Here is a 125,138-nt window from a genome sequence, read left to right as displayed (position 1 = left end):
TACATTCTGCTCACATTGCTGACTTTTTTTTTTTTTTTTTTTTTAATCAGGACTGTAAGATCAAGGGATTTACTACTTTATTTTCAAAAAGCTGGGATTTAGGAACATGCTGGTGTACTGCATGAATACTTGCTGGCTTTTTCCAACCCCCACTAAGGCACTTCAGTACTTTCAGTGCAAACCACACCTGCCCTGTCTGTCCTGGACACCTTTAAGCAATTCCCTGTATTCTCATAGTCTGTAACTAGCAAACATCTCTTAACCATTAGCTAAGAAACTTTCCATAAATGCATCCTGATACAATCAAACTTAGTTCTAGTGGTCCTGCTCCAAAATATTGAAGTATTTACATCGATTGTGTAGGGGATCAACATTGTTCAGCCCTCAGAGCTGTTTTGGAGCACAGAACACCAGAGATGGCTGTTGTGGGTCCCACCCACCCAAAACATCTCACACAGCTGCAAATTTCAGTCCATGGTAAATGTGGAAAGGGCTGGCACCCCTGAACTGAAATGTGAGCTGGCAGAGAGGAAAATCATGAGCTTTGAAAGGGTCTAGTTCAAGATCTAATCTGTCCTTTAGAACAAGCCCTATGTTCAGGCCTGATCCATACCTTATCCCGATGGTATTGGGGCATCAATATAAGTTAATTAAGGGCAGATGGCTGAATCAATAACTGCCTCCAGTTAGTTTTTCACTTGGTGCCTTCTCAGATCTTCTGGAATTGCACATGAAGCTGATCCTGAACCGCTACAGCTTTCAACCTGACAAATTAAACGGTGCTGATTTCAGGTTGCCTTGATAAGGGAGCTGCAAACGCCTGGAGCTGTTTCATGTGGAGCTTAACTGTCCCCCAGGCTTTGGGAGAGGCTGGAGCAGTGGCTGGCTCAACAGGCTCTTTAGTGTGTGTGTTCAAGGTCTCAGTACCAGAATGGATTTGTTCCTGCCCCAAGGAACCTGAGCTTGCTAACACAAGCTCCTTTTCTTCCTGTGAAACAAGTCTGACAGAGAAAGATTTGTACTCTACTGGGGCAGCACACAAGTCACTAGAAACAGAGGGATAAAGAAAACACGGATTTGGTATTCTGACAGTTCTTGGCCAAGAGCCTGAGTGCAAAACTGCTTTTTGGAACACGCCGTGTAATGTCCTTGCAAGAACAGAGTTGAAATTCTGTTTTGAAAGCTTAATTCCCCTCATTCAGTATTTCCTCTGATCATTTTTCCAGTCTGCAAGTAGCTCAGCTGGACTTCACTCCTAAAAAGTGAATCACAAAGCTGCCCTTGCAGCTGCTGGGATAGACCACAAGGATATAGGGGCTAGAAATCCTCTGGAGTACCCAAGAAACAATTTCCACATTTATGACTAACCTGTAGCAAGTGGGGAAGCAGGTTTAACTTCCTGGGTATGGTGTGTGGGCAGGAGAGCCAGAGAACAGTCAAAATACGTTGCTGGGAAGTTGTAACCTCTCAGGGCTACTGTGAGGAAGCAGGAAATGGAGCCACACAGGAGTGGCACACTCCCTGAAGTGAGTACCTGGGCTGTGTATGGGCTTGAAATCAGCGTTATAATGTCATTTAGAGGTGGAATTTTTCTTTTACTGGCACAGTTACAGTAATATAATATAGCCCAGGGAGTGAACACAATTATACATTGATAGAGGTAGTTTTTCTTGAAACAAATGATTCCACTTTCCTTATCAGAATATACTATATAAATATAAATATTCTCATTGCTTTAGAGATGCATCCAGACTAGGATGGGATTGTGGTTTTTTTTTTTATTTACATCACTACAGTAGAACCTGTGCATGCAGACAGAATTGTGGTTTCTCTTGAAGTGCTTAGCCCACTTCAAAGCACTCTTGAAGTGCTCTGTCTGATAAGAAACAGAGCACTTCAAATCTTGCAAAAGCCAGAGTTGCTGTGCTGCAGTGGCACCTGGGGTTTTGGCTCCCATCTCCCCACCTCATTCCTTTTGCTTCCAGACAACCAGACCATTCAGAGCATAAGCATCCTTTGGTAAAAGGCTTTTTTCAGTTTCTCCACAGAGGCTCTTCAAGGTAAAACTCTGTTTCCTTCAGAGACAGTTCTACCTTTATATGCTCCTCTAAACTGGCTCAAGAAAAATCTTCATACAGCTGTTTTTTCCTCTCCATTCTCAACCACCCCTGGTTTATGGAAAAAGCATGCAATGGGGCACAGAGTATGAGAAGCCAGTGTGACATGAGGACTGGATGCTGAGCTCCTGAAATAGGTCTGGCTGCAGATGTACAACAGCACTTGGGAAAAACAGCTTTGGAAAGATTCAGTGCTGCAGTCTGCTGGGAAGTGAACTGCTCACACGTTGCCAGTAGATTGTCTCTGTTTTACTGAGACCTGCAGTGTGCTCCAGAAATGGGAAATGGATGGGCTCTATCTGCTCCTGAAATTAGAGCAAACTCTATTGTCCTTGCAGCATTTCAGTTCTAGAAAATTAAGTTCAGCTTTAGGAAAATGAAGCCATTTATTTGGGGAGTAGGTGAGTAATTATTTGCCCCTTCTACGGTGAGTATAAAGAGAAAATGAAAACTGATCAGAGCTGTTGCCAGACTAAGGAATTGCAAGTGAGGCAATCTGAAGAGCCAGGATGATCAATAAAAGTAGATAACAGAAAGGTTAGTAAAAGGGTTTAACACAAAGGTTAGTAAAAGGCTTATCACCTCCAATACATCAGGTTTTACGACTGTCTTGGGTAAATGGGACCCACTGTTGATTTTTATTTGTTTCAATTTAACGTAGTAAATTTTACAAACTCTCCTAGTCAAGCATTATGTCGTGCTTGGAAAATTACTGTATGCTTGGTTTCTTTGGCCTTGAAAATTCTTGCAAAGTCTTTCTTAAGGATTTGATCTCAGTCCTAACAGGTATGAGGCAGGATCATGGCTGATATCCCAACACCAGAGTTATTTTGGGGAAATTTGTACAAACAAACCGTGTTTAGAGAAGCAAAGGGCTGGCCTTATGGTATGTGAGGTTTTTTGAAACTTATAAATTATATTTTGGGGTTTTGCCATCAATTCAAGTTTTTTTCTGTCATGCTAATTTGGTGTTTTGAAAGGAAATTTGCTGGGTACAAATGATCTGCTCTAACAGAATTAAAGGTAGTTCCAGGTTTATTGCAGAACCAGGCTGCCCACCAGTGACCTGCACTGAGTGCAGTGAGTTTTGAAATGAGGACATTCATATCTTCTTTAGATATGTGATTCTGCTCTCCCAAGTACATGCCTCACCTTGGCACTGTGGACTGTTCCTGATTGATCAATAAATATCTGCTGCTCAATGTGGTATTTGAGCTGTTACTGCCTATAGGTCCAGTGCTTAAAAAAAAAAAATTAAAAATTGAGATATAATAGTGTATGTGAACTGAAAAGATGAATCAGGGCAGTATTTTGAGCTTCTGGAATCATTGCTTTTTGTATCTCTTGTTTTGGGGTCTTTGTCACAAAGCATCTCACAGCTGGGTCTCAGCAAGCAGAGAGGAGGGGAAATGGTTTGCAAAATGCAACAGAAAGGCTTGTCTTACACCTACCACAGATATTTAAGATAAATAGCATCATCTTGTCTAAGTGACCAAATTATCTCACCTGTATTCCTGTCCTTCTCTTGCAATGGCACTGGATATGGATTACAGGTTGTAAAGCAGAGAAAACACAGCTGATCCAGACCAAAGACTCAGAATGCAGAAGAGATTCACCAAATCTACACAAATAAAGGAGGGAAAAGCCACTGAACTCTTCTTTTGGTTTCCTGTCCAATGCACTCTGCACTGACAGTTCCTTTCTTACGGTGTTCAGGTATCTCAAAGGAATAACAAGAGTTGCCAAATCTTTTTACTTCAGGCCTTTAGCTGTGAAGATAAGAAGGTGCACAGTGTTTTTCTGCCTGTCATTGCCTGGTGTTTTAGTCAGGAAGGACCCCAAAAAAATAGGTGCCTATTTAGAGATAAATGTTTTGCTGGATATGTAAAATGTGCACAGAGAGCAAACCACAATCCCTCTCAAAAAGGGGACCTTTTACAGATCAGCTGACTCTGTCATCCCTAAAGATAAGAGAGTCTAGGAGAAAATTTAAATCAGTTTCTCTGCAGTCCAGGTGCAAATAGAAGAGTTGAATGGTGTCTTTTAAAATGCTGCTCCTTTGGACTTGGCAAAATTTCCACACTGGAAATTCCTGGCAGCAGCTCAGCTCTTTTAGCCCTCAGGATATGTGTGAGAATGTATCTCTTTCTCTTTTGTAAACACAAATTACCTGTTTGCTATTTTTTTCTCCTGTAATCTGTGCTGCCTTTTTACCTTCCTGGAAGTGACCTGAAGACATCCTGAGCATTTAATTTCTCCCTTTAAATATTTTGGTTTTGATCATCATAGCTGCCCTAATCCAGCCTCACAGTAACATGATCTTGGCAGTTCTGCTCATCCATGTTATGTGTGCCAGACAATCTGATTTGGACAAAGCCTTGGTTTAGGCACTGTGAAACTCTCCAGACAGCCTGAGTTGCACATCCACAGGCTCACAGCAGGTTTCCAACAGTGCAGCTCTGCACTGCCAGGAGGGCTGGGCAGAGCAGGGATTATGTTTTGGGGTGTGTAGATGTTTCTTGGATTTTCCTCATCAGGATGGAAATTCAGACTTGTCAGGAGTGTGATCATGTCTGCCTTTGGTGGCTGCACTTCACCAAGGACTTGGAGGTTCTGCTCAAGGGCTGAGGCTTTCTGCCTTGCCAAACCAAAACTTGAGTCACAGGACCTGCAAACAGCTGGCCCTGCTTCACTGTGTTTTAGGAGCAGCACTGTCCCCATGCACAGGCATAACCAGCTCCTTTGTCAGGCCCCAGGCTTGGAAAACTTGGGATGTAGCCCAAATAAACCACCATTCTTTGAAATGGAAACAGAGTTTTGAGCTGCTTAGTCAGGAAAGAAAAATAATACCTAAATGTAACTGCTTGTGAGATATCTGCTTGTCTCTGAAGGGAAACTCAAGCAGTGGAATTAGCCCTGGCTAGCTGGAGGCTGGGGAAGAGGGAGAACAAATCCTGCACGAAGCCCTACCTTCCTGCTCTGTGCATGTCCTTGCCCACCTGCTGGGATGGAAGTGAAAACCACACATCAGCAGCTGATGATGCTCACACAGGGATGCTGAGAGTGCAAAGAAACACTGACCAGTATAGGAGTAATTTTCACTAATGGCCCAGTATGTCCAGTCAGAAATAGCATTGTCTCTGGGAGGGATGCCCACTGGGAAAAGTCCTGGGTGTAACTTCCCCTCCCATCCAGCTTTCCTACCCTCCAGGCTCTGTTTGAGCACAAACAGATATGCTGCTGCTGTTGGATGTCTTTTCAAAAGCTGCTCCTAACATTTTACTGAGCACCACACAGAAATCTGTGAGGACTTTTTAAAGTCTCAGTTGCCTTTTCCTGCAGAATTCCAGTGTGGGCAGAAAGAGCCATGACAAGTCAGCACAGCATCCTCCTGCCCAGTGAGCTGCTGTCCTTAGGAACCTGGAACCCAGCAGGGGGGTGCTGAAGCCAGAAGAGTGAGGCCACCAGTGCAGATGAGCAAAACAGATATTTTTGTGCCTTTTGTGCTGTGTTCTGTGTCTTGTTTGCTGATAGCACTCAAGTCATCCAGCACAAAGCCAGCTTGTAAATGTCTGTATAAAATGCAGTCACTGCACAGTCTGAGGTGCAGCCAGACCCTGGCTGAGGTACTGGCAGTATTTAATGAGTAGGATTAGTCCATTCCAGAAATTGCAGGATGTTCCAAACCCTGCCCTACATGTTTGGGAGAACCCTGGAGTGTTTAAATGAAAAACTGAAGGAATCAGCAAGAAAGTGGCTGCAGTTACACCTAAGAGGGTGCACACATCTGCATTTCAGAGAGATTTCATAAGCAGGGATTATGGGTCTGGACATAGCATCCTTAGAACTGAAGGAATTCATGCTGTAACATTACCTGAAAGTGCCTGTTGGTCATGAAATTGAGATACAAATCCCCACCTATCCTTGCCTTCTTTTCTGCCTGAAAAATGAGATTCCTCTGGTAGAGTTGGGGGATGCCAAAGACACGTACACTCTGTGTGTGCTTGGGCTATGTGTGACCCTCATGTCACACTCCTGGATCCCTGCCCATCTCCCAGGTGTTCCCAGCCTGGTGCAGCATCCCCTCCCTGTGCCAGCAGCAGGTGCAGTCAGGGGCCCTGAGCTGTGGGTTTCTGCTGTGGATGGACCAGCTGGGGATGTGCCAGAGGCAGGGCCACGCTCCCTGATAGGATGTACAGTCTTCTGGGAGCCTCTTTTGATGCCTTGTGAAGGCTGACCTAGAACAGAGGCTGGACAGAGCTAAAGAATAAAGGAGGGATTTGCTAAAAGGCCTCACTGGATCCACCTTGGGCAGCACAAGAGCCCAGCCAGGGCTGCACCCAAGATAGACCCAAAACAGTCACAAAACGCACGACCGCTCACAAGGTCTCTCGCTTTGATCAGTTCTGGCCCATCTGCATATTGGAGTTAATTGTCCAATTCCAGCTTTAGCCCATGAAGTCCCACCCTTCTTGTTTTTCTCTCCTCAGTCCATGTTGTTTATGCTCTTGGCCTGAGATCTGGATCGGTTGTCCTTGGTCCCCAGCTAGAGAAGGAATTGTTTTGTCTCCCTACTCTGAACAGAGCTCACCATCCCCTAATATGAAGCTCAGAACTACACACTAAAGCAGCAAAGAATCTGAAAAATGTAAAAGCTAAAACCTGAGGCCTCACTTTCAAGAGGTCCTGGAGTCACAAAAGGATTTGTATGAAATTGGTTTGTAATCAAGATTTGTACGTAAAGATAGAAAGAGATTAGTGTGCTCTTCTGTATCCAGCTACAAACAACTTACATCCATTTAAAGCTGGAAACCTGACCTAGACCTCAGTGCCAGCACATGATGGATGCCACATACTGTCCATGTACGTCTGTGGCATGACCTCACACATGAGGGATGAAGGGAATTCAGAGACTGCATTCAGACTCGCAGGTTTTAGAAACTGAAATGTTCCTCAGTGGCAACAAGAACAGCAGGAATGAACAGGCGTTTTTTTCAAATATGTTCAAATAATACTTTCAAATGGAAAATATTGTAGCATTTGCTGAGCAATTTAGGCAGTGTGTAAATATAAACTTCTCAGAAATGTTCCTTTTCATTCTGTCATGCACATTCTTACTGCAGTTTATTCCCATTTCCAGTAGATGTCTTCAGTGCCCCAGGAATGATCAGGACAGCTCTGATTTTATATTGCTTATCAAACAAGCTAAAAGAGAAAGGAGCAGCCTCTCCTCTGCCTGTTTAATGCTCAGGGTAGATCCCCTTTGCTGTACAGCCTCATACCAGTATTACCCAGTAAAACTTCAGGCTCAAGCTGATTTTACATTTTCTAGGTGCTTCTACTCTTGGAAGGGCAGCTGCAGACAGACACCCATCAGGTCAATCATGTCTCTACAGCTGGGGTTTCAGTGTTGTAGAAATGTTCTAAGGAATTTGGGATAGTTTGTCCTGCTTTTGTCAGTAGTGTTTCCTATAATAATACTATGGGCTCTGCATGGAATAAATACAATATGTAATGAAGTGACAAGTTAAATCGCCAGCTGGTCCATCCCACAGCACAAACCTACAGCTGAGGTCCTCTGATGGCAAGGATTTTCCATTTTAGATCATTTACTTGTCCCAGTGGCTCAAAAAACCCCAGTATAAACCAATCCCACATTCTCAAGAAAGATAATTGGGTTTAGCAATGTGTATTTTAACATGGAAAATTGAGCAAGGATTTAAAAAAGAATCCTGTGGGTCCCCCCCCCACCAAATAGGCTACAACAGGGACATAAATATTAGTTGCTGAATTTTTAATGCTGTAGCTATGACTGGATTCATTTAGAAGACTAATCAGCTTGATGCTGTCCCTATCAAAGCCAGTGGGATGAGACCTGTGAGATTCCAGTTTGAGTTGAGCTTGCCATCCTAATGAAAATAAGGAAGGAAGCTTGCAACAATTACCCTTTTATTTTCCTGTTTTGCTGGTTGATTAGTGAACAGAACACTGTAATGACTTTATCCACAGCTGACATGTTGAACAAAACACAGATCTAAGATCTCACATGAATCATATTATGTGTGCTCTATAAAGTTAAACCACAACCTCAGGGAATGTGCTGGAAGAAATACAGTATTGAAATTGAGACATTTGGTGTGTGGATGGTGAGAACTGGCAAGAGTTAAGTGTGGTGACAGGACAGCCAGTGACATCCAGCAGGTTTGGGTGAGGGGTTCCAGATCGATCATTCAAGTGAGACCTTAAAGAACATTCCCTCTGTAAATCTGCTGCCTGTGCCTGTGCTGAGCCTGGCACTGCCCTCTCTAGTGCCCCCCTGCACAAACACACCCCTGCTCTGGGGGTTCAGCATTCCTTGGCAACCAGACTTCAGGATGGCACCTGTTTTTACAGCCCTCTCTGCAATACCATTTCCCAGCGGATCCTCAGATGGAGCAAACTCAGCTCTGCTCACCTGGGGAGGATCAGCCAGAAGGGCTGGAGCTGCAGCCTCCTCTGAATCCAGGCTCTTGCTGGGTTTGGGGGTCACCCTTTCCCCGGGATGTCCTCACCAAAGATGATTATTCAGATGAGCATGGAGAGAATGATGAAGAAAATAGCAGAAAATTCTTATAGTGGCCACATTCAGTCTTGGTTCGTGCTCTGAGTTATCTGATGGGAAAGCAATGAAAATTTAGATTCTTGTCTCTCAAACCCCTATATTTTTCTGGAGTTTTCCTAGCTGGGCCCTAGCAGAGGGCATTCAGAACATGATTCTGTGCATCTCCATTTCTTTGGAGCAGGTATGATTTGAGACACAGCTGTGAGCCATGTAGGCAAAGCTTCCAGCTCAACTGCTGTTAATTAGGTTTCCTTTGGTAAATGGAGAATTAAATGCCAAAGAATCATAAGTCCTTAAACCAAATGGCAGTATTATGGCATTGGGCAAATAATTTACTTTTTCCTTTCTACAGCAGAAATGGTTCAGAAACTCAAAGGGATGTTTTTGTACAAGCAAAGAGATATGTGGCGATTACAGGAGACTTGATTTTTTTTTTTTTTTTTACAGTGGGAGAATATTTCAAATATGAAATGCAGACACTAGAAGGAAAAAAAACAGCGGCTGAGAAACAGAAGAATAATCTGCGAAATCAAACTGACTTAGAAAAAAACACTTATCATCATCATCTCTCTTCTGCATTAGCAACAAAAGAAATGTTTTCTCCTAGAAGCCTCTGGAAAACCTCACTGATCTAACAGGGCTCCAGGCCACAGAATGCCTGTCACAACAGAAGACACAGCAGTCACTGCTCAGCAAACCTGGCACACCAGCCTTTACAAATGTTTGGTTATCAGCTTATCACCTGGCTGGCCCAAAGAGAGAAATCTTTAGCACAGATAATGCATCCAGCATCTCTGCCATCTCGCTGTGTTCTTCCAGGGCAGGAAGATGCTGCATCATGTCCTGCTCACACAGTGAGCCCCAGCTCTCATGGAAACACATTTCCACAGATTCCCCAGCAGACAGGCACAACAGGATTTGTACTGCAACCTGCAGCTTCTCAGGGAGATGATGTTTGGCAGGGACACAGCCAGTGTCTGGCAGAACATGGCACATCTCCAGCTCTGGCAGAGGCAAAGGCAGAGAGGTGCTTCCAGCAGGGAGCTGGAGGCTGATGCAGCAGGACTGGCAGGGCACCTGGGCTGGGCAGGAGGGGCACATTGTGGGAGCTGTGGGCATGGGAAGCCCAGGTGCTTCACCCCTGTGGTTCTAAGAGCAAACCTGCCCCAGAGAAATGCTCACCTTCTGCTCCCCAGCCCCTCAGCACTCACAGTAAAACAGGTTTTCCTTCAGTTCTTTTCCCACTTCTTTTGGGCTAATTGTAACATCTCAGCCTGGTCACTGTGCATGGAAAACAAAAACTCTTCCAGACAGATCAAAGCCCTCCTAATCTCTGAAGGAAAAGAAGCAAGTCCCCACCCCTGCAGCCCTCCCTCAGTCACAGACCCCATCCCCTTTTCAGTATCTGGGAGCTGCTGGTCCTAAACTAACAAATGCCAGTGGCATCTCTTAATTGAATCCCATTTAATCCCTGGGTGCCCAGTTTGATTGCTGGTATCTGTATCAAGCACTAATCATCATGAGGCTTCAGAAGCTGAAAGAGTGTCCCTTTGGTTTTTTAGGTTGTGTTTCATTTGAGACAGTTTTAAAGCTTTTACCAACTATGCACGCTGTTCCTTCCTAAATGAAAGCTGATTTTATATGATGGCAGTTGTAGGAGTTTTTAAGAAACAGGACAATCACTATGAGGGCTGTCAATGCTTGTTCCTTCCCTTTTTTTCCTTATCCTGCCCAAAGTGCCTGCAGTTCCCTTAAATGAGAAGAAAGGTGAAGGGTTAATCCACGTGTGTTATGTCTGCCTGGAGTTTCTGTGTCACTCTCTGTGGGGCATGGCGGTGGATGTGACCCATACTCTTCAGAAGGTAAAAAAAAGAATTTTCCTGAAGTGCAACCAGAGAACAACCATGATGACTGAGTATTGTAGGCACTGTGGAACCCCCAGAGAAAAAGGCTGGAACCCCCTCCAAGCACACACATAAATAATAGAAAACATGCTCCTCCTCCCTTGTTACTCTTGGGCAGAGACACACAATTCATGTCGTCCCCCAGGTTCATCCTCTCACTCTTTGTCACCTGCACTGTTCCCCCAGTGCCCTGCAGCTCCCGCAGAGTGCTGGTGGGAGCTGGCAGAGCCTTGCCAGGCAAACCCAGGAGCAGAGCTTGGGCAGGGCCAGCTGGGCAGACAGGGCAGCGCTGCCGTTCGTGCTCTGAGCTGTTCTCTCGCAGGAGCACACCGGGACGTTTGCCTGGCTGTCACAAATTACCTGGGAGAAAGGTGCTTTGTTCCACATGGCTGTTAGAGTGTGCCCTCTGTCCTGGCTCTTTCTGCAGTGGAACACATCAAGGGACCCCAGTGCTGCCAGGGGGACAAACTCCTGCACAGTTCTCCTGGAGCTGGGGGCTGTGCTGGCAATCGTGGCCGAACTGGGAGAATGTTTCCTGACAAAAACAATCAGGAGGAACCATTGAGATCCCAGAAAATGTGAGAGAAAGCACCAAATGGAAGATGAGGTGAGAACCAGGGGTACTGAGGTGGATTTTTGCATTTCATGCAGATGCTGCACAAAGGCAACCTGCCACATTCTGCTGTGTGGTAGAGTGTGTGACAGGCACTGCAGATGCCCAGTGGGAAAGGTGGCAAAGGCACAGCTTTGGTGGTAATCACAGAGAATTTGCAAAAGGCTATGGCTGTTTGCTTTCGGCCTCATCCTGACCCCATGATTATGGATGCACTGATCATTACTGGCTTATTAAAGCTTAAAAACAGAGGGCAGAAATTTACTCTTCGTACTCAGCACTGTTCCTATGAGCTTTGAGATTATAGAGCAGATTTGGTAACTACTGAAGTGAGATTTTCTAGGGACATCACAGGCTTTGGAATGTGTCCTGCATGACTAAAATGAACCAAAGCCAACACTCCCTCTTTATTTGGATATTAAACTGAAGTTCATTCACTTCTTTCCCTCATGTAGGGAGACCTTTAAAGCCATGTACTCAAGTACAGGCTGGAGATGACTGTAGGGGCTTGGTAACCATCACCAGTTCTTCCAAAAACATGGAGCCCTGGGTTGAAACCAAGGCCCAGGAGAGTGGGATTCAAAACTCAGTCATGTTCTCCTGCTTTCTATAAGCTCCTCTGGTGATGACTGCTTTTGGATTCTATATTAAGATTATTCCATTAGGGAGTTCTAATTTCTGAAAGGAGCTATCTCTCTGAGGATAACTTTTGTGGCAGTCTGAGCCCTAGTTTCTCTTTGTATCAAAATACACTTCCCTATACACTTAGTAAAAGGTGTCCATATAATGTTATGAATTTCTTAGACTGTGACATTCAGAATTTTATATCTACATTGTTAATGGTGTTTAAAGCAGCACACAGCAGTTTTAATCACCTTTATTTAGTCCGTTATAGTCAAAATAAATTATTTGTATATCCTACAGTTACCAAAATGGAAAGGAAGATCCCCTCACATTTTCCTCTTAAGCAATTCCAAATCAGTTCCCTAAAGTGACCATAATACTAGAATAAAACATAGAGACCAAGGATAATGCTATGCTCAACATTTTATTTATATTTTTGTGTAAACATAATTTGCTTTGTAGGCACAATATAACAAAAGCTCTAAAGCAACAAATACAATTAAACAGTGTTTCAGTTCACTTCAATCAGGCTTAAGTTAAAGAAGCTTTCACAGTTCCTTTAAGGCAAATTGAGAAATACTTTGTTTCACTTGAAGAAACTATCCAATTGTCTCAGAGTTGTTTAAATAACACTGTCAGTAGTAATCACCTTCATTTCTGCTACAGTAAGACTTGGTCAGTGACAAGCCTTGGCTTCACCAGTTTGACCAGCACAGCTTCCACCCCTGCCAGCGTGACACTACTGCTTGTGGTCTCCTGAAAGGTACTTAGGGCTTGTGGGCCAAATTCTGCTAGCACACGTCCTGCTTCCAGAATGGATGCCTGAAAAACTTCCATTAATATCAGCAGCAACCTCCCTCCATGCTATATTGATACCAGTAAAACACAGAGCAGAGTTTAGCTGGCTGATGGCCACAGCTGCGTTGCACTCAGGTACTTCCAGTAGCAGCATTCCTTTGTACTCACTGCAACTACCTAATATCCTGCTGATCAGAATTTGGCCCTAAAATTGGTATGAATTAGCATGAAGAGTATTTTTGCCTTGCTAACAAAACCAGAAAGAACTAGCCAAAATTATGTGATTGTTGTCCCTGTGGTGTCTGTGGCCGTGACCAAGATCACCCATATTTGTCTTGCAGGGTAATTTAGAAGCAGAGCCCACCAGACTGTGGTTTAGAACAAAAGAATGGGTTTGCTATTCTGCTTGCCCTACTAATTTAAGGCCTTGAGAATGCCACTTACTGCCAGCTCGAAGGTCACCAGCAATATTGCTCACTTTGGCGTCAAATCAAAATTCCTAGTTATGTTAAGGTCTGTTGCAGGACAACATCATTACACTAGCTGCAAAACAAAATTGGGCATGTTTCCTAATGCTGTCAGCTGATGAGTCATGAAAACCTAACGGCCCTTCTTAAAAGTCCAACTGGCAAGCCCAATAAATGGAAAACTCTCACTGAATACATATTTTCTTCAGTGGATAAAGTCCCTGTTTGGCCCCGAACTGGCACTGGAAGTATAGGAAAGTCCAGCTTGAAAATAAACTCAACTATAATGAAGTGAAGAGAAAAATGAAGTTCTGGTTGGATCAATAGTTCAAAAGCTTTTTGGCATTTTTCTCCACAGTTATTTCTTGCTGTTACTTTTGAATTTGTTCGACCCAAGGGGAACTCCTTCAGAATGAACCATCTGCACAATTATCTGACAGTGGCTTCATGAGCACAGTGTAAAGAGGTGGACATTAATACTCAGGCAGCAAAACCAAACAAACAGAAAAACCTAACGAGAATCTTCTAAAACCACACGTAAAAGTCATCCAGACTCAGAAGTCCTCTCACACTGAGAAAAGCCTGAGAAGCCCACACTTTTCATTTTTCTGTATTGATTTTAAACTTCTATCATAAGATGCTACTTGTAGATTTGGGTGAACAACTAGTCATGTCTGGGTAAATACCTTCTTTTGAAAAAACGAATATTAATTTGAAGCTGTAGGCATTATGCAAGGTCTCTGCCAGTCCTTCAGCATTTCTACTGTACGTGATCACAGTAATTTTAAAATAACTGTTTTAACAAGACAGTTGAGGACCTGAGTAGCTGCTGTTTAGATAGGGGAAGGACGTGGAAAAAATATTTACTTTTTTCATGTTTAGATATAGTTTCCACTAGTGGGAGGTAGATAAGACTAGCTGGTCTTTGAATACTTGATCCTGTAAATAATTATAAATGTAACTGTACATAAGGAGCAGAGTTTTTGACAGAACAATTCTAGATAGAAGTTATCCCTGTACATGATTAGTGGTGGGATCAAGGCCTAAACCTCATTTTTTACAGGGTTAACTTCTGCAGGAGTTGACCAGCCTGACAGTCGACCACACATTAGCGATTTCAGAGCAAAAAACTCCGTACCAAATTTCTTTCCACATCCTGATAAGCGATCCTTACCAATGCAATTTAAAAATGAAATTTAAAATTGGTTTAAATTTGACATATGAGTCAATATGTCCTTATCAGAAGATGTTGATCAAAGCCTCTCAATTAATGATTTCTTGCACAATTTCAGATTCCATGATTCTGGATGAGGTACTTTTGAAAATGAAGATTAGGATTGCTTGTGAAATGATGAAGTATGACTGAGGAAAATAAAAAGTAATCTTGCTGCAACTTTTATTTGTGGTTCATTAAAGGAAAACTATTTTAATGCTGAAAATCCAGAAAGAGAAAATTATCCCTTCAGTTACTAGAATCTTTCAGACAGCAAGTAGGGATTTTTTTTTTTTTTTTTTTTTACTGTTTCCAACTTGCAAAAAAAGCCCAAACCTCCCAAATAACTTTATGCAAGATGTTGGAATTTGCATGAGAAAGATGCCCATCTAAAATTACACAGTAAGTTAATAAGGCTTTCAAACAAGAACAGAAAAATCCATGGGACTCCTACAGGGAAACTGGGTATTACACAGAAATGTCATAATACTGCACTGGATGAGAATGGCACTTGAGTTCAAAACAACAATGATCAACAGCTCATAGCTCAGCTGACTGCAACAAATACAACACACACTGTACTACAGCATTTGTTCACTGATGCACAGAAGAGATTTCCCAGTCTTGTTCCCTTCTCCTTCTCGGCTCCTCCTGCCTCCCCCACCTCTGGCTGCTACTGGATGAAGGGCATGCGCTCCTTGTTCTCGTTGTCCCCCTCGTGGTCCTCCTCCTCCTCCCCAGCCTCGCTCGTCTCCGTGCTGTCGTTGGCCATCTGCACCGTGAAAAGATAAGGACATCAGAGCACCTTCCTCACCCTTTGATTCCTCCTCATTTCAGTTTGGTTCACTGGATAAAGCGACTTTGGAAACTCAAGAAGACAGGGCTGCCACACGAAAATAAACATTCTGCCTGTGACAGCCTCTGCTGGCTCTGCACCACTTCCAGCTACGCCTGCAAGCGGCTCCCCCACGGCTCACAGCTCCATTTCCTAACAGAAGGCTGTTTGTAGGACAGCTGCACACGAGGACTCTGCTCTGTGCACGTGGAGTAAACTGATAGTAAGGGTTTTGGATAGGAAACACAGCTGTGTAGGAAGTTTACAGAACGTGGGACCTCTGGGTTACAACTCCCGTATCTGCTCTAATGCGTGGCCCCATCTGAGGCACAGTGTGAAAACTTAGGGGGCAATTTCCTTTCTTTTAGATATTAAAAACCCAATGAAACTTTACAGAGCAGTGGGTATGTAAATGCTGGCAGGATACACCCACAACAGAGTGCAGATCCCAGATCATACAAATTTTCATATTTTACTGAAGATGCCTGCACAGGCACTAGGCAATTGCAGGAATCTGTATTTCAGAACAGCATTTAAGGAGCACACTGTGGTTTTTTCACGTGGAAATATTTATTACAAGCTGTGTGATACCAGCACTTCACCCTGTCAGTGTGATAGGTCTGTGGAGGCACAAGAGTCTGGCTCACTGGATGGGGGTAGTGTTTAACAGCACACATTAGTGTGACTGGATTCTCTTATACACCCACGTTATCTCTCTTAGGACACAAGCAGATTCTTGTATTAGCTTATAACTACTTCAAAACCAAATAAGCAAGGGACCCATTTACTTTTTAAAGAGAAATGCAATGATGTTCCTTCCCTGATTGATTATTAGCCTCTGGTGGAAATAAAAATCTCAAACACAACCTGATTTTAATGCAGAAAAAACATTGTTCTGAAATTACCCATATTTTTGAGTTAACACCCTTTCATGCAAGTGTATTGTTCCACATGTGAGGTCCTCAGAGCCTTCCTTTTCCTTGCAGAGAGTTTGTATGAGACTGGGGGGCGCTTTTAGAGTGAGTAAGAGCTTACTCTTAAGTCCAGGTTCTTTTCTTTTCTTTTGAAACAGGAGGTTTCTCAGGTCTGACAGCAAACTTCATACATCAGTATCAATTTAAAGTCAGGTCTGCATTATCTTCTTTACTGCTCTTTCCTACACCATCAGCAAATGCTCAGGAGAGCCCAGCTTTCATTTACCACTGCTCTCTGAAAGGTTTCTATACCATCCTAAGTGCTCCAAATCTAGTGGACCAGAACTCCATCACTACTATCTCCCTTCAGGATATTTCTGGAAATATAATTTATGTGTTATACTTTGTATAAATGTATTACACAAACCAGTCAACTAAATTCCTACCAAAAGTATACTTTAATTTTAGTATGGGAAGTGCTTTTGCACTTCTATGTTTGCACACTGCAGCAATATTGACTGGGTGTTTTCCTGTCCAATCCACCTATTAATAGAGGAATTTTTTAGTTTGAGAAAATCTGTTTGTTTTCCATCACAAGGGCAGAAAGACACGTGGCAGTTTTACCCCAGTCCAACACTTGCTGCACGTTTTTGGAGAAGCAGATAGTGATTCAGTAGAGAGAAGTAACTGCTGGCACTTCAGGAAGTACATTTCTCTTGGGTTAAATACAGAAATTATGGTTACTGGTGGTATTTGGGTGCTACAGATTTAGAAGAAATCAGTGTCAAAAAAGCATTACAAGCATTACGTGTCCAGAAGTCACTGCCAGGCTGTACCATGCCTGGCTGAACATCGTGTCTGTGCTTTGCACTCACCAGGGGAGTGGGTGCTTTCTCCACATCCAGAATGAGTTTTCCTATATTTCCTCGGTCATGGATTCTCTGCATGGCCTCCTTTACCTGAAAGAAAGATCACTACTGATAATTTTCAGTCACACCCTAGGAGAACCCTGAGCCCCTCTCTTCCAAAGCCAGCAAAACGTTTAAGGCATGCTCTGTGCAAGGTCACTCAAAGAGCTGCTTGAGCAAAGAATGAGAAACGTTTTTTAGTGAATTTGTAAGGCCTGGCTTTTGCATTGTGTTTGCCAAAATGGGATGTGAGTCCCGAGGACAGTCTCTGAATAGCAAAACACATCCATAAGGTTAATGCAGAACCAAAGTGATGGATAGCTGAGGTGCAGAGAGAAATACAGGCTCAGCGAGGTAACTCTAAGAGGTTGTTCATTGCATTCCATCTTTGCAGATTATTTACCAAGACATCCTGCTTTCACTGAAAGTATGAAACATTTTTCTAATTGACCTATGATATTTTTAAATTTCTTATGGGTTACCACAGAGGAAATGCCATGCCCAGGCTATGGCTGGGTTTAATGCAATAATGTGGGTCTTGCTGCCTAGGCAAACATTTATTTCCACCTTTTTGTCCCTTTTTTTCATTATTTTTTAAAAAAAATGTTAAATAACTGGTGTCCTACTATATCACCAAAACCATCTGTTTAACAGCTGGCTGCAATTAGTGCATGTGAGAAAGGCACAAGAACCTCTTCTTACAAGTGCACTGGAGAGAAACTTATTTTGATGTATGAAGTTTCACAACTCAGGAGAGCTCATTGTTGATAAATTGAATTTGTATGTGAGTGTGTTGCACTGAATGTTTAATGTGCAGCATACAGACCACTGTTGAGTCACTGGCACAGGGTGCCCAGAGCAGCTGTGGCTGCCCCTGGATCCCTGGAAGTGTCCAAGGCCAGGCTAGATGGGGCTTGGAGCACCCTGGGATAGTGGAAGGTGTCCCTGCCCATAGCAGGGGGTTGGAATGATATGAACTTTAAGGTCTCTTCCAATTTATGGTTCTATAAATCACTAAAAATTGGAAGATGTCAAGAGTTTCCTCACTTTCACCATGGGAAACTTCAGGAACTGAAAATGTGCCCATAAAGGCTGTTCCAGATCCCCATCATGCTGCTCTTTGCCAGCATAACAGGGTCGATTGAGACAAAAATGAGTTTTATGTTAATAGGATTTAGCACCTGTGACATAGTTCTATTGAATATTTTAAGAATAATGGCAAATGTGTTTGAAAGAAAATGCTGAGCTGGGACCTGATGGGTCCCACAGTACATTTAAAAGCCTGAATTGGGGTCCAGGCCCCCAAAATAGTCCCTGAATGTCTAATACAGAAGGAGGTATGTGATTTTTAAAGAGTATACAGCATTCAACTTCCAATTAAATTGAATGGATGCTGGTCACAGCACAAAATGTCTTCCCCATCTGTCAGCCTTACTTAGGAAGCTGAACTGCAGTGAACTCAGAATTACTCCTTGAATCTTACAGAGGTGTTCCCTCAATAATGAAATACCAGACTTAAGAAAAAATCTATTAGAACAAAAGAAAAATTGCACTGCAAACACAATGACTTTCTAATTCAGGGCATTATTGTAAATTCACCTCAGAAAACACAATCTTATGAATCCCACTGGATAGCAGGCTGACCTCAAGTGTAGTCCACAACATCACAATACCTTTTATGAAGCTACCTTAGAGCATAAGCCACACTCAACTTTCCTGTCAGACTAGCTCTGCTCTGTGGATAATATTCCTTTATCCAACCATGATGCTGGAGAAGCAGCAGCTGTATAATTTTTATGTCTGTTATTACCCAAATCAAGCTTTTAGGAGGTTACAGCACAGCATAAATAACAGAATTGGAGAAATCAGCAAACACACTTGCCCGTCCACTGAAATTTATAACCAGAACATCATGTGGAAAGCAGGGCATGCAACATTTATTTTAATTTGCACCATATCGTATTTAGCAAGGCAAATTTGAGAAAATGTGCCTTCCCTGCTTTTTTTCACATACACAATATCAAATTTAAGCCCCTGGAGAAGGGTTCAGGAGTTGTTTCCAGGACACTTGTAAGTAACTTGCAAATGCAAACAGCAGGCAGAGGCAGAGGCAACAATAAAGTTTGTAACAATAATAGTGGCTATGGAATCCAGGTGGAGCTATTAAAATACATAAAAACATTGAAAAGAATTTGAAAAGCTGATACAACATCTGTGCCTTTTAGTGTTATTTGCAACTTACCTACCCAGCCATTCCAAGTCTGTCCTAGTGCAATGCCATTCAGCACACGATGTCTGAGTCAAGAGACCATGAGCTATTTTAGAAATGACTAATTTTATGTTTATGGCTGCTAACAGTCCACTTGTTCAAGACTGCAACTAGTTGTTTCCCAAGGTGCCTATCAAAACCATTCCCTCTTCTCCTATAGGGGACAGAGAGGATTAAAAACCTTCTTTGCTGTGCAAGTATGGTTAAGTTGTTCTGCACAGACTATGTGGAAACTTTTGGTTTTTTCTGTGCCTTTCACAGAGGGAGGAGGTTCTGTGAGTTTGTGCCTCCGTGTTTGCATATCTAATGAAGACAGTGCATTCCTCTGTACTTGGTCAAAACCAGACCCAGGCTTAATTGGTTCTACAGGGAGGTAGGTAGAAATTCTGGAATTTACTGGAGGTTCCCTGAAGTGGCTGAAGTTTGATTCAAAGGAAACATCCCTTCTAGCAGAAGGGTTTCCCTCTTCTTACAGCATTCTGTAAGAAGAATTCCTAAATCCCTTTTCACCAATTATTCCATATTGGTTGCTATTTACAATTGTCAGCTTAAAGTCAAGTAAATGGATTTTATTTTTGTTTATGTGGATGAGTTAATTGAAATTATTATTTTACAGTATCATCATCAGAGGGGTCTTGGATTGGAAACAGTGCAAAGAGGTGTTTACTGATATGAAGAGTTTCCACTGGAATAAAGGACAAAATTCCATTGTTCTGGGTTTGTTTTCGGTATGGCTCAGCCCTGAGAGGGTCTGTGTCTGAACTAGTGCCAAACTACAGATTTTGGCCTTGAGAGCCCCCAGATTGACACAATTTCTCTCAAAGCTCTGCAAAGGAATCAGAACTATTACACATTAGTGGACCACTGGTCCTGGCAGCAATGATACACTGAACTGATATAGTATCTCTCAAGAAAACCCATAATTCAATTTCTCTTTAGTTAATGATTTGCAAAGTTTTTTTTTTTTTTCGTTAAAAGCAAAAGTGAATCCTCTACAGTAACAGACATAAACTATTTTCCATTACTGAACACAGCACCTGTGTATGCACTGGGAGCATGACATGATTTTATTGTAGTTACTCTGTCTTTAGTGAGCTGATAGCAATTTTCCTTTAAAGTAAAATACAAGCTTGCATAGAAAAATGAGAATAATAATTATGTCAATTTCTTTCTTCTACATAGTAAAGTATTAATAATAGCAGACAGTGAAGCACTACTACAGCAAGTAAGAAACCAGCTTTTGGGAATCACAATATACCCACAAATGACTTAGAGAAGTTTAATGAAGTCTCTGTCAGTGCACATGACTAATTTGCAATACACTTCTCTGTGAGAAATATAGGTTTAAAAATTAAGCATATTATTACCTGTAACCACTCAGACCGCACAAAAAGGATTTTTGTATTGAAATTAAAAATAGCAGGCACTATACAATTTTTACTCAAACAGTATCTGCAATGCTAAAACAATGAAAACCAAGGTGTATTCCAAACAGAACAACTAATATAACATGCTGGCATTGTATCTGGATATTTGCAGCCAGCTTCTGATTACTCTGCTTTTCCACAGCTTTTGATGTCAAGGTGTAAAACCAGTCCATTTAAAATCAACTAAAAGTCTCTTTTTTTTCCCTGAAATACATATTGTACACCTGCCTTAATTCTCCTTTTATCCCTATGTTCTCCTTGGATTTTTCTTGTTTGTTTTTAGCTTTTCTCAGGTGGAATCAGTAACTGGGACAGATTTCTTGTCTGGCTTTTCATCTTCAGTCTTTCATTTCGGGACCAGGACTTTTGCTGTCCTGGTTCCTTTTCCTTTGGAAAGTTCCTGAATAGAGACACTTTCCTGGGTGCAAGTCTGATCCTCTATAAATAATACATGCCTGAAACAAACAAACATGCTCCAACTTTGTATTGCTATAGTCAAGCCTCCACTTACCCATTTTACTACCAAACTAATTTGTTGGCTGCTTGCATTCAAAATGAAGAGCCAACAGTAATCTCTACTGACATATTCATAAATTCTTGCTGACATGCAGTTGGCTCTGGAACTTCATTTTGCTGTTAGAACATAGCAAGAGCAGTCTACTGCTTTATACATACAGGGAAATTTAAATGGAAAATATATTACTAATTATCTGCTGCACCATTTCACAGTGTCAAAGAGAAATGCAGCCTACCTAAGAAATGGATGCTATTTTCAAGCCTTTGGATATTATTTTAAACATAATGATCCATTTCTGTATTTGGCTCTTACAAGGAACCAGTCTCAGGAGTAAAATAAAAGAGACTGGGAAGCTGGATCATGAAGCCACTTGCTCTGCCAGCATAACACACTGGGGGCTTCAGGCCCACATCAGGAATGTGGGGTTTAGGAGGGAGAAACAATGAAGGCAACATGCCATGGAAAAGCTTCCTAGTGGAAATGTCACAACACAATGTTTTCATCATCCTACATGAAGCTGTTTAGCTCAGTAATGTGATTAATTTTATTGATTTGTTTTTTTAGTGAAGTTCTATGCTTCAGAAAAAAAAAAAACAACATTGAAAGACAGTGGTGCAGGAGAAGAGGGGATATTCTTTAGCTGCATCAGGTTGGATGCAGTCTGTTGCACAAACTCCCATCTACAGATTACAATTGTCCATTTTTGCAGACAATTTCTTTACCCTCTCACTGTCAGCTAAGGCAGGTTTATTGGATGGTGGCAGAGGATTTTGTCCTTTCTTTTCTTGGGGCCCTCTGACGACAGTGTTTTTCCCTGAAGTATTTGAAAGGATTTCTACTTACATTAAAGGAATCCTTCACTCTCCTTTTTGATAAATCAGGCCATGGTATGAAAGGCTAAAGAATCTTATGCCAAGATTACAGATTTAATCCAAACCAGGAGTGATATTAATTCAATTATCTCAGTGTAATCTGTAAAACTCCCCAGTCATTCTAACACTGTATCATCATGAGCTGTCAAAAAGGTTATCAGCACCCAAAGGAAACATCCCTCAGTACCAGATGGGCACAGTGAAGCAGAGCATCAGTTTAGGTAATGATCTACAACTGCAATTTTCCCTCTCATTAGTTCCAGACCTTTAGGTTCAAGATTACTGTTTATTTTTATACATAATCCCAAAGAATCACCTTTCATCCTCTGCTTACACACTGAAAATGTCCAAGCCTTCCAGCATATCATGACTGTTCCCCTCTAGCCATGAAATAATCCCCTCATAAATTTTAAGCTGTGCTGCACACATTAGCCCAAAGTCCTGCTTTTCCAGCCACACCCCCTCTCTTTAATCCTTCAGCTGATTCTTCAGACCAAAAGCAAAACCAAAAGGAACAACATTTACTCCCTGCACCTGGCCACCAGCCCAAGTCCCTTCTGCCCACACCCCCTCCTCTGAGCACTTCTGCCCAGTATTATTTTTAAACATCCATTTTTTGTGGGTTTTTTTCCATGTGAGAGAGTGTCCAACACAGACATCTCTAAAGCTGGTGCTCCAGTGACTCTTTACAGCAGTTCCCCAAATGTCAATGTCACTGCATGCCTCAAACCCAGTGACTCTGTTCTCCTGCACTTACTGGCTCACCCATTCACATCCTGGCTCTTGGGCAATTTCTGGAGCCTGGACTGTGTCTCCTTGAAGGATGTATGTCATGTCTACAGAACCCTACTGATCCTGCTGCAGCCTGCTCATCACAGCTGTAGCACCCAGAAATAACAACAGCACCTTTTGACCATCTGTCATCATCCAGCCCGTTCATAATTAAGTAAAAGAGATGGAACAAAGCATTTCACCTCAGCAAAATGACTTTATCTTGAGGCTGGCTGACTTCTGTTCTCCAAAGAATATGGGGAGCAAGGAGGAAGCACCCTTTAGCCTGCTTAACCATCAGAAACAGAACTATATCTCTTATCAAAAGGTTTGTTTGGTCTTTGGTTTGGTATTGTGCAAAACAAATCAACTTCGCGGTCCCACTGTGAGGTTCATTGGGGTCAGAATGGAAAGCACAGTGTAACAGCTACTTTTGGAGGAGAATTTGGAATATCCTTTATACAGACAGATTTCAGCCCCTGCTCTACTGGTGTAATTTCCCTGATATCACTAGGTCATACATGAATGGGGGAGAGGGAGGAGAAAAAAGCCTCAGTTGATAAAGGAATACCAGGAGTGTTTCATAGCCTTCAATCACTCAAACAAATGTTCTGTAAATGAATATTATCATTCAAGCATGGGCTTTACACAGATCAGCTCTCTGACCACGCCTCCCAATCTGAGCATGAACTTTCCATCAGGAGAACTCAGTGTTTGCCTTACGACAGCCCAGAGAGCTCCCTCCTGTTACCCCTGCCCTGCTCCTCTCTGCGCAGCTAAAACACAAAAGAAAAATTTAGCTGGTGTTTGAGTGCAGGCTCTGTCTGCCAGGGCACAGCTGTCTGCACGAGCATTGCTCACCAGCAATTAATTCCTCTCTGAGACGCCTGCAACTGCATCATGCCTGCAAAATCACATGGACAAGGTCTCCATGGAGACAGTGCCATGCGCTGTGCAAACATCAGCTGGCTAGTCAAGGTTACTTTGGCAACCCAAGTGTCACAGGTAATGATCCAAATCTCCTTCACATTTATGAAAAAATAATCTGAATTAAAAACATGCCCATTTTTCATTCTAGGGCTGACTCTGTTCTGTTGCTGCTCATAACTGGCACTATTTCAACGAGCCCAGAGCTACCTCCATTAGAATTACAAACAATAATATCAAGAGTAATTATTTAAGCATTATTTCTAGACAGTAATGAAGAAAAAAAGATGCATACTGCAGTTGATTCTAGCTGAGATACCACATAAGCCAAGGTTTAATACTATAGCTTTCATTAGTGCTATAGAGGAAAATAATTTTTATCAGGCTCACTGCTGTGTTCTATTACAAAGCTATGCTGTCTTTAATATGGATTGTGAGCTGCATTCTAATTTCAGATGCACTTCTCAGACCAGGAGAAGAGTTTTCTTTCATGTTTTTGGTATATATGGCTTTTAAAACTAACACTGCAGTTGCTGCAAAGAAAACCACATCATCTGTCTTCTGGATTATGTCTGTCTGGTCTGTGGAAGGGAAGAAACTCGAGGAACCAAGGATAGCAGCTCCTGAAGCTGCTGGCAGCTCTGAGGGAATCTGTGGTGTTTTACTCCCTGCAGACCCTGCCAGGCTGTCAGGGCAGGGGAAGCACTGAGCAGAGGGAAATGTCCCTTTGCAGCCACCCAGCCCTGTTCGGGTGGCTTGGGCTCAGTGAAGGGACAGCCACAGCTCCCTGGGCAGCCAGGACACACACGTGGCCAGCAGTCACTGGCTCCTTGGCTCACACCTGCCCTTCTCCTCCCAAAAGAGGCATCTGTCAAAATTTAGTCCTGCTGTTTTGCTGGTGTATTTTCTCTTTGATAATCTTGAAATGTCTCTCTTGAAATGTTTATACAATAGGATGCTGTGGGGTAATATTTCAGTGGGAAACATGCTGGGTTTTTTTTCAAAGCTTATATTTTTTTCATTTTTTAAGTGAGCTTGCAATACTTCTCTTTCTCAGCCTGTTTTCTGTACAAGCTTTGTAGAAAACCTGTTTTCCTGTGTGATTAGTGACAGTTGTCCTACTAGACACAGTTATTTGGACAAAGCCATCCTTTGCTGTAAGGGATTATTTCCCTTGAGAGCAATGGAATAACCTGTATTCAGCACAGCACACTTCCCTGGGAATGATCTGCATTCGTGGTAGGAATATTTCCCTTGCACTGTGTAGCAGAATAGCGAGCAGAAAAGTGCTTCTAGTGTTAAATTGCCTTATCTGCTGTGACAAAATCCTTCAATTACTTGTTTGTGTGGGAGCTGGGTATATGGGAGGCTGGCAAACCCACATCTGCAGCCAGCCTGGATTCTCCTTCTCACCTACAGCATTAATTCTGGAGAGACCTCCCAGACTCTGTTCTCCTGGAGGCTGAGGGTATGCAGCAGCTTGCGTGGCAGATGGAAAAGCAGCATAATATTTACAGGATTTTGAATAGGCTCTATTCCTGCCTGTGGTGAATGCAGCCAGCTCTTAAGATGCAGAAACTGAGCACTCAGCATATGTAAGAAGACACATCAAACTCAGGGTATTGGGGCCCAATTTTCATGAACACCTACATGGGCATGGAGAAAACATGGATACAATCAAAATGTAAAAATTTAATATCACTAGCAATGATTTTGAGCTGATTGAGGTGGTTTTCCTACAGGAAAAACTTGGATCATGAAGTCTGTTTCCATGTCATGTCACATCATGTCGTGTCCTGTCCTGCTCGAAGCCATCTGAATGCAGAAATGATTTTAACCAACACCGCTGTTTATGCTCTGTCACACTGAACTTTTGCACCAAAGGTTTTGCCAGCACACGTGCAAACAGAAAATACTTTCTGAATCTCTTTCATCCCTCCACTGCTATTTGCAGTTGCAATCAGCAGCAATGGCCTCTATTCCCTTCTGCTGCCTGTCAGTGAGGAGAGACCTTATCTCTGGAGTACCTTTTAGCCTCTCTGTATGTTGCCATGGCAGCAAGACTAAAACCAGACCCAAGATGAGAGAAATGTCAAAGGAATAAAAACTGATGCTACAGGCAAACTGAGAGTCCTCCCTTGGCCGCTGAAGATACCTATTAAGTGATACATCTTCTGGAGATGGAGAGCTACAGCTGCAGAACTGTGCTGTTTTCACTCCTTCCTTATTCCTACAAGCTCCTACTGACGTCAATGAGCATTTGTTTTGTCTCAGTAAAATTCAAAGAAAAAGGGATTCAAAGCCTTGTAATTACAGAATAACTGAGCCAAATCCTGCCAGACTTTACTCACAGAGTCAACAGGGATAAAGCAGAAAAAAAAAAGGCAGAATCAACAACAAATTAAATATTTAGAAGTACTAAACACCAGTGCCTAGATTATCACTTTGGTGGGAGCTTTTCTACATGATAAAAGAGGAGAAGAGCCTGAAATGATCCATCAACACCGGGAATTCCAGCAGGTTAGGACAGCTCAGGGGCATTCAGCACTGACAGCTAAAGACAAACTTTGGTTGCAGCAAAGTGCTATAGAATTTCTGTGTGACTGTGCATTATCTCAGAACCTGCACAGAGCCAGAATGGACACTCAATTTGATTTACACTGGCACTTTCCTGAGCAACACTTATTATTAAGATAATCTTGAAGAAAGTAATATTTTTCCTGCATTACTATAAAAAATTATTACCTTACTATTTTCAGAGTAAAAAGTTGTTTCTGTGGGGTAGAAATTTGGTGATGAAATCCTTGGAACACATTTGAGCTTGAGAGAAGACACATCATGTGAGTCAGGATGAAACTTTAGGGTCCTCCACTCGTATTTCTTTTAGAGCAGCAACAAAGCCAGAACTCCTACTTTATTCCTGTGAGCCACTGGCTCCCTGGGACTGGCTGAACTTTTGGAAGTGATGGTAGAAATTACAAAAGCATGGTCCTAATGCCAGGAAAATGGTTTTGAGCACATCAGAGCCACAAGTAGAGGAGTTCAGAACTGGTCCCCTTCATGGTACCTTTCTGGCACGAATGCATCTTGTAGTAAATTGCAGCCAGGTGTGCACACAGGGATGCCCCAGACACCCCTGAAGCTTGGGGTATTCGGAGTTGCTGGTCTGCAGCAAAAGCTCTTATGGTAAGGAAAATTCCTTTAGCTGCAAATGAATTTTGGCAGCCACAGAGAAAAGAGGCCCTCTGTACTCTGTTAGGGTGCAGCAGGCTGCTGCCTAAATTGAATTAATACATGATGCTCAGTGTGCTGTATTCCTGTACTCCCTTCCAACAAATTATGGCAGGAAATAAACTTTATTAAATTCATCACTATGCAGTTTAAAAAAAAAGACATCTTATGCTGTTATTGACTATAAGCTCCATGCCATCAGTTTTTAAACTCTTCCCTCAGCAATGCTGCCCTGTGATCTCTTCAAAAATCATCTGGAGAAAAACTGCACCAACCCACAAGATGATCTTATTTGTTGTCTTGCCCTCAGCTCCAGTAGTTACGAGTGTCATTAAACTCTCCTGCTCCTCCACCCCCAGAACATGCAGACCTGATCCTAAGCACTCTGCTTTTTGTGGTGCTGTTTGCTTTTGAATTACAGTGCCTGGACTGTGGAAGGGCAATGCTGCTGCTCTCTGCACAGCCTTGCAGCAGCAATCCTGCCTGGTTACCTCCCTGTGGGAATCCAGCAGAGCCCTCTCCACACAAGTGAAAGATCCTCCAGCCTTTCTGGAGCTCCACAGGAATATTGCTGTGTGCCAGCATGGGTCAGGGGGCCCTTCCCACCACACCCCTGCTTTAGTGTTCAGGCTATTACAACTTCCAGCACTGGGGTCAAATAATGTAAGGAATGCCACAGAACTCAGAGTGCCTCTTCCATGTGCTGCTTCTTTTATCATCTCTCTCAAACCAGCAGTCCTTGTCCTCCCAGAAGCTGCACAGTGGCGTGGATGGAACCCTGAGGTTCTGAACTCCTTGTGATGCAGATCCACACATGCCCTTTGGGCTTGTGTCTGTAAGCATAAGATAATTTGTACTATCAATTCCTTGCTACTATGGTGTAAAAAAGGTATTTCTTTTCAGTTTTATGTTTAGACCAAAAAGCCCTTCCAAGCCCCTTCTGGATACACCAAAACCAGAACTCCACAGATGATTACTTTCTTGCTGCTTCCCAAGCTTTCATCAGCATCTGTTTACTCATATTTCTGTCTATTCACAACAAAAGAGTTTATTTTATATAGAGAAGGTATTTCATTGTGTATACTTCACTAGAGAGGATTTTCTTTCTTTCAGGAAGATGCAAAACTTTGCATAAACAATGTTCTTTTGTATCTCCTATTATTTTACCAGCACTCCACGCTGATGGTTTGTATTAGCTCCACCTGATTTCTCTGTGAGGCTTGTTCCAGTTCTCTGATTCACTAGAACCACTATCCAGTAACTGGATCTTCACACAAAACTCATTTCTACAGTCTGTCAGAGGTTTTTCCATCTCTTACCAGCACCAACAATTTTTTTTGCATTTCTCAACAGTTTTGAAGCCACACTTCAAGCATCACAATCTCCATGCGAGTAGTTTTCCTTTTTTCTCCCTTTAACTTCCCTTACTTTCCTCACTTTTTTCTATGTGCAACATGAAAACATGTCCTTGTCCTGCACTTTTCCCAAATAGCAGGTGAATTTTTTTGAAAGTCAGGCACAAAACCTGTGACCAACATGGCTTCAGCCCCTGTAACCTTGCATCTTACTTTCTAAATGATTCAAATGAGTCAAGTATTTTTCACCCAAAGACCTTCTATTACATATTCCTCAAACTTGTCCTTAAGCTCTATTTTGAGCTATTTATTTCACAATATGGGATATTAAAATCATTAATAAAACAATGGGAAAATTCTGTATCACTTAACTACTTATTCCAAAGAACTCTAAGTCTTCCTTTATTACTACTAAGGAGCAGAAATTGTGCTTTATTCCAGAATCACTACTCCAACACCATGGGAACTAAACTTAGTGATTACAAAATACAATAAACATTCAGTCTTCCAGATGGTAATCAGTAAAAAGTCTTGACACTATAATTTCTAAAGTCTGAGAAGCTTCATGTAAAAATCCACCTACAGGGATCAGATTAGCAGAACACATTAATATTGTGACTTTGAAAACTATCTCCATTTTATTTTGTAACAATGGATTATCTTCAGTAAAATCCATCCTCAATCAGTAAACAAATTATGTAAATTCTTGAAACTCATCAAGGTAAATACCAAAGGTTCCTAATTATACAAATAAGAAAATATTTCTCTTTTGATTTCCTTGTGTCTTTTTTTTTTTTTTTTTTGTTCCAGAAAGCAGTGCCATGAGGATTGCAAATCTAATTCTTTGTAAGTTATCCCAGTATTTTTCAATCATTCAAAAAGTTTTCCAAGTCAGATCTTACCATTGGATGCCACTTTGTAACTTCATTAAAACTAAACAAAAACAAAGCCCTCTGTTATGCTAAACTGCAATACAGCTGTTATGATGGACAGTATGATTTATGCTCATCCTCAGTTTGAGCTACATCACTTTACAGCAAGATTTAAATAATTCATCCAGGCAAGATGAAAAGTATTTGAATTTATCTTGTTTGCTGGTTGACAGTTTTACAATATATATTGCAGTCCTATTTGCTTTATTACTTAATATTTCTCCTGGCACTGTTATAAAATGTCTCATTCTAAGCCTGTATTAAAGACCTTAACCTCCCGTTAGCATCGTACCAGTGTGACTGCTATAAAATTGGTTTCGTTTACAACAAGTTTAATGCTGGTGTGTGAGCACTGATTCAGCTCAGCATTCTGTTCTCCTGACCCAGCTCAGACTGCAAGAATTGGCAGCACGGAGCTGAAGCACAAGTGTCCGCGTGACAGAACGTTCCTGCCTCAGCCCAGGCAGCTTCTCATCTAATTCTGTGGAATTTGCACGTGTAGATGTACCCTAACCCCCAAAGGCTTGTGCATGAGCCACAGCAATGCAAGGAAATAGGCAGAACCTCACACTTTTAACAGAGTTTGCTAGCTGGAGGCTAAGGCAGGTTTAACTGCAGGAACCCTAAGAATTATGCTGGGTATTTTCTTCAGATTGAAGGGAAAGATACAGGATTGTGTTACTTCTGCTAAAGAACTCAAAGGTTATGCCCTTCTTGCTCAGGAGAGTTCAGTATCTTTCAGATATTTTACCCAGGACATAATCACAGCATATAACAGAAAAAGCCCTCAGGTTCTTCTCAAGGTTGTGGATATTTGGTGGTGGTCAGGAATTCACTTTTACACAGTCTTTACTAAACTGAATTAATTTAAACAAAGATTTGGAGCTGCCTGTGATGTGTGAGGCTTCATTTCTTAAAGGTCTAACATTTTCAGATGTGTGCACTGTAACGCCACCTTCAAAGCCTGAGCTTTGATACTCAAACTGTCATTTTCTGTACAATCAAAACTCTGGAAAATCAGTGCCCATTTGAAACTCTTAAATTGCATTGCTTCCTTTTAGTATTGTTTTCTCAAACTCAGTGCTCATAACACAGAATTTTTCCCTACAAAATACCTTTGGGTTCAATCATTCCCAACGGGTTAATATACATTTAGGAGTCTCTTAGTATCGACAGTGTATCTGCATCTCTGCCTTGGTGTAAATTTAAATCATTATCTGTAATCAGCAATAATACTATTACTAAGCTGCAATACCGCATAGAATTCTCAATTATCACATTAAATTTAGATTACATTATGCTAAGAGATATCTTTATGCCCAAGAGTAATTTTGCTTTTAAAATTCATCTATGTTTAAAATGACTGAAAAGAATATATGAGCCATTATCATTAGGTGAGAACAATTATCTTGATTAACAATTGTTATGCACTAAAATGAAGTGTTATTTTGATTGTTTTGATTTTTGATGCCTTTTTTTTGATCCTAGCAAAGTTGTGTGAAATGCAACACAAAACCTATGTTTTCTTTACAATACAGGCAATTCAGTAACCTAATCAGACCACTAGTACCAAAGAAAAAATAAATTAAAACAACCCTGGAGAATAATTTTGTGCTACTGCTCAAGAGATTTCCAAAATTCCTACCAGTCTGCCAAAACTAGTCATCAATATGATCAGTTGCTGACAGAATTGGCTTTGCTGATGGAACTAATAATTTATTTTTCTTTGGCCACTGTTACACAGATACACCCAGAAGCTGGTCCCAGGAAATGAGCTACAATGCTCACCTTGGAAAGACATTTCTAAAACCAAAAAAGGTCCATTTAATTTAATTTAATTTACTGTACCAGAGTTCAGTATCTATTAACATCTAAACATCCTTCTACTGCAGCTAAAAGCTTATGTCAATGTTCTCTCTTTATAGGCCAAGCACCCAAAATTCCCCAAAGCAGAAAGATGTGAGCTAGAATTTACACCAGAAATGCTCAAGGCACAGCCTCTACTGCTGTTTCTCACGACAGTAATGCAGCAGGGTATGAAAGCTGCCCTTTTCTTTCTGCTCTGTTAACCTTTCTGCTCCCTGGCAGTCAACAGAAATGGCCTCAGAGATGATGCTGCCAATGCAGAATCATTTAGACAAAATGGACCCATCAGATTTAAATATATATAGAGATATTTTCATTATTCTTATCTCCCACTTCCCTTTTGATTCTTTTCAGTGACTTCTTAAGTGGATTTCCAGGCATTCATTGAATAATGAAGAGACTCATAGATTACAGCCAGGAAAACGAAACAAAAAAATTAGTCTGATTTTTTTTTTTTTTTTTCTCAAATCAAGAGGCCAAAACCTCACCCAAAAGCATCAGTCTGAAAATGGAAATATTTCAAAGGCAGGAGGAATCCAGATTATTTGTATTCTCTGTTGTGCCAGACATATACAGATGTATATGTCAACTCTCTCAACATCACCAAGTAGATTCTATTATTTCTATCTCTCTCTTTTTTTTTTTTTTTTTAATCCTTAGCATCTGTGAAAATAGGTCTTTCTTTAATTTGAATGGAGACTAAAAGAAGTTTCTCAGAGAATGTAAACAACCAGGAGGAATTGTTAACACAAACCTCAGATTTCTGGTTCATGCTATCCCTAGAGAAAAGCTGAATTTCTCACATTAGCACTCCCTGCCAGCCTAACTTGAGCGACCAAGAGCTTTCTTCCCAAACCACCCAACTAATTAACAAAGAAGCTTGAGTGGAATGTTTGACAGAGGGAAATCCAAGGTTCTGTTCACAGGCTCTGTGGCTGAAACTACACTCACCAGCAGAGCCCAGCACAAGAGTGAAAGAGCATCTAAATGTGGCTTTGAAAGCTTTGTTTCTAATATTTTCCCTCTAGTACCTGCTATTTTTAGTGAGTCTCACGCACAACATCCAGTAATTATTTCTGAGTGACAGAAAACACTCGTTGTTCCAACCCTTAAGAATTCCTTGCCAATTAGTGGTACTGCCAGCTCTGTGGAGCAGGAGACACAGTAAACTTTCTCTTAGAATTAATTTAAAACTATTTCTGCTGGTGGATGCAATAATGTATTGGCATATATTTCATCCACATGCAAGACTGGAAGAAGATAGGCAGATATTTCCTTGCATTATCAGGTAGAAATAAAAAGGAATGGATTGAAGCACACTTGGATCACAGGTATGAAAGCAAGTAGCTTTTGTTTGACACTTCAGGAAGAGTGTAGAAATTGTTTTTGAATAGGGAAATGATCCCATGACACTCTGTTTTCCTGTCTCTTGAGAAGTGCTTACATTTCATGACACAGACAGCAAAAATGAAGTGTAAAACAACTGTGTTAGAGCCAGATATACAAAATAAAGACAGAAGAAATACACTCTATCTTCTGGGGCTATGCACATGTGTTGGTGTCACTGATGTCCACAAGTAAAGCTTTCCCTAGCCAGGTCTCTGTTTATTTCCTTGCAGGGGAGCAGCATCACCAGATCAGCTCCGTACATAAGGAATGTGTGCCAATTTATTACTTTAAAGCCAGCTAATATATTTCAGAAGGCAGACTACTCCTGTAAAATACTGCTTCTTCACAGTAATTAATCAGCACCTTGCTCAATATAACAGCTTTGTCCTTATTTTTCTAATAAATGGCAAAGCAGCTCTCCCCATATAGCCTCCTGTTGCTAGTTTAATTAACTGGAAGCACGTGACTACTTTATCTTTAATAGTGCACACTTTTTCTTCAGAGGAATCCATCAATGCTTCCTATATTATTTTCCTGCCTATTTCCCCCTGCCCTTGCACTATCCATCAGGAGCCAAATCTACTTTTTACTCCCCTTTCCCTGCAGCTCCAGAAGCTGTTGCGGCACACAAGGGCAAACAGAAGTGACAGCCTGGCCTGCCCCAGAAACACAACCATGACTCACCACTGCACTTTCAACCTCCAGCGTCTCATGACTTCCACCAAGTATTTTCTGCCCGTGTGTCTCCATAACTAATTAATTCTTGTCAGAGTGCTTACTAAGTAGATCAGGAAAGAGCTGTAGCTGCGGGCTGTATTTATGCTAATGGAGAGGTTCAGTCTCAGGCTGGTCAGCTTCTAACCTTTGCAACAGCAAATCTGAGCACAGGATCAATGCTCATCAGAAATACTGCCAAAACACATTTCCCTGTTTGCCACTTCATTCCAAAACAAGAAAATACCATTCCTGGAAGGAAAGAGCTCACTGACCTTAGGGAGAACTCACACCTCTGTGCATGAACCCCCATTAAGGCACTCAGTCACCAAAAGGCTCCTGGAGATGCTGAGACACAGCCCAGGGCTATGGCTGTGAGAGGCCAGAAGTGGCAATTAGAGATTTTCAGGCTGCTCCGTGATCTTTCCACTACTGTGCTGCATGGCACCAGGCAGGTAATGACATCCACCATCTCTTTTGTTATTCATCTACTAAATGGGTATTATAGCACAGATATTCTCACTGTGCATAAAGGAACATTCTGAAGACTCTAGGTTGTTGTTTCAATACAGGTATTTAGCTGGCAGGCCAGATAAAACAAGCTAAATTTCAGAGGCTGTAAAAAAAAAATACAAGAAGGCATAGAGAAGAAATAAATTACTTCTCTAATTAAATTCCTTTCATGTAGCTTGAATTGCATACAGTGTTTATGAATAATACATAGCAATTGAAAAGAATTGACTTCTGCTTACATACTTAACAAGTCTGAGTTTCCTAAAACAGCTCATTACCCAATCAGATTTTGTGGTAATCACAGTTAATGTCACGTATCTGAGGCCTTATTACGGAGCCACCATGTTTATATCAAAGTCTTGTCTTGTTTCTATCCCAGGCTTCTAATAAAATCATAACCATTGCCATCAACAGTGTGTGAATCTAAAAAGACTACTGGGTTATGCCATTGCTTCCTGATAGTGGTAGGAAGGGTAGAATGAATTATGAAGTAACATCAAGTCCCGTTAAACAGAATTAAATGCGCAAGAAAAGCACATGAAATTTTATAGGCACTTTGTAGGAACTTAATAATTCACCCAAGAGCAGCAAAAATCCCAGAGTCAAGTATGCAAAATGTTTTAGAGGGGAAAAAAATTGCAATACCTAATTAATCTCTGGTGCTTTCAAGGTATGTTTCATTCATCGAAGCATACAGCAACAAAATAATTTGGAGTTTTAATTAATATTTATTTCAGATATGCATCTTGGGAAAGAAATCTTTGCCAAGCCTAAGTTAAAGATCACCTTACTCATGGTCCAGTTTTCATTCCTTTAGAACTTGTGTTCATTATATTTCATGTTAGCAAGGTAAAATTCAGGTGGAATAGCTTTCCCCTTAGCCTGGAGAAGAGGAGGCTCCAGGGAGACTTCAGAGCCTCTTCCAGTGCTTAAAGGGGCTCCAAGAGAACTGGAAAGGGTCTTGGGACAAGGGGCTGCAGTGCCAGGACCCAGGGAATGGCTCCCAGTGCCAGAGGGCAGGGCTGGATGGGATCTTGGGAATTAGGAATTGTTCCCTGGCAGGGTGGGCAGGCCCTGGCACAGGGTGCCCAGAGCAGCTGGGGCTGCCCCTGGATCCCTGGCAGTGCCCAAGGCCAGGCTGGACACTGGGGCTGGGAGCAGCCTGGGACAGTGGGAGGTGTCCCTGCCATGGCTGGGGTGGCACTGGGTGGGCTTTAAGGTCTCGTTCATCCCAAACCTTTCCATGAGTCTAAGATTCCCTACATTTGAAAGAGATGGTCTTTCTTTCAGACATCTTTGAAAGATATTTGGCCTCTGTATAATTTGTGAACATAGAATCAAGCTGCCCTGAATTACTCAAGTTTTGTTTCTCAATCTGCTTTTCCCACATCTCCATTTTCAAACCTGTTCCATCAGCAAGACACAGCTCCTTGCATTTCTGTGTGCTTTGATATCTGCACAAAGCTGGTATTAAGCTTGTGTTAGACCTGTGTGTATACAAGGAAGCAATGGTGATGAACAGATAAAGCATTTAAATTTACTTTGAACTACAAGTATTTATTTCATCCAGTCAGAGGAACAGAATTCTCACACAGGAAGAACAAAGAGAGTTCCAAGGCAGTATCAGAGGACAGGATATCTGCAGGGTTAACACCCATCCATCAGGAAAGCTGTTCATGAACAACTGCAAAGAAGTTCTGTCAAAGAAATACTCAAAACAAGCAGAGTCTGCTCTGTGGTGCTGGAGGAGCAATCACAGCACAGACACACTGACAAGCTCGTGGGAGGTTTCACAGAATGAGCTGCAGTTCCCTCTTTAGACACCATCTGACTGCAAAGTAAATTGTTCTGTGCTTATGAAAAAATTAATCTTTTCTGTATTTCAGAGTGGGTTATTACTTTGGTTATAAGCTTACTTCCACGTTTATTCTGGTACTCTGTTATTTTGTATACCCTGAAGAATATACACTGTAGAAGTCCTTGACTTCAAAAAAGGCATAATTTTTTTCTGCTGGAGAATGTTTTCATCAAGCAGGAACGACAAAAAAAAAACAAAAAAACAAAAAAACAAACAAAACTGCACACATTATTATGACATTGTTACTATTAAAAAAAAAAAAAATAGACCTGGGATGGTTTTTAGTATTCCTAACAAGATACCAGCCCAATCTAGTATTATTAGATTGCCCTCATTCTACATTAAAAGTAACTAATGGGTCAATTTCCTGTGGGTCTCACTCCAGTGATACCTGACAGGCCTTTTGCCCTAAAGCCAAGATCACAGAAATGCATAAATAATTTTGATGAATTTGAAGTCTCTCCTTTAGGGGGTCCACTGTTACTATTCTGCTATCATGGGTTTGAGATTTCCCATCTCCCTGCTCTCAAATAATGATATTGCTCATATTTAACAGCCTGCACTGAGATGGTAATTTATAGGAGAGGATGAGTTCACTGGAAAAACACAGGTTTACAGTACCTGAATCCTTTGAAGCCAGTGAGCACTGCTAAAACCAGACATACTGTGATTGCTCTGCCCTCCCCAAAACATGCCATAAATTCTGTAAGGAAAATGTTCCTTCATCCAGGTCTTGTCACTGGACTGGAACTCAATAAAGCTGTAATCTTAAAGTAGGGCTCCTATTCTTTGTCTGCTAACAACACTGATAGCTAATGCAGAGAACAAAGAGTGGGAGAACAGCAACCTATGATGAAATGTGCCTTTTACAGGAAATTTTTGTATCAGCAGGTACTCTATAATGTCACTGTAATGTGATCAGTTGCACTGCATTCCTTTAGCTTCAGGTTCTTAAACACAGCTTGGGTTTCCTTAGCAAATTACCAGAGAAAAGCTCTGGCTTCAAGAGCAGGAAATCTCACTTAGACAATAACTATATTTTCAGCTAGACCTACTGATACAGTAATTCCCTTAAAAGGCACATTTTCTCACATGTTGGTGTTCTCACATGTATCTGCTCTCTGCATTATCTATCGGTGTTATTTGCACACAAAGGAAAAATAATACAAACCTTACAGGAAGATCTCTCATAATTATTCAGGCAAAAAAACCCCAGTGACCCAGTGCAGTGTTCATTACAAACTAAACTAAGGTGCAGGGTTCTTTCCAGTTAAAAATATTCTATGTACTGACCACAAGGCACAGTCACTAGAGCTCTCTGATAGTCATATCATGATCTGTAATATTTAGTGCCTCGATTCCAGTGATTTTGATCACAGCTGAGTGCCATGGTGTATTCCTGGGTCTGGCCTATGGCTTTTGCATGACTATTCACAAAGTGAGGTGCTGCTAGAGGCATTATTGCATTATCACTACAAACCAATGACACGTGGTGACATGCATGCTCTGTAGCAGCCAGTTCTTACCACACTGTCACATTACCCTCTTACTGTTTAAGAGTAAGTAACAGCTCTCTTGCACAGGTTTCAGTATCTCATCACTCTTACCACTCATCACCCCAAGGCAGCAGGAGCCTTTGATACCATTATTGCTCCATAGCAGGGCACTGCTTTAAATCCTTTGAGAGAGAAGGAATGCAATGAATCCTTTGGTACATGACACAGACCTGTAGTCAGGATGTTATTCCATAATCTCACTCGTCACCCACATGGATCAAAATGCCCAAGTCTGAAAACTTTCTGACTGCTGAGAGTCCCTTTTGAACCAAGCCGTTTCAGGGAAAGGGAAAGGTATTTTTTGATGTATATTTTTGAAAAGGTATATTTTGATGACTTTGACCACGACTGGCTGTTCCTGTGCAAGAATTTGTGAGGTTTGTTTTACACATGCTCAGTGCTAACTTTGACTGCTGTGAATCACCAAAGAAGGCACATCTAACTTCTGTGTCAATCTACCTTGAACATAAATTTTCTTTTGCAACTATAAAGAGATGAAAACCACAGAATTTTAATAGAAAAGTGCAACGTGCATGTTTCTATTCAACACACTAGATTTTTCTAAGAACTGTCAGTTTTTATCCTGCTTACTAATTGACTACTGTGTAAAGCCAAATACTCCCCGACCCTCAGGAGAATGCTAATGCATAAATGCACAGTACAAATTAATCAGCATGAAGACGAGTGGTAAATAGGCACTAACCAAGAAACAACTAAAAAGATCAAAAAATATTTGCTGAATGCAAATTCTGTTTTAAACTCTGCTATTTGTAATGAAATGTAATCCTACCAGACAATCAGCTTTTTACTACAGAGCAGCATTTTAAGCACATGCCGCTACAAATCATCTCATCTTTTAAACACTTGAATGCATAAACAAATTGTTGCAAAGCAGCAAGATATCTCACCAGCAGCTAATTTATTGTATGACTTCATTCATCTCATGATGAGCAATTCCCAAGTTGTATTTCCATTTTAAAGTATCTGTGGATTTTGTTACTGTCTCTTTTAGTTAAATCCTTCTTACTTTTCCACAATAAAGTGGTTCTAATTGCCTACTTGAGACAAGACTTGGCTTTACTGGGAGGTATGGATATAAGTTTGAGATTAAAATTACCCTTCCCAAACAAACAGCAGCAGCTAAGACAGCAATACAAATAGTTTTGCTCCACAGCAGCAGTCAAGTGTCTGGATCCAGAGCTCCCTTGTGTCAGCAGTAATCTGATGCACTGAAGAAAACGGAGTCACTTCTAAGTTCCTCTTTTCAGTCAGTTGGCAAATTCATTTAAGCAGCCTGCACTGAAGAGGCAGGGCAATGCTTATGCTAAAACAAAGGCCAGTGCAACCAGGAATCCTTCCACAGACTTCGTGGCCTTTGGATGCAGCCCTAAAGCAGAGAAAGGAGGACACTTGAAGGGTTTATACCCTAATTACAATGACCTCATGGACACTCGGGCAAACCTTCATGGTTCAACAGGAACAGTATCAAACTAAGTCCATCTAATAATTTCTAAACAGTTCTATCTATAAAATGACAATCAACTGGACATTGTTAACACAGACTGCATAATAGGCAAATGGGAATCTAATAACTTTCTCTAAGTTCTGTATTACTGCCACTTGAAACACTATAGAATGGAAAATCTCACTGCCATTACAGTATTCTCTCATCAGTATATTCTCTAAAATTCAAACGGTGTGCTCCTGCAGAAATTATTAAGAAATAATGCTGTTCAAGGAACAATACCAGGCTTTTAGAAGAATGAAGTATTTCTTTTACACTTCATGAAGACCAATGAAAACTGACACAAAGCCTGTCTCACATGCACTGGAACATAAAGCCCTCAGTTTTGGGGTCATCATGCAAGGAAACCAGCCTTGAGCAGCAAAGGGGAACACCACTGTGGATATAACTCATTGTCCTCTGCTCTGATACAGGATGGAAACTGATACAGGACTGAAAAGAGCAGCATTTGTACTGTAATACAGCTTTGAAACAAAACCAGGTGTCTTCCATGTTGGCTTTAGAGAGTCTGCATTAATTTGTGAATTGATATTTTCACAAAGGAATACATGAAAACAAATGGAGATGCAGAATGAATAAAGCAAGCTGAAGGGATGTGCTGGGGATATGCCTTTCATACAGAGAGCAAACCTCTTATGTATGTGATGATACATTCAGGTATTTAAAATGAAACATTTGGGAAGGGGTCCCATGGTGAAGGTTCCTTTGAGAATTTTCCTTACAATATTTTCATTTTGAATGTCTCTGACTGGATTCAAGATAACCTCTAGGGTAGAACTGCTAGACAGAGGACACATGGATTCCCCCATGAGGCTCTGGAAAAGGCAATATTCCTTCACAGAAAACTAACCAGCCATTCATTTTCAAATGCCATGTAGGGAATCCAACTTTCTGCCACTCTCTAGTTAATGCACATTCTCAATGCTCTTATGGGTCAGGAAGTTTCCTTAGGAAACCTGGTAAAAGCTGGTCATATATTGGTTTAGTCTCTAATAAAGTATACTGGGAGAGGTCAAATGAAAGTGGACATTTGGAGCTCCCCAAGCTTACCCAACAGAAAGTGAAAAACAATCAGATGTCTACCTCTGAAAGGAGATGTTCAAGGCTCTAGAATTAAAAATAAAAACCTACCAAAACAAAACAGAAATGTACCAACGTTTCTTCAGTCTAGTTCCTTTTAATCCTCAGCTATGACACATTCTCTGTGTATCATATTAATTTGAGAGTCAGCCCTATGCTATTTTTATGCCCACAAAATATACCCCAAAAATGATAATGCCCTGGATGAGTAATATTTCAGTAATACTTTGCAATCAAATAAACAACTCTTGCACTACCATATCCCTTCAGGTACAGCCAGACACTTCCTCTGCCAATTCCCAGACAGCTCATGGAAAGCCAGCAGGTGTGACAAATGAGCTGGAGTTTTCTAGACTGTGCTTTACAACAGATGTATTTACACATATCACAATCTACTGGTGGGGATGGTGCATGCTACTGCCAAATGTTAGATGAAATGTTACCAAACAGAAATCTCCCAACAAATTCCCATCATGTTGACTATTGAGAGCTGCCGGCCATGTATAATTGTTCATGTTATGGCATTCCTCAACCAAGTATTGTTTAAGCTATTGTTACTATTTTAATTATCCTTCTCTTACTCACCAGTACATGAAAAGTATGTATTTTACATGAACAAAGAACTTGCATAATGCACTTAAATTTTTAAGCTCCTTCATAACCTTACTTAATAATTAAATTCAAAAAGATACAGCAAAACCATAAATCTGATCCCATTTCTAGTTCATACTGCTCTGCAAAGGGCTCTCCTTTTCAGGCAGTAGCAGAGGATTTTGTCTTCCCTGAGCAGCTGACAACACCTGACATTCCTGGAGCAGGTGGATGCCAAGCCTTGGTGTCCCCAGCTGGGACAGCCCCAGGTGTCCCAGGGTGCTGTTGGTGACACTGTGGCCTCAGGCAGACCTTTCAGAGGAAAAGAAGGGGGATCCTGGGGAAGTTGTCACTACAGAGGAGCCCACAGGGGCCGGACCCTTTGCACTTCTGCCAGGTGAAGTGGCACCTTGGGATGCACGGGGGCACTTGCAGGGACAGTACAGGACACGTTGGGCTCAGAAAACAGCTCACAGGCCAGCCACAATCTTAATAAAATACAGCACTGCTCATGGATTGAGCCTGGTGCTGGTTACTATTCCCTCATGGTAACACCACCTACTGTGTTCAAACACAGACAGGATTTTGTTGCAGCACCCCCTGAACAGAGAAATACAACACTACAGACACAACCCCACTCAGCAGAGCTGTCACAGACACACATCCTAAGTGATGTGCCAGGCTCAGTGCACTTCACAGACACATAACCCATGAGCATTAATCTGGTGGTGCTCTGTAATTGTGTTGTTTCTTCATATGGTAATGTCTGTTCACGCCTCCAAAAATACTTCTCTTCCTTCACCAGCATCTTAACTCTAAATGTCTCAAACAGCACTTTGAACAAGGGGTTTGTAACTGCCCAGGCTGTGAGCAGGTTAGTTTCTTTGCATGTCTTTAAGGAGAGCTGAGCAATTAGAGGAATTAAAAAAGAAACATAAGAAATCCACAGCCCACAATTGCAACTTCCATTTAAAGTGAGTTCTGATTTCTTTGTCTTTGCCACGTTTTCAATAACTGCCAGAAAACCTGCAAACTTCCAAGGCTTGCTAGCACAACTGTGGCACTGAAACTAAAGCTTGTGTATTAAAATGCAGTCTGAGGGAAAAAATCTTACTTGTTTTCAATTCCATTGTTTGCATTTCACTCTGCACTTGTTAGTCAGTTAGTTAGTGTTTCATGCATTTAGGAAAAAGAAAGTTTTCTAAGATTGAAAAGACACATTTATTATTAGCATTTTCAATAAATATATACTTAGTAGAGAAATATGTGGATAACTCTGGATCTTGGAATTTACAAATAGCAGGGACTCTAGAGACAAGTTAGGCACAAACTAAAAAGTAGAACACAGTAATAACTAGAAAACACGTTTAAATATGACTTTACCTCTAAAAGTACATATTTTTCAGAAATTTCAAAATGAGGACTCCTACCTCTTCCAAAGCCCATAATGAATCAACCACAGGCTTGATCTTCTTACTGTTATATAGATTTAAGAGTTTGTCCATCACACCCTTGATCAGGCTGCCTCGATTCTGTTTGAAAAGTAGATTCAACAGGGAAAATCCAGCAATGACTTTGTTCTCCTCATACAGCTTGATAGGATTTACTTTCTCAACCTGCCACCACTGGAAATCAATACACAACAGCATGGTTAGAAAAATATTTTTCAAGAAATGTACAGGAAAGTTCACAAGCAAGCTGTCTGTGCAGATGTGATAAATGACTCCTCTGCTAGGCCTGAAGCAACAGCCAAGAGAAGCAGTAAGGATTTGATTTAAGGATGAAGAAAGAAAGCCTGCAGCTGACTGACAAGCAGAAATAAAACACAAACGTGTGTTGGAGGAGGTCAGGGTGTGAGAAGGATGGTGTACACATCTGGGTTTTTAAGAGGGTCTGGCAGTAAGGAGTTTGGCTTTCCTTCCCCCTTCTGCTCTCCTGGTATCTCCAGGCAGCCACTGAAGTGCCCAGATGTTCACTGGCAATGACTCCTGGCCATAACTCTGCTCAAAACCAAGGGAACCAGCACTGCCTATCAGCTGCCAGTTACTTTACATCCATTATGATGTTTATGACACTCCAGCATACCTCCTAGTATCTGATGAAAGGATTTTATTTCATTTACCCCAAGAGCATCATTGAGAGTGAGAGATGCCACTTCCCTACAAATTTCATTTCAATGGGTAAATTTTTAATTAGAATTTTCATACAGTTTTGATGAGTTAATTTTGCAGCACAATTACATAAAGAAACTAGTTATACTTGTATAAAAAATTTGTATTTTTTTATTCATTCAGTTTATTCATATTTATTCCATCAATAAATACCAATACTATCTGAAAAAGACTTCAGCTGAAATTTATTTCATTGGGCCAACCCACCCTACACATTATATGCACCTGGATATTCTTACATTACCAGTAAAAAGGCTGCATAGCAAAGATTATCTTGTTTTTGGTCACAAGTGTGTGACAATAACAAGGATCCTCCCACTACAACCATTAAGACAAAGTAGGAGGCAAAGAACAGCTCCTTGCTGCAGTCTCTGACTTTTCTTGTTTTCAGCTACACAGAGACTTTTGAAGCCAATTCCTCCTGGGAAGGGGGTGTTGCTGGAGGCTGTAAATGAGATTTTGGCAAAAACATCACAGGACAGATGTTCAGAAAAGACTTTTTCCTATGTTTTTCCTGCATGAAGGAATCACTTTCACTCTTGGTTAACTTATTTCTTGCTGGCAGTTTATATGATTTATTTGTCCTATTTTTGAGCTCTAGGATTTCTGCAAAGACTTCTGTTGTTGTAGTAAGCTGAAGAAAAAGAAAAACCATTTGAACTTTGAATTTGTTGACATCATCAATTAGGAAACAAATGCCACATCATCATCTCTTTGATGTCACTTGAACCGGAAGAACTGGAAAATGTTTTTCTGTATGAAACAAAATTCTGAACAGCTGGAAATGACTGGACGCAGGCCCCATTTAAGAGATTTGTCTCCTTTAATTCACTGCATGGTCCTGACAGTGTTTTCAGATACAAAGAACCTTCAGGGTACAGTTAATCATATCTATGGATGTGATATTTTGCCACAAGTAAATAAATAATGCAGTCTAAGCTGTGTAAGAGATCTGTGTCCCACAGACAATTTCAATGGCAACGTGAAATGCACGCAGATCCAACTCTGGTCTAGCTGAGCTGCCAGAAGAAAACACGGCACAAAACCACAACATCAGAAGTAACAACTCAGCAGAGATAAATGGAAATGATGAAGATGAAAATGCTACAGAAAAGACCAAAGACAGAGGAAAGAACATCATCACAGAGACACTTACTGATTTTGCAAAACTGAAGAAGCTTTTTGTCTCCCCAGTAACCATGTTAGATGAACCTGTAAAAGATGAGCACATTCACACACAACCTATTATTACAAGCCACAGCAGACCATTTAGTACATGAAAATCATCTCTATGATTCATTTTTAAGAAAAAAACATGCCCAGGTTTAAAAGAGATTAGTAGAAATACTTTGAGAATAAAAAATAACAAAGAGGCCAAGGCAACCAAGCCCTCCAGGCTTACAGGAATTCCGAGATGACCCTGACAATCTATCAAATTGTCAGGAACAAGTGAGGTTCTGTTGGGCATCCCATAAATACAGCAATCCCTTCAGCTGTGCCCTCCAACAGGAGCTTCCCCACACAGCAGGGCAGCCTGGCAGAGCAGCAGGGGAGATGTGTCTGCTCCTTGTGAGGAGCAGTCCACAAACAGGAGTGGAAATTTGTGAACAGAAGCCTGGGTTGGATTCCTCAAAGTCATGTCAAATAAAACCAACAGCATTCTTCCTGAAATTGTCCTTCAGGCTTCTCTCTCACAAAAGCTACATTGCAGTTTCCTTGGCCACACAATGATTCCCAGAATGAGAGATCCAAACTTTCTCCCACGCTTCTCCTGTATCACCCAAAGATGTTTAACGATCTGTAACGTAGGTTCACTTTCAATTTTGGATCTACCTGTCTAAATATTTTTTATATATTTTTTTTTTGTATTACCATTTATTTGTCAATAATTTAGTCAATGGTCAGCTTCACTAAAACTCTTGATTGGAAATGATCAAACTGAGCAAGCATAGCATGTCAATCTCCAGCTCTGGAAGAATGAGCATGGAAGCTTTTAAGCTCTGCAAAGCTTTAGTTTTGAAATGTGTACCTGCTTTTTCCCACTCACCATATAAAATGTAAGTCCCAAGTGGTTTGAGAAGACTGAGGCCTTTCCCAGTATTTTCTCCACAAAGACAGTCCAAAACAATATCTACTCCATCTGCTGAGATTCTAAAAAAAAGAAAAATCTCTTACTTTGCAGTAAGATACACAGGGCTGGTCAGGCTGGTTGTTAACAAAATACTAACATTTTCCAGGTACTTTAGAAAGGATTCTTAAGGCTGAGACTTTGACCATGTGAAAGCTTTACCCTCATCAAAATATATTTCAGACTCATTCAGTGGCACAATGCAACTTTTTCGGGCTAATCAACCCACGCCTCTTAGGCATTACAGAGGGGGAAACCATCTTGTTCCCCCTTTTTCAGGGCTTTCAGTAAAATTATATTATCAAAATACAGGCAACAGATAAAAAGTTCTTTTTTGAATGAATGCAAATATTAGAGAATGCTTGTTTTGTGAATGTTATAGAGAAAAAGGATATTTTTCTTATTCACATCTAATATTTTTCTGAATTTGTAAGGAAACAGATCTTCTTATCCTAATTTCTTTTCAGACAGAATTATTTGTAAAGTTATTTACAGTCTTCTTCTTCAGATACTTTATCAACTAGATATCAGCTAAGACTTAAATCAATCATAAAGAGAAGTCACCAAGAGCTTGAAATCCAGCACAAGGGTTTCAATCAGGCCATTTTGTACTGTTTAAATAAACAGCTTGAATATTTATAACTTTCAAACAGCTCTGTCAATGCAATGTCAATATAATGCTGAAGAAGAATAAAGTACACTGAATATCCTGATTTAGGGGAGAGGAAAAGATTTGTGGCTTGTAATGCATCTTCTGCTTCCTCACAAAAGGAAAGTGAGTCCCAGACATCCATTGGTTACAAGCAGCAGCAAAACCAGGCAACTTCACTCCTTGGTACTGCTGCCACTTTTGGGGCAAGAAATTGCTTCTATTCAGGCCACTGGATGAACCTCCACTGTAAAGGAACAAAAATTTTACAACGAAACCGCTTTTGGTGGCTTCCTTGGTTGAAATGATTCCTCATCCCCTATAAACATTTCCACATTCATAACCCCTCTTATGGATTTTTTTTTTTGATTTTTTTGTTTTTCATTTGCTTGGAGTCATTGGTGGTTGCTTTGATTTTGTTCTGTTTTTTGAGGTTTCTCCCTGATGAATGTCCCAGTGACCTGCAATGAAGCGGGTTCCTACCACTGTCCTTTCTCCATCACAGCTCCATCCTTTTCTGCTCACAAACTTTTAACAAATGAACACTTTAAGCAGAACACAGTACACAGCTAATATCCATCAAACCAAACAACTACACCATTCCCCTCACTGCCGCTGCCAAGAGACAATTTATCAAAACAGCATTCTCAGAATTGCTGCTGTAGGTTTATTAAAAACCTTTTCAATGCAAAGGGAAAGGGGAAGGATCTGAGTAACAAATCCGAGTACTGGCACATTCTACAGGGTGCCACTTCTGCCTTGCAATCAGGACTATTCACTGAGCTGATATTAAACATCTCTGTGCAAGGAAAGAAGCACAAACTAGCTTGTTACACTCTTGTTTTTTTATCTCTTGTACCCACCCTGATTTCTCCTGCAATACCAGCCTGCAGTGCTAACAGCCCAGAGAGAAGTTCTGCCACCAACACCAGTATCAACAGTTAGACAAACTGAAAACCAAAGTGTTTGAAAGCACATAAACAGAAACACACACGATGACTTCAAAAGGCAACAGGATGATTTTAATCTGAATGCAAACAAACAAAATCTAAGGATTTGAAATTAAAGCAGACATCATGTTCTCTGATATCAATCCCTGGCAGAGGATAAAAACCCAGGTAGATAAAAGCACACCAGAGAGCTCCAAAACCTGGATACCTTATAAATCCACTGAAAATATCTTATTTGGTGCATTACAGTGAGCAAGCACATATGCAAATGAAGGCAAAGTACATCCTTCTGTTAAGACCTTTAGTTTCTTTCACTTAATTTACTTTGCTCACAAGAGATGTCCAAATAGGGACAGGGATTGAAAAATTTCATGTTGCTTATCGAGACATAGGGAGATGCTTGCTATCCTGTCCCTAGCGGACAGATGGAATAACTGGAATAAACTACAGCTCCCAAATCCACTAATGTAGTATCTTCCCATAAATATGATCAGCCTGGTGCCTTTCACAGTATTTTGCCAAATACTATACAGACCTGACTCAGGAAAACACAAGATTACCTTTTTACTTCTTGAACATAGTCTGCGTTCCTGTCAAACAGGTGAGTTACCGAGTTTTTGATTGCTTCATGTTTGAAAGATGAAGCTGTTCCAAAAACAGTAACATTGGGAATGGTTGAACAGAGCTGAGCAACAGCTTGACCCTGCAAACACATTATTATGTTAGTTCACTGACATGGAAATTGGTTGACAGAGTTTGCAGCTGCCCATTCACTCCTGACACAGCAAAACCCGAGACCAAGCACGTGCAAGCACTTCCCAAACTAGTTTATTTCCACTGAAATGCAGCTCAGCCACAAAAAAACCACACCTAAATCACAAGGATATTCTGAAGACAAAGCAGTCCTAATACAGCAGGATCATGTCTCCTTAAGGTTTCAGTGGGAGACAGCAAGTTGCTGTAACAAACGCTGCATAATAATCTGCTTTACCTCTTACTGATAACAATAGTTATTACTGATTATTCAAAATGCAGGAATAGCCCCCAGACACTCTAAGAGAGGTCTGTGGAAGGAGGGCCCCAGGCTCAAAACTGATCAACAGCAAAGGGGATAAAACAGCCTAGAGCACGTCCAGGAAAATCATTCTTCCTCCTGGTCTGGGCAGGAACCCAGTGGGGTCTATCAGATGCTATGCCAGCCTTAGATAGCACTTGGGGCTTTGAAGAATTTGTGCAATCAGATGTCTGTACTTTGAGTTCCCAGTTCTGGGCCCGAGAATTTACTGAATTTTAACCTCTAATTTCATGAGGCTGAGAGAAGGAAAGCTTAACAGCTGAGCCATCTAGATTTCAAAAACCATCTTCCTATGACCCTAGGTTTTGTTTTCACTCTTAACACACCAACAAAAGGAAACCAGACTTTTGGTTGCCACACCCTACCTCCTCTTGCAACCATATGATTGCACTGGAGCCAGCACAGTTACATGGATATACCCAGAAGTTTAAAAAATGGCACTGCCATTCCAAAAAAAATGTCAGATGGAATTCAGCAGAGTCTTACTTACATCTACAGCCTAAAGATTGTCATTTGTAAACCGTATGCATGACTCGTAAAATCACCCAGGGACAAACACATTTCTGTTCACTCCAACCAGAAACCCTCATTATTAGTTGCACATCCCAGTAATTAGCACTTGGGTTTTATTTAGAGCAGGATAATTAGCTAACCCTGCATATCTTGGAGGTCTTGGCATCCTCATGTAATCTGCTGAATGTAACTCCAAGCTGAGCATCACCAGAGAGGGCAAGGTTATTATTTATATATGGTGGCACCCAGGAATTTCAGAGTGGTTTCCTGCTGGGTTACTCAGTAAATGCCTGCTCAGCAAGGCACAGCTTAGGAGATCCTTTAGACAGGCAAACAGACACAGAAAAAAGAGCAAGAGAAGGGATCATTCTCATTCCTATTTTGCAGATGAGGGATGGAAACCACAGCAGATTGAACAGCTTGTCCAGCAGCTCAGAGAAGCTCACAGGTAACGATGCTTACTCCTGGCACGGTAAATCCAACTCCAAATTAAAAATGACCTCTTCTTTTTAAAATTAGCCATCATTTTCCTGGGTTGGAATCCCCAGTCTCTCAAAGATCATAGGAAAATCCATTCCTGAAGGGCCTCATCTTGAAAGATGTAATGTTTGCAGGGACCAGAAAATGTTTCACTATTCTCGTATTTCATTTCTCTATTACTTACCATCTCATTCTAAACCCTTCCCAGATTTTAGCCTCCACAAAAAAATTAAGATAAAATTAAAAGAAAAAAAAAATGGGGATTTTGTAGTTGTTCTTCTCTTAGTAATTTTCATAAGCAATCCTCTTTTCTCACTTTCTGCATCTCGCAGAAACCCAACACCCACGGTGATTTAGATAAATCAGTATTTTCTAATGCATGGTAGTTGAATGAAGTTCTGACATTATTGATCTATTCTCTAATTAGTTTTCCGCATTTTCAATCTAACTTGGGCAGAGAAGGGCTAATGAATATATCCTGAATCAAAACCACTGAATCTTTAAAAGGTCAAAGATTCAAGAAGAAAGCATGTTGATTCTTATCCTTCAAAAGACGATTAACACTTAACAAACTGACAGTCAGATGAATAGGAGAAATGCACAAAAACATCGGGACAGGAATAACCTATTTTCCTCTTGACTCAAACTCCTTAGTACCCTCTCCCTCCCCCCAGAGATAAGCTTATCTAAAATCCCAGATCAGCTGGGAATACCTTCCAGCTTTCTGTAGATATCTGAAGCCTACAACTGACTCATATGACCAGTACTTTTATAATTGGATCAAGTATTTGCAGGAATTCCCCAAAACACTCTTCTACAGTTTTCTGAAATCTTAATTTGAAGTAGACTCTTACTTATTTCTGTGCAAAGTCTTTTTAGTAGCTCTATCAGAGATCCAGGAATAAAGGCTGATACTGGACTTTTCATAACTTTCCCCATCAAAACAGGAGAACTGAACTCAACCTATGAACTCAACCATTTCCCTAATTTCTGTGGAATTCAGCTAAGCTCCAAAACACCACTGTGGCTATGCAAGTCACTCTTAAGTCTCCTTTCTAATCCCTCAAATCATGTAGCTGCCTCTGGATTAGTTGCCACTGTTCAGCAGGTTACACATTTTAATTGCAAATACTGAGACCAGTGTTCAGAATATCTCAGCTGAAGCATCCACAAAGGGTTTTGCTGCCGAAGGAGGAGCATCCACTTCCCAGGGCAGCAGAGGTGTCTGTGCTGGCTCTGGTGCCCCTGCACGCTCCCACCACGGGCACACCAGCCCTGTCCTGTCTCTTGGATGCTGCCAACTGCTCTGTGGCAAACAGGGACAAGAGGCTTTTCTGTCTCCTCCCTGCCCAGGCAAAACCACATCAACTCTGCTACCAGCCTCTCTGGCTTTGGAAGCAAGAACCATGTTAGCAGAAATAGTGCATCAACTCCAAAACTTTCCAAGAGGCTGCTAAATTGCACAAGCATGGGTTGAAAAATATCCTTCACATGTCTAAATTTTTCATATACAATGCCAGTTTCTGCTGACCAGATTCTTGCTTTCTGAACCCAGGAAAACTAGTAAGTTTTAATGGCAAAAAGTAATGATCACTTGTACAATTAATGTTACCTTTCATGGAATTTAGCAGTCTTTGGGAATAGAAAAGAAATCAGGCGATGCACCGAAGGGATAGACATGGTTACACAATATTCCCTTAAAGTGGAATTAATCTCCTTTAACATACTCATGTATTTTATCTACTACTTATCACAGAATCATAGAGTCATTCTGATGGAAAAGACGTCTAAGACCATCAAGTCCAGACACCAACTCAGCACCATCACCATGTTTTATCACTAAGTCATCCTGAAGTGCCACATCCACACATTTTTTGAACACTCCCAGAGTGTTCAGAGGCAGAACATCATGTGGTGAAACCTTAGAAAAATTAATAGCTTGGACTGAATAGCTTAGATTAAAGAAATTAATAGCTTGTGGAATGAAGGATGTCTGCTAATGCTGGATGTGTGTCCCCAGCTTCACAGTCTGCTTGATGGATTCCTTTTCAAGATATCCTGTGAATTCATAAAACCAGTATGTTGAACCTAATCTACACGTATGATTATTACAGAAATTAATACAAATTTAGAGCCTTACAGTAGTTTTAGATCCAGGGGAAAAAAAAATTCTTCACATTCCATTGCTTTAAAACCCAAGTCTAAGCTTGCAGGATTGGAAACTTCTCATACTAAGATAATCACCTAAAAGAACAGAAAAGTAGTTTTCTAGGAAGTAACAATGAAATAGACTGTTTAGTGCATTTCAACAATTACAAATAAAAGCAGTCATTGATATTTAAAAGTCAATATAGAAAGCATGAATAGAATGAAACTTACTAATCTAATTACCTTGTTAACACAAACTTAATGCTGGATGAAATAGAAATAAGGTGTACAAGTGAGTGGCTTTCCAAAAGGGTCTGACCTAATGCCACCAGCCTGACGTGCCAGCTGCACACTGAATTATAGCAGGCATGGGGCAGAATCCTTTCAAGAAAGCATCTTTTTTGCTATTATGTAAACTGAGGGCAGCCTGCTAGCAGGAGAGAATAAACCATGTAAAAGATACCACCCTGCAAAACTGCAGCAGTAAAGAATTACCATTTCTGTGATATATTTCTAAAGGTGCTACAGCATTTTTAAAAATAGCATTCAGACTTAATCTTGCACAAGAAACTTGTCTGGAACTGGATGTGAGAAGAATCCAAGTTCCAAAATGCTTTGATTCCACCTAAGCATACCTGAAGGTGCTGTGACGTACTCGAACACAGCAAGAAAACTGCAAGGGGAATCATCTACTGATCTCGTGGCACCAGGAGAGCTCTTCTCTGGTGTTAGGTGAAGTCTGACACACAACATTTCATCTCCTGAAGGTGTCATTTCCCAGTTACAGCAGAGGAAATTGGAAACCAAACACCGGGTGAACATTGCAGAGTGGACAAACTAAAATGTGATTATTGGACAAGCATAAGGCAGCATCTGCTCCTCTCAGCGCTCCACAAATGAGTTTTGGAGTGGAGGGAGAGGGAGAGTGACCCTGAGATAATGATCTCTCTCACTCTCAAAACATTTTCTGCAACAATTAGCAGGGTGTGTTTTTCCTACCCCTGCAAAATTGTGCAGCTGAGCTGCATCAAAAACTCAGGGCTGAATCTCCATCTGGCACAAATCCACTGCAGCTCAGTGGAGCTACCCAAGCAAAACTCTGCCAGGGGAAACAAACTCCGGCTGGAAAGGCAGAACAGCCAGGGGAGAGCTGAGCACTGCCTGTGACCTGGCTCTGCAGGTGACCTGGGGACAGGACATGTCCTCTGGGGAGTGCAGGGCTGCGAGAGGCAAAAAGAAAGCGCCTTCAAAGGCTGCAGCTTGCTTGGCTCAGGGGAATTTCTTTCTGTGCATGGCTCACTGGGCTTTTGTGTTTGATGAGCAGATTATGCTCTGAGGCAGTGTCTGGAAATGGGCTGGGCCGTGGCACCAGGACTCTCTGGTGCTGCTGAGGGAGCACATCCATTGCTTCAGAAGCATTTACCAGCAGCTCAGCCTCCACTGCCCTGCCTGGCTTCAGCAGCTGGGCGCTTACAGCAGCCCAGACTTGGTGCCACAGCGTGTGAGCTGATTTATCCCCTTCCTTGGCTGCTGGAGATGAAACAAGAGGAAAGCACTTCATCAAACGCAGAACAGCTATGAACTGCTAATATGAAAATAGCAAGTGCAGCCCTGGTACCAGGTGAAGGTGTCAGCAAAGTGGGCTGGATTAATGCCCTGGCACAGTGTGCTGGCCAGGACCAGCACAGGAGAAGAGTCAATTCTAATTACTCACATTCAAGGAGTTCTGACTCAAACACAGGAGTGCTGTTTAATGTGCTCCTCCCTGCTAAGTGCAGACAGAGCAGCCTACCCATACAGTACTTAAAAAGGATCAGGAATGCTCTGAGATCTGTTTTAACAGGATCTGGCTTTCCTACCATCTTACTCCTGCTGTGCTCCCAACCAGCTCAGAGCTCAGGAAACACATCCACATCTGCCCGGAGCAGGACCTGCCTGGAGGATGACCCAGGAAACAGATACCTAACCTTGCAAAAACAAGGTATGAGCAAAGAAACCTGCCTTCAGCCTGAAAAATACAGGCCAAGGAGAGATTTCATGCTGAGCTTGTTGTAGCTGTAAACATATATATCCTACCAAAAAGATCGAAAAGAAGTGCCCCAAGAAGAAAGAGGACCTAATTTTAATTAATGGGTAACACCATTAAATAAAAGATACATTAACTGTAGAAGAACAAAGATACATTTACTGGCCATGAATAAAGTCTGGAAAAGTTTTTTCACTGGTTAAGACAGAGTGGAGAGAATCTGAATCGATAAACACTTAGGTATTTTTTCAGGAAGAAATTAGATCATTCTTTTGAAAGGGTTCCTATATGCTGTTTGTGATAGCAGGTGACTAGATTCACTAAGAAATGGCAGTTCTTTGTCAGATAAAATATCACCACTTCAGTGATTCAGCTGGGAACACATCCTCAAATATTTGCAATGTATGCAGGGGAGACACAATAAAAAAGAGGGCTCCTGCCAAGCAGTAACAAATCCTGCCAGGATGGCCTAAATCTGTTGCCAAGTCAGATTTACCCTTCAAATTCAAACATGAGAACTGCATCTGTAACTTACTCTGCTTGCATTTCCTTTGCTGCTGAGCCTGAAAGGGAAGGTCAGACAACAGCTTCAGGAGAAGCAATCAATGCTCCTGCATGGAATGCGGCTTATTTTTAGTATCTGCAAGATTGAAATGCTAAAGAATTGGCTGATAATTCTGCCTTGAGTCTGAGGAGTTAAGTGATGAGACTGGTGTTTACAAAATCTTGGTAAATAACCAAAGCTTTGTGCTCTAAATATTCAGAATAGGAAGAACATGAAGAACAAACAAACAAGCAAATGGACATAATGGCTCTCTCTCACAAATATAAAGCCTTGGAGGAATTAATTTTCCAGGCAGATATCACAGAAATAGAGACTGGATTTATTGAGCCTCAAGGAGAAAAGCATAATGCTTTTTTCAATTTTTTTTTTTTTACTACAACAGTCCTGTATTTATACTAATTCACCAGTTTACATTAATAAGTGTGAACAGAACTTTATAATCTCATACAAGCCTGTGCTGTGACTTGCACTGAATGCACTGACTTAGAGTCTTTGTTTTAAAGAACTGATTGCCCCTTAGAGCAGACCAGTCCCAGCAGGGTGCACACTTCTGCTCCTTTTTCTCAGGGTATTTTCTTCAGTTGTCACTTTGCTTCACTTTAAGGAGATGTGGGAGTGTATTTGTGAAGGGAGCTACTCTTCCATTGTCTTACAGTCATTTCAAACATTAATTGCAGTGTTTTACAGTTAAGATAGATCAATATATGTCCTACAGGAAGCCATATGTTCTTGCAAAGTCATTATTTTGAGCATGAATAACTATTTTTGATGTTTAGTGTTAGCTGGCTTTCTCCCTGATTTAGCAATCAGTTCAGAAGGGCACTTGAACATTTCTGTAGCTTCAAGCATTTAAACTGTATTTGTATTAGACAATTCTATTTTTTGTTCGTTATTGAACTGCCCTGCTACTCAATTTAACAGTTTAATCAGAAGTTCTAAGCGTCCTGCCAAGCAGAGGCTGGAACGGGGAGCAAATGGCAACTCTGTTAGATCTTAGTCAGCAGCAGGACTTGAAAAGTGTTCATCTCTTGTCAGAGCCCGAGGGAATCATGGAATGCAGCTGTGAGCCTGTTCTGTGCTTTCTGAGAAGGCTCCTGAAATGTCTTCAGCCTCCTTCCCTGCCCAGGGTAAGAGCTGAGAGTCGCTCTCTCTTAACTGCCCCTGTCCCCAGGAGGAAAAAAGAGACAGGAAAGCCAAAGCAGCCCCTCTTCCAAGCAATCAAGATCAACAAGCTGGCCCTATGAAAACCGAATATCATCTCTTCCTTCAATCCCCCTTGTAAGCACTGCAGCTCCTCCTCCTCTGAGGGAAGGGTGCAGAAGCAGAGTTTGTGGGTGTCCTCTTGTCCCCTGGTTCAGGGACACCTGGTGCTTCCCTACAAGTGGCCACGTCTCCTTCCATGACCAGGGAAGATGGCACAATGCCCTGACCTCTCCAGGGAGTGGGTGGCAGGGAAGGCACTCATTTGGTACCTGGAGCATGATTCAAGTCTGTAACACAGAGACAGGTGTGTGAGACCTTTTTCAAGACAAGTTATCTTGGTATGTTTCCTTTTTTCTCTCCCTAATCTTTTGATCTCCCCTGGAATTTCTGGAATAAATAAACTGACTTATCTAAAGCGTCCTGTCAGACATTAAACCTACTAATCACACTCCAGGCACAGATGGGAAGACAACTGCTACAGTTACCTCACTACCAAAAGTATCTATCAACAAAAGAAGGCCACATAAATAAATTGAGATAATACACAAGAGTAAAGGTCCTAGAGAATTTTCCCTGTCTCCACTTATTGAAAAAGCTGCAGGATCCCCCTAAAGAGGACTGACTAGCTGGAACAAAGAACCTAACAAACATTTTTGAAGCAACAAGTTCTTTTTCATAAACTGCCTGAAGCAGCTAAAATAATGATCTTGCATAATGAGAAATGAACAATTAGAAACTTCTAGTCCCACATGGAGCCTATTGTCTCATTAAAGTGCTCTGGAATTTCTCTGACATTTAGAAACAAACTAAACAGATTTCCATTTGCTGAAAGTGGGTAAGGGCATTCTATCTATTAAAGCAACAGCACAAAAATAACTCTTTCTATAGCTGCTTCAGTGCCAGTTTTCTGTTCATTAACAAAGACCTTTGTGAGAATGATGTGTTCAGTCTGAAACTGTCAAATTTTTCAAAGGATTAACACACAGATTATTGGAGTAACACAGACCCCTCTGAAATCTTTATGTCTGCTTAGCAGAAAGAAAAAAAATCCACACACCTTCAGAGTGATACATTGCCTGGAAAACCTATCAAGCAATGAGAAAACTTCCAATTCTTGCTCTCCATGCTCTTCCCTTACAAGAAACAAGGGACTGTGTGAGGCCCTCTCCCCTGGGACAGTGATCAGCATCCTGGCTTGCAGGCTGGCCAGCCCTGTCTCCCTCTTACTTACAGTCCTCCTGGATCCTACACAGCCCTCCATGCCTGACTGGTCAACCTGGCTGCTCTTCTGCATGGCTGGCCTTCCCCTTGGAAACTCTGGTTTATTTAACTACTTAGCAAGTGATGGATCTGATTTCTCCTTGTTCTCCTGGCAGCCAAGCAGGACCCATCCTTCCTTTAGCTTCTCTCAGGGGAGGTTTTGAGCAGTCACAGCTGAGGACCAGGCAAAAGCTGCCCATTGAACAGCTGGAATGAGAGAGGAAGCCAGCAGCTCCTTCCAGGAACAGCCCAGCACAAAGGCTGGGCACTAGAGCAGAAGATACGTGAGAACTGACATTGACAGAGCATTACCAGTCCTTCAGGAAAAGAAGGAGGAAATAACAGAGGTGAGTGAGATCAGAAAGAGAAAGAAACACAGGAATCTGAAAAAGGAAGAGGGGTTCAACTTTTCTAGGTACACAGGTACGTGCGGGGATTGCTTTGGGGCTAATTCTGTATGCTCAGCCTACGCAGGGTCTGTACAGTGCCAGGTGGGCCAATGGCCTTAGAGCTACAACTGAGACTTTGATTCCTGTAGAATATTCTCCTGAATGTGTGGCCTCACGTTGCTTTGGCAGCCCTGAGTTCCACAGGAAGAGATTTAACACTACAGAACAATAGTCAACCGCAACACTCTGGGCTGTACTGTGCCGGAGCATAATACGATTATAAATTCCATTCATTGACACCAGTATTCCAATAGGACTGACCCTTCACTGCCAGTGGGATTATGGCTGGCTAAAAATACCTTGTACAGGGAACTCATTAATTTATTCCTTTGATTACAGCCTTCATTTCTATGAGAACCTGAAAGAAGGGCTAAGGGCGCAGAATTAAGGATGGTGTGTTTGGGGCTGCCCACCAGACCTCAGCAGAAAACAGAACATTAATTTAGCATAAATAAGGCATAACAAGAACACAGAAAAGGTACTCCAGTTTCAAAGGCTGCTATGAAAATCTGTCTCATGAAAAAGCTCATAAAATCTGTCTCATGAAAAAGGACTGCATAATTCCAAATGTAAACAAACTCTCCAGTCAATATTGCAGTATTTTGCACAAAACTTTAATACTTTCCAAAAGATTGAGATTTTCCTGAAAGATACTTCACGGAACTGGTGACACAAAATGCTGCCTCTTTATTTCACTGTGTGGCCTGGTATTCTCACAAATTCATCCTTTGCCCATGCCACACAATGCCTCCTCAGGAATGATCCAAACTACAACATGCAGCAGCCACCACTGGCTACAATTTCAAATTTGTACCTTTTCCTCAGGGATCACATGAGAACTTTACACTGCTTTCAATCCCTCCACAACAAGAGGAAAAGAAAATCTTTCACAGTGAAAGCACCACACACACTCACACGTTATATGCACAGGAGTATTCCGAGAGGGACATTTACTATGAGGAGGATTATGGTTACATACAAATACCTTTTGCAGGGAGCTTATTTATTCCTTTCACTACACCCTTCTTTAACATAGAAGTACAACATGTGTAAAGTTCAGGAATGCAATATTTGAGACGACGCCTGATCTGCTGACAACCAATTAGGGGTTTTTCCATGCGATTTTTTTCATAGAGTCTAGAGCCACACCATTTTTATTTCATCAAAAGCTCCTGCCAACCATTCACATCAGCATTTTGATGGGAAAACAGATGCAGTTCCTCCCAGTGCAATCTCTCACACAGAGGAATATCACACCAAACTGCAGATTCTGGCTCATTTCAGGAATGAAGACACATCAGACTTTCAGTTACTCAGCCTCAGGAAAGGAAGAGAAGTTCCAACTTACCACCCCACCTCCTGCTGAGTGAACCAGCACAGACATGCCTTCTCTCAGGTTAGCAACCTCGAAGAGCATCATGTAGGCAGTTACAAAGTTCATGGGAAATGCAGCAGCTTCGGAAAAATTCATGTCATCTGGGATCCTGTAGACAAATTCTACTGGGGTACACACAACTTCAGCCCAGGCATTGTAGTTTACAAAAGCCATGACTCTGTCTCCAATCTACAAACAAGGAAGAAAACAACGCTGAGGATCTGACTGCAGTTGAGACTGTAGAAAGCAGCCTGTGAGACCTGCAAGTCTCCTGTTCAAGGTGTGGGGCACTGGCTGACTATGAGGAAAATACTGCTCCACATCTTTGGAAAAACAGCAATTAAGCTGTTCAGCTTTGGGCTTTTACTGTTTCTACTGTTAACAAAACAAAACCCAAAAGAAGTTAAAGCCACCTCTTCCTTTGGTTTTTTTTTTTTTTTTGCTCCACTCTTCTCTGATAGAGCAGTCTTCTATCATCACTAATACAGATCATCTTTTGCTAACACAGCTCCCAAATAACAAATGTAAACAATGAAAACAGCATTCTTAGCAACAACCAGGAATTTTGCTAAAGAGAAAGAGATGAGGGGGAAAGGTTATAATTATATTGATGAGAAGCATGGAATGAAGAAAATTATACCCAGGATAATTTTCACTTTGTTTTCTCAGTCCTCACAGTAATTTAGAACTACTTTTCCTCTGTGTGGATTGATAAGGGAAGGCCTTGTGCTCTGGTAGATGGAGCACATGAAAGGGCTGCAAAAGCTCACATTCAGAAGATAACACCATCTGTACCCACTCTCTATTCTTATCATCTTATTAACTGATTCTACCAAGATATATCCATGATTGCAATCTCCACAGCCATGTGTCAGAGCAGAATTTAGTTCTACAACTTCAAATAAGCCACCTTAAACATCAAAAATATACCTTTGGATTTTAAGGTACTGTTAAATCTACAAAGTGAATTTGACAAGATTTAAAGGAGCAATGAAATATTATCTTTCATTGCAACATTTCTCTGCTCAGTTTCTTCTGAAAATATATGGTAGTGAAAGCACAATTCACTACGGAGAAAAAAAGGCTTTCTGCAAATGTTAGACACGGTTGGCTGCTCCTAGGAACCCTTCAGAGGTCCAGGCACATCAAGCTCAACGGTTTGTATATGGCCTTCATTGCAGCTTGAGGTTTTTAAAGCAGAGACACTGACCCTTCTCAGATGGACAAGAGTAACAACAGGGCACAACAGGCTTGGAAAGCAGCACTCACCTCAAAGCAGAAACTGGGCTGCTGGGTCTACAAGGGGTCTACAAGGGACGGCCACACTGAGCAAATGTTTGGCCAGTGTGTATTGAAATCTTCACAGGTACAACTCTTACAAACTCTCAATAATTCCTCACCACCAACAACCCCATGGCATCTTTTATCTTGCCTTAGACCCTTTGCCTTTCTAGAATACACCACCAAAACAACAACCTGAACCATGAAAGGAGCTCTGCAATGGAGCCACAGGATAAGACAGGAATAGCATCAAACTCCAGGCCTTCATGTTTTAACTAAAACTAACAGCAGCTGTCCCTCTAAAATAACTTTGCTTATCTGCCTGATGCTCTCTTACATTCTACAAATACTCTCTAATGCTTTAGGAACTACAAGTATGGAGTAAAGCACAACACTTTTGCCTTCAGGCAAACGTTTACAGCACAAGCACATTTTGGTCTCCTGAGTCATCACTTTTGCTTTGGGATATTGCAGGTTTGCTCGAAGCTGAGGTGCTGCTGACAGTTCTGAAGGCTTGTCGCTTTTAGAATGAGAATGCTGAAACAGAGCTGTCATTCCAATTTCACTGAAATGCCTCCTCCTTTTGAAAAACATTCAAATTAACAATGCCTCACTGGTAATCACTCTGTGATTCCCTTTTGCTCGTAGAGAAGCATCTAAAATAGAAAGTCTGCTAGGATTAATTAGTGCAGATGTTAATATGCCCTACATCCTTGCCAAAAATCATAAATGATTACCAAAAAGAATGCAGAAAAGTCCCTCTTGGTGATTCCCAAGGCACTTGGTAACATTAAATACCACATTTTACCACAGACAGTATTCAGAGCCAAGTCAGATGAGACCTCATTTCTTGAGAATCATCCCCAACACTGGAGGGAGATCAGGGCTGATACAGCTGTCATCATCAGAAAGCAGCTTTTTCTTTTAATGGGAGAAGGAATAGGCATTACACCTATTTTAGAAGGGCTTGAACTGGAAGAGATCTACCCAGGAAAAGGAGGTCAGAAGACACAGGGTGCAGTCTCTGCCATTACTGTGGACAGAGGTAACAACATATGTCGAGGAGACACCAAGCATCTGGTGTGCCCCTACTCTGTGCAAGAATTCCATAAAGAAACCAACAGAACGTTCTTCCATCATCCTCATGGCATGTTCTCCTGCTGCTGGATTCATACCCATGCACAGCTGTCACTCTGAGTGTGGACCCTTTTCTAGATCACTCAAACACAACCGTGGCTATGAGGGCTACGTGTGAAAAATAAAACACGACAGCTTGTTTCGGTTACAGGGAGTACACCCGTGCACAGACATGCTCCACAGTCACAACAAAGATGTCACTTTTATAAAGAGACACAGTATATCCAGTCAGGTGCAGTGTTATTCAAACAAGCACCATATGCTGTAGCCCCATGATGCCCTTTAAAAATAGCAAGAACTTTAAAAATGAGAGTACTGATCTGGAGCAGAGGCTTTTTAGACTCCTTTCAGAGAATATTCTTCGATATGGAGCACAGCTATGAAGTACAGATGCTAGAGCAGAACTACTGAAGCAGCAAAGGTTTTCAAACAGCAAAATTCTCATTCAGTTGTTGTTTGTAACAAAATATATCGAAAGATTACAACTTGTTTCAAGGCAGAGATGGGGCAGGAAGGGAACTGAGACAAATCCCCTAAGAAGATCTCATCACTGAAACCGTAGTTGAAACTAAACTGGCCATTACCTTCAAATTTTAGCTGTTTGAGAAGAGAAAAAATTTTGTCTTTAGATAAAAATACTTATATCTTCTTAAGATCCAGATTTAATAGGAATTCAGAAAATTTGATTAGCTTTTGACATGACTGAGTCTGCAAATAACTAAGATAGAATTGACATGTATTAACTCAGGATTTATTTCCAAAATTTTCAACCTACTTAGGCAATAAAATGCAAGTTTGCAGTGAATATAGATGTTTAATATCAATAATAGAATAGGAGGCAGGACAAAATGCTGCTTATATGCCATAAGAGATACCAAAGAGTCCATAACCACTTATGAAAGCTTTATTATATACATCAACTATTTGAGATTTATCACAACCTGTCAGGTGAAACAGATATTTCTCCTGAGCAATCAGACTAAGTCCCATATCCAGAATCATAATTCTAATTTAATCTGCACCTCATTAATGCACAGAGTTTTAAGAAGCAAAGCTTACTGTAAACAGGACTCTGTTAACGCAAGATCAAAAGCTGGAACCAGAATCATCAGCACCTGTGCTTTGAGTAAAAGAACAGTGATGACAGGAAACATGGCCAAGAAAGGAAACTTAACAAGCTAACTTAATTTCTTTCATTTTGTTAAAGTACATCACTCACGCTTTCCAGTTCCTATTTAGCCATCAGGATGTGCACATGGCACAAGTGACTTTCAGGAAGGATTTGAAGGAGATGACAGTGGTGGATTCAGAAACTAATGCAAGAGGTCATTCTCATGCTTGGGAAGCAGCAAGGAAAAATTGACCTTTCAAATCTCAGCAGGGTGGTGAAGGCTGCTGTCACTGGCAGAGCAGAGGGGATTAGAACTGGTGATTATTTATATGAGACTTATAACTCTCACTTTGGAAAAAAAAAAAAAAAAATTACCTCAAATCCTTTCACGCTGTCTCCAAGAGCTTCTACAATTCCAGAACATTCAAACCCAGGAACAAGAGGAGTCTTAGGAGGGTTGTCAATATTCCCCTGTCGCACCATCAAATCAATAAAGTTCAAACCACTGTAAAACACAGGGGAAAAAAAAAATCAAGACTATTACCACAGATCAAAGTAGAGAAGGAAAACTTGACCCGAGTGATGGGACAGCCAGAAAACTCCAGGGCAGCATTAAAAAGCTGGGCCCTGCAGGGTCATGGGACCCAGCAGACATTCCCACTCTTGGGATGCTGAGCCTTGGGCAGGGAGTGCACGTGCCAGGTCACCACAGCTGCCAGCAGCCCCAGACTGCTCAGCAGTCACACAGGGCATTTCAGAATTCAAGACAGTGAAACGCTGTGATTGCTACAAATGCACTACTAGCTGGCAAGTAAAGCCAGGTCAATTTAAGAAGAAAAGCCCAAGCCTCACACATTATAGTTATTTTGGGCTAGGAGCCACATGATCTAACTCTCCTAACCTTTGATGTGACCCCAGGAATGCATTTTGTGTTTGTCTGAGGCGGGAGTCCAAACTCTGGCATGAACTTACGAAGTTACCAGATAGGCTTTTGTTTTAAAACTGTGCCTTCCTGGATCACGTTTGAATGTTTTTTCAAAAGTTATTAAGGTCTTTGAAGTCCTCAGGTTTGATGCTCAGAAAAAAATACAAGTCTTTCCCTGCAGTCTCAGCTTTGCAAAAATCCTAAAGCACTTCTGCATTGTTTTTTGTATGCAATTTTATTACAGAAAATTTTGTGGTTTTCTAGGCAGCCACCAAAAAAAAGAAAAAAAAAAGAAAAAAAAGGCACCACTTATCTACTATGTGCATATATTGATTACTGCTGGCCTTAATGACATAGTTAAAACTTTAAAACTCCTAACTAGCTGAAATACACTTCAGCATTGATCCATTGTTCCAAAACACAGCCCTGTTTTTATGGTCAGCCAAGCACACAGCCGGTCCTACTCACACATGGGATACCAGCAACTGCCTGGATGCGTTACATTACTGATGGGCACAAGGATTTATTAGATGCAGCTTTAGTCAGATACTAATCAAGACACAGACAGACTGAACAGACCCAACAAATTAATAGGCAGAACAGACACCCAGCCCTAGCACGACGACAGCATGGCATTCATGGGATGTAGGTCACTGGGGAGGGGGAAGGAAATCCCACCAAATGTAAGCATGCGTAATTGTGGAGGAAGGTTTAAGAGCAACCTGAACCCACAGCTTTCACCATACTCATACACAAAGCTTATAATATCAACCATATGGGAGGTTAAGAGGGGTTTTCACACAGTTAAGCTGGCAAACTTGAAATTATTTTGGAAAGGTCACTTCTTATCCAGTGGGTAAGACCACCTCCTACATTGCCACTGTGATGCTGATATGAAAGAGAAATTCCAAATAGCAAAATGCCTGCAAGGCCACCATAGTTTGGAGAAGAGGAATAAACCAACAAAAATTCCAAAACAAACCACAAACCCAGAAACCTCACAGCACTGATGATGGCAACCTCTGCCTGTGTACATTAACTTCAGCAACAGTCTTTTAAATGCATCTTTCCACACTGCAAGCATTTTACAAGAAGTTAACTTTTCCCTACATTCCTGCAAGAAAAGGCAGATGGAGGCAGGACTGTGATGAGGGAACCTGGGCACGAACACACCCCGTGGTGTCATAACAAGTAGGCAAGAAGGAGACAGGTGGATATGCAAAGACCATTGCTCTTTGCTGCTGACAATGATCACTAATAGATTCCTTCTCATGAAGTAAATTGTCAGGTTTTGAAAAGGCACATGTTCAATTCTGCATCTAATGACATAGTACTGGCAGTTCAGTTCTGTCCTAGTGCCATTTCTTTTCCATCTGTTTTTTCCCCAAAGGGGGATAAAGGGCAGCAAAATTATATCAGGAGTTCATCTCTATTACAATGAACTTACAAGACCTCACACTAGAATAGGTGTGATAAGGGAAGAAAAAACACTACACAAGGTAAACAATAATCAAGTCACACGTTCTTATTATTTTAATTACTAGTTGAACCATGGAGTGTTGACCAAGCTTTCTAATAATTTCTAGTCACTTTATAGAGAGTTTCTTCTTCATTCCCTTTCATCTCCTTTATTCTTACATGTTGTGGCATCCCTGCTGCTGCCATACATGCATTTGTTCCTATTCTTCTCCACGTCGAAGGAAGGACAGAAGTTTTATTTTACCTGAGAAATTTGAAGATCAGTAGATCTGAAAGCATGATTATGGTGTACTGGTCAACTCAGCTTTTTTTTTTTTTTTTTTTTTTTTTCTTTCCTTTGAATACCCAAGAGATCCTATACCCAAGATGGATGGCAAGTTTTGTAACTTCACTGAAGATACCCACCTCTTTCATTGGGATTCAGTCAACAGCACACTCAGGAAAAGTTTGACTGCACAGAGGATCACAAGAAAATATGTCTCATGAAGAGTGGTAGGTTTAGAGATTAAGCACAATTTATTTCTTGTACTAGTGCAAACCAGGATAGCCTGTTCTGGTGAGCAGCCAGAGAAAGTGACTCCTGAACTTTAAGTAAGGGCAGATGCAGAGGGAGAAGTGCAAATGCAAAGCAATCCAGTGACAAACAGTACACAGCATGTTTTTAATCCTAAATCAAGATCTGGATGCAAATGAAGATAGGGAAGGATATGAATTACCAAGATAAATACATTGACATAGGGGTTCTGCAAGAACCTCCCTGTGACAGAGCAGGGATGTCTCTGTAACCTGCACAAACTGTGCATTACTGCAGGCTGACTTTATCAAATATGGAATTATCCTTGAATCTGAATCTGACTGTCTCAGTCTGCAATGCTCTACCTTTACACCAGGTCCTTTTGAGGGCCTTGAATATTATTCTCTATACTTGTGGTTTAGTTTTGCTGCATTTTTATTTCCCTTTTCTTAAGTGTGGCAACAGTCAATTTGTTTCTCCTTGTTCCATCCCACATACTCAAGGATGCCCAGTACCTTCCACTGCAAAATCCCAAATCATGAAGACCACTCCATGACACGTTGGTTTGAAGAGGTGCTGCTTTTGATCTTATCTCACGGTAAAAATCCACTAAAATTAATTACTGAAATTAATGAAATGCCACAGAGCAAACAAGAGGACCCTGAGTTTTGCATTCTTAAAATCCTTCCTCTTAACCACAGCCAGCAAACGTCCCAATCTTAAAATTAAAAAAAAAAAAAAACCAAAAATAAACCCCAAACCCAGCCATATCTATACATAAGGGAAAGGTTTAAAATTATCAGGTCTCATGTTTTTTTATGCAGAACCAACACCATATAAACAAGACTGCCTTTAGGAGCAACATTGATTCTCTTCCACTACTCTGTTACAGTTAGGATTTCTTTTATCTGCTCCATTTTTATAACGAGCCTTTATCTCACAGTCACAGAGTCAGAAGGGTCACTTCTGCCTCATTCCTCATAATGCACATGTACAGCAGCACAAGGAAGAAATAATTATAAGAGAAAAAAGAACAACAGAGGGAGGTAATTATAGGACACTATTGCTTATTCACACAACCTATCTGAAATATGGCTTCCATTCACTCCAGCTACTTGTCTCATCTTTTAAACAGTCTGTATCCCAACATTCTGCTGCCTGCAAATTACAATACAAACAAACACAGGAGTTTCAACTGCTTCATCATTATCAATCAAAAATTATTTCAAGAAATATGCACAAGCTGTGACTCATCTTGGTCATCAATGGCTGTTCCATTTCTTAGTCACTGAATAAGCCTAACACATGACTCATCTCAGCTGACACATTTTCAATTGGATCACTGATATTCCAGACCTTCAAAAGAATTATTCATTTGGCTTAGTACTAATAGCAACATCTCCTCCATCTCCTCCAATTCTAGAACCATACTACACAGTGTATACATACAACTTAAGGGGGTCTAAACATGTGATTCAATTGGTTTTACCCACAGGGAATTCAGAGACCACACAGAACTTGCTCTTCTATGGGCATATACTATCTATCAAGCATGTGCATATCCTCCTTCAAATAAAACTTACTTTCCTCCATCAATTTGTTGAGTCTAATAATAACCATCATCATCATCATCATCATCATCATCATCTCTACTGGTCATCAACTACAAAACTGATTCAACAGAATACGTGTTTTGTAAGAAGTATTGATGACTGGAACAACCCATCTTGCATGTGTTCAGCACTGCCCACATCAACATGTGCCCTGGGCAAAGCCCACCCCTTTCTCACTCAGTCTCCCATGTCCATCATCATCCCAATCAATCCTCTGCATTTACAGGCTTGGGTCAAGAGGATCAGCAAATTGATTTTGCCTTGCCTGGAAGCACAGTTTGGTGACCTGGTGACATTTCAGCCCTGTGGCCATTTCCAGTCAGGAATGACAAGCAGATGCTCTCCAGCCTGCAGGCTTCTTCAGCATGAAGGGAAGCTCCCAAGACACACGGGGCATCGTGCAGCCTGGCAGTTACCTGTGGAGCAGCTGAGCCGGTCTTCTGGTGTCAAACAGCACGTGTGCAACTCACACAGCTCTACAGACACTGCAGCCCTGGAGAGCAGCTGCAGCTATGCCTGCACAATTCTATTTTACAGCCAAGTGGTCTTGTGTAGGTAGCTTGCTATTTGTGATACATACACAGATACTGGTTTCATGAAAGTGGAATTCATACAGGTATGGGAAAATGCTGTAAACCCCTGACACATTTAGAGGAATATATCCATGTGCTAATAACATTTTTAGTTTTGCATGTTAACTTTTGTTAACTCAATGGCTGAAGAAAAACCACTCAGGAAACAGAACCATTAGTTCTATTCACTTAGCACAGAATTTCTTGCATTTCCCATTGTAGCTAGTAAAAAGAAAAAAATCCCCAGTACCAAATGTGAATGCAAAAAATCCCAGTCCATTATTAACTAGTACTCATGCAGATTAATGGACATCACTATTTTTCATAGGCAACACCTTGGTAGGGGGAATACTCACAATGGTCACAAACTTTATGAGCCCCATTAAGAACAGGATGGAAAGTACAGCATCTGAACAGATCAAGACACTCAGCTACATTAACCTACCAGGATATTCCAAATCTGAAGCAGATCCACTGATACATGATTCAAAACAAGCTCACTCCCCCTTACCGGTAACATTTTAAACACAAGTTCCTTCTAAAGTAAACAACTTGGCCTTCACCTTGGAATTTATCTTCCAGAAGCACCATTTTTTCACATAGCAGAAAAGGACAACAGAAGATAAATCCTTGCCTAGGCAAAATTAATTCACTCTTTGGTAAACATCAAGTTGTGTAGTAAGATCCTAATGTGGCTTCTGTCACTCAAAAAAATTAATCCTATTTTCACAAAGGAACATGTGCACTAAGAACCAGCAATCTAGAAAGAACAGTCTGCTCTGATTGTCAAAAAACAAAAAAAAAACAAAAAAAAAAAAAAAAAAAAAAAAAAAAAAAAAAAAAAGCAAAGCCATCTAGGAAAGCTCGTTTCAGGATGCTGCCAGACCGTAGCCATTTGTCACCTGGACACAGGGACTAACACTGGGAAATTATCTCAAGCTCTGGCCACGCTGCCACAACAGCTCCGATGAAAAAGGATGCTGACTTAAGTAAGTGATTCCCGGAAGAAAAACAACAGCCAGTGTGTCAGAAGGGAAAGAGGTGCTGAGCAACACGCACAATCTGGCATCCACATTTCTCAGAGAAACCCAAACCCCGAAGGCACTTGGCCAGGCTTTCCCCCCCTTTTCTCCTAGCTGGTAGCGTGAAATACCACTGACAATCTTCTTCCCTTTGCACCTGCTGCCGAGCGCACACAAACCCCGCTGCCCGCCCCGGACCGGGAGCCCGGAGCTCAGCGCTGAGCCGGCGGTCCCGGCGCCGCCGGGGAAGGGACGGGGCGGCGGCTGCCGGGAGCGGGGCTCCCCCGCGGGGAAGCCACAGGTGAGGGAAATCGGCGCCAGAGCCGGGGGCTGCGGGGCTCGTTCGGCGCGCTCCGAGCGCAGGGATGCCCGGGGTGGCAGCGCGGGCACCCCGCACCCGCCCGCGCCCCCGGGGGAAGGAGAGGGCGAGGGGCGATACTGGACCAGGCTTTGACGCGGATCTTCAGCTCGCCCTCCTGCGGCTCCGGCATGGCTTTCTTGGACACGCGGAGCTTGTTGAGCCCCCCGAAGGCGGAGAGCACCACGGCTCGCATCTCCTTGGCGTCCCCGGCGCGCAGGCTGCCGCCCGCGCCGCCCTCGGCCGCCTCCCTGCCGCCCTCCTTGTCGATCATCTGCTCCGTCTCCTCGGCTCGCTGCGCTCCCTCCTTGGCCATGGCGGGGCTGCGGCGGCTCCCGCGGCGCCGCCGTGCGAGGCCGGTGCCGCCGTGTGGAATGGCCGCGGAGCCGCCGGGGCCCGCCCGCCGCACTGCACCGGCTGCGCAGCGCCCTCCGCCCCGCGCCGCCCCCGCGCCGCCCGCGCCCGCCGGCCCGGGCAGCGCCCGCAGCAGCCCCCGGCACGGAATCACAGAACCAGGCCGGTTGAAAGGATCTCTGAGATCACACAGTCCAACTTTGTAACCCGTATCCACCTGGTCACCCAGACCATGGCGCTGAGAGCCACGTCCAGTCCTTCGACACCTCCAGGGGTGGGGACTCCACGACCTCCCCGGTCAGCCCATTGCAATGTCTAATCGTCTTTCTGTGAAGAAATTCTTCCCGATGTCCAGCCTCAACTTCCCCTGGTACAGCTTTAGTAAGTCCTGTCACTTGTTACCTGGGAGAACAGCCCGATCCCCACCTGGCTCCGCCCTCCTTCCAGGTAGTTGTAGAGAGGGATAAGATCACCCCTGACTGAGTCTCTTCTCCAGGCTGAACAGTCACCTTAGGCCAGCGCAGAGCCCAAAGCCCGCTGAGCTGAGTGTGAGGCCAGGCTGTCTGATTGGACCAGCCACCCTCTGTGCCCCAGAGCTCGTGGCACTGTGGATTAAATCTTCACTCGAGATGCCCGGGTCTTGATCCTCGCTGGGGAGCCCAGTGTGCAGAGTCACACCTTCCCTGTTCCTTGTCCTGAAGCTCTTGGGCCCAGCTCAGTGAGCACTCTTAGCGTCAGAAGAACCATGCAGGCGGGCAGCTGCCTCACGACTGACACACACCTTTGCAGCAAGAAACACAAGCTTGAGACTCTGCTGTAGAGCACTTTTAAGCCTTTATACAACAGCTCTTTAGCTGGTGATCAATGCTGGTCTTTGTTGGCTCCTGTGGGGAGCTAAATCCTTTAATATGAGCACAGGGTGTCCTGCAAGGCACTCATCCACCAGAGCTCCCTGGGACTGTCTTGGTTTGGGTCCCTAAAGAGGCTTGGACATCAGCCACTTAGCCCTGTGTTAATGAGGGGCAGTGCCTGCAGCCTCCCCTGGGGCAGCCGAGCGTGGATTTTGTGGGGATCACTAGTTGTGGTTCCATGATGTCAGTATTAGATCCCTGTACCAATTTGTGGATGGCCCCACGGTTTGAGTAAATCAGCCTAAAATGATGCATGTATTTATGGAGTTCCAAATTTCACTGCAGCATGCTGTGTGTGTAGCGAGTGATCCTGCAGACCTCCCTGTGGGTACAGTTCTTCCATCAAACCACACCTGCCGGTGGCAACTGAGATCCTAAGAAGCTTCAGGACCTCTCTGTCATCTGTTGGGGATTATGACCACCCTCTCTTTAGGCTGTGGAGTTGTAGCAGTCAGAGTTCATCAATACCCCTTAATTTCACAATGTGCATTTATTTAATCTTGAGTCATGTATTCTGTGTTCAAGTATTTGAAGGAAGCCAAAACTGTTGGAAGGATCTTAGCTATAACACATATTGGGGTACAACATTTTCCTTAAGTAACAAAGTGAGATAGCGGAAGAATGGTGAGAATTTTCCTATTCCTTTGCAATTTTTTTTTTTTTTTCCTCTGTAGTCTGTGAAAACTTTTAGATAACGTATTTTTAAAAGGCCATTTCTGAGAATTTGTCATCTAAGCCTGCCATAAATGAAGCAGTAAATAAATACTTGTTAGGAGAAAATGAGAAATAGTACTAACCTCGGGGAAGCTTCAATTAGTCCATTACCTCAAGAAGTTCAAGCAGATGTTTTCAAAAGTGAAGTCTGATGCCTCAAAACCCACTTAAGTTGTCCTTAAGATATGTTTTGACAAAGACTCAGAACCAGCTCATTAGCACCATCAAGAATTTTATGTGTGACATATTAAAGCAATGCCATTCACTTCTGTCCAAGTATCAGTATGTCGAAAGATCCAACTGTTTTAAAGATCAGGAAGCTTTTTTCTCCCTTGCTCCCGTGGTAATATCATGAATATCCCTTCCCTGTTCCCTGCACTTGGCTAATTCAGTGCTGTAATGGGGAATACAAGGTTTTGTCACTTTAGATCTGGCCATTTGAATGCATGACCAGGCAGGCAGCAGCTGAATAAAGAATAACATGCACTTGTCTCCAAAAGATTCCCTCTGCTGGCATCTTGTTACAGTTCTGACTCAAATGAATGGTGAAGCAGAGAGTGACTGGGGCAAGTAAAGCAGATAACATATGGCAACTAAGTGACATCCAGAATGATGAAGAGACTAGGGGATAGCTCACTCGCATCACTCCAGCAGTCTGCAAGAGCCAGAGAAGTGAATCTGGGCCTTCAAACTGCATTTGTTTTGCAATGGTTTGTGAGTCTTCTGATTAAGCCTCCCCATACTGATTTAAAGCTATCTCTATTACCCCTTGGTCCTGAACCAAAAGTAATTTATCCTAAATACCTTAACTGTGTACTGTTTGCAAGTCAAAATGTTGAAGGATGGCCATTTTGTAGAAACATGACGTATGGTAGAACCAGTAATTGCACAGGTCAATTGTGGCAACTGAAGTAATGTGTAGCAGATATTTTTGCATAATATGATTCCATTAGTTTGATTTAATTCCTGAGCACTTCTTTAAGAATATTTGATGACGCAGTACAGAAGCATACACTGATGTAAAAGCAGGATTTATTCTGACAGTGGACTGTAAATTTAACCACCCTAGAGACAGGCTGCAGGATGGCCATTCATATCACTTAAGCCTTCAGTAAAAGCATTCCAGTGGTGGCTTTCCACTGACTTCAGCAGCCGGTGATTGGACCTGTAAAGGTGAAAACAGAGAACTCAGTTTGATGAGTATAGACAAGCAGTGACAATATTAATGAACATGCTGTGAGAACCTGAGCAAAAGGGAATTAAGAGTTCTTTCATCACCTTCTGTACCTGCTGATCAAGCTGGGGATATCTCTTCTTTGAGAAAGTGATGTTTAAACTGCTGTGCAGAAAGGAAGGGAAATGGAGCAGTGTACTTGTGGATAAATGCTGGCAGTTGCAGTCAACATTTCCTCCCGATTCAGATCTTTTACTTTCAGAACATAAAGTTCCTTCATTCAGCCAAGGAACCTATATATGACTGCATCAGATACTGTTTTGAGGGTTCATGCCTGAATTTCATGGTGTGGAGCAGCCACTCAGGATAAATCTGACTGTAGTATTGCCATACTTCTGGAGGAAGTTAGAGGAAGCATTTGAAGTTGCTACTGGAAACAAAGACTCAGTGGAAGGTTGATCAAAAAGTGAAGGAGATGAGCTAAATGCAAGGTTTGATGCTGTGTGGAGATCAAACCAAACCAAACCAAACCAAACAACCCTTGGACTATTGTGCAAAAGAAATATCCCCCACTAGATACTCGTGACGTACTTGACACCACTTCATTTTGGAAGAACAATGAGGTTTGTGTTCAAGAAGGACTTGATGTCTTTGTATCAGTTTCCATTCTTAACAGGAACAAGAAGACCTGACTAAGGGCTAATCCCTTTGCTCAAAGGAAGTAACACATAAATGGCAAAAACAAATCCTTAGTTAGAATGCAATTTTTATCTCAGTAATTTTCTCTGGAGCATAAATCATGTTTTGCTTTTAGAATAAAGTATTATAAACATTTTTGTTAGGTTAAATTATTTATTTTTCTAGTAGTTACAAATTCAGTTAGAAAATCATAGTGATGTATATGTTCTGGCTGCTTTAATGCATAGTCAAGGCAGTTTTTAACACATTGAGTTCCAAAACATTGGGTTTTTTTACAGTCTATTGTCACTGAATTCTGTCTAGTGCCAAAAAGAAATCTGAAAGAAATTATGTTGAAATGATGTATATTATGAAACATGTTCAGAACACCTATTTAAGCTGCTGTGATGCCCTATAGTCCACAACGTCTCTTATCAATAGGAAAATTGGTTTCGTGTCTTTTCCCACCTGTATCCCTGTGTAGAATGTATTATAAAGATATTTCCAAAGGAATCTCCAAGACTACAGGATGCTAGATTTATTTGTTTGGGCTTTTTAAAAATGAAAGAGACCTCCATTTCCTAAGGTTGAATTGCATGAAGATAATAGTATTATTTTATTTATCTTAGCCAGGGGCTTTCTCTTGCTGGTGAAGCTCTGTATGAATCATAGCAGCAACGAAGCAATTCTCTGATCATAGGCACTAAAAAGAGCTATACAGTTCCCTTCAGCAGATGCAGTTTAGAGTTCCTTGCCGTCATCAGAAGTAATGAAAATGTCTTGCATTTTAAACCAAAGAGGAAAAGAAAGGAAAGCACTCACAGAGGATTTGGCAAAGCCAATATATGGCCCTTTGCTACTTTACCATTTGGCTTGTTTGGAGATTGTGCTCAGATAATTCAGTGATGAGTACAACAGAAATTAAATAAATCATAGCTGATCACAAAACAATACAACTTAGGAAACTTGAAATGGATTGGGAAGTATTTACATCATGGTGATGACAGTTACCACATAGAGACCAAAATAAGCCCTTTTAACAAAACTTCATTTATATCCTTGTTCCTCAAGCCCTACTATCCATTTATTTGGCCGATGTAGTAGAATGTAAAAATACTGTTCAATATCTTCTATTGTTTATACATTCCAACACTTCTGTTGTGTTTTCTAATAGCTCTGAGTACTTTTCATTTTGCAAAAAATATACATTATTTTGGTAGTAACATTGAAGTTCTGTGTTTCCTTTCGGTACTCAACTGAAGAAATGTAGGAAAAAAAAGGTCAGAAAAAATTGCACAGGTGGATAGCAGATCACAGGGAGCAAAGTTACAGGAGATGAGTACATTACTACTGCCACTGCTTAAGAGCCTCTCTCACAAAAAGCAGACTGGCTACATTGTCCCAGCTCCATCATTTCAACTCTCCATGACTCGTTTCCTGCTTTGTAAAGCTGAGTTGAGCCATTTTTACTTAATATGAATAACAACTAGTAATACACATTTACAGTTCTCTGCACCAGCACTGGGTACCCCTAGAAATTTTTAGGGTATTGCAATGCCATCCCTGAATTTGAACAGATTCCAGATATTATTTGTAGCTTATTCTTTAAGGTAGTTTGTAGCAAAAGTAAAAAATTATTGCACACGTTGAATTTCCCTTTGTAAGTGCAATGGTCAGTAAGTGGACTGTTATGTGTATGGGATGCACACGATGATTTAAGTACTGCTTCATTCTGTGTGACTCCAGGCTTTGAGAAAGAGTAATCCCACTTGGCATTTTGACTCAATTTGCTCTCAGTAATTATGGATCCAGAGTAACTTGTTAGAGGCTTGTGAAAAAATGTCTCTGAAGTGTACAGTGTACAGAAGGATGAGAATTCAGTGAATAATTCAATGAATACTAAGAATAAGTTTGAAAAGCATATCCACTTATCCTAGTGGCTATGTCCAATTGTTATCCACTGTTACAGTACAGTGCACAATATCACCAGGAAAATTGAATGCCGTCTTCAGACCGATCTATTAGCACATTTTATTTCTGATCAAAGTCACTTTCTACAAATTACCGAGCTGTTCTGCCTTTTTGAGGCTCTTATTTTTTTCTTGTTAAGTATTTACATGTATAATACAGGTGGCTCCTGAATCTGCTCAAGGAAACCAAAATGAGCTTTTAGTCTTCTAAGCTGAGGTCTGTTTTGCCTGTTCTGAAGCTGCAGTCCAAGAGCAGTAACAGAAAGATTGCTGCTCTGGGAGCAGGGATGCGTCTAGCTTGAATTTAAACCTGAAGGCATTGTACCAATTTACAGCTCTTACAAGAGCAGTGTCACTGCACAGAATTTCCATAGGCATTGCAACACAAAGAACTCTCTTTCCCCCACAGGCTCTTGATGCAGCTTTTTGTACCACCCTGGTTGTGCCCTCTGTGGTGGGCCTTCTGCAGAAAAGAAAAGGATACTCTTTAGCATTACTGTGTTTTCTGTGGAGTGTTTTATCATGGTCTATTAATATTCTCTTTTCCTCAATTCCATAGCTACTTACTGCTTTCTAACTCATTGATTTTAATAAACCAACCTAGCATGCTGCTGTATTCTCTTCTAGTCTCCCTGTATTTTTCCTACTCTCCCTATGGAGGAAAAAAATTACCCGTAAAACCAAACATAAACACCAATTATTTGGAGATTGGGTTCCTCTGCGAACTCTTAAGATGCTAATGGAATTGTTCATTACATAGCTTCTAGGTTGCATCTCACTTGGGCTGGTAGAAACAGGGATTTTCACTGAATAAATGCATTTGAGTTTGCAGGCAAGGTTCAGAACCTGTATTCTGTTTTACTGCAATAGAGTTATTTTTCTTCACAGTGGCTGGTGTGATGCCATGTTTGGGATTTACAACTTCAAGGGTGCTGATAACACAGCAGTGTTTTTGCTCTTGCTAAGCAGAGTTTACACAGTGTCAAGGCCTTTTCTGCTTCTCCCACCACCCCAGCAGCAAGGAGGTGCACGGGGAGCTGGGAGAGGACACAGCTGGGACACCCCACCAGATGGAAGGTGAATCCTGTTCCACAAGGCATCTTGCTGAGCAAGCAATGCTGGGGGAAAGAGAGAGGAAAGGGGGACATTTGGAGTTATGGCTGAGGCCCTACTTTCCTGGAAATGGCCAAACATCTGCCTGCCTAGGAAGCAGGGAATAAATTCATTGTTTTGCTTTGCTTGCACATAAAGCTTTGCCTCACTTACTAATCTGTCTTTATCTGCACCCACAAGTTTTCTCAGTGTTGTCCTTCTGACTCTCTGCCCCACCTCACTGCAGAGGAGAGATGAGAAAGTACATGGGGTTTATCTGCCTGTCAGAGTTAACCCACAGCAAAACCAAAACCACATCTCTCTTATTTTTATACTGATTTTAGTAAGTAAACTCGTAAATTAGGAAATGGGCCCAAAAAATCTTAATGCCACGTTCACCTAGAGAAATAGTTCCTTATTTTGTAGTTAAGCATACTAGTGAAGTTCTTTGGGTAAGCTTATACTATTGATAATGGGACAGTACTAAGTATTTATAATAAAACTAGGATAAGTGTTCCAGTTTTATGACTTTGGGAAGGCTGAGAGAATTAGGATTATTCAGTCCAGAGAAGAGAAGCTTCAGGGCTACCTAACTGGATCTTTCCAGTACCTGAAGGAGCTCCAACAAAGATGGAGAGAGACTGTTAGCAAGGGCCTGGAGTGACAAGACAAGGGGGAATGGCTTCATACTGACCGAGAGTAGATTTAGAATTCATACCAGGAATAAATCCTGTGAATGTGAGGCCCTGGCACAGGTTCCCCAGAGAAGCTGTGGCTGCCCCACCCTGGGAGTTTCCGAGGTCAGGTTGGACGGGGATTGGAGCATCCTGGGATACTGGAAGATGTCTCTGCCCATGGCAGGGGGTTGGAATGAGGTAACCTTCAAAGCCCCTTCCAACCCAAACCATTCTACGATTCTGTGATTCTATGTACTTATTCCATCTGTAGCTGTAGTTCACCGTACTGGAAGATAATGGAAAAAAAGGCATTGTAGTCCGAAATTGGACCATTTCCTGACAGCAGTGTAACTACACAAGAGGACTGACTGTGCCATTCTGTTTCTTCTCTCACCCCAGTGTGGGCTCACTGCCCACTGCACGGTGCCAATTCACACCCCAAGGCGAGGTATTTCTATTTTCTGCTCTTGTTTGTGCAAAGTAGGGAGCTGGGGGGCAAGCCACAAGAGGCTGGCTCTCTGACCATCAAAACTTCACACCATTTTTAGCAAACAAAGGCATCAGCATTCACTGGCTAAAAGCTACCTGGTTCTCTTATTAACTGGTATTCTGCCTTTGATTGGTTAAATGATTCTTTAGCTTCCCATGTTAATTAGTCTCATGCTCAGTCTTTCTCTTTTCAGATGGTGGGTTTCTTGGGTCGGTGGCTGTGAGTTGGTGGTTGCAATATTCCCTTGGCTGAATTGCCTTCTACCCAGCTGGAGCTGATTTTAGCATGGTTGCTGAGTTGACTTTGTTAGTTTCCTCCTTATCTTGGGAGTTCTTCAAAGTGTCCTTGTGGCCTGTAAATTCTGCATTCTCTGTGGCTGCCATCAGAATCACGTTCTTCTTCCCAAGCTTGGCTAACCTCCCCCAGCTCTGAGGTCATTGAAGCCTGTTAAGCTCTAGACTTAAAGCAATTCTACCAACAAGTAATTTATGTTTCTAACACCTGGACATTATTTAGGGCCTTGGAAGAAGTATTAGAATAATTTCAGATGTGCTTTTCATCAATAATCAGCTAAATGTTAGATAAAGGTGATTTCTGGATTAATTAATGTAAAAGCTGCATAGCAAGCCTTCCAGGCTGCAACCAAGAAAAAAGATTCTTCAGTGCTCCAGTCTTTTGAGAAGTCAGATGTGGTCCAATAAACTCCAGGGTTTGTCAGTGTGTTTGGAAATTCTGAGTGCAAAAGGTCAAGAGATGAGAGCCTGTAGAGCATTCTCAGACTTCTTTCATTGTGGCAAACACATCTTGTTGTACAGGGGCAGCACTCTTATTCTTCTCCCTCTAGAAATTGTGCAGATGGATTAGAATATTGCTAAGTTGTGAATTAGACAAGTGATCAGAGAAGGTATTTAAATTTGAATGGTAGAACTTGGCCACATAAGACTTTGAAGTCCCAGTTAAGGGGTGAAAATGAGGACTACTTACTGCCACAATGCCCTGGCACTGCCTGATTGTGATCTCTGTGTCTTTCAAGAGTTTCTGTCTTTTTGAGACATCAGTAGAGGCCTTTAAAGTCCTCATGAAATGATCTTCCTCTACGGAAGTTTAGAACACACCTGCTATCTCCCTGTATGACATAACACACTTGGGTACCCATGTAAACTATCATTTGCTTGATCTTTTTTATCCAGTGTAAGAAAACCTGCAAGAAAACTTGGGCACTCTGGGTAAATCTTTTTTTTCTTTCAGGGTAAAATGGAAGGGCCACAACTACTTCCTGAGCATGCAGTTTGATTTCCTCTTACTTTGAGGTAATTCTCTATCTAGCTGGTTAATTTATCAGATGATTTAAATTAAAGTTGGAAACCATTTTAGATGAGAATTTGGAATTCAGCAAGAGCGTCTTTGTAAAATCACAGTACAAGTGCTGGCATTTGAAGTCTTTGAAGAAATAATTCAAAATGCAGTTTATATATACAGCCAAAAATAAAAGTTAGGAAGAAGTAACATGGGATGTGAAGTCAGGACAAAGGAAACTGAGGTTTGGTATGGGTATTGGTATTTTGCACTATAAAAAGAGATATTTTTTTCCCCCACATAAGAAAAAGATATAGAAACCTTCTGGCTTCATATTTTAATCATGAGCTAAGCAATGTCCTTTCATGGCAGGTAGCAAGCCAGCATCTCTCTTTAAACATGGAGATGCTGACTAGTATTTGGAATCTCAGCTAGAGAAGGGGGATTGTGTTACTAAATCAGCTCCAAATACCAACACTATCTTGGTTGAGCTGCAGCATCAGAATTATTTTTGCTGAATGTCACCCAAGTTTCCCCAGAGACCTTGAAATCAGTGGGATTATGAAGCATGTGTAGTCCAAAAAGGAATTTCTGCACTAAGAGGCTGGATCTCTAATCACCTTGAAGGCACCCCCTTAGGAGGAGGACGGAAGAGGCTTATACTACTTTCAAACCTTTAATTCAAGGGTTTAGTTTCTTCAGTTTAGAAAAGTTAAATTTACCGTTGGGTTAATCAAGTTAAAAAGCTAAACAGTGCTCCAGAAAGTGAACATTGCAGGTCATTTCTCTTATTTTAACAAGGTAGTGGTGGCAGGGGCGTTGAACCTTCTCTATTTTGAGAGAGAAGCATGGGTAGGAACATGAAGAAAGGAAAACAAAAGGCAGTGCCCTACAAACACCCCTAAAGAAAAGAATCTGGTATCAGCTCATGGGAAGCAAGCGCATCAAAAAAGAAAATCCATGTGAAGCTGTTCAAAAAGGTTTGTGAGCTACTTTTGAAAGTGTGTGCCCTATCCAAATGAAACATTCCTTTAGGACAGGAAAGAGATCTTTGAAGTGTTCAGTGGTCTGAGGTACTGTGTGTAGAAGGATTTCTGAGAGAAAGAGGGCATGATTTATATGTAGAAGGTTGACCTACCCCAGCCTAGGCCTCAGATACAGGCCTTGGTGAGGCCTTGAAGCCTCTGACGCAGTTGGAAATTCAGTCTGTAGCGCAGTTAGAAATTATGTTAAGGTAATCACAGTGTAATTGAGCTTTCTGGGTGTGAAGCAGTATAGGTCCGCAGTGTGAAACTTTAACCACCTTAAGACAAAGACAAACAATGTTTGCTTGCCAATGAGATTGTACTCACAATTGTAAACTATATTGAAGTGTATATAAACTGCCATCTTACAAACAATAAAGGGAGAATGTACGTTTCACCACATTGGTGCGGATCTGCGTTTGTCCTGTCCAGCCTCCCGGAATTGATGAGTCCCTGATTCAACTGTGGGCGAGAAGTATCAGGGACACAGGACGCACTTCCTCCAGTCATGCTCCAGCTTCAGGGCTATGGAGACTGAGGCCTGCAGGAGACTTCAAAAGCTCTACAGAAACAACTGAACAGCACAACCATCAGACTGCTCCCTGGATGAGCAGGCAGACATGAACCAGGCCTCCTCAGATAAACACAGAGCCAAGTCCTGCCGAGTTTTAGAGGGAGCTGTCAAGAATTCTATCAAAGATTCTCATGGACAGGTACAGTGATCATATCCCCTGCTGCTGGCAAGCAACATCAGAAAGGGAACAACTGAAGTTACAAGGGAGGAGGTAACCTTAAATCATTAGAACAAGAGAAAATTGAGAATTTAATTGGGAAACTGTGGCACAAACCCACCAGTGTCATAACCAGTGACAGCATATTACCCTGTGTGAGGAGCCAATTTACTTGTGATTTATCTCAACCCTGGTTGTCAGAGGCACATGGGGAAGGGGCTGCAGAGGTGCCCCATCCAGGAGGCATGAGGAGAGGACAGAGGAAAGCCCTGTCTCTGGGGAGACTTTGCCTGGCAGCCGGTTCATGTGTCACACGGGACAGGCTGTCAGCAGGGGAACCCCGAAGGCACTGTACCCCAGAGACACCCTGCAAGCCATGGCGAAAGGTCTCTGCCGATGGACTGCAGCGGGACATTGGACTGGGCCAGTGCATTCCTGTCAGCAGGCAGACTTTGGGAGGAGACAGAGCCATAAAAATAACTGCAACACAAGCCATGGGGTTTTTATGAAACTTGCTTTCTGAGTGGGGGGGGGGGTGGGGGGGTGGGTGGGGCTTTGGAGACTCTGCGTTTTGCTTTTGGGGGGGGGGGGGGGCTTTGAGACTTGCTTTTTGAATCTGGGGGCCTTCTGTGTCTTGTTTCTGCTTTGACTCCAGCCTGCTGAGGCTCTCACTAGGTCTTGCTTGCCCTCACATCTGTCCTGTCTCCCTGCATCCCTGACTGACGTCCTGCCTGCTTCGTCTCTGTGTCCCTGAGCCACCTGTGTCCAGCCCTCCCCACCTCCAAGCCAGGCCTCTGTCTCTCTCTCCCACCAATTCCTTTCCCATTTTTCTTCCTCTTGCTCTGTCTTTTCTAGCCATCTTTAGTAGAGTAACTCTTCTTTGTTTTTTTCCTTACCAATAAATGTTTGTCTCAGTTGACTTAATTTCGTTCCTGACCGTCTAATTCTAAAAGAGGTGCTCACAGTTTCCCTCAGTGTAAGGCGACATCCCCCTCATACAATATTGGCATTGCAAGAGCAGGTTCCTGCCAGGCTCTGATTGTTCTGCTCAAACACCTCAGCCAGGAGCTGGGAACAGAGAGATTCCTCCATCAGGAAAAAGCCATTTTGAGAGGGTTAGTCCAGTCTAGTGGCAGTGTAACTTTATCCTGAACACGAGTGCAAGGAGCTCACACTGCACTCTGCCCCCAGAAAAGGCTCCTGCGGAGTTTTCTGCGTTGGAAGAGCCTCTGCTCTCTCTGCAGCAGACAATGCCATCGTGCGGCAGTTCCTGCTTCCTCGGCTGACCCATCCAGGCTAAGAACTGCTGCTTCTATCCCAGAGTTAATAAGCAGACGCCTCTGTCCTGCTGAAGTGTTTTCATAGCATGAGGACACCCCTTAGCAGGATGCAGGCAGGCCCCAACTGGAGATCTTTCTCCAATTTCCAACAGCAGTATTTAAAGGAAAAGCCATTTCTGGGAAAGTGTTCACCAAGGGTAAACCAAGCCCCTGGGGAAGCTTGGTTTCCCAGGGAAACTCATGACCGGTGGTCTGGGTCACCCTTTGGGACTCAGCAGAGGCTGAAGGGTTCCAGTGGCAGCAGCTTGAGGTGGGATGTGTGACCAAGACTATGTGCCACAGTAGCAGATGTCCTGCTCCCTCCTCAATCCCGTAGCAGTCTTCAGTTCTCCAGAGTATGTATCACCACATCTCATGTAAAACTAAGATTAAATAGACTGCAGACAAGCAGCTGGAGCTGCCAAAGGGTGCAGAGAGGATTTGTCTTGTTCTGTAGAGAAACCCAGGTGCTGACTTCTCTGGCCCGTGTAGTAGAGGGTCATCTTCCCTCATTCCCTCAGAGGGACGCCAGTGGCTATTTCTTCTTAATATAATAAATAGGCACATGCACACTGGGAAGGTCATGGTGTTCCAGCACCAACACTGAGCCAACCAGAACAAATCCAAACAGTCCAAACAACACCACATAGAACCAATACCTTTCACTCTTTAACCTAACAACCTTTTGGCTTCAGCAAAATATCACCTCATCTTTCACAATCCACCCTTTCCTTTTATTATCCTTTTTTTTGCTGAAGCCCTTGATTTAATTACCCTGTTTGGTCAGCACAAACTGGCTCCTTTTGTGACGTAGTTATAAATAAGATTAATCAGTTTTTTATTAGGTCAGTGTTAAATTCAGTCTATTATAAAGTTCCTGATTTGTCAGTTCACGTTGCTGTCCATAGTTCTGCTCCAACTCAAGTACAGTAAGTTGTAGATACACTTGTGTGCAGTGCCTCCCATCAGCAGTTCCATCCCTGCTTGCTCGGATGATGCAAACCTCAGAGCGTAACTGCAGCATCAAAGATTACCTTCTGTGTTACCCATACCTGCTTCCTATTCTTTCTTCTAGTTCTGTGCACTAGAACAGCACACTGCAAGGATGTAGAGGTGAAGCACAGAAGCTGCGATCCTCCATCCAGCAATTTCCAGAGTCTTAGAACATCATTTCCTATTCCTCTTTTGTCAAGGTCTGGTTTGATTTGTATTCCCACTGCTCAACACCCGAGGGATTGCAGCCCACACTGCAGCAGAAGTCTCTCTGGTGGCGAATACAGAGGTCAGTCCGGTTTTGCCCTTGACCGTTCACTAATAAATCATCTTTTGAAGATTAAAGGGTCACTTCCCCGTACCACTGTTGCAGGATGCAACATCCCGGGGTCTGGGTTCAGATTAGGGGCTCTGATCTATGTTAGCTAGCCGAGTTTTGTGTAACCCCGCGCACACCCCATGTTTTCCCCTCCCCGTGGCGGTTCACTCCAGGCTGCCTGCTATTGGAGCTTCCCCCCGTCACTCCTGCAACCACTCCCCGTCCCGTCCAGAGAGTTCCCTGCCAGTCACCCTGATCCCGCAACCCTGTTTGCCCCGGAACCCGGGGTCCGCCCCAGTCCCATCCCTGTTGGTCGCTGTGGTCCACGTCATTGCCACGGCGCTTGTCTCTACTGGGCGGGAGGGCCCCGGTTCCCCTTGACCTGCCCCAAATAATACCCCGCGCCGCCGGATCCTCGGCGCCGTTTTCTTCCATGCGGGCGCTAGGAGCGGACCGCGCTTCCACCTAGGAGCCCTGCGGCAACAATAAACAGCTTCAGCCTCCCACACGGAAGAGCTGGTCATTCCTCGCCTCCTCGCCGGTTCCCTAGCACCCGGTTACAGCGAGCGGCCAGCCCACCCTCCCGGTGCACAGAAGCCGTGCCCGGGAACAAGCGGCGACCCCGGCCACACCAAGGAGCAGCGCCGTAGCCAGGCTCTCAGAGGCTGCGTGCGGCCGGGGAAAGCAATGCACCGCCACATACCACTGTCCAAGTTTGGGGAGGAGCTTCCACTGGTCCTTTGAGAAGCGTGAGACCGCTCTTTTTCTGCACTCCTGGAAACTGTTTCAGCTGTTAAAAGTAGCTGAAAGAGACCTTCCCATGCTGCTGTATCATCTTTCCAGGATTTTATTAGACCCCAATCTCCTGTTTTCTCCTGTTTTTACCTGGTGCATGTGAAAGTCTAGATATGTGGGGTAACAACCCTTTTCATCTAAGATCCGTGAAAGAAAGTGCAATTGCCTGCAAATAATTTCTGAGCTATAAGTCATTAGTTTCAGCCACTGGTAACCTCTCCTTCCTTCCCATATAAGGTAACCCAAACCACATTCCATAGGGAGAAACTCCTCTGTCCTTTCTTGGAGCAGTTCTGATCCATAATAATGCTAATCTGGTTTCAATCATTCACTTGGTAATATGGTTCTTAAGAATAGCTTTCATTCTCTCCACACATCCAGAGCTTTGAGGGTGCCACGGGGTATGAAATCTCCAATTTATGTCTAATGCAACACATACAGAATGTTACATTTTTGAAGTAAAGTGTGTTCCCTTATCTGAGTCTATTCTTTCAATTAGCCCATATCTGGAAATGGTTTGTTTTAATAGCATCTTAGCCACTTTGGAGATAGTTGCAGTTGAGATAGGAAAGGCTTCTACCCAGTGGGTGAGGTGATCAACTGTTCCAAGAAGATATTTCCATCTCTGTATTTTGGGGAACTCAGTGTAATCTATTTGCATGTTTTGAAAGGGTCTAAGGGCTAGGGCTCTTCCCTCACTAGGGTGCTTTCTTATCACTTTATTTATCTTTTAACACATTGAGCATTGCTCAGTCAGTGTTTGGCTACTGTATAGACTCCCTCACAGCAAAAAGTTCTTAAGAATTGATCACACTGAGTGCTTGAGCTCACCAGTGTATTCCTTGGTGTAGCTTAATTAAAATTTCTCTAGCAATTGCTTTATTCATTATCTGCCTCCCTTCCCTGCCCAGCTGTGACCAGAACTACAGCAAAGGGGAAGTGCCTACAGCCGAGGAAAGGCTGTGGTTTGGTATCTGGTTCTGTTTGTTGTTGCTGCCAGTGGTGGTGTTTATTTGCCTTGTTACACATGCTAGTAAAAAACTGCTACTCCGTTTCCCATATCATTGCCTGAAAGCCCCTTAATTTCAGTTATAATAATTTGGAGGGAAGAGGGTCTACATTCTCCATTCCAGAGAGGTCCCACAGATACCTGTCTTTGCAACCAAGACAATCTGACAATTAACGATTTATTGCCAATTGTTTAATTAACAATTAACGAACAATTGATTAACAACTAACAATTAGTTAATTAACTTAGGTAACTAAAAGATAAGTGAGAGGTCTTCACTGGAGCTTGGAAGGGTAGCTGCAGAGGTCTCCGGTGAAGGGTGGGAGACCATCAGCAGCAGAAGAGATGATGTTGCCAGCTCCTGCCGGATGCTCCAGCTGACACAGATGCTGTCACTCAGGTGGTAGTTTCCCGTGCACCTGCTTCTTGGGTGTCTGGCCTTGCTCTGTCTGCTGTAACACAGACTCTTCAGGTTTACCAAGACTCTTCTCCTCCCGGGCTGTGCCTTTCAAAATCACCCGCACCCTCTTCTGAGTTGGCTTCAGGTTAGGAATCCTAGGAAGAAGGGGACTGGTATTAGCCTGACGAACATTCCCAGCCAGCCGCTTTTCTGTCTCCTTGCAGAGCACACAGTGTTGCATCCTCTCTCTGTGCAAGCAGTGAGCAGCAGATTGAACAACTGCACTCGCTGCATGGAGGCTGCAGAGGTGCAAGGACAGGAACATGACCAGTTAAGTGCCTGGGGACCAACTACAGCACACGAGGTTCCATGTAGAGAAGCAGGCCTTGCTTGTCCCAAAGGAAGCAGAGCTAGGGACTGGCTGGTCCCCAGATCTCTCGTTCCAGATCTTGCAACCCTCCAGGTGCTTAATGTTTCATACAGTGTCTTTTCCCAGTGTCTCCCTACCAAGGCCAGATGATGATCTTTTCGTGCTCATGTGGGTGTTTCTGCTGCCTTCTCTGGGGCTGCCTGGCTCCAGGCCCACTTCCCCATCCCAGTCAGAGGGACTGATGGGAGGGTGTTAGGGGACGAACCAGGCTGTGCTTGGTGATGCCCAGCAATAGGACGAGAGGCAATGGGCAGAACCTGATCAGGAAATTCCACCTGAACCTGAGGAAGAACTTCTTTCCTGTGCAGGTGCCAGCTTGACCAGAGAGGGTGTGGAGTGTCCCTCACTGGAATCATTCCAGAGCCCTCTGGACACAACCCTGTGCTCTGGGATGACTCCACCTGAGCAGGGAAGTGGGACCAGTTGACCTACTGTGGTCCCTTCCACCCTGTCCCACCCTGTGATTCAGTGATACCCATCAGTAGCATGAGTTGGCAAAGATGTTTCCCACCTGCACAGCACGGTGGCCTTAAACTTCCCCACACACTTTGGGGAGAACTGCGCATGAAAGGTCTGCTTCTGGCCAGGAGCAAGGACGCCACAGGAGGGGTTGATGGAGAACAGTGGCACGTCATGGGTGAAATCTGGGAAGATTTCCAGGGAGGAACTGACAGGCTGCAGAGAGACATGCTTTTGCTTTGAGCGGTGTTTCTTCTTGGAAGGATCTGGCTGCTTGGGCTGCTGCTGCTGCTCGGAATCCTGCTGCTGCTGCTCGGAATCCTGCTGCTGCTGCTCGGAATCCTGCTGCTGCTGCTGCTGCTGCTCGGAATCCTGCTGCTGCTGCTGCTCGGAATCCTGCTGCTGCTGCTGCTGCTCGGAATCCTGCTGCTGCTGCTGCTGCTGCTCGGAATCCCGCTGCTGCTGCTGCTCGGAATCCCGCTGCTGCTGCTGCTGCTGCTCGGAATCCCGCTGCTGCTGCTCCAATTCCTGCAGCAGCTGCAGCCTCAGTTCCTGCATCTCCTTATTCTGCCGCTGCCACTGCCACATCCAGTCCCAGCGCCACTGCCGGTCTCGCCGCTCCTGCCGCAATCTGGCTAACCGCAGCCTCCTGTCAGGCCGCCGCTGCCGCACTTTAGGAACTATCTTAGGAGGATGTTCCAGGTCCCACCAGTAACTAAGCAGCAGCTTTCTGCGATGCTTTACAGTTTCATCGGAGAGGAACCGACCTGCAGGGAGGAAGAGGACACCTTTCAAAGACTTATGCTCCAGCAACTCTGCCTCCTGCTGCACGTAGATGGGAGAGCTGGGATGCACTTGGAGCAGCTCTGGCCAAGAACTTTATTCCAGCAGGAAATAGGGCATCTGGAGCAGGGTCTCTGCCTGCAGCACACACTCCTGTGCCAAAGCTTTTAGACAGTGAGAGTTGCTTTTAGACAGTAACTTTGCATTTGCCCTGGAGTGAGGAACTGCACACAGACAGTGGCTGCAGGGCAGGTCACTTGTTAACACAACTGTTTTTCCCAGTCTCAGACTTCTCAAAGAGATGACCTGATATCCCCCTTCCCAGTCCTGACCCAGCACGTGGCTCTCCCCAGATCCTGGGTCAGTCCTTTGCAGAGCAGAAGTGGCAGAGCAAGAACAGAAAAGGGTGAAAGGCAGAGAGGGACAAGGAGAAAACTCTGCAGCTGCAGCTGGGAAGATGCTGATGAAAGTGGACGTGTGGACAAGGATGAAAAAGCAATTCATGTTTTGGGGTGAAATGCCCTTACGCATCAGAGTGAATGAGAATGGCTTGTTCACTGGTTCTCTATCTGCGGCATAATCCCAGGAGTACTCCAGGGCTTCCTTCCCTGCGTTGTGAATTTTGAAACTGAAAAGCAAAAAGGAGGAATAAAAAAAAAAGTCCAATAAATATAAAGCAAATAGTACAGTAACACTGTCTGAGGGACTCCTGGTATCACTTTCTGCTGAGGAGCATCTTCTTCCCCAGGCAACCCTGCCACGCTCAGACTGCTGTCCTGGGTGGCCCAAAACAGTATTTCCAAGTCTGGATGTTTAAGAGGAAAGGGCCAACATGGTGCCCAGGACACCGAAGCTAAGGGGCTTGCTCTGGACTTTAGGCCTTGGTTTGACTGCAAACTTATTCTTGAGCAGATGAGGACAGGTGACATGCAGTGAAAGCAAACCCATGGCTGTTCTCAGCAGAAAGGTATGGCAGCATTGAACCTCTCCTGAGCACCATCTCCTGCTTGGCTTTGCGTGCACATAAATGGGCCTGTGCTGCTTTGGGCTGGGGCAGAGTTCTGGGAAGCAGGCACTGGGCCAGCCCTGGGCAAAGGGCAGCTCCTGCTCTCAGGGCCCTGCCTGGCCTCCAGCACTCACGTGGTTGTCCTTGTCTGGGAGGGCTGGGTATCCTTGAACTGAACCACCATCGTCTTCCTCTTCAACTGCTTGTGGGCAGCAACGGCACTGAGGTACACCTCGGCCTCCTGGCTGCTCTCCTCCACCACAGTGTGAGCCGGTTCTGGGTCTATCTCGACCACCTGCAAACAGAGAAGGGAGGAATCACTGAGCAGAGCCCAGAAGGTCTGGCTGAGAAGGGGATCTTCTGGCCTCCAAGATCAGCCTCATAGAGGGACTAGAAAGGACCATTCACTTTTACTTCCCTGGAAAGATGACAAAATTGGGACTGCTCTGCTACAGTACTTGTTTCTACCCAGTGATCAAAGCAGTCACTACCACAGCTGCTAATATCCCCATGGAGACTATAGCTGGTTTCCAGTCCCTGTACTTCAACCTTGTAGAGGGACTGACTCTTTTCCTGGTCCCCTATAAATCCAGCAGGTCTCAAAATTTGGTTTAAGTTCCCCTGCTGGAGCTCTGTAGATGGAGAACCCCAAGACTGAAGAGTTCTAGAAAGCACCTTTTTCTTCTTGTCTTAGGAGAAAGTGCTCTCCAGATGTCTTGTGTGGAGCAACAGCCACACTGCTGGGAGCTGGGGATGGGCATTTTGGGATGTGAAAGATCTCACTTGGAAAGTCTCCAACTGCAGATATTCTGATAGAAAAGAGGATGCTTTAGAGGCCTTAAAATGGTCCAGAAACTCAGAAAGAGCCTTCACCCAAGATGAGTGTGCGTGGCAATAGTGACAATAAAAGCAAGAGTCTCTGGAGATGATCCTTCTCCGGACTCCTCCATACTGTCATACCGTGCCTGGGCTACTCCATGATGAGACAGATATCCCACACAATACAGAGACCACAACCAAATTCTCTGGTATCCAGGCAGACAAAACTTGGAGTTCACCAGCATGTGCAGGAGAAGTGGATTTCTCTCCACTTTAAAAGAAGAGACAGAGTGCAGCAGACTTAACTCCTTGTTGGTGAAAAGGCACCAAATGAGATGAAGAAATTTCTGCCACCATAAAATGGGATAAAATCATAAAACATTGTCCCCCATTCAACATGGGCTGCAACACCTGTGCTCGTGGCACAGACTGATGGTTTGTGTGTGGCTGAAGGTCTCTTGTCAAAAGGCTTCCCCTTCTCGTGTGTGTCTGGTCACTGTGCATCCACCTCTCCCCTGGAATGCACTGCTGGTGAACCTCACAGCTGTCCAATGTCCAGAGGAAGCAGGAGCTGCTCAGCCAGCAGTGATGGTGTTATGGTGTTTTTTTTTTTTTTTTTGTAAAAGCTGGGTTGGCTTTCTTTGCCATTTTGCTTCTTACCTTCTCTATTTTAGGGAATTTGTCTCCCGAGTCTTTCCTGGTGGTACTCTTCCATGAGACAGTGCACATTCGGTCATCCCAGTCAGGAACCTCCCTTTGTGGCAGCTCAAAGTCGATCTTGGTCACCTTACATTTCACAAGGTGCCTCCTGAAGGTGGCTGGGACATCTGATTTCAAAGTCACTGTGATGTCCTTGGCACAGCCAGGATGGAGGTGTCCCACCTAGGGAGAATCAGGGAGTCAAGAGCAAACTGGAAGCACTGCCAAAGGCAGGACTGACAACACAAGGGACTGATGTGGTGAGCAGCTGTGCCAGGAATCTGCACCTCAGAGTGGATTTATGTGAAGTTTAATAGACAAAAGTATGACCAGAAGGTGCCACCTCCCATAACATGAAGCCTTTTCTGCAAGGCTGGCAGCCTTGGCCCAGCCAAGCCAGCGACTGCCTCTCCTACATGGCACTGGAATGGGCTGTCAGTGGTACGTGAGGACTCCCTGCCAGCTCCTGGGAACAGCAGGGCAGGGCTTGAGCAATGGGAAAAGGCAGAGCAGTCCACGCTCACCTTGGGGGAGAACTGGAATGGGGCGTCTGCCTCCCACTCAAAGCGCATGACCTTCCTACGGGTGTGGTTGGTGATGGTGAAGGTCCTGCTGCAGCGCTTCCCGACAAGACAGTCCCCAAACTGGAGGTGATTCATTCTGACAGCTGTTAAGGAGGAGAGCAAGGGATCTCAGCATGCAGGGAGCTCCACCTGCCCCCTTCACGTGAACAGACCCCTGCATGTTCAATACTTCCTCCCAGAGGGAGGAAGGCTTGGAGCAAGGAAGTTCCCCAGGCAGTTCCCCATCCCACCACCTTCAGGAAAACACCCTGACACATCCCCAAGCCAGCGACGTGCAGCACAGCACACACTGCTCTGCGTGCATGGCTGCCATGCCCACAGGCCACCAAGTCCCGTGGGTGACAGCCCAGGCCTGGCTAGAGGGAGGACACACATGAGCAGACATTTTCCTCTTCCTTGCTCCACCTTGGCAGCTTCTCCTCTCTTACCATCAATGATGTCTTTCTTCAGACTGCTCTCAGCATTCCCCTCCGTTGTGTCTTCCTCTAGGCCATCGAGGGTGAATCCATCCTTGTGGCCTTCACCCACCAGCTCTACTAGGGTTTTGTTAGAGCAGATGTCCCCCATGAAGAGACAAATCTCCCCTTCCAGACGTCGAGCCCGCGTGGGTTTGAAAATGACATCAAACTCTGTCGATTGCCCGCAATGCAGAAGGAAGAAAGGCTTCTTCGGGGGCTTGCTCTCTGCACAGCAATGGAAATCAGAGTTAAGTGATACAGCTGTACAGAGGAAATAGTTCCATAGGATATATGAGGAATAAGAGGTTGAAACCAGCTGTCTTCTAAGCACAGGTTCTATCCCCAGTGGTTCCAGACCCTCTTCCTATGTTCACAAGACTGCCACCTCCAGACACATCACCGCTTAAGCAGCTTAACCGCAGGCTGATGCCCAGCCCTCATTCCATCTGCTTGCAGCCAGCTCCAGCCATATGCAAAGCTGAGCCAAAGAGTGCTTTTGGCTTCTGCTGGCTGTGTGCTCAAGGGCTGTGTCTGTTCAGGCTGGTACCTTCCCACTTGCAGCAAATACTTCAGAGGGTCCACTGAGGTAGTGACAGTCCCCCACAACTCAACCCACCATGTCTAGAAGAACAGAAGACTTCCTACAACTGGCTAGGAGGAAACCCTGCAAGAAAAGCCCCAAGAAAAGCTTGGGGGACAGAGAGCCCGAGGAACGACACTGTGCCTAACATCTGGCTGCTGCTCAGAGAAGCCAAGAGCAGGGCACACGTTTTCCCTCCGTGCATGATCACACTTCATGGTTAATGAACTTACCGTTTCCAACGGAGTCCTCTTCCACATCTTCAGTGTGGAATATCCTGAGTGTGGAGGCCCTGCCTTTCAAGAAGAACGCTCCATGCTTATCCTCCAGGTGTAACATAAACTGAGAAAAGGGAACCCAGAGCACAACGATACTGGTGAGTACAGGATGGCACAGGGACTGACACCGCAGTGCTGCTGGTCCCGCATGGGAACCCAGCACCTCTCCCACTACAAACAGCACTTAGCACAAAAGTTAAGTCAAACCAGCCTAGAAAAAAGGGTGTTCAGAGGCATCTGGATAGAACTGACACAGAACCAAACAGGACAGAAAGTAATGAAACCACATCTGAGTCTACTTAAAATGTAGTGAACTGGGAAATCACACGTGTCCATGAGAACAAAAGGTGACCTGAGATACATATATATATATATCTATCTATATACATACATATATATATATATATATATATATATATATATATATATATATATATATCTCAAATACTTCCACCATCTTTCTTGTGTTCAACTTAAAGAAGAAAGACTGGATGGAAAATTTCCAAGAACTCCCTTCTTGGAGAACAGATGTCAGTCACTTGCTTAAAAAGAATTTCTGACACCTCTTCCCAGGTCTGCCATGTTTTCTGGGACCCGTCCCCTGTGCCACAAGCACTTGTTCCCAAACCAGACCATCCCTTGAGCAGGTCCTCCTCACCTTGACAGGTATGCTGCCGTTGTTACGGATGACCAGGGGCAGCGTCTCTGAATCCCCCAGCCGGAGCCTCTTGAAGCGCAGCACGGCGTTTCCCCTCTTGCTGCAAGCGCTCGGGCACACGACTGTCAGCTGCGGCTCGTGCCCCCTCCCGCTGATGGTGAAGGTCAGGGTTTGGGGTTTGATTTTCACAGAGCTGCAGGAGAGGCACAGAAACAATTTCAGCTGGCACTAACCCATTTCTCACTGGGCAAGCGAAGCAGCAAGGGCCAGAGTGTTTTCCCTGCCTGGTGCCCCTGTACCCCACAACACAGCCCCCCCACCAGCCTCTTCCCAATCCACTCAGGGCCATTGGCAAGAGGAATCTGCTCCAAAGAGCCAGAGCCTTCCACAATAACAGTTAAAAATAATTTCACTTAATTGAATCATGCACTACAGCAGGTAAATGAGGCACCAGATGAGATATGGCAAATCCCCTGGCTGCAGTGAGATGAGACTTATGCAACAAGCAAAAGCACAGCATGAAAGCAAGAAGGCAAAAATACATCATCGTCACCATCAGTAAAGATCATTTCCAAGAACAGTAAAAAAGCAATTGCTTATTAGCAGTTAGACTTTCCTTGTTCCAATTCAGCCACTAAAGGGTTGAGGAAGGGCAAGTCAAAGCCCCAGTACACAGGTCCCAGGGCAGAGGAACTAGGCTCCTCTTTCATACCAGCTCCAATCACTCCACAACAGCTTAATGAATGCCAGGTAATCACAGAGGATCATCTCATTTTACAGAAACAAAGAGGAAATTGTCACTGCTGACTTGCTGGTACAGAAACTGCTTCATCTAAGCCTTTGTCCTTGGAAACCCCCAGCTCAGCTGCAGCACATCTCAGTAACTTCTGGTTGGCCACCTAATTATTTGCCTGTCTTTGTAGTTCCTCATACAGGCTAAACCATCAGCCTAATTTTTCTTTTCTAAGAGTTACTGCCTCCCAGATCATCTCATGCCAAGTACTCTGCCTAAGGCTACTGAAAGCATTAGTGCTAACAAGAGGTCTGTTCCTTCCCAGGGGAGAGGCAGCTATCAGTGAGGCCTCCCCCAATATTTCATAGGGTCAGTTACCCTTTTGGGATGACAAGGGAAGCCGTGAATGTGCAGTTGTAGTTCTGCTCATCTGGCGGGGTGAAGGTCACCGTAGCAACGGCATAGGATGAGCCAGGAACGGACATCTTGACTGGATCCAAATTGAAAATGTTTTTGATAGGGGTTTGTTCCTTGGGGGAACCCAGAGAGCAATGTTAGGAGAAAACACCTTTCAACATGACATAGTTTTATACATAAATGCATTACTGAGAACAGCCCAGGACAGTGTGTCTTCCTGCTTCCCTGGGCAGGCTCTCGCCCTCCCAGGGAATGCTGCACTGTGTGTTTTGAGCACTGGCAGCTGCCCCAGCCTATATGGGAGATGGGCACTGCATGAAAGACCCTGCAAATAACCTAGAACTGGCCTTCAAGGAGGAGGAAAAGCCAGGGAGCCTGAGGAAATGCTCTGCTTTAGCCCTGGCATGTCAGTTCATAACATCCCCTCTCTGCGTGTGCTTCCAAGAGAGGTTCAGAAGGATTCCATTCTCCCACTGAAGACCCAGAGGTGTGAGCCAAAGCCTTGCCCGAGACATGCAGAATTCCACACAACTGTTCCCTGGCTCTGCTGCTCTCCCCTGCAGTTTGACCTGCACTGAGCTAGCCTAGTCTGGGCCACAGGAAGCAATCTGGAAGCATCTGGAGACCAAAACAGGCTCTCACACGGCCCTTAGAGGGTAACCACCACCTTGGCCTCCTGTCCTTACCTTTCCAGGCAGGGGTTTGATGGAGAGGACCACGTCACATGGCAGACTGCTCGCACTATAGATACTGAAATGAGCTACAGCCTCTTGCCCAACCAGAACATTGTTGAAGATGAATCTGTTCTCATCTCTGACAAACAGGCCCGTGCCTTTCACCGACTGCATCTTGTGTCTGAGGTCGGTGCTGCTGCAGATCGGGTACTCCTTGAAGATTAACGTGACATCCTCAATGAGTCCTGTGGACACACCGGAGGGATGAGCATGGAAAAGCCTCCCTGATGGGTTTATCTGGACCCTGCTGGCCTCTCAGAAGGCTTGATAAGCCCTTTCTGCCCGGGTGACTGCCAAACCCAGCCTTGGGTGGGGGAGCTGACTGTGAGGATGGAGCTCAGTCAACCTCAGCCTTAGAGAGCATTGCTTTCCTTTTATCCTTCCATGCATCCCTCTCAGCCTGGGAGGGATGAGTCCAGTGGTGGACTTGAAGAGGGCTGGAACCTCTGAGGATTTTAAGGTGGGACACCAAGGCTAGCGTGCCTCTCTATCCAAGCAGCAAGTGTAGGTGCTGATCAGCAGCAGGTGTGACCAAGGGAACTGTGGGCAGTAGGTACCTGGGACGCAGGACTCGGCAATCAAGGTAAAGGGAATGCCGAGGGGATTGTCCTTGGGGTCTCTGCCCAGGATGTCAATGTAGAGCTGCTCCTCACATGTCCCCTCCTGCTCTGCGAGGCATTCCACTGTGATCTTCTGCTGGCCCCGGGGACGGATGGAGCCGGAGCAGGGGGACACCGTGAACATGCCAAGATTGAGGTGACCCTGCAGAAAAAGTTCCAGGAGAAGCTGATGGCTAATAGCTGTGCCTCGAGCACCCCAGCAAAGAGAATGTCCTGCCTTGGCCTCCAGCTGGGCCCAAGCACCCAGTCCCAGGGCAGGGAAGGATGAATCCATGGCCCAAAGGCAGCCCCAGGCTGAGAGCAACAAGCCAAGAGGAGCTGCAAATCTGTCCCAAGTGGCAGAGAGAAAGGAGTTTGAGTGTAAAGAATGAAGGTGGCAGCTCTGATCCTTCAATCTCCATAGGTAACACAGAAGAGCAGAAATAGCGGTGAGAAATGACGGGAGAGAGGTAGGGGACTGGGAAGAAGAAAAAGCAATGTTGTCTGAGCTCTGTGGACTGGGAGTTCAGTGGGGGATGTTTTTGCTTCTGTGGTGTTCACAGACCTATGCTGGCTCGCAGCTACCAAACACAGGACCTGCTCCCCTCTGTTGAACCCACAACTCCAGGTCAAGAGCCAGAGAACAGGACTGCCAGGGTGACTGAGCAGACACTGGACTCCATCCTGCAGACCACATCCCACCCTATGGCGATGAGCCCCCAGCCTGGGCACAGCAGCATCTTCTCATATCCCCTGCAGCAGCACTGCTGGGGAGCAGGAGTCACCCACCTGTGTCAAGGAGCTTGATTTCTTTGCTGAGTGCTTTGTAGGCGATGGAGCAGATTCCCCTTGCTTTGAACTGAGAGGAGAAAGCAGAAGTATCTGTCATGCTGAGCTCCCCTGCCTTTCTCTGAGGCCAAAGCTGGCCTTCCTCCTCACAGAGGAAAGCCTTTGTGCTCCTGATGGCTCCCAGAGAGCAGCCTGCAGCTCCCATTGCTGGACCGAGCAGCTCTATCACCAGCTTCATACTACACGTGCGGATACCGAGGCCTTTTTCTGCCCCCTCTCCCCAAGCCAGGGATGCAAATGGACGATAGCCCAGGTCTCATGGCTGCCTGCCACATACCAGCCATGGGGTTGTGCCTCCTCAGACAGAAAGGGTGGTGCAGGGCTTCTCGTACCTTTTGCTTTCCAATGCAGATGCCTCCTTGGGTGCTCGGTGGATGCGGAATTTGAAGCCGAGCATGCCTTTGTTCTCCAGCACGACAGTCTGGGTCTCCTTGGTGCCCTTGATCACGGCACCGAAGTTGATGGGTGAGGCAGGCTCAATGCTGTACTTGCTGTACTCAGCTTTTGCTGACACCATCACTGGGATGTTGGTGACAACCTGGCCTCCTTCACCTGAGCTGGCATCTATCACCTGTGTCCACAGGAAGGGTGGTAAAGAAAGCAAAGAGGCCAGCCTCTACCCCAGTCCCCAGCCTCCACCCCAGGCCTCCAGTGTAGCCCTCCCTGTTTAAGCACCTCCTCCAGAATCAGATTCTCAGCTCCACTTAGGAAGCCTCCCAAATGGTTTTGAAAGACTTTGTTTGTGTAAGTAGGAGAGAGGATTCTCCAGTTAAAGGTGTCCGTTAGACACCTGTCCTGTTTACGCTCCCAAAACACCGTGTGATAACACAGCCTGGCCCAGGCAGCTCACCTGGCAGTACAGGATGGGCTTGTTCTTGAGGAGGATTTCACTTGTGGGGTGGAAGAGTATCTCAATATTCACACCAGGCTGGGAGGCAGTCAGCATGCCTGACTGAGGCTCAACAGCGAAGTAGGATGCCACGTTTCGCATCCCGCGACCTGCACCCTTCAGCGTGAAACTGGGGAGAAAGAGAAGGAATGGAGATCTCTGCAGTTAAAAATATGGGTGCATAGGACCAGAAAAAAAAAGGGAGAATCCAGCTCTGCTCAGGGAATCCTGGATCTTGACAGAGAGTGCAGACAATCACAATGTTACTGCAAGAAACCTTGACATTGAAATTTTTCATTCACTTCTTTACAGAGTCTCAGAAAGATAAAGGAGGTGACCATCCAAGAAAGTCAGTGCAGCTGAGCTGTGAAGAACTGCTGGTTTGGGGCTGGATTCTCTGGTAGAATAATTGAGATTAGAGAGCCCAGGTTTTGTATTTACCATGATATGGAAAATAGCATGGAAACAGATTCTAGCCATTGACAGAGGGAGAATGCAGGCCTGGGAACCCAAGGAAATGCTCACTACCTGGCAGCTGGACTCACCTGTACTCAATGTTGTATACCCCTTTGTTCTTTAGCCTCAGGACTTTCTTCACATTATCCAGGACATTAATGGTTCCAAATTCCAAGCTTCCATCTGAACCTGCAGAAAAGCCACAGAGCGAGGTCAAACACGGTATTTGTGAGCTGCTGCAGAATACAACAGGCCACAAGCTACATGGAGGTCTCGGCACAAAACCCTTTCCAGCAAGTTTCCATTCTTGGAAGTGTTTTCCAGCTACTTGTCTGCCCTTTCTCTTCTCACTCAAAATATCTGCAGGCTTAGTAGCTAAGGAGCTCGGCTCCCATTTCCTCGCTTCCAAGCACAAATCCAATTACTTTATATGCTGTGCTGAGCCTGTGGGCGTTGCCAACTGCCTGTTCACATCACTGTTATTTCAAAGCCCCCAAATCCAATCTGCACATGAAGCTGCACACTTCAAAGTTCAGAGGGGAGAGACTTAAGGCTGTCAGTTCCCTGACAATGCTTTTTTTCATGCAGGTTGCAGGGTACGGGCTTTGTGGCATGTATCCATGCCATCCTTGTATCCCATCCCATCCCATCCCATCCCATCCCATCCCATCCCATCCCATCCCAGTGCTTTGGTCACCCACCTCCCAAGGTAATGCAGTGCACCTGGACTGCTTTGTTTGGGAGGCATCCACTGACCTTTGGGCATGTCAATGCTCAGAGAAACCTCATAGACCTTTGCAGAGATTTTGATGTTTTCAGCCTGAACAATCCCCAGGACATTTTCTGTATCTGAAACCTGAGACAGCAAGAAACAAACACTGTTCAGATTATTCTTTTGGTAGGCAGCCTGAAAGTCCTTGTCTCTGCTGGCTGCTTCCCCTGTGGCCTCCCTGGCTTCACAAGCATTGGCGGACTCCCAAGCTTTGCTAACCCGTTCCTCTCATGGGCTGCCCCAGTGGGATTCTCCTGCAGTAAAAAACCCTATCAGCCCAACTCTGCACTCCTACAGCAGGGAATGCTGCTGCTAAAGCATCCTTGGGAGGCACAGGGGTGTAAGAACAAGCACAAGAAGTGTGAGGTGTCTCAGAGCAGGTGGCATTGACAACCCTCTCCAATCACCTAGCCCCCTCTCTGAAATGCAGCCCCTAAACCATGGGGAACAAAATCCCACAGGGAGAGTTTGTTGCACTATGCAAGAGCTTCAGACAAAGTCCAGGAGGAATGTAGAGATCACACTGCAGTCTGTACAACCAGACAACAACCTTCAACCATTCACAGGGACAAGGTGGTTGTGGTACAGGCTCAGGATGCAGTGTCTGGTTATCTGGGGGGATGTGGATGCACTGCACGTTCTGGCAAACGCTGTGTAGAGGCAGAAGTTGGGATCACAGCACCCTTGTGTCTGTCAGGTGCAGCTCTTCCTGACCCTGTCCCTAGGAGCACACGGCTGCTCACAGTCCCTCTCACCTCTAGTCGGAGGGTCTTCTTAATGCTGCCAATCTGCCTGGCCTTGAAATGCACTGTCACTTCAAACTCTGAGCGGGGATCAATGGTGCCTTTATCTTGGGACAAGGAGAAGTCCTCAGCAAGGTCATCCAGCCCATTGAGCTGCCAGGCCATGGGCAGCAGGTTGTCGTTTCTCAGGACCAAGGTCCTGCTGTCAGTCCTGCAGAGACAGGAAGGCACTTGGCATCAGCTGCTGGATGCTCACACCAGCCTCGTCACTGAATGCAACTTGGAGCAGCTCCATCCGTGCCCTGGAAACCAGAGTCAAACGTTTTCTCTTTGTCACAAGTTCTGGAGTGCTTGTGGGATGACTGACCTATGCAGAAGCAGCTTGCCAAAAGACAGCTCCAGGGGGCTGACCTCCAGCTTCACGTGCACCCCATGGCAGCACAGGCTGAAGACCACTGGGTCTGGGTTCTTCCCAATGCTGCAGATGAGTTTGTCTTCCAGGAAGCCAGGGGAAGTGGGGTATGCCCAAATGGTCAGCTCCTGGACCCAGCCCCACAGGAAGAAATCAAAGAGCTCTGGGTGTGAGCAGGAGGAGCAGCCCCTGGGCACTTCCGCGGCGCCTGCCCTGCCTGCCCTTCTACCTGCTTCTCCTTTGGTTTCAGTGCCATGCTGGGAGGGTCCAAAAGGAACGTCTCTGCTTTCCCATCATTCTCAAAGGAGAACTGGACCTCTACGTCCATGGGGGAGTTGTTGAGGATGGTTATATTCTCCGAGTTGCCGGGACAGTTCTGGGCCTTGTACCTGTCCAGAAAAGGGGAAAAGGCTGCAGAGCAGACTGTTGCCTTTGCCACACACCGAGGAGAGCACCCTGTGCACCCGAGGAAGTGGTGCTGGAAGACCCTGCTCTAACAAACAAGGGAGGGAAATGGATCCCAGTCAGGGGCATGGGCGTGTGCTCATCCTTGCTTTACTCTGATGCCTTCCCCTAGACTTGGTGCCTCCAGCCCACAAGCCTGATGATGCTCAGGCCACTTCAAGAGTTTTTAATACAACGTAAATTCAAAGGTGCCTAGAAAAATAACAGTACACCAGGCACATGAGTTCTTTTCCCTTCTTCCTTGGGGTGCCTTCCCTGCAGGGTATAAAGAAAGGCTTTTGGAAAAAGAGTTTAGCTAATCTCTTTCATAAAAGTCATGAAACTGCTTTGGATTTCACGGGTTAGCTCAAAGTCTGAGAAAGAAATATAAAGCATCAATTCCCAAGAGGAATGCAAAAAGATAACAAATGACCCTTCTCTCAGGTGTGGAAATGACTTTGGAGTGCAAGGGTTAAAGAGGCAAACAGAAATCCCAGACCATCCATCAACTTGGCTAAAGATTGTCTGTTTTCTTAAACTATTTCAATTTCATTTCCTTGGGGTGTCAAAGTAGACCTAGCCCTCCAGAACTCCCATGGAGACAAGAACTTAATGTGAACTTTTAATTTTTTTTTTTTTTAAAGCGACAGTAAAAGTAGAAGTACACAATAGCTTCAATGGCAACGTGTTTAGGCAGACTTTATCCAGCAGTGAAGATGCAATGTCATTACAGGAAAATTTAATTCTTGCTGTACGTTCCCCCCGACACCCACTGGCAGGTCAACCATAAAATCTTATTAATAATTACAGATTAATGAAAGGTTTACAAAACCATCTACAGAATAATTGCTCGATCAGGCTACCTGCAGAGCTCAAAGCACTTCAAAACCCCCCTAAAGTTCATTTCCTATGGGTTGAAGCTGACATGTGGGGGGACACAACAGTTGTCCCCCAAGTCACCTTTGGACTGGCAGCAGCATGCGGCTCTGGCCACCAAGGCGGCCACCAAGGCACCCACTGGGCAGGCAGAGCAGCTCCGCCAAGGCTCATTTGCCTATATCTGCTTAGGTTCACACATCTGTGGTCCTTCAAACCCATGTGTCTCCCAGGACTCTGCCGGGGACTGCCCTGGGTTGTGCCACCAGGACAGCCTGTCTCTCCAGGTGTGCCCAGAAAAGTACAAGGCCCAGCAGGGAGCAAATACCAGTCTCTTGATTTCCCACACAGCAGCGGCCCAAAGTGGAATTGCTTTGTGCTCTCAACATATTCCTTGAAGATGATTTCATCTTCCTCCATGGTCTCCCTCCACTGTGGAAACACCACCCTGGGCAGGAAAGTGGGGAAGGAGGAGCTATGAGATGCTCCAAGTAGGAAATGTAGTCAGAAAGCCATAACCCTTCCTGCAGGCTGAGGTAACATCTGCCTTCCCAGCTCCCAGCACAGGAGGAGGTGCTGGGTGACCTCAGGCAGCACGATCTGCCCAGGCCAGAAGCCCCAAGGGGCAGCCCTGGCTGTGGTTCAGGGGCAGCTGTGGTGTGGGAGGCTGCCAGGGGCCAGCCTTACCATGGGTTCTGGCTGATGCTGGGGTACAGGCCGGTGCCACGGCAGGGCAGCTCGTACTGGCGCTTTGTCTGCACGAGCTCAAACCTCAGTGTCTGCTCAAACTTCCCTGGCTTTTTGGCGGAGAACTGGACCTTCAGTTCCACCTCACCGTGGGCAGGCACTATCCACCGGTACCGTTTCAGCCTGGCAATTAAAGAAGAGGCTTACAGACGCTGCTGAGGAGCAAACGAAACAAGGAGGGTGCACTCGCCATCCCACGGAGGCACTGGCACGGGGTCGCTGTGGAGCTGGGGATGATGGACCTTGTTTGGCAAGAGGACCAAGAAGGAGAGGCATCGCCTCCTCCCGTGCAGCTCACCTGAGGAATTCTGTGGGGACTGAGGCACTTTCCAGTGTACTTTTGGATCTTGTTGCAGAGGAATCCCGGGGACTTTCTGTTCTCCGTGTGGAGATCTGCTTCTCCTTTGCAGAGCTGTCTCTGCTGGCTGCTTTACCTGTCTTTGGTTGGCCCTCGGCAGAACTGCCCTTCACATCAGGGGCCTTGGCCTAAGGGGAGAGAGAAAAGGGAGGGAGAGGTGAGCCCTGAGACATCCCTATCCTGGAAAGCAAACTGGGGGTTTGTTCACCAATGGAAGAGAGAATAAATAAATAAGTCCACCTGCCCATGGACTTGGTCTTCCTTGTTGGTGTTTGTTTTGCCTAGGACACTCCCCCTCACTCAGACCCTCTCCTCAAAGGAAGTTGATGGTTTTAAGTGATTTTTTTCCCCTCTTGTCTTACAGAACTGCTCTGTCTCCAGCAGAGCTGTCTCTTTTGTCCCATCCCTGACAGAAAGGAGACCTGCAGACACAGGGCCCCATCACATCTTCACTACCTCTCCACCATGATCCTTTTCCATCCAACCTGTCCCCCATGTCCCCATCTAGCCTGGTCCCTGCCCTGGCACCACTGGAGCACCCACCAGACTGTCTTCCACAGCAGCACCTCCCGGTGCCACAATGGTGAAGGGCTCCACGCGCTCTGCAGAGGCCAGCCGCTCCTCTGGGTACTCGACTGTGGAGAGCACAGCAGCAGGGGGGAGGGGAGGCCTGTCGGGATGCAGTCCCACATGTTGCAGCACCTAAAACAGAAGAGAAAACCCTGCTTATACTTCTATCACCTTCATCCTCACAACTCCTTCTTTAAAGGCACTGAGCTTCTGACAACGGGGTTTTTAATTTACATGAAGTACAAGTGCTTTGTTATGCCCAGTGGGGTGAGCAAGCTCCAGAGCAGAGTCAAGAGCTACAAGCAGGACTGGGAGAGAAACCTCCCAAGTGACTCAGCTGAAGAAAACAACGGCTGTGAGCTGCCCTGTCCTGGGGCCGTTTATGACTTCCAGGCTGGGAAACTCTGAACAGATGGGATACTTGTACACAGAGCACTCCCACTTCCTGCCCATCTGAGGGATGGTGATAACTTCCCCATCCACACAGATGATACAGAGTCATTGTGGAACATCATCAGGGACCTGGACAAGGCTCTGTGCCATTATCACACAATGCTCCAGGGCCCAAGACCACGACAAGCTCAAGATCTGAGCCTCGCAGGGTGTTACCTCGTCTTCCGTTGGCAGTGTCCCATCCCTCAGGATCTCCCTGATCGTGGCCTTCGGATCTGAGACCTGGATGTCCAGGCACGGCACCCCGACATGCTCGTCTCTGACTGCCCCCTCTGCAACTTCGCTTTGCATCTCCAGCTGAGATGACTGAAGACTCCTTTGGTCTCCACTTTTTTGTTCAGGCTTCTTCACCTTCTCCTGAGGCTTATTGGTCTTCTGACCTTTCTTTACAGATGAAGACTGGGACTTGTTTTCCTTTGGGATCACAGGTAACTGCATGGTACCCTGAACCCTGTCCCAGTAGGAGGAAAGCTCTGCAACGTTCTGCTGTGATGACTCATAGATCTGAAACCTCAGGATCAAATTCTCCATCTCAGATAGGTCCTCTGGGATTTTGGTTTCCCCCTTCTTTGGGGCCTTTGGTTCCCCCTTCTCTGGGATTATGATTTTGCTCATCCTCGGGGCTTTGTATTTCCACTTCTCTGGGATTTTGGTTTCCTTCTTCTCTGGGGGTTTGGTTTCCTCCCTCTCTGGGGATTTGGTTTCCTTCCTCTCTGGGGATTTGGTTTCCTTCCTCTCTGGGGATTTGGTTTTCCCCTTCTCTGGTTTTGGAGGTTGCTTCCCCACAGAGACACCCTTCTTTTCCTTCTTCCGCTTCTCTTCCTCCTTCTGCCTCTCTTCCTCCTCTAAGGCTTTTGCCTCCTCCTCAAGCTTTTGAGCCAGCTGCTTCAGTTGCCTTCAGCAAACAAAATAGAAAACATGACTGAGAGTCACCACCAGACACTCGGGCTCACTAGCCCTCGCTGGCCCTGCACTTCATTCCTTGACCCTGAGGCCAGGCAGAACCGTGAGACCATTTCCCTGAATTTTCCTCAACCCACAGAGGTTGGGAACATCCCAAGTGAGGGGATTGGTGGAAGGGGACCTCCAGGACCAGCCAAACCTAAGCCTTGCCATCATAAGGTCTTGACTGTGCAACCTCCCTCTTAAGGCACAGCCAGACACCTCCAGCCCACTGCCAAAGGCTGATCCACCAGCTCTCTGCGCTGATGCCTGAAAATGCCCTTTGCCTCTTTGATTTCCCAGTTTAAAGCAGATCACAAATTGCTAACGTCTGCTTATCCCTCCTACAATTCTTACTCAGCTCATTCAGCCCCCTTCTCCCTGGGCATCGCCTGCTCCTTAATGAGACCAATCCTATCAGTCAGAAAGCAAAGGCTGCAGAAACTCCTCTCCTGCAAGACAGGCTCTTGTCAGCCAGATTTCCTGCTGGAACCTGCTGTGACTGAGGCAAACTAGTGCTGTCTGCCATGGAAGCTATTTGAAGCAGCCCCCTCCGTCTCCTCTCCATGAAACCAACTTCAGCCTGGGCTGAAGGAAGTCCTGATACACAGGCTTGCTTCAAGCAGCCTCCCCTCCCAGCTGCACACTTTGCCTGAGCTGGGCTGCCTTGCTGGAGCAGAGCTTCTCCTGTGCTTGCCTACTGCTGCAGCTGAAGGGGAGCCTGAAGGACGTGAGCTTTTATGGGTGGTGTCCCACCATAAGGAGAACCCTGGCAGATCGGCATTGCAAGGACTTCATCTGTGGCAGGACCAGGATCCAAACCAAGGTTTGGTCTGTGCCCCACACCTGCCCATACCACAATCCCACTGTTTTGGTGAAGGGAGATGATGAAGAAGGTGCCAATCGACATCATGGACTTAAAGACACTTCTACAGGCAGTGCCAAGGCAAGCCCAGAGCCCAGGTCCCTGCAGGCAGCATCTAAGCCAGGAGGGCTCACCACTAAAATAGAGAAGAAGGAACTTCTTCTCAACAGAAGAAGGTCCTTCTTCTCTTGGGAGCCAGGGAGCTAAGAGTGGCCATCCCTGTGTTGCTTCTGGCCTTTGCTATCCAACACCTCTGAGCTCAGAGTCCTTGGAGCAGGGAAGCCCTCCAGGGACAATGACCCACGGAAGAGCAGTAACCCATGGAAGGCTTACTCACCTCTTCCTCCGTATGCGCGTCCATTCCAGGAATATTTTATCCACTTTTGCTTTCTTCTCCTCAGGGAGGGCGTCATACTCATCCTCAGTCATTTGCAATAAAAGTTTTCTCTTCCTCTCAATAGCTTTTTCCCACTGCAGTTCTTTATCACAAACCAGAGGAGAAACCATGAGTGACTGCAAACAGACCTGGGTGCTCTGGGTCAGCTGCAAGGATTCACAGCCTTTCCTGACCCAGCCTGTCATATCAGGAGATATTGGGGAGCTCATATCCCTGCTCCAAAATTCAGACAATCCCCCAAACTATGGCCAGGCAGTGAGGTCCTGGGCTTTGCCTGGCTTAAGTGCAACAAGGCTGAGGAGAGTTGTTTGTCACTGAGCTACAGTAGCTTGCACTTGTGCCCAAGCTTTTATGTCAGACATTAAGGTGAGTCTTAAAACCTCCGATCTCCTGCAACTCTGAGAGGAGTGCTGGTTACACTGAGGCAGAAGGTGGAAAGATTAATAAAAACATTTCTTACAAGCTCTGCTGCAAACCCAGATACACAGAGATAAGGTTGAGGGCTTGAGAAAGAAGATTTGAGAGGGATGGAGATATCTCACCTTTCTTCTCTCTTTCAGCTTCCTTCCTCTTTCTTTCAGCTTCAACCCTGGCTTTCCAAGAAGCATAATCCTGATGCAGGTTCAATATGAAGATGTGACGACGATTTTTGACAGCTTTGAGTACACACAGAAGAGAAGATTCCAGGCTGCTTGCAAAGAGGCTTTCCAAGCCATCAAAGACCACTCCCTTGTAGCAGTCTTTACACTGTGAATAAAGGGAAGAGCAAGTCAGCCATTGCACGCAGGGGGCTCGCAGCTGCACCGTAAACCCAGATGTCACCAGCTATCCTTGTTCCAAGAGCAGCTTGGATCTGTCCTTAGGCTCTGCCAACTAAGGTCAGCTGCAACTTGCCCCAGGGCTCCCTGCACACAGTCCAAGATCCTCCAGCAGCACATACAGACCTCCTCCTCCTCCTCCTCTCCGAGTTGTACCCCAGTGCTGTCTCTCCGGAGCAGGAATGTCTCCTTTTCCCCCACCCCACACACCTTCAGCCTCTCACTGAGGATGTCCACCAGCAGGTCCTCGGGCAGCACACAGCTCAAGCAGTTCAGCTCTTCCCCATGACTGCTGCTGATGTTCAGCTGCTGTGGCGCAGGAGCAGTGGAAACTGTGAACTGCAATGTGAACCATTGTAAGGAAAAGAAACCACGGTGGAAAGCCCTGAACAACTCCCACTGCTGGGCTTGGAGCTGGGGCTCCTCCCTGGTGGAAACTAGAACAACCCTGCAGTGCAGGCTGCGGGCTCCAGGGGATGGTCCTGGAGGGCCCATGCCTTGGGCAGCAGACACCCAAGCTTGCAAGCCCCCAGTGCAGCCTCCCAGCACTTTGCTCACTGCCTGCAGCCACACTAGCCAGGACTGCACTTTGCCAGCAAACCATTGAGAGCCAGTGGAGCTGTCTGCCAGAGCACATTCCCAGCCCAAGTCACGGCACTATGGACCCACATACCAGGCCCTGGCTGGCACAGAGCCTCCACTGTAAGCAGCCCCTGCCCATCTCAAAGACAATGCAAAGGTCCCAGACATCAACCAGGGCAGATCATGTTTACCTTGGTGTCCTTTTTGTCGAGTTTGCTGCCTGGCTCCTTCTTCTTTTGTGCTGAAGGGGTCTTGCCTTTGGCATCCTTCTTGTTGATCTTTTCCCCAGAGGCTTCTTTATTCTTGGTCGGAGACTTTTCACCTGCACAGGGGACAGATGGTTCAGAGGGGCTTTGCAAAGCAAGCAGGCACCTTTCACTGCAATGGGCACAACCTTGGGAAGGAACGTGGCACTTTTCCCCAGTCTGCTGGGCACTGGGAGCACTGTTTCCCAGAAGCAGCTCCTTCCCTTCTTCTCTTACCAGCAGGTAAAGCACACCATCCCATATTTGATTTTAAAGCCAGCGCTGTGTCCCTCCTAACAACTGTGCACGCAGGCGACGCTGCTCGCACAGCAGTTCCCCTGCGGATCGAGCCAAAGATTCGTCCTCCAGGAGCATTGTTGCCATAAACTGCACCCATCCTGCATTCTCATGTGGAGACCTGCAGCCCTGCCCCACTTGCATCACCTGTCTCCACTGAAGCTAAATCCTCCTGTGGGAAAAGCCCAGCTGGGACCCAGACTCTTCTCCCTTCCACCAGCTCCCAACCCAGCCAGGTTCAAAACTGAGCAATGCAAAACTTCCCCCTGCACCGAGCCAGGTCTGGCCTCACCCTGCAGAGCTCAGGGTACCAACTGCCCAGGAAGTTTCGTAGAAGTCTCCAGTCTCACATAGAGAACAGCCCAACATGCAGGAGCTGTGTAACCTGACAGTGGGCATAGGTAAATCTCTGGAGAAAAGAGCTCATCTGGAGCATGTCTCTCATTGGAAATTCCTCTGGGAGGCTGTCCTTCCCTTCCTCTCGTTTGCGAGGTTACACTCATAGTCAGTCCTCTTGTGCTTAATGAGCCACTTCAGAAGGCTTTTTCCTTGTGCATGAGGAGCAAGCTCAATTCAGCTTTGAGGAAATATAAAATATTTGGGAAGGAGACAGGTGTGCTTCACCACCCCTAGAAAAACAAACATGTGCCCAGAATGGCAGCAAAGGGGGCTCTAAAAGAACCTCTGACTGAGCCCTTCCAATTGATTTCCTTTTTTTGTTTTGTTAGGCTAGCCAGTGATGCACTTCAGCCATGTTCCCCTAAGAGACCCAAGGACTGAAAAACTGCTGCTCTGAGTAAGCAGAAGTGGATAGTCATGGTGGGTTTCTCAAGCACTGGCTCTGGGTCCTTGCCAGCATTACCTTTGTCTTTGTCTTTTGTCTCCATGGCAGCCTTGGTGCAGAGCTCCCGGGCACAGAGCCCTGCTGGGCTCCCATCGTTGGCCATGGCCTCTTTCACCACGGTGTCAATGGACACGTAAGCAGCATCATAATACTGACACAGGCCCGCTGCTATCTCTGTCTTTCCTGAGAGAGAGAGGGGGGACTGCTTGGTGATACTGGCACAGGAGGCACTACAGGGACTACAGGCCCTGGAAAAATCTCCAACAAGATTTCAAAGTTAAAAGGGCAGTGGGACAGCAAGTGTCCCTCCAGGGGAGGCCATGGGGGAGGCAGCTGCAGCGTGGGTACAAGCTCTGAAGTCTAGAGCCAAGAGGATCATCTCCATGTCCTGTTCAGCTGAGGAGTTTGCCTTAAGCACCATGGCCCACCAGGATGCGTTCCTCCTGCTTGCCCCTCTCCCTGCAGCCCTGGGATGCAGCTGACATACCTGTCCAGGGTGGCCCATGGAGGATGACAACAATCCCTCTGTGCTGCTGCGCTTCATGCCTCTCTGAAGACGGGTCAATGCCCAGGTGGCGCATGACAGCCCGAGAGATAGGACTGCCAGTCACTTTCAGCATGGACTCAGGACAGAATGTGAGAGTCCTGTGATGTGCTGCAGTGCAAACCAGGGGGAAAAGTCAGCCTCCTGCCTACATTTGATCCTCACCATCCTCCCCATCTCCTCAGATCCCAGGAAAGGAGACTTGGTGAAAGCAAGATGAGCTTGTTCTTTTGTTGCTAGGAAGGTGCAAATATAAAAGAGACAGTGATATTAGACCTAGTCCTGCTGGCTGAGGAACTGCTCCAGTCCTAGTCTTTGTGGCTAAGGGACACAAGGGAATATCCTGATTATTTCCCCAGTCTATAGCAGGCAGATAGGAGCTTGCTTTGTCTACACTCAGGGTTGGTAGAGGATGCCACAGCCCTTCAGCCAAGAGTTCCTCCACCAAGCTGGGGAACAGGCAGCTGCTAAAAGCATGGGCTTGCCCTGGAGAGCAAGGTGACAGAGAGTTCAGGGTGTATGGGTTGGAGTCCCAGCTGTGACCACAGTCAAAACAGACACCGCCAAACCCTCACTGTTTTTCTGACCTGGTGCTGCCTTGCCCATGGCCTTGGCTTCAGCCTCAGCCCTGGCCTTGGCCTCTGCCATGGCCTTCAGCTCTGCCTGTTGAGCCTTCGGCCTCCTCTGTGCTTCATGGTCCTCCAGCACCTCTGGGGGCAGCATCTCACCCACGGCACGTGGAGGCATAAAAAACCACTTTTGATACTCGGACCCCACTGCCATCCGCAGGATCTGTGTGTGTAGGGAAGAGAAGCCATATGCAAGATTCCTTTTCTTGCCTTTCATCACACAGACTCAACAAACCCATTTTCTGTCTCCTCCCTTCCTCCCAACAACATGAACTCTTTAGTTTAGGTCCTTCCACAGCATGTCAGCAGAGTTGGCTTTGCCCTGGGGATTGCCTCCATCTCCCTGGCACAAGCCTGGGAATGCTGCAGTGCTGTGAAGCTTGGGCAGCATGCACGTGGGGACCAGATCTGCCTTCTCACCTTCTCCTCCTCAAGGTACTGCTCATCAAAATCCAGGGAGTAAAACTCAATGGGGAAGTTGCATGGGTTCTTCACCACCACTGTGGCCTCCAGCCCATCACTGTCCACCAGCACCCATCCCATCTTTAGTGCTGGGGGGCTGAACTCCAACCGTGGCTCCAGACCTTCTCCTGAGAGGTGCAGCTTTAAGTGACTGCTGCTCCCACAAATGTTAAGCTTCAGCTCATTCCTGTAAGAGCTCTGAAAAGAGGAAAGTGCAGAAAACACATCCATGAAGTCCCAGGTGACAGGACCCCAAATACCACAATGCTTGCCCCAAGGTCAGGGTGTTATCAGTCCCTCCAAGGTGAATGGAAACCAGATATTTACTTCTGCTAGGGACTACAGCATCTGTAGTAGTCTGGGTCTGAGTAACTGGGATGAATCCTGGTGTGCACTGTAACTGGGTATTTGGTAGCAGATGGATGTACGATGGACTGTCAGGTGTTTTCACCTGGTCACGCAGGAGTGCAACGCTCATGGGAAGGGCCCTCGGGGTTACAGTGTCCAGACACAGTCCTGGCACTGCTGCATCAGGCAAACACCAGCTCCAGGAGAGAGGCAAATGAGCTCTCGCTGGCTAGAAATAAGGCTCATCTTCTCTGCTTAGTGCTCGGCTCTGGTCAAAGCCAGACAGAAGATGGTTACATCTCTTGAGCAATTAAAAGATCCCTGGGACTGTTTGTGGGCACAGAAGCACTTGTGTCCATGCTGGTACACACTGCCAGTTTCCGAGACCCAGCGGCCACAGGTAAACTACTTTTGGGAATGCTCCATCCTTTAAGTTGAATCTCCAGCTGCATGGCAATGTGCAGGCAGGCCAGAGCCCCAGGGACTGCTGGCAGCACACCACTATAGGAGACTGTCCTGCCATGCCCAGGAAGGTGTGTGGTGGCTGTTTTGTCTGTCAGTCCTGCAGCAGGATGAGCCCAGACTGGCCATTCCAGGATTATCCTCTGTGAGTGGGCAGCTGCTCTGCACCGAGTGTTGCAGCTGCAAACACAGCCAGGCAAGGGGAAGGCTGAGGGGAGCTGGACACATCCCCCCCATGTGCTGAGGGGCAGCCTCAGAGCCCTGGTGCTCTCTGTACAAGCTCCCTGCAGGCATTTCAAGCACATCTCATGGGAGTGCTCTGTGTGCTGAACTGAGCCACGCAGAGTACGGGGCTTGCAGAAAGCTCCCTGTGAAGGCAGAGCTCATACCACCTCTGCACCTCTGCACCACACTCTCAGGCCCTCATTTCCAGATAGCCAGACAGGCTTCCTGGGCTGACACCTGCCAATCTCACCTCCGCCTTGGGTGTAAACTGGATTTGCAAGTTCTGCCACTTTCCTGCACCAAGGGTTCCTTTGGAGGGCGTCACTTCAAAGGGACAGGGCTCATCCTCCAGCGCCTGCCGCTTCTGACGTACGGCTGGTGTCATGTATTTGAGGTGATTGTTCTGGGCACAGAAACCAATTGTGTGAGGTCTCCTCGTGCTCTGAGACACTGCTATGGTGCTGAGAACACCCACAGCCAAACCAAGTGTGGCCCCAAAGCCCAGAGCTGGAGGGAAGCCCTGTAGACAGGGCAAGCAGATAGGGAACTACTGTTGTCAGAGGAGGAGGAATGGGTGAAGATGGCAGAAAAGCAAAGCATCAGCTAATGGAACAGGTCCAGGCAAACCAGCCTTAATCCAGACCCTCATAAGCTTCCTCAAACACGCTGTAGACCCAAGTGCTCAGGCAGCCACAGGACCAGAAAGGGCAAGAGTCACAAAGAAAACCCAACCAAGAAGTTACGTGTTCAACATCGCCTGTGCTTTACCTTCGGAACACGCTCGATGGACCATTTGCAGGCTACTCGGAACCAGTTGTAGAGTCGGATGGTCTCGACCTGGCACTGCCCAACAAGGATGTCAGAGAAGTGCAGTCTCTTCTTGGAGAGGTCGAGCGACATTTCAGACACAGTGGCACGGAGGTGGATGTTATACGTGGGGCCTTTTGTCACCTGGAGAAGGACAGAGAATTCAGTGGAGGGTGCAGGTGACATCTGCTGCTGTGCCCAGCCTGCTGCCTGTCCCAAGAGTTGTGGTACCTTTATGGGCAGCAGCACATCCACGTCACCCTGTGGCTGGTGGGCACTTTCAAAGCGCACTTCAAACACCACGGTGTGGTTGGGGGGCAGGTCCTCCATCTGCTTCAGGTCCACACTGAAACCTTGAACAGATGAACACAAAGCAGCTGAGATAGACACGAAACACAAAATGTGCATAAGCACGTTAAAGCCTTACAGGTGTCCTGGCTGAGAGGTCTGGGGAAAGCCCCACGCCGTGCTGTGACCTGGACAAAAACTTAAGAGTGCTCCTGAACACCCCTCAGACACAGTGAGCACAGTATGATGGAAGCGCAGCCTTGCCTCAAGGCCTCTTATGGAAGCCTCTTTTGATCCACCTGAGGATCTCACAGGCTGTTTCCTCAATAAAGGCTGAATACAGGAGCTGTGACAGTGTGAACTCCAAACAAAGCACTTCCAAAACACAGCAGACCCCACTGGTTGGCAAAACAAGCCCACAGAGTGCCCAAAGAAACTTGATGCTCGTGGGAGCCAAGGGCAGAAGATGCTGAGAGGTGACCAGGGTGATGAGCCCATCTGGCCCCTGCACAGAAGCATTAGGGCAGTCACAGGCAGACCAGGTCCCTGGGCATGGCTGGCCAGGAGAGTTCTGCCTCTAAAGCTCCCAGCAGGGGCACTGAGAAGAAAAAGCTCAGAAACCTCCCCAGGTTCAGTGGCTTCAGCTAATCCGTCTGAGACACCGCCTTCAAGGCCACAGGAAGTGTCTCCAGCACTGCTTACCTGTGTCCCGCAGGACAGATACATTGATCTGGAAGGACACATAGATCTGCCCAGGGTTGGTGATCTTCAGAGTGTGTGTCTCAGTGTAACCCTTAAGGACAGGGCCCATGTCCAGGACATACTCGAGCAGGTTAACTCTGCAAGGAGGAGTAAGGACAGTCCTTAAACCACAGTCCTTAAGCATGGCTACATGTCCAAGTGGACAGAGGATACAAATGCAGTGACTATTTCTTTATTCACTGCTGTAAAATCTCAGCTCAAGCCCATGAAACCCATGGCCTGACCACCTGGCAATGACTTTGGGAAGTCAGGAGGAGTGCAGGTCCTAGGTTTTATCAGCTACTGATGGTACCAGAAAATACAATTAGTTTAAAATGGACATTGGCCACAGCTCCTCTGCCATAAAAAGCCAGTATAGGTGAGTCCACTGGGCCTCCACTGGTCTCAGTGGAACTGCCTAGCCTGGTGTACAGCCTGAGCGTGAAATTGCTCTGGGGTCTAGGAATAAGGTTTGCCTGCACAGGAAATCTTCATTGCTCTGCAACCAGATCACATGATCTGTTCTGCAGAGCATCTTCTTCCTGAATTGAAGCCTCCCGTGCTTGTGCTGCATCATGATGGTGCAAAGGGAGGGACCAAGTCACCTAGATAAGCCCTGCCACCCCACCAGGATTCAAACCATCTGATTTTGGGTTTCAAAGGGGTTTCTGACATGTGCAGTTCCCTTCTCCTTTTGTTTAGTGTGTTCTGTTAGTTGGAACCAAGACATCAGCTGGGAGTTGTCTCTTTCAGAGCTAGTCAGCAGGAACAGAATTTATGCTGTCTGGAAGGGCTTGAAGGTCTGCACTGGCTCCCCCAGCTCCAGGGACAGAACCCCACAGCTGTGGGGAGCTGAGCAGTCCAAAGCTCAGCGTGGTGCTGGGGAAGGGAGGACACTCTGCCACTCCCATGTAGCGTGTCACAGCCGCCGGGACCAGACCCTTTCTGCAGTCCAGGCTATTCCCAGCTCTGCAGACACAAGGAGCTCTCAGGAGAAGGGGGCATGGCTGGGTGCTCCCCACGGGGCACCTGGAGATGGGCCTGGAAGGCCCTACTCACTTGACAAGACGCTGGCACATCTCCTTCTCAGGGAACCTGCTCTTCAGGGGATGGGATGGGAGCTTTTTCTGCAGCTCCAGAGAAGGCTTCTCTATCAGCATCCTCATCATCTCTATCTGCAGCTGAGTGTTTGACTGAGGAAAGGGAAGACAGTGGCGGGTTAGCAAAGGTCCTTCCCAAGGCCCAGCTTGCACCTGAGAAAGGATCCCACCCTGCTCTCGTTGAGAGGGGGTGTGGGGTCCTCCTGTCTGGCTGCTCAGTGTCTGTGACACCTCCTGCTCTCTTAGGCAGGACCTCATCTCCAGGGAAGTAACTCCAGCATCTTTGCCTGCCCAGACACTGTTAGCAAAGCTGATCTGGCCAGGCAGACAGACCAGCCAGGAACCTTCCAGAGCTCCAGATACTTGCCTGCCCCCAGCCAGTACCGAGGCAGCTTGGACAAAAACTGTCTTGAAAGGGAACCAGAAGAAGCTGGTGCCTCTTGGAGATGAGCACTGCCAGCACAGCCCCAGGGCAGAATCAGGCAGCCGCTGTTTGGGTCTGTAAATCTGGCAGGGCTTGGGTTGGGACCAACAAACTCCCCAGCAATGACCTGCATCTCCTTGAAAGCACCATCAACTCCATCCCTGGAGCATGGCTTTCAGGACCTCTCCCTAGGGTAGCCAGGAAGCTGGTGCAGCCCCAGAAGAGACCATGAGCAGAGTGGCAGCCCTAGGGGCAATGCTGGAGTGACACAAGGTTGTCGGTGGGCAGGGAGGTCCCAGGTGCCATCAGGGCACCGGGGAGCTGCTGTGGGCTACCAGGGGCTCAGGTGATATGGGGAGGGTGGCATGTGCTAAACGAGGCTGCAGCTGTTCTTACTACAATGCCAGAACGAGGGATGTGGGGCTTCAGGCCCTGAGTCTTTGGATTCCGAGTCTTCGAGGTCTGACTCTTAGTGATCTCATCTTTTTCATTTCCTGAAGGAAGAAAACATCCACAAAGAGAAGTGTGAGCAAAGTGCCAGTCCCATTTAAGCTGGGAAGTCCCCGCCTCCCAACACTGGTTTCTTCCAGAAAGAAATCCCTCAAGCCATCTATGGAATCTGGATGCTGCTGTTCCTCTCTGAATCTCATCCCGTGCAATGTCACACAAATCCAACCCTGCCAGAAGCCCTGCCAGCCTCTCTTACAGCTTTCCCAAGCCTTTCAGTCTAGCCATCATCCTTCAGGACCCTGCCAGATGTGCTGGCAAGCTCTGCAGGATGGTTCCTGGGACAAAGCCCACATGGGATCCTCTGCTCAGGACTCATGAAGCAACCAGAGGGCTTGACTTGGTCTGGGAGTCCTGCAACCCTCCAGGCTCGGTGGAGGTTGGCATGAGCTGCCCTATGGGCATATGGTAGGGAACAAAACCAGAGGGGCCCTTTCTGGGGGCAGACAGGCTGTGCTCACCTTTGATGTTCCAGGGCAGGTTCACCCTGATCATGGGAAAGGACGCTTCTCCTTTCAGGCAGATATTTTCTGGGTCCAGGTCACCCACTTTAAGCTGGTAAGTCCTGCTGAAGGCTCCTGGTAATCCCGGCATGTAAGAGAATTTCAGCACTTGCTTCTCGCCACGTGCAATGGAGCCCTGCAGGGACAGGAGAAGAGGGAGGGAATGCACCAGTGTTTGATGGGGGATGGCTCAGGGGACAGACAGGCTGAGGAGACAGGTTCTCATCTAGAAGAAACCATCAGACCACTTCACCTTTGTGATAAACATATTACAGTGTTGGCTTTCACAATTGTTAAATACCGTGTGTTCTATAATGCTGACTTTTGTAAAAGAAGTTTTGCTAAAGTTTAGAGTTCTTTTAATGAGAATGTTGTGTTGTGATACCAGTGTTGGTGAAGAGTTGATGTAGTATTAACATTTAACCAATGAAGATATGGAAACCTGTTGAATGTGTTGAAAAGTTACAAATGACCATCACTAGGACAACTGCACATGCTCCATCTGCCGAGCAGGACCCGACAGAGCACCCCAGCATTCTAGCAGTAACACTCTATCCCTGTTCTCTCTGTTTATTCTCTCCGTTTCTCATTTTCTCTCTCTGCTCTCTCTTCTATCCCCCTCTGGTCGGGACCATGCCCTTTCTTTATCAATGAACAGTTTTCAGATACAATACTTGCTGCATTTGTGCCTTATTTTCGTCCGAGAAATCTATCAAAAAGAATTCTCCTCTACTCCCCTTACAACGGGACAGGACAGTGACCACCAGCACACTTGTGCCTCCCGCCCGTGTCTGCCTCTGACAGCAGAGCCACCCACCAGGCAAGGGGGAGTCGATCAGGAGAGCCCTTGTTTGACCTGCTCTGACCCCAGCAGAAATTGCTTACAGCCCTGTCTCTGTCCGAGCTGGGTTTGGGGTTTTCCCCTCTGACTTTTTTCCCCCTTTTCACCCCACCCCCTCTTTATTCCCTTTAACACTCTCCTGGGCCACCTGGCACAGGGCTGGGGTCAGTCACTTGTGCTACTTACAGTGGTGGGCTTGACCAGAAACACGCCAGGCAGACGCTGGTCGGCAGTGCTAGGCTTTAGCACCCAGTTGAATTCAGGCTTGCCTTTGTTTGCCAGGGTGACTGTGTGGTGATGAATTTCATTAAACATCTGGAGAGAAGGCACAGGAGCAGGAAGTTACAGACCCAGGCCTGCTGTTGGGAATCTCCTTCCTCTCTCCTGGGCTTGGAAGCAGACACATCATGGGAGCAGGGACAGAGAAATGAGCACTTGGGAACCTGGGGAACCCCCAGGCACAGGGCACCTGCAGAGGACCAGGGAGCTCTGGCAGCACACAGAGGTCTGGTAACAACCATGGGAGGGCCAGCAATAAATGAACCAGGGGACGCAGGCCCTCTGCACTCTGAGGGGTCACCAACAGCCAGGAGAAACAGAGACAGCACCGAGGCATTCCAGAAGAAAAGGCATGCAAGTATTGGCAAGCAACATACATGCAACAAGGGACTCACACAGGGCAACACAGGGCCAGCAGCTGGGAATATCTGTGGGCTTTTGTTGCCCTGATTTTCAAGAGTTTTCTAAAGCCTTCTGAGTTTACATTCTTGTAGAGAACTTTCCCACACAACTTTCTGTAAACAACCTATTGTTTTGCATTCTTTCATAGAGGCGGAGAAATTTGATGTACAGGTAGTTTGTCCAGTGTCCTTGGAGAGGTGGCACGTTCACCCTCCAATCCACTGGCACCTTTTGAGAACTATAAAAGATTGGAGTCAGAGAAAATAAATTAGTCTCTTCATCGTGACCAAAGCTGTGGCGTGTCGTTTTTCCTTGTGTCATCTGGTGACAGGCTTTCAGCTGGACAAGAGTGAACTGGGGATTATTCTGGGACAGTCTCTCCAAATCTAGTGACTGGAAGCCCAACTTCTTCCCTTGACTGTTGTGTGGATTAAGCAAGAGCTTTAGACAAGAGCATTTCCTTGGAGGTCAGGCTTTAGGCATGGATGAGCAGAGGGACATCTCAGGGACACACCCCTCAGAGCACCCCCACTGGGACCCTGCCTGCCCCAGGAGGCAGTCTTAGGTACCCTGAAAAAGAGGCACTCCCAGCATTTTGGAGAGGCTTGGAGATGGCCATTTTAAACCAGCTTGGATGCCAGATGTGTCCCTCAAAGGTTGTACTTCCAAGCCCCAGAGCCAACAAAGGGGCTGGGAAGGGAAGGGAGCCCTGGACCAAGGTGGGCAGGAACCTGCTGGCCGTGGTCCCAAGGAAGGAGCTGTGCCAGGGGACGTGTGTGGTACCTGAGAGCCACAGTCGATCTCCCGGGAGCTCAGGGAGTAGCTGACACGTGAGGCCTCTCTGGTCACCACCACCTCGTAGGTGAGGCCTCCCTCCACGTGGCACAGCTCCGTGACATTGCAGATGGTGTTGAGGTGGCCAAAGAAGGTGAAGGAGACCTGCTGGCTCTCTCCCGGCTGCAGCACACCTGACACTGGCACGATACTGAAAGCCTGGAGGACAGGAGAGATTGAGGTGTTGAGCACGGAAATGGATGCAGAAGAGCATCTTGGAGCAAAGTGCAGCTGTACCTGGAGGGGCCTATTCCCCAAACACAGCCAGAATCACCCTGATCCCATCCTGCATCCATGCCACTGACCAGTGGAGGGACCATGGGGAAAATCTTCTCCCATACTCACAGATCAACACATTAATTAATACATTACATTACAGTGAACTGGGATGTCTCCTGGCAGTAGAAATTCTCTCTGATGCACAACTTGCCTTTAAAAAGCATTTCTTAACTGCTTTTAGAAAGCAGTTAAAAAGTAGGAGGAGACTCAGAACGAGAGCTCTTGGAGCTGAGCGAAGGCCCAGCTCATTTGACTCCTGAGGCTCTTCCCCTCTCTCTCTGATTTAAATGCTGCTTTCTCAAGGTGCTACAGCAAAAGCTCCTGCAAAAATTTCCTATGGACCACCTGATGAGTTCCAGGGGGAGCAATGCCCTCCGCAGGTGCTGCACAGCGTCCTTGGGCAGCCCTACAACATGTCCTGCACTGCCTCTCCAGCAACCAGTGGCTCCAGCAGCACTTTGTGATGGGCCTGGAGGGACGTGAGGCCTCTCTGTGGCCAATGCTGAGGGCCACCAGTGGGACTGGGAGCTACAGCCCTGCTTGCCACACTGACAATGGGCAAGTGAGACAGATTCCCTCTTACCTTCTCCACTTCGAGGGGAGTGTGTGGCATGTCCACGGAGTCCCTGAATCCCAACAACTCTCGTGGGAAGCGAGGGGGTTCAGGCAGTTGTATTTGCACCTGAAAAACAAGCCATTTTCTATGCTAGGAGGAAGAGACAGCCACTTTGCAAAGTCTCAGGTTGTAAGACAGCTTCAGGGCCACCAGTGCAATACCAGCTCTCGGGTGAAAGCAGACACCTGGAAACAGGTAGTCTGGCTGGGCTGGGAAGAGATCAGGACTCATCACAGCTTGCTCTGGGAAGGAAGCCGGAGGTCTTACAATGATGCTGCAGCTAAAAGCCTCATCTTACATTGTGAAGGAAACAAGGCAAAAAATCCCACACTCAACACAGGCCCGTAGGATCTGAGCGAGCTTCTCCAAGGAAAACTCTCCTGTTTCTCCCTCCCACTCACCCCATGTCCAGCCACTGGCCCTGCTGCCCAGCCCACTGTCAGGGCACAGGACAGCAGGGCAGCAAAAAGGGAGGTCAGCACGAGCATGGCTTCTTGGTGGCAGGCTGGGGAGGCAACACAAGCAGTAGGTGTACAAGAAAATCTACCTCTGTTCCTAAAGATTGGTTAAAATCCTGCAATTCTTTCAGGGCTCTGGCTGCCTCCTTCCTTCCAATCTTCAAGTGTCTCCATTGAGATGACAGGCAATCCAAATAGGTTCTCTTCCCCTTTGGTGGTTGGGGTTTGAATTTAGGTGGGTAAGGCTCATATCTGGAAAACAACATAACTATGAACAGGGACCTGCAGAGGGAGGGAGGGACACCTGCACAAGCAGCTCCTGCTCAGGATGCAGCCCCTGGGTGGGTGCTGGCACGTTGACCTGAGAAACGGTTCGATCCAGCCCTTCCCAATCCAGGCTGGAGCAGGTCTGTTCTAAGGGCAGCTCAGGGATGACACTGAGGGAGCAGCAGTGCAGCAGCTGCAACTGATTGCATTGAGCAACTAGAGAGGACAGGAATTAACACCTTGTGGGGATGCAAAAAGCACAGTGAGAGAGGAAAAGACAGAGAAGGCAAGAAAAAAGGTGAGATTTGAGGCACCAAGGGGCAGACCCAGCCAGTGATGAGCCAGCACAACCCCCCCCAGTGCCCAGTGCCAGAAACTCTGCAGCTCCACCAGGTATTTATCAGGAATGTTTCCCTGACACTGCTTGGGGGTTGGCTGACATTTTCCAACACTCCCAGGGGACTCAGGTCACATTCCCCATTTTAAATTGAAGCAGGTGCTCAGGGTAACTCTGCTTGTGTTTCTAATGCCACGTGAGGGACACAGTCAAGCCGTGCCTGCCTGTCACCCTGCTGAGCTGCAAGTGCTCCCCACACAGTCAAACCCGACCTGGATGCTCCGTTCCCAGACGGGCATTCAGGGCCTGTAATGACCTGCTCCCCAAAGAATCACTGTCTTTTGCTATGTAGCCTGTTATCTAAGGCTGGGTTTCATTTCTGGATGAGGGGCTCTCTCATCATAGCCCCCGAGAGATCCCTAATCATCTAGCCCACTGTCTTTAGTTGAATGAATGGTTTGAGGCAACTTCCCAGGACCATGATGCCCAGACAATGACATTTTTCACTCTAAAGCAGAAACTCTCTGGGAGGCAGGGATAGGAGATGATGTGATGAGCAAGTCCTGCTGCCAAGCAGTTCATAGAGCTGGAATTCAGCACACACAAGTAGCAAATGCAAGTGCTGGTTTTGGGGTGAACTGAGCTCACAGATTTCTTTTCTTTCTCAGAAGACTTCCTGCTAATTTCACATCCACAGACAAATTTGGCTTAGCAGAAATGGCCCAACACGTACCAGCAATGAAGCAGGGAGCAGGGTCTCTGTGCCAATCCCCAGGGACACTGCTGGAGTCACCATCCCTGGAAGGGTTCAAAAACTTGTGGGTACAGCACTTGATGACATGGTTTAATGGTGAACGTGGTGGTGGTGCTGAGCTGACAGAAGGATTTGGTGTTCTTAGAGGTCTTTTCCAACATTAATGATTCTATGAATCTCTCTATCCCTCCAAACTTTGCCCCTTTTTTTATATTGCATGATGTCCATCATGTCCTGTTTTCAGTCAGCAGAAATGTTTTGATTTAGCAATAGATATGTAAGAAAAAGGTGAGGTGTATATATATATATATATACATGTTTGTATATAAATAAAACCATACACATATACTTGGTCCTGAACAAAATTCTGAAATTCACTTAAACATGTTTTTCAGTACTTGAACTCTCCCCCAAACATTACCTTCAAGAGGCATAGAGGGATGATAAATCTTGTCTCACAGCTCAGTAACTGAAGCACCCTTCTGCTCTGCTACTGCCCTGACTGAGGCAAAGCCCCTCTGCACTCACGGCAAAGTTTTGGCGATGTTTTAGCACTGTTTTAGCGCTGTATTTATAGAGTAACTCCAGCCTCTGTGAGAATTCACGGGATTTCCTTGGAGCTGTTGATCCCTCGCTAAACTCACTAGGTGGCTGTCTAAGAACACGGATGGGCTGTGTCCTGCTCTGTTCTTGCTGCATTTCCCACTCGGGCACTGGAGAGCTCCCTCTCCCCAGCCACTGGCTGCCACTGCCAGAGCAGGGCTCAGGAAACCCAGCCCCGCACACCCTGGGCACCAGATCCCTTTGGTTAAACCAGTTTTGTTCTCCAAGGCAGAATTATGTATTTTTATCAATCGAGTTCAAGCTTTGCTTGAATGAGTTCCTCACAGTTTTTAAAATTCTATGAGGTATTTCTAGGAGTTGGGTAAAAATAGGGAATAAGGTGCATAATGAAGGCTGCTTTTTTTCTTCCAGTAAACTAGGGCAGTGAGGAAAATCAGCTTCCAGAATCTGGAAATTCTGGTTTGCATGTGAGGGGACAGACTGAGAAAAGATCTGTGCTGTTCACTGAACATTCTTCATGTTCAAGCGCTTGTTGCCAGATGTGGCTTGAGTCTGGCCTGTGTGCACTAATGCTATGTGGTTATGAGTCCTTTAACCTAAGGGAAATTATTTCTGATTAGGATGAAAATTGGACCCCAAGGCTCAGGCTGAGCTGAACTTTGGGAATGTATCTCAGTTTTCCAATGCTTTTCATTGGAAACCCTGACTTGTGAAGGAAAGTATGCACGGATCTATCTCCAGTCCTCGTGTCATCCTATTGTCTTCAGTTCCACAGAATTTAGAGCAGGGAATTAGACCACATAGCAATGAATGCATCTCTCCAGAGCACCTCTGGATCTGACTTGCATGGTTTGTGCTCCTCTGGACTACCCCAGGAAGGGAGGCAGGGAATTGGCAGTGTCTTTGTCTCTTTGCCTTACTGGGATTGCAGCATAGCTGAATTGGCACATGGGAATGATCTTAATTGCTTATGCATGGAGAAATGAGGGAGAGGATGGGAGAAAAGAAAGAAATAGAAATGTTATCTGTACTTAATCAGTTTTTCCCCATCACTGTGTTTTCAACAGGATACTTACATTCCATGAAACAATAATTGTTCTTTTAGTTCAGCCTTGTTGAAAACCCCATATTTACCTGACATTTTAACAGTTTTCAGTTGGAAACGGTGACATGAGATACTTAGTCTGAGGGCTGGGTCAACTCCACATCTTCCAGAAAACTCAGACTGTGAAATAGTTTGTTTCCTGTGATCAGGACACCAAATGCTGATGTACAGCTCTCTAGTGCCTTCTGGGAGTTGTAATTTGCTTGTTCTCTGCCCAGCTCTGGTATTTTTTGGCACCTTGCAGCTACATGATACCTTTTCCACATGGAGATAAATGCATAGTTTTAAGCCCTCATTTGCCATAAATCTTAATTTGCATATTTCAAATTTAGCTGAAATAATAACAAATTGCCAAAATGTTTTTGCCTGGCCGTCAGGCAAGTTTGAAAGTTAAATTCTTGGCTCAGAGTTGACCGGATTAATATGAAACGCTAAAACACGATACTGGAGCTGATCAAACCGTGCAACCTACACCTGAGGGGAATTTTTCTCCTGGAATTCATAAAAAGGTCCTTATTTTCTCTTGATTAGATCTGACGGTTAAGGTTGAAGTAGAAAGCTGCAACTTTTACATGGACAGCAGTGGGAGCTTTGCTGTTCCAAAGCCATAACTTTTAATCAGTGCAGTTCCCTGTCAAAGTGAATTATCCCAGGACACTTCACAACTCATTCTGCTCCCACCCCCCGATGGCTTCAAGGGGGAGCTCTGGAACAGGAGGAGGGAAGAAGTGAAAAAGGGGATGCAATTGTCCGAGAGAGACAGAGCTATGTGCCAAAATGTCTGAAGGTTTCAGGACGGTATGATTCTCACATTATTGGTACTTTATGTTTTAGTTTTAATCAACTGCTGTTTTTAAAAAGGCAAATCCACTGTTTGCCTTCCTCTTCTATGTAGTTAGTGTGCCACAGTAAATCAATTTGGAACCTGAGGTGTAAACCCTCCTTTCAAAGAGTCCTTTGGTAGTGGAGGATGCTGGCTGGGATCCATCCAGTAGGCATGAGATTCAGAAGGTTAATGAGAAGTTCAGGGAAGAGCATTTACAAAAGCCAACACCAAGAACAATCCAGTTTTTGCAGTACTATCTTATTGGGCAGTGGGATTGTGCAGTCTAGGAAGCTGGGGAACTACTTCAGTCTGGCTGTTTCCTGATAAGAAGACGTAACACATAAAGAATAGTTTGGGTGTTTTTTCCACCTTAATTTTGTTCCTTACATAAAACAAGATCTAGATAAACAGTCTGTAAGTGTACAATATATCTTGTATATATATCTACGTGGATGAGTTTGAATGGCATTTTCTAAAACCGGCCTGATTAGAGGAATCTCTGAACTAAAAGAAGAGTTTTAGTCTCCCTCTAAGTCACAATCTCTCAGCAGATCAGGGCTGTCAACAGGACAATGACACATTAACACCAGGAGCCACAGCACTTGCCCTTATACAGGCATGAGGTGTGAGTTGTTCCTGCCCCAAATAAAATGAACCATTTAACCAAAGGGGATACTGGATATAGTGATCTAGAGAGAGGTGGTTAAATGCTGAAAGTGATCACTGGTTTTAGTAAATCCAGTCTCTGACCACAGCAGGCTGCTATGTCACAGGTGTAGAATAAAGAATGAATCTAAATAGGATTTACTCTTCTGTTCCAATTCTCCTTTCTCTTCCTCAGCACAAGTGAAGAACTTGCAAAAACACCATCTGCGACCCTACAGTAGAGTCAACACAGCGGGTCAAAGATTCAAATTCACAGGAGATTCTAGAAGAGGTTAAAATACGTGCACCAATACCCAGAATCTCTCTGGGGTGACCCTATTGAGGCTTTCCAGTACCCGAATGGCTCCAGGAGAGCTGGAAGGAGACCTTGGACAAGGGCCTGGAGTGACAGGACATGGGGGAGTGGCTGCCCACTGACAGAGGGCAGGGATAGCAGTTCTGTGAACTTCTGTATCCTCAGATGAAGGTTTTTCCCCAGTGCTCTCACCCAGCCTGCACTGAGGCATGAAGGCACAGGTGCTTTAGCTCTGCCTTACTATTCATTCCACTACCTTACTATAACCTTACTCTGCCTTACTCTTTTGTAGTAGAGTGGTGAAGCTGGGCAGGATTCCCAACAATGTGCAAGTTCTAGGGTAGAGTCACCATGCTAAGGAGCACATGGAATAGCTGATGAGTGGGACAGATGTACAGCATGTCTTAGAGAGCTCAGTGCTTGTACCAGCCTGTGGGAGCTGCACTGCTCTGCTCCCCAGTCCATGTGCCAAATGTCACACAGCTCTGCTGGAGCTGCAGATTAGCAGGCTAATCTGACACTTGATTTTACCTAACAACAACCTTATATCAAGCTCGTGATTTTCATTAAAAGTTCCATTGCAACTGAGAAACAACAAAATAAAAAGTCAGCATTAGCTGTTAAGTGGCCACGGGACACGAGGCCAGCTCGGGTTTGTGTGACATGGTCACTTACACCGCCTGACAGCCTCAGTCAATAGCTTTTCAAATGCTTTTCAAATGAGATGTTCCAGTTTGTGTATACACAGTTTTGGGTTTGCAACTGGTAGTTTGGAAGTGGACACCAAACCCCTCCAAGTTAAGTTGTGGGAAATAATACAGTTTGAAGAATATATCCTGTATTTAATGGGAGAGAGCCATATTTACAGCCTGTTACTGTCTGTGTTGGTTGATTTTTCCTCACACAGCAGCAAAGCCCAGACTCATGGAAGTTCTGGGCAACTTGGCATCTGCAGTTTATCTTTACAAAACCTGAGCTGATGAGCTTTTTGCTGACAAGCAATATCTCTATAAGACTGAAATGTTCTGATCCACTTAAAATATCAATGGAGAGAGCTATACAGTTAAACAGAGACAGTAGAGGACTGTTATTTCCATGGAAGCAGAGGAAGCAGAGGTAGGGCATTCCTGCTTTGGGGAGAATCCCTTCAGTTTGTCTTATCAGACAGACAAAATTCAGATGTGGTGATTTGAGAAGGTCTCAAAGAAGATCCCAAAAAGCAAAATTCTTGTGTATGCTTTCCTCCAAAATCTCTTTGGTGTCCACAGGTAGAGCTTCACAAGTAAACATTTCCCATAAAAATCCATTTATAGTCCTCTTGAATGGGCTTTTTTGTCAGCTTTGCTATGTTATTATGAAAGGATTAGTGAACGTTATCAAAACAGAACATAATGAATTAATATTTGGCAGCCCAAGAGATGCTAAAGATCTGTCATTATTTGCTGTAGGCACACAGCAGTGTTGAGGCTGACATGTATGGCTTGATTTAATGCTTACAAAGCCTGGAAGTTAGAATTTAGCTGAAGGTTCCTGCTTCCATTGGCAGAATCCAGAAATTATAAAACAGGTTCTGTTCATGACTGAATAGTTCTTATTACTGAAAAGAAAGTACATAAAATATTTAGTAGCTTGAAGCATAGGCCCCATAATAGATGTTTTTCTTCAGGGAACAGAAGGAAAACTGCATTTGATGTTATTACATATTGTGAATTGAGGAATTCAGATTTTGTCTCTAGCTCAGCCCAGCTGGCAGATGTTTGCTTCCCTTCCCTTAGCCCTGCCTGGTGTGTGCTGGCTGCTGGAAGGCCAGAGTGTGTTTCTGATTCCCTGTGCTCCAGGCAGGGGCTGTGGCTTCCCCATGGCACTGTGAGGCAGATGCTGTCAATAACCTTTGCAGGGCTGAGGATCAGCTCGGTGCCACTGCCCCTCTGCCACGGACTGTGCTCGTGGGAAGGGGAAGGACTCCAGAGTGTGATCTACATCAAAGGACACTTTACAGCCCAGCTTGGACCTGGATTTGTCCTGAAGAGCAGGGGATGATGTATACCCACAGTGGTGGTGCCCAGTGAGCAGGAAGCAGGCAGGGAGGTCAGCTTGCTTTGGCTGATGTTCATACAGTAGTGCCTGGGGAGGAATTTAAAGCATGTCCTGGCAGCTGCATCTCCTTATTTCAGGACTTTTTTGACAAGAAGGAGGTTTACTGCTTTGCCAGGTCCTCACTTGTCAGTCCCCAGTAACTGGCAGGTGAGTGATCCACATGGATTTCCCTCCTCTTGGGACAGTCCCATCTTGGTTAGGACTCAGCACTGAACATGCCTCATTTTTAATTTCAAAGCAGTGTCAGGATAAAGTTCCTCAGTATTGTTCCTTCAGATCTCACCTGCACAGAGCTGCCTTGGAGATGTCCTGCACTGTCCACACAGACAGTGAGCCACCAGCACCACTTTTCCTCCTAATCACCATGAGCTCCCTAATAATGTGATCTTTTCCTTAGTTTCTTGTGGCATACTCAGGACTCTGAGCCCCTCCTGACCTGTGCACACAGCCCTGAACACAATGGCATCCCAGTGACTCTGTAAGGCTGCACTTCAATTACAATAGAAGTAATAATGTTAATTTATTTTCTTGATGCTTTTGAATAGGATTTGCTGAAAAATAAAGGAAATATGGGATATGGATCGTGTTACCATAAAACCACATGCAGTGAAACATTCATCTGTCTCCAGCATTTCATGCCTTCTGGGCATCTGAGAGAGTTGAGTTTGATTTACACAATCAACCTATTTATTAAATATCTGTTTGAGTTTTGGGCAGATGCATCCTTTACCTGAGTGATGAAATCTGACCACAGGAAATTGAGCTATTCCTTTGTGAAAAGACCCCATTCTGCTTTATTTTAAGTGAGCCTTGCAGCAATACTCTTCCAGAAAACTGCCAAGCTTTGTGTACCAAATACTGTTGTAAGTAATTGGTACATTACTTACCAATTTTTTATTGCTGTAAGACTCAGCAATAAAACAGTTGTGGACTTGGGGGGGGATCCAAGCACACAATAGCACATCTTTATGCAATATTTCCTCTTTCAACATCCCCCTCCAACACTGTAATTCACTGACAACCATTGGTTCATTTGAATTCCAAAATTCTAGCCCCAAACACTAAGCAGTTTATAGTCTGAATTCCTGGGTGGGCATATTAATTATTTAAATCACTAGTCCAAATCCTATTCCAAAGAGCTCTTGCTGGGAGTCCTTCAGGAGCAGACTGATCTATTATTGCTTACTGGATTGTACTGTGTGTCAGAGGCATCTCAGTATTTCTATCAACAGCCCTCTGGATATCTGGCTCTTGTTGAGAGCACTGAGTGATTGAATGAAGGGAAAAGCACAAATATATCTTGGAGAATATATCTGAAACGATCAGTGAAATGATACCCTCCCTCCTAGGGATTGCCTTGGAAAGGTCTCAGCCAGTTTTAGAAAAATCAAGTATCCCCAGGCAGATGGGAGAGGCTGCAAAACCTCCTGCTGTCTTGAGTGAGGCTCCTTATCTTGAATACCACCTTGCAGATAAAGACAGGGAAGAATCCTGCTGGTTCTGGGATACACAAGTTCCCACTGTCTTTGATGAGAGGAGCTACAGGTCAGGTTTGTCTTGCACATGTATTGTTGTGTATTTTACCTCTTGTGTTGCCATGTAAATTAAACCGTGGATTTTTGCTCCATTTTGCCTTTTCAGGCCCAATTTCCCAATTACACAGCAGCAGAAAAACAGGATAACCTTCTCCCTATGGGACAACCAACAAAGATGCAAAGGAATGCACACAGCACTTATAGCACTTGATATTTACTTATAACCTCCATATTTTATTCATGAATTTTACAATTCCAAATAGAATGAAACAGTTAGAGTATTTTATTACAAAGCTTATAAAATAATTAAATATTACACTTATAGTTTTTGCTTTTTTTACACCATAATTCGTACTTTGTGACACTACCATTTTCTTTCCTCAGTTCTCACTTAAGGAAGTGAGCAAAGAAATATAAAGGAAAAGCTATGCATTAATAAATTAATTATTTTACATCAAATAATAAAAAGGACAATTACAAAAACAAAACAAAAACAACCTTGTAGTTTTCCTAGAAAAAAGGTTATAATTACACAATGTCCAATATCAAGACAGAGCAGTGTAGGTTGAGATATGTTTCCAATCATTTCCTAAAGTAACACAGAATGCATGTTTTTAATTTAAATTGTTTCAGAAGGAACTGCTAATTTTAAGTGACCACTGTCTGGCATTAGTGCTGAGCTGGCTAATCCTACACTGAAACCATACTTTAAAAACCACTCAAACTGAACTACATTCATCAAACAAAGTTGTGGGATTGGGTGGAATTAGATAAATATGTCCCTCATAGGCACTCCCAGAAAATTACAG

At 44.8% G+C, this 125,138-nt stretch overlaps 2 protein-coding genes across 2 annotated transcripts; both read right to left on the bottom strand.

Moving 5' to 3' along the window:
* Positions 1–12,264: 12,264 nt before the first annotated feature.
* VAT1L (vesicle amine transport 1 like) lies at positions 12,265–67,757 on the bottom strand. The gene is made up of 9 exons (XM_053987689.1): positions 67,478–67,757; positions 61,284–61,413; positions 57,353–57,568; positions 46,846–46,988; positions 44,606–44,709; positions 43,715–43,770; positions 41,818–42,012; positions 16,962–17,045; positions 12,265–15,109 (listed from the first exon to the last, which is right to left on the bottom strand). The coding sequence occupies exons 1-9, from the start codon at positions 67,705–67,707 to the stop codon at positions 15,011–15,013; spliced, it is 1,257 nt and encodes a 418-aa protein (XP_053843664.1). The 5' UTR covers positions 67,708–67,757; the 3' UTR covers positions 12,265–15,010.
* Positions 67,758–83,102: 15,345 nt separating this feature from the next.
* LOC128813016 (hydrocephalus-inducing protein homolog) lies at positions 83,103–115,426 on the bottom strand. Its single transcript, XM_053987759.1, has 44 exons — positions 115,393–115,426; positions 114,480–114,689; positions 113,202–113,330; positions 112,133–112,310; positions 111,561–111,658; positions 110,700–110,833; positions 109,602–109,738; positions 108,843–108,964; positions 108,573–108,755; positions 108,055–108,207; positions 106,728–106,967; positions 106,266–106,470; positions 105,622–105,789; positions 105,153–105,317; positions 103,940–104,070; positions 103,377–103,505; positions 102,891–103,095; positions 102,289–102,412; positions 101,943–102,087; positions 100,301–100,921; positions 99,665–99,823; positions 99,062–99,249; positions 98,704–98,886; positions 98,345–98,464; positions 96,926–97,085; positions 96,652–96,824; positions 96,297–96,495; positions 95,526–95,625; positions 94,859–94,958; positions 94,275–94,443; positions 93,757–93,995; positions 93,365–93,434; positions 92,534–92,738; positions 91,929–92,161; positions 91,204–91,355; positions 90,093–90,285; positions 89,390–89,498; positions 88,547–88,801; positions 88,059–88,201; positions 87,496–87,717; positions 86,151–86,311; positions 85,538–85,638; positions 84,280–84,994; positions 83,103–83,493 (listed from the first exon to the last, which is right to left on the bottom strand). Exons 1-44 carry the CDS (start codon positions 115,420–115,422, stop codon positions 83,331–83,333), a joined length of 8,019 nt encoding a protein of 2,672 aa, XP_053843734.1. The 5' UTR covers positions 115,423–115,426; the 3' UTR covers positions 83,103–83,330.
* Positions 115,427–125,138: the final 9,712 nt, after the last annotated feature.

This window comes from Vidua macroura, chromosome 11, assembly GCF_024509145.1.
Source record: "Vidua macroura isolate BioBank_ID:100142 chromosome 11, ASM2450914v1, whole genome shotgun sequence".
NCBI classification, from domain to species: domain Eukaryota; kingdom Metazoa; phylum Chordata; class Aves; order Passeriformes; family Viduidae; genus Vidua; species Vidua macroura.
This window is presented reverse-complemented; position numbering and strand designations above follow the sequence as displayed.

What these genes read in the sequence shown, in the direction of transcription:
- LOC128813016 (XM_053987759.1), bottom strand. Translation starts at nt 115,422, where the DNA reads ATGCCACACACTCCCCTCGAAGTGGAGAAG. An exon ending in CCATCGAGCGTGTTCCGAAG is followed by an intron (nt 108,208 to 108,572) that starts GTAAAGCACAGG and finishes TTCTGTGCCCAG; the next exon opens with AACAATCACCTCAAATACAT. An exon ending in ATTCTCATTCACTCTGATGC is followed by an intron (nt 84,995 to 85,537) that starts GTAAGGGCATTT and finishes TCCTCCCTGCAG; the next exon opens with GTCGGTTCCTCTCCGATGAA.
- VAT1L (XM_053987689.1), bottom strand. Translation starts at nt 67,707, where the DNA reads ATGGCCAAGGAGGGAGCGCAGCGAGCCGAGGAGACGGAGCAGATGATC. An exon ending in ACAGCGTGAAAGGATTTGAG is followed by an intron (nt 57,569 to 61,283) that starts GTAATTTTTTTT and finishes CCTTGTTTGTAG; the next exon opens with ATTGGAGACAGAGTCATGGC. An exon ending in ACTCAGCAGGAGGTGGGGTG is followed by an intron (nt 46,989 to 57,352) that starts GTAAGTTGGAAC and finishes ATGTGTTTGCAG; the next exon opens with GGTCAAGCTGTTGCTCAGCT.